The sequence below is a fragment of the Vipera ursinii genome (genome assembly GCF_947247035.1).
Source record: "Vipera ursinii genome assembly, chromosome: Z".
Lineage (NCBI taxonomy): Eukaryota > Metazoa > Chordata > Lepidosauria > Squamata > Viperidae > Vipera > Vipera ursinii.
Window position 1 is genome coordinate 1,993,246 of NC_139517.1, and position 139,623 is coordinate 2,132,868.

The 139,623-nt window shown below is 50.4% G+C and overlaps 5 protein-coding genes and 2 long non-coding RNA genes across 8 annotated transcripts; 6 read left to right on the forward strand and 1 right to left on the reverse strand.

Moving 5' to 3' along the window:
- Positions 1-1,495: 1,495 nt before the first annotated feature.
- On the forward strand, positions 1,496-2,566 carry SLC35G6 (solute carrier family 35 member G6; the record flags this gene model as incomplete). The annotated part of the gene is made up of 1 exon (XM_083378747.1): positions 1,496-2,566. Exon 1 carries the CDS (start codon positions 1,508-1,510, stop codon positions 2,564-2,566), a length of 1,059 nt encoding a protein of 352 aa, XP_083234873.1. The 5' UTR covers positions 1,496-1,507.
- Positions 2,567-12,244: 9,678 nt separating this feature from the next.
- LOC310649869 lies at positions 12,245-16,545 on the reverse strand. The gene is made up of 2 exons (XR_014494323.1): positions 16,311-16,545; positions 12,245-12,739 (listed from the first exon to the last, which is right to left on the reverse strand). It is a non-coding gene; the product is annotated as an uncharacterized lncRNA (long non-coding RNA).
- Positions 16,546-17,448: 903 nt separating this feature from the next.
- Positions 17,449-58,139, forward strand: POLR2A (RNA polymerase II subunit A). Of its 2 annotated transcripts, XM_083377615.1 has the most exons (29): positions 17,449-17,934; positions 21,463-21,595; positions 21,679-21,815; positions 23,505-23,678; positions 27,753-28,034; positions 28,998-29,159; positions 31,079-31,299; positions 32,519-32,651; positions 33,493-33,617; positions 35,005-35,215; positions 37,477-37,686; positions 38,459-38,627; positions 39,559-39,653; positions 41,537-41,740; positions 42,837-43,059; positions 44,307-44,490; positions 45,444-45,615; positions 47,896-48,001; positions 48,266-48,471; positions 49,602-49,826; positions 50,083-50,329; positions 50,426-50,526; positions 51,394-51,498; positions 51,625-51,807; positions 51,909-52,112; positions 53,759-53,945; positions 54,886-54,999; positions 55,849-55,998; positions 56,092-58,139. In XM_083377615.1, exons 1-29 carry the CDS (start codon positions 17,845-17,847, stop codon positions 57,225-57,227), a joined length of 5,889 nt encoding a protein of 1,962 aa, XP_083233741.1. In that variant the 5' UTR covers positions 17,449-17,844; the 3' UTR covers positions 57,228-58,139. The 2 variants fall into 2 exon arrangements, with proteins under 2 accessions (XP_083233741.1, XP_083233742.1); XM_083377616.1 differs by lacking the exons at positions 17,449-17,934; positions 21,463-21,595; positions 21,679-21,815; positions 23,505-23,678 and adding an exon at positions 26,056-26,868.
- LOC310649437 lies at positions 52,136-53,733 on the forward strand. Its single transcript, XR_014494224.1, has 3 exons — positions 52,136-52,619; positions 52,678-52,826; positions 53,027-53,733. It is a non-coding gene; the product is annotated as an uncharacterized lncRNA (long non-coding RNA).
- A 9,371-nt stretch (positions 58,140-67,510) lies between the features above and the next one.
- On the forward strand, positions 67,511-76,093 carry TNFSF12 (TNF superfamily member 12). The gene is made up of 6 exons (XM_083377900.1): positions 67,511-68,004; positions 69,044-69,131; positions 70,180-70,242; positions 71,369-71,404; positions 71,722-71,846; positions 72,448-76,093. The coding sequence occupies exons 4-6, from the start codon at positions 71,395-71,397 to the stop codon at positions 72,697-72,699; spliced, it is 387 nt and encodes a 128-aa protein (XP_083234026.1). The 5' UTR covers positions 67,511-68,004; positions 69,044-69,131; positions 70,180-70,242; positions 71,369-71,394; the 3' UTR covers positions 72,700-76,093.
- An 8,514-nt stretch (positions 76,094-84,607) lies between these two features.
- Positions 84,608-98,258, forward strand: LOC310649373 (tumor necrosis factor ligand superfamily member 13-like). The gene is made up of 6 exons (XM_083377760.1): positions 84,608-85,268; positions 88,207-88,300; positions 91,887-91,934; positions 93,786-93,904; positions 96,702-96,843; positions 97,766-98,258. Exons 1-6 carry the CDS (start codon positions 84,753-84,755, stop codon positions 97,873-97,875), a joined length of 1,029 nt encoding a protein of 342 aa, XP_083233886.1. The 5' UTR covers positions 84,608-84,752; the 3' UTR covers positions 97,876-98,258.
- A 17,801-nt stretch (positions 98,259-116,059) lies between these two features.
- WRAP53 (WD repeat containing antisense to TP53) lies at positions 116,060-133,647 on the forward strand. Its single transcript, XM_083377720.1, has 11 exons — positions 116,060-116,338; positions 118,383-118,844; positions 120,152-120,250; positions 121,743-121,851; positions 123,629-123,717; positions 124,510-124,600; positions 125,581-125,713; positions 129,218-129,426; positions 129,606-129,709; positions 130,609-130,752; positions 132,772-133,647. Exons 2-11 carry the CDS (start codon positions 118,564-118,566, stop codon positions 132,962-132,964), a joined length of 1,452 nt encoding a protein of 483 aa, XP_083233846.1. The 5' UTR covers positions 116,060-116,338; positions 118,383-118,563; the 3' UTR covers positions 132,965-133,647.
- Positions 133,648-139,623: the final 5,976 nt, after the last annotated feature.

Consider the following 139,623-nt stretch of genomic DNA (forward strand, 5'->3'; position numbering starts at 1 on the left):
TGTCATTGACTAGAAAATGTAATTGATTAGAAAAATGTCATTGACTAAAAATGTATTTAAGAAAGTGTCATTGACTAGAAAATGTAATTGATTAAAAATGTCATTGACTAGAAAATGTAATTGATTAGAAAAATGACATTGACTAAAATGTATTTAAGAAAATGTCATTAACTAGAAATGTAATTGATAAGAAAAATGTTATTCACTAGAAAATATAATTTAGAAACTGTCATCGACTAGAAAATGTAATTGATTTTAAAAAATGTCACTGACTAGAAAAAGTAATTGATTAAAAATGTCATTGACTAGAAATTGTAATTGATTAGAAAAATGTCATTGCTAGAAAATGTCATTGATTAGAAAAATGACATTTAGAAAATGTCATTGATTAAGAAAGTGTCATTCGCTAGAAAATGTAATTGATTAAAAAAATGTCATTGAGTAGAAAATAATTGATAAGAAAAATCTCATTGACTAGAATGTCAATGTCACTGACAGCTGCTTAGCAGGCCTCCAGGTAGTCCTTGACTTATGACTGCAAAGCAACCCAAAGTTTTCATTACTGTGCTCCATTTTACGAACTTTTCGCCACAGATGTTAAGCGAATCACTGCTGTTGTTCAGTGAATTGTGTAGTTATTAAGTGACCCTGGCCTCTCCATGGTCCTTGATTGTCAGACGGTCGCAAAAGGGGATCGCCTGACCCCGGGACACTGCGACCGTCATAAAAATGAGTCAGTTGCCAGGCGCCCAAATTTTCATCCCGTGACCACGAGGATGCTGTAACGGTCGTAAGTCTGAAAAAGGGCCCTCGGTTGCTCTTTTTTAGGGGCGATGCAACTTACAGCGAATGGTTCTAAGTCAAGAACTAGCTGAGAGCCGTTTAGACAGGCCTCCTAACTTGGGCCTTTGACCCTACAGAACATGTTTTATTACAAAGCCTGTGCAATTCCACCTTTGGTCCAACCTTCACCATCATCCACGGCAAGGTCCTTTGATTGCCAGGCTAAATATGGGCAGCGCGCTGGGGCCAGTGGGCAGCGCAGTCAGAAAAGTCAAGAGAGCGACACAGCGCACACAAAAATAGCTCCCACTGCACCGTTCCCCCCCCCAGTGTCCACCATCCATTGTGGCTTTTTTAACCAAGCCAGCTGCCCCCTCCCCATCGCCGCCTCAGGATAACTGCATTGGAAGGGACCTTGGAGGACATCTAGTCCACCCACCCACCCCCGCTCAGGCAGGAGACCCCTACCTACACCGTTTCGGACAAACGGCTGTCCAATCTCTTCTTAAAAACGTCCAGGGTTGGAGCACCCGCAACTTCTGGTGGCAAGCCGTTCCACCGGTTAAGCATTCTCACCGTCAGGGAAATTCCAGGTCGCTTCTCTCCTTGCTGAGTTTCCATCCGTTGCTTCTTGTCCTCCAGTGTCCTCTTCCTTCTTCTGCAGGCTGGGTTCCAGTTCTGGAAGGGCCCCGGGCTCCGTCCATCCCTCCGTCCGTCCCCAGAGATGCCCCCGATGGCCTCGGACCCGGGACCGTCCGGGAATGCAACCACCTGGATGGTGTCCGACCTCTTGCGCTTCTCCCCACCCTGCTCTCCGGCCCCGCCTCCTCGCCGCCCGGTCTGGCACCGTTACCGCCTCTCGGAGAGCATGAAGGGGTTGCTGGTGGCCCTGCTGGGGGGCGGCGTGCCCGCCGGCTTTGTAGCCCCCTTAAGCCGCATCGTCAACGAGGATTCGGGCATGCCCTCCTTGGAGATCATCTTCTTCCGCTGCTGTCTCCACCTGCTCTTCGCCGGCTACCTGCAGTACCGGAAGGTGCCGTGCTTTGGGCCCTCGGAGGTGCGCCAGCGGACCTTGCTCCACGCCTCGGTCAACGTCATCTCCATCGGCTGCGCCTATAGCTCCTTCATGATGGTGCCCAGCGGCAATGCGGCCACCGTGCGGAAAGGCTCCTCCACCATCTCCTCCGTCTTCCTGGCCTTCTGCATCGAGAACAGCCGGCTGACGGGCTACGACTGGTTTGGGCTGGTGGGCAGCACGCTGGGCTTGATCATCATGGTGGTGCCGGACCTGTTGAGTTTGGACAAGAGCACCCAGATATACAACACCTTCGGCTACGGCTTGGCCTGCTCGGGAGGCATGGCGTTGGCCTTGGGGCTGGTGATTTTCCGAACGATGGACTTCCCGGCCAAGCTGATGACCGTGGCTTTCCTCTTTGGCGTGGTGGGAAGCTTGGTCTGCTCTCCCATGATGTTCATCCTCCAGGACCCAGTGCTGGTGCTCAATCCTGTCACCTGGATGTACGTGGTGACCATCAGCCTCCTGGCCTTGTTCTCCTTCCTGTGCGCCAGCTATGCAGTGTCAAAAGCACACCCGGCGTTGGTGTGCGCTGTCTTGCACTCCGAAGTGGTGGTGACCCTGGCCATCCAGTACTACGTGCTACGGGAGGCCGTCACACCCTTCGACATCACGGGAGCCGGCGTCATCTTGGGTAGCATCGCCATCATCACTGCCCAGAACATCAGCTGCCATCCAGCCGAGGAAGAGGATGGAGCGATTGTATAGCAGAAAGGGATCAAGTACACCAAGGAGGCTGTTGGTCAAAGCAGGCACCATCCGGCAGATTGCACGGCAGAAAGGGATCGAGAAGATTAAGGAGGCTGTTGGTCAAAGCAGGCACCAACAGCAGATTGCACGGCAGAAAGGGATCGAGGAGATTAAGGAGGCAGTTGGTCAAAGCAGGCACCAACCGGCAGATTGCACGGCAGAAAGGGATCAAGGAGATTAAGGAGGCTGTTGGTCAAAGCAGGCACCAACTGGCAGATTGCACGGCAGAAAGGGATCGAGGAGATTAAGGAGGCTGTTGGTCAAAGCAGGTACCAACCAGCAGATTGTACGGCAGAAAGGGATCGAGGAGATTAAGGATGCAGTTGGTCAAAGTAGGCATGAACTGTACAGTAGAAATGGATCAAGTATGCCAAGGAGGCAGTTGGTTAAAGCAGGCACCAACCGGCAGATTGCACGGCAGAAAGGGATCGAGGAGATTAAGGAGGCTGTTGGTCAAAGCAGGCACCAACGGCAGATTGTACGGCAGAAAGGGATCAAGGAGATTAAAGAGGCAGTTGGTCAAAGCAGGCACCAACGGCAGATTGTACGGCAGAAAGGGATCGAGGAGATTAAGGAGGCAGTTGGTCAAAGCAGGCACCATCCGGCAGACTGCACGGCAGAAAGGGATCGAGGAGATTAAGGAGGCTGTTGGTCAAAGCAGGCACCAACAGCAGATTGTACGGCAGAAAGGGATCGAGGAGGTTAAGTAGGCAGTTGGTCAAAGCAGGCACCAACCGGCAGATTGCACGGCAGAAAGGGATCGAGGAGATTAAGGAGGCTGTTGGTCAAAGCAGGCACCAACTGGCAGATTGCACGGCAGAAAGGGATCGAGGAGATTAAGGAGGCTGTTGGTCAAAGCAGGTACCAACCGGCAGATTGTACGGCAGAAAAGGATCGAGGAGATTAAGGAGGCAGTTGGTCAAAGTAGGCATGAACTGTACAGTAGAAATGGATCAAGTATGCCAAGGAGGCAGTTGGTTAAAGCAGGCACCAACTGGCAGATTGTACAGCAGAAAGGGATAGAGGAGATTAAGGAGGCAGTTGGTCAAAGCAGGCGCCAACCAGATTGTACAGCAGAAAGGGGTCTAGTAGATTCAGGAGGCAGTTGGTCAAAGCAGGCACGAACTGTACAGTAGAAAGGGATCAAGTACGCCAAGGAGGCAGTTGGTCAAAGCAGGCACCAACGGCAGATTGTACAGCAGAAAGGGATCGAGGAGATTAAGGAGGCTGTTGGTCAAAGCAGGCACCAACCGGCAGATTGTACAGCAGAAAGGGATCGAGGAGATTAAGGAGGCTGTTGGTCAAAGCAGGCACCAACCGGCAGATTGTACAGCAGAAAGGGATCGAGGAGATTAAGGAGGCAGTTGGCCAAAGCAGGCACCAGCCCTGATGGGGAGGCCTGGAAGAAGACGAGCAGAGGCCTTGTGGCAGCCACACAAGAGTGGGCAATTGGTGGTGCCGAGAACCATCAACGAATTCCAAGCCAAATCTTGGAGGCTGGGGGAGGAATTGGGATGGCTAGCCAGCCATGGGTGTTTATCCATCAAAGCCATCGTCATCCTTACGGATCCACCAAAGAAGCAGGCAATTTTTGTTTTCCAAAAATCTTGGCTGTGCCACGAAGCCGCCCTCTGCCTAGGTGTGCCTGTTGAGCCCCCCAGGCCAGGCCACCGGACATCTGGATGGCACGCTTAGTCCGAGACCCACTGACCTTTGGGGTGAGGCCGAGAAGCCAGGAGCGAGACCCCCGCAGGGTCTACGGAGGCTCCCGCGGAATTTGTGAGACAAGCATTTGTGTTGTTTTGCATTTGCAATGGATATGTTGAGGAAGGGGAAGTGGGGGGGGGCTCTGAGAGGGGGGGTTCCATCTGGAGCGTCCGTTGATTTTCAAACATGGTTTCGAAGGAGAGTTTTGGGCCTCAGATCCTGCCTCCAGGCCTGGTTTTTCAAGCTAACCCCTTTAAGATGGGTGGACTTCAACTCCCAGAATTCCACGCTGGCTGGCTGGGGGACTCTGGGAGTTGAAGTCCACTCATCGTCAAGCAGCCAAAATTGAGGAACTCTGCTCCAGACAGATGCAGAAATACAGAATCCTTTATGTCGAGCCCCCCACCCCGTCCCAAATAAATTTGAGAAATAATGCAGAATTTAACATTATTTTTGTACATGCAGCTAAAAAGACTACTGTAGTTGCCATGGTTAATGCTGTGTTGTTGTTGTTGTTTTTATTATTGTTATTGTTATTATTATTATTATTATTATTATTGTTAATATTATTATTATTGTTGTTGTTATTATTATTATTATTACTATTATTATTATTATTATTATTATTATTATTATTATTATTATTATTATTATTATTATTATATAAAGTGCTTGTGGAACTCCATGCCACAAGATTCAGGAGATGCAGAGGGAAGGACGAGAAACAATGGTTAGAAACTGATCAAAGAGAGAAGCAACCTGGAATTAAGGAGAAACTTCCTGGCAGTGAGGACAATTAACCAGTGGAACAGCTGGAAACCAGAAATCGTGGGCGCTCCATCCCTGGAGATTATTAAAAAGAGACTGAGATGGCATAGGTTCTCCTGCCTGAGCAGGGGGCTGGACTAGAAGACCTCCCAGGTCCCTTCCAGCTGTATTCTATTCTAATTCCATTCTTCAGCAGGCTGCGATTATTTTTATATTAAATTGATATGCCGCCCATCCAAGCAACATGGGGTGACTTACACCCTAATTTTAGACAGAGTTAAGGTGGGATCTGGCTACACCCCCCCCGCCCACCCACCCCTCCCATCCCGTGTTCCCCTTTTTATGGTCCTCTCCTCCCCGGAAGACTACCAGATGCCCTTAACAACCAGATCCACTTAACAACCGTGTTTCCTAACGTAAGCGTTGCAGGGGATTCGCGAGAAGCCAACTGGTCAAAGGGGCTAAACTTTCACTTAGCAAATGTGGTCGTAAGTCAGGGACTACCTTTAAGTCCCGTTAGCCTTCACTCAGCTCTGGACCGTTTCAATCTGCCTCTCTACGGTCTCCAGTTAGTTAAAACCATCCCGGTTAATCGTGGCGACGATGCCGGGGCAGGAGCCAGGATGCTGGAGAAGGAAGAGAGAGGCGTTGGGGGCATGGCGGCCAGCCCAGAAAAGGAAATTAAACTGAATTATTCTCGCAGATCAAAGCCAGCCCTTCTCCTTTTAAGCACAAAGCTGGCGTCCTCGCCCTTTTCTTTTGGCGGGGGGGGGGGGATGATGATGATGCCGGCAGGACTTGGCTTCGTCTTTTAAGGGCCCCCCAAAATTGGTGCCTTTTTAAAAAATATGTATTCTTCTCAGATCTGCAGAAGGAACCCCATGCGTCACGGGTGATTTTTTAAATTTTTTCCCCCCTTTCCCTGGATTTCCCAATTCCTGGCGGGTCCGTTCCTCTGCCAACCGTTCTCTCTCTCTCTCTCTCCGGCCGGCAGAATCGACCGCACCGACCTGATTATTTTCTAAATTCCAAAGTTGTGACTCAGCGGGCCCGGGCAGAGAGAGAGAGAGAGAGAAAGAGAGAGAGAGAGAGAGAGAGAGAGAGGTTTAGGAGAACAACAGGAGGCAGAGTTAACAAGCAGCCTTCCATTCTGCCTCCCTCCCTTCATGAGGACCGGAAACTTGGTGGCCAGACGTGTGTCCCACCAGGAGGGGATCTGCCCTTGGGTCTCCCATTTAGAAAAGGGAGTTTGGGGGCTGATTAGGAAACAGATTTGAATGGGAAAGGGAGAGAAGGGAGGGAGGGGAAGGGCCTGGTTCCCGCAGGAGGTCACTAAGGTGCAAATGTAATCGGAGGCCCTTCCAGGCTGGAGACCTGGGCCCATAGGCATTGATAGTTAAGACTTTCAAATCAGAAGGCAATTCTTGCTGGGGACGGAGGGGGGGGGGGAAAGAGGTGTGAGGTGGGGGAGGTGTGTTTGTTTGTGTGTGTCCTCGACCGCCCATCCCAAAGGACCCCCCTCTCCCAACTCCAGAAGTTGTGAGTGCTCCCACACCGGAGGCTTTCAAGAACACAGCCGTTTGTCTGAAAGGGTACGGGGTCTCCCGCTGGAGCAGGGTGGGGGGGGTTGGGCTAGATGACCTCCAAAGTCCCTTCCGACTCCCGTTATTCTGTTAAATCTGGACATGGGGGGGAGTCTTCCGAGGAAGGAAGAGGTTTTGGGTGGGTTTCGTTTTTGTTTTTTTGCCAAGAGAGGAGGGGGAGATTGCAAGAAGGCAAGCAAGCAGCACCTTGCCCCCCGAGTTCGAATCCTGCTGAATTCTGAAGCTCCGGCAGCAACCCGGAACCAAGGTAGAAACTTCCCAACGGGGAGAACAGTTAACCGGTGGAACAGCTTTGCCCCAAAAAGTTGTGGTGGAGGGTGTTTTTTTTTTTAAAAAAAATAAAAATAAAAATAAGAGACTGGACAGCCCCTTGTCTGAAATGGGAAAGGGTCTGCTGCTTAAGCAGGGGGGGGTTGGACTAGAGCAGTGTTTTTCAACCTTTTTTGGGCAAAGGCACACTTGTTTCATGAAAAAAAATCACGAGGCACTCCACCATTAGAAAATGTTAAAAAATTTAACTCTGTGCCTATATTGACTATATGTAAAGCAATTCTCTTGAATGGGAATCAAATAAACACAAAGGAAGTATTTTATAATTACTTTTCAATTTTTCCCACGGCACACCAGGCAACATCTCGCGGCACACTAGTGTGCCGCGGAACAGTGGTTGAAAAACACGACTAGAGGACCTCCGAGGTCCCTTTCCAACTCGAGTCTTGATTGACCCCAGCCTTGCAGTCGTGGCCGCTGCTAAAAGCCTCCTCCGCTCCCGTCAACAGAAATGGCCGCCCGCCTGGCGCAGGCTTGCTAAGGGCCCCCGCAGCCATTTGCAGCCACGAAGGACCCGGCTGAGCTGGCTGGCATCCCAGGCTGGGCGGGATGGCCGCGAAGCCAGCCAAAAAGCCGGCCGGCTCTGCAAGGCCGCTCGCGCCCTCTAGCGGAGACCCAAAGCAGCGGCAGAGGAGCGAGGGAAGCACGTGACCAGACCTGCCTCTTGCTTTTTTTTTTTTCAGCACCTTCCCTTGGCGCCGTCCTCACGCTCTGCAAACACGCGGGGACTCCAGCTCCCGCGTGCTTCTGAGCTGCAGGCTGGCCCGCTTTGGCCCCTTTTTTTCCTCCCCCTCCTGCCTGTCTGCAACTTCAGGGCTTTTGCAATATTCTTATTTTCTTGGCCACTGCCTGGATTAGTCTCTGCCCTTTGGCTTTGGCTGGTTTAATAAAAAGGGAGGACTGGTGTGTGTGTGTGTGTGTGATATGATATGATAGCAGTCTTTCAATATTTGGGGGGGGCTGCCCCCCCAAAAGAGGGGGGGTTTCCACCTATTCTCCAAGGCACCTGAAGGCGGGACAAGAAGCAACAGGTGGAAACTTGATCAAGGAGAGAAGCAACCTGGAATTAAGGAGAAACTTCTTAACATTGAGACCAAATAGGCAGGGGAACTGCTTGCCACTGGAAGGTGTGGGAGCTCCAACACTGGAGGCTTTCAAAAAAAACAAAAAAAAAAGACCGCGTGGCCACCTGTCTGAAACGGTAAAGGGTCAACTGCTTGAGCAGGGGGTTGGACTAGAAGACCTCCAAGGTCCCTTCCCACTGAACCAAGGAGAGAAGCAACCTGGAATTAAGGAGAAACTTCCTAAGAGTGAGGAACAAGTAACCAGTGGGACAGCTGGCCACCAGAAGTTGTGGTGCTCCAACAAGAGGCTTTGAAGAAGAGACTGGACAGCCGTTGGTCCAGAACGGCATAGGTCAGGGGTCTTCAAACGTGGCCCTTTGATGACTTGTGGACTTGCAACTCCCAGAATTCCTCAGCCAGCGTGAGGGAACTATGACCCTTTGATGACTTGTGGACTTGCAACTCCCAGAATTCCTCAGCCAGCATGAGGGAACTATGACCCTTTGATGACTTGTGGACTTGCAACTCCCAGAATTCCTCAGCCAGCGTGAGGGAACTATGACCCCTTTATGACTTGTGGACTTCAACTCCCAGAATTCCTCAGCCAGCGTGAGGGAACTATGACCCTTTGATGACTTGTGGACTTGCAACTCCCAGAATTTCTCAGCCAGCGTGAGGGAACTATGACCCCTTTATGACTTGTGGACTTCAACTCCCAGAATTCCTCAGCCAGCGTGAGGGAACTATGACCCTTTGATGACTTGTGGACTTCAACTCCCAGAATTCCTCAGCCAGCCTGAGGGAACTGTGACCCCTTTATGACTTGTGGACTTCAACTCCTAGAATTCCTCAGCCAGCGTGAGGGAACCATGACCCTTTGATCACTTGTGGGCTTCGACTCCCAGAATTCCTCAGCCAGCATTAGGGAACTATGAGCCTTATGACTGGCTAAGGAATTCTGGGACTTGAAGTCCGCAAGTCATAAAAGAGCCAATGTTCTCCACCCTGGGAGTAGGAGCTCTCCAGGCGCCAGTAGTCCTTGACTTACTACAATTTATTCAGTGACAGGTCCTCGCATTTACAACCATTGCAGCATCTCCATCATGTGATCAAAATTTGGACCAGGGGATCGCCAGTTTGCAACCTTTCCCGCCGGCTTCAAACAAGCAACCACAATTCACTTAGCGACCACTTTGTTGAGCAACAGAAATTGTGGTTGTAGGTGAAGATCTCTGTGTGTGTGTCTGTGTGTATATACATATATATGTATGTATGATGTATGTGTATATATACATATATATGTTGTTGTTAGTTGTGAAGTCGTGTCCGACCCATCGCGACCCTATGGACAACGTTCCTCCAGGCCTTCCTGTCCATACATATATATACACGTGTATGTATATACATGTATGTGTATGTATATATATGTGTGCGCGCACACACACACACACACACTCCATTCTTCCTTAATTTGCTTTTCCCCCCACTAAGTGGTAGGTTAGTCTTTTTGAGACCCAAAAGCTTATAACTGCAACAAAAATATTACTTTAATAAGCTTTTCCCATCATGCTTATGGTCTGATCTAGTTAAACTATTAACTGCCTTTAAAAGCCATTGAAACATGGTATATCAAGGAAATATTCTATTATTGTCTAAATAATAGGGGTGTTCAACAGTAGCAACTTAAAAAGACTTGTGGACTTCAAGTCCCAGAATTCCCCAGTCACGTCGGCTGGGGAATTCTGGGAGTTGAAGTCCACACCTTTACGGCTGCCGAAGTTGGACAGCCCTGGTCTAAATCGCTGTTTTTTCAAAAACTGGCCAACTTTAAGAAGGGTGGATTTCAGTTCCCAGAATCCCCCAACCAATAAGCATGGAATCCAGGCTACGTAGATATGCTACACAAATCTTAAATTCAGTTCAGATGGCAAATGGCTTCTCTAGGAACTGAGGGTGGGCCAGAGACGCCAACAAATATTTATAGCACTTGAAAATACACTTTACGAGTTGCAGTCACATCTGCTATTTCTGCTCTTGGGAAAAAGTGCTGTTTACATCCCGCAGATCCTAATTATTTGAAGCAAGTCAGCCAATTCATTCGGATTCTTCTTTGCAATTTCACGGCTGACCTCTGTGTAGCCTCCTTGGTGGCGATCCAGAGGCTCCATCACCACTGCCTGCCTCCCAGACGTCAGAACGTCTCCTGGAAGTTCCTGCGATTTCTGAACTAGGTTTAATCCTAGGTAACGTCCCAAAACCAGACAAGATTCTGCCTTTCTGCCGAGGTGGACAGAAAGTCAGAAATAAGCAAGACTGCTGGAAAAGGAGAAATATTTGTACCTCGGGGTTAAAATGAGGCGTCCTTGGTGCTGTCTTGAGTTGGGTAATTTTCTTGCGGGTGTCTCGTGACCCAACCAGGGAACATCATCAGTGTTAGGAGGAGGAGGAGGAGGAGGAGGAGGGAGGCAGAGGAGGGAAGGAAGAAGTGGGGGGGGGGAGGAGGACCGTGGGGACCTTGGTGCTGTCTCAGATTGGTGGGTTTTTTGCAGATGTTTTAGGACCCAATTAGGGAATCTCGTCAGTAGTAAGACGGGAGGGGGTATTGTGGAAAGAAGAGGAGGAGGAGGAGGAGGAGGAGGAGGAGGAGAACTAATGGATCCTTGGTGCTCTCTGAGTTGGGTGGTTTTCTTGCAGACGTTTTATGACCCAACTAGGAAACATCATCAGTGCTAGAAGGGAGGGGGGTTGTGAAGAGGAAGAGGAGAATTGAGGGGTCCCTGGTGCTCTCTGAGCTGGGTGGTTTCCTTGCAGACCTTTCATGCACCAACTAGGGAACATCATCAGCCTTGGTGGAGCAGTGGGCGAACGCCTCCTTAAGTAACACCAGCTGCCTGCAATTAGTGCAGGTTCGCATCCCACCAGGCTCAAGGTTGACTCAGCCTTCCATCCTTCCCAGGTAGGTAAAATGAGGACCCAGATTGTTGGGGGCAATTAAGCTGACTTTGTAATAATGCCGCTTGGGGGGGGGGCGAAAGCCCTAATAAGCAGGCAGATACATATATATACATATGAATGAATGAATGAATGAATGAATAAATAAATAAATAAAACATACATACATACATAGAATGAAGGCTATTGCTAAGCACATTGATTTGTGCTTTAAATTGTAAGCCGCCCTGAGTCTTCGGAGAAGGGCGGGATATAAATGGGATTAAAAATAAATAAATTAATTAATTAAAAAATCAGTGCTAGAAGGGACTTTGTGAGCAGGAGGAGGAGGAGGAGAAGGAGGAGGAGAGGTGTGTGTGGGGGTCTCCTTGGTGCTCTCTGAGCTGGGTGCTTTTCTTGCAAACGTTTCATGACCGAACTAGGGAACATCATCAGTGCTAGCAGGAGGAGGAGGAGGAGAGGAACTGTGGGGTCCTTGGTGCTCTCTGAGCTGGGTGGTTTACTTGCAGACCTTTCATGAGCCAACTAGGGAACGTCATCAGTGCTAGAAGGGAGTTTGTGAGGAGGAGGAGGAGAGTTTGTGTGTGGGTCCCTGGTGCTCTTTGAGCTTGGTGCTTTTCTTGCAAACGTTTCATGACCGAACTAGGGAACATCATCAGTGCTAGAAGAGAGTGGGAGGAGGAGGAGGAGGAAGAAGAGGAGGAAGAGGGAGGGAGGAAGAGGAGAAGAAGAAGAAGAGGAGGAGGAGGAAGAGGAGGACTGTGGGGTCCTTGGTGCTCTCTGATCTTGGTGGTCTTCTTGCAGACCTTTCATGACCCAACTAGGGAACATCATCACTGCTCACTGTAGTGACGTGATCAGTCTGAACAAAACCACCAAGCTCGGAGAGCTAAAAGGACACCCCCCCCCAATATGCAGGAGCCGCACGTAAATCAAACATCGTGAAACAAGGTTTAACATCCAACGTTTTAACCTTTTAATTGTCTGATAGCTATTTATGACATTTGGCAGCCGCGGGGAGCTGCTTTGAGGGCAAGCTGAGCGGCATCCAATTGAACAAACCACAATGGCCGCATTCACACAACCCGGGACGGCAAAAGCCAACCAGCCACACGACCGTTTAGCGCAGCCGTTTCACCGGGACCCCCTCCGTGTTTGCACGTCGGTGTTTCTTCCCTCCCAAAAGTCTGCCGGTCAATCTTTCTTTTCACCCCCCTCTTCCTGGTTTTAAACACATGGCATCCATTTTATCTTTTAATTCCCCTCCAAATTTCTGCGGAAGGATACAGCGTAGGGACAGAAGCTCGTGCTAGCAATGCAAGCATCAGGCTGAGCCGTGCCAAAAATACCTTATTTTGATTTTTCCCAACTACCGTCCGTTTCTTGGACCATCGGGATGCTTTCAGATTCTTCTCTCTTTTTCCTGAATATCCCGTTTTTTGGCCTATATCCCATTCCTTCTCCTGCCAGAAACCCTAAAAAATAAAATAAAATTGCTACCCCACTACAGGTTAGTCCTCGTGTTACAGCAGCTCATTTAGTGACCCTTCGAAGCTATAACGACACTGAAAAATGTGACCTTATGGCCGTTTTTCGGAGTTTGCAGCATCCCCAGGATCTAGGGCATCAAAATCCAGACGCTTGGCCACCGACTCGCGCTTATGACCGTTGCTGTGTCCCAAGGTCATGTGATCGCTTTTTGTGACCTTTTGAAAAGCAAAGTCGGGGGGGGGGGGGAAAGTCAGTTAGCAAATGTCTCACTTAAGAACAGAAATTTGGGGGTTTAATTGTGGTCACAAGTCAAGGACTACCTATATTTAAATTAAGACCTTCCTCCACCCCCTCAGCAGATCACTCAGCCCTTTTAAAGGGTCAGTAAATTATAGTGAATGTAATAATGAACAAATATTTAATGAATTTAATAAACTTATTAAATTTAATAATAGCACCGTGGAGGTGATTGATCGAGGAACAACGGATCCCCCTCCCCCCTTGCCCTCAGATTTTAATGTTTGGTTTTAATTTATTTATGCTTTAATACACGTAGAGGTATATTTTTAGGATTGCAAGCCGCCCAGTTACCCTATGGTACAAATTTTTTTAATAAATAAATATCTTTGGTCACTCGGGTTTTTTCCCACGTAGAATTGGAGGTATCAGGGAGGATGACGGATGAGATTTCGTCGAAACGTTGCCCTGATACCTCCAATTCTACGTGGGGAAAAAACCCGAATGACCAAAGATCTACATACAAACACCCGCGAAAACCAAAGAAAAACTGGTTATTTGGAGACAAGAGCTTCTGGCAACTTACTGTCTCCCCATCCCAGGTTTTTCTAATCCTGTCAAAAACACATCAAAATAAAGGCAACAAGAAAGAAAAAGGAGCAGTGCTAAAGGAGGAAGAGAGAGAGAGAGAGAGAGAAAAAGAGAGAGAGAGAGGGGGGGGGGATATGGCTTCCCTCTTTTTCGGCCCTGTAAAATACTATATATACAGTGGGACAAAAAAGTATTTAGTCAGCCACCAATTGTGCAAGTTCTCCCACTTAAAAAGTTGAGAGCGCCCTTAATTTTCATCCTAGGTATACCTCAACTACGAGAGACAAAATGGGGGGGAAAGAATCCAGGAAATCACATTGTAGGATTTCTAACGAATTTATTTGCAAATTATGGTGGAAAATAAATATTTCGTCAATAACAAAAGTTCATCTCAATACTTTGTTATATACCCTTTGTTGGCAATGACAAGAGGTCAAACGTTTTCTGTGAGTCTTCACAAGGTTTGCACACACTGTTGCTGGTATTTTGGCCCATTCCTCCATGCAGATCTCCTCTAGAGCAGTGATGTTTTGGGGCTGTCGCTGGGCAACACGGACTTTCAACTCCCTCCAAAGGTTTTCTATGGGGTTGAGATCTGGAGATTGGCTAGGCCACTCCAGGACCTTGAAATGCTTCTTACGAAGCCACTCCTTCGTTGCCCAGGCGGTGTGTTTGGGATCATTGTCATGCTGAAAGACCCAGCCACGTTTCATCTTCAATGCTCTTGCTGACGGAAGGAGGTTTTCACTCAAAATCTCACAATACATGGCCCCATTCATTCTTTCCTTTACACGGATCAGTCGTCCTGGTCCCTTTGCAGAAAAACAGCCCCAAAGCATGATGTTTCCACCCCCATGCTTCACAGTAGGTATGATGTTCTTTGGATGCAACTCAGCATTCTTTCTCCTCCAAACACGAGTTTTTACCAAAAAGTTCTACTTTGGTTTCATCTGACCATATGACATTCTCCCAATCCTGTTCTGGATCATCCAAATGCTCTCTAGCAAACTTCAGACGGGCCCGGACATGTACTGGCTTAAGCAAGGGGACACATCTGGCACTGCAGGATTTGAGTCCCTGGCGGCGTAGTGTTACTGTTAGTAGCCTTTGTTACTTTGGTCCTAGCTCTCTGCAGGTCATTCACTAGGTCCCCCCGTGTGGTTCTGGGATTTTTGCTGACCGTTCTTGTGATCATTTTGACCCCACGAGGTGAGATCTTGCGTGGAGCCCCAGAATGAGGGAGATTATCAGCGGTCTTGTATGTCTTCCATTTTCTAATAATTGCTCCCACAGTTGATTTCTTCACACCAAGCTGCTTGCCTATTGCAAATTTAGTCTTCCCAGCATGGTGCAGGTCTACAATTTTGTTTCTGGTGTCCTTCGGCAGCTCTTTGGTCTTGGCCATAGTGGATTGATTTATTTAGCGTATGGCTGGTCAAACACAGAATTAAAAGCACTTCATATTTACAAGTTAGAACAATTAAATGTTTTTTTTAAAGAAGCAATTATAAAACCTAAGAGGAAAACAGAAATAACATTTCAGAGTTTAATGTCGAGTTTGGAGATCCAGTCAGTAGCTGCCATTGTTACGGAGAGGAAGTCCTTAAAATCTCCTGAGTATCTTCTATTACATAGAAACTCCATAGTGGAGTTTGGAGTGTGACTGTTTGAGGTTGTGGACTGGTGTCTTTCATATTGATAACAAGTTCAACCAGGTGCCATTCATACAGGTGGAAGCCAGAGGAGCATCTAAAAGAAGTTGTTACAGGTCTGCGAGAGCCAGAAATCTTGGCTTGTTTGCAGGTGACCAAATACTTATTTTACCGAGGAACGTACGAATTAATTCATTAGAAATCCGACAATGTGATTTCCTGGATTCTTTCCCCCCATTTTGTCTCTCATAGTTGAGGTATACCTATGATGAAAATTACAGGCCTCTCTCATCTTTTTAAGAGGGAGAACTTGCACAATTGGTGGCTGACTAAATACTTTTTTTGTCCCACTGTATGGTATTTGTGTATGCGAATGCATATATGTGTATGTATGTATATATGTATATATACATGAAGGCTACTGCTAAGCTTGTAAGCCGCCCTGAGTCTCGGAGAAGGGCGGGATATAAATGTAATAAAAACAAAAATAAATAAATAAATAAATATGTGTATGTATGTATATGTGCGTGTGTATAAATATACACACACACCCCCATATACACACACACCCATATATATATTTCACCCTCAACGTCATTTCTTCCATTCACGCTTCTTTATGAAGGTTACAGTCCTGTAAAAAAGACAAAATGAAAATAAAGAGAGAAGCAGGAAAAGTGAAAGAGAGGGAGAAGACCAGTGCAAGGAAGGAAGGAAAAAAAAGCCAAGGCTTTTTTTGCCCCCCCCAGGAACAAAATACAAAAATAAAATGTTTTTTTTCCCCTTTTCTCCCCCCCCCAACTTCCAGATTTTATTGTGCTGGGGTTGCAAACAGGCCTAACACAACTCCACAGTGACCCTATCTATGGTGGGAAGCTTTCCCCATAGGATGGGGGGACCCCCTTTTTCCCTAGGGAGGGGGCAAGACACCCCTCAATCTGCCCCCCTTTAACCTCCCCCTCCCCACACATTGAGCCCCCCCAATCCTTTATTAACTGCCCACTTCTCCATTCACTCCAAATTTGTTCTCTCTCACACCTCATGGCCTCAGGAGCCCCCCCAAATCGCTTCCCCTCCCCCCAGCCCCCCATGAGGGCCCCCCATTATTTACTTCCTCCCTGCCCCCCCATCCACTCCTGTCAGATAATTTTCACCCCTAGACCGAGTTTTTTCCCCATTTTCCTGTCACACTTTCACACCCCACCCCCTCAATAGCAGCCAAGTCCTGACAACCCCCCCCTCCCCTCCCCAAGTCGCCCCTTCACAAAGAAATAAATCGTTCCAGCCCCCATGAAGATGAATTCACCTGTTCCGGCTCGTAATTCCCCTATTTTTTCGCCCTCCGTAAGCCTCAAATCGGGCTCCGGCAAGGCCCGAGTCAGTTGTGGAAGTTAGGCCCCGAAGCAGCGCGCTTTCCTAAGCGGAGCAGCCGGGCGAGAGCGCGCCTCTCACGGCCAGGAGAATCACGCGAGCCCGAGGCCTCGTAGGCCGCTCGTCGGAGCGTTCCATCCTCCTCGGCTACTCGCTCGATCAAAGCTGGCTCTGAGAGGCACCCGACTCTCCACCCTCGGGGCCTCTTCGGCCATTTTCGGAAACGTTCGGCAGGTGGCCACTCCCCCCTCCCCCAAAAGGGGCGGGTTTGTTTCCCCCCCCGCCTTTCGCAGCTCATGAATAGTCAATGAGGCAGGTCGGAAATCTTCGGGAAAGGCGCTTTTTTTCCGTCAGGACTGTACCACGAGCAAAGGGAAGGGGGGGAAAGCAGAATAATTAAGGAAATTGTATATTAATCTAATTTGAGAGGAATGGCAAGGCTTGGGCTCTATCAAATAAGCTTTTGGGGTTTAGGCCTTTTTAGAATAACTTGCAGTCTTTGCAAAAAAAAAAAACAACAACCCCCAAACTGCTTCCATTGCATTACAAGCTGCCGAAAAAACTTTTAAGTTTGAAAAGACCCAAGTAATTCTACCAAGCACGCCAAAGGACGTCTTATCCAAATGTTTTTCAGTAACCTAATTACTTTCTTTAGTCCAAATTGCCTTGTGCACACCATTTCGGATCTCTGTTCAACAGGCGTTTTTTTTAAATAATAAAAAGCACGACTGAGCCGAAAGTTAGGCAAACCGAAAACGACCCGGCTGCCTCGCCCCTCCCCCCGAAAAAAATAATAACGCAACAAACCCTAATTAACGTTTCTATCATTTATTTACTGTACGTTTCCTTTCCCCCCCCCCCCAGCCACCAATTTGGTTCGATCTTTTCTCCCTCTCCGGCGCCGCCTCTTTTCTTCTTTCCCCCCCTCCCAACCTCTGGCCTGGCCACGCCTCCTTCCGTTGGGAGACCGCGCAGCCGCGGCCCCGCCCCCTCCTCCGCCTTCGCCCTTGCCGTTGTACTCCTGTAGCCCCGTGTCGGGGGAGCGAGGCTATATAAGGCGGCGACGGAGCCGCCTTCGCTCAGTCGCGCCGGAGAGCGCGGAGGGAGAGGACAGGAGGGAGGGGAGAAGCGGCCGGACGTGGTCGCGTGTAGGGGGGGGGAAGGAAAAAAAAATCGCCGCCGGGGACGCCGCTTCCTCCTCCTCCTCTTCCCCGCGTGGGTTGGACTGGCATCCCGGCGTGGGGAACGAGCTCGGTCCGGCGGCGTAAAAAAAAAAAAAGCCAACCAACCGGCGGCTGCTGTGGCCTCTTCCGGGCTGGTGACGAACTAAGGCGGAGGCAGAGCAACAGCAGCAGCGGCGGCGGCGGCGTCACGTGACTCCGAGGAAGGAAGGAAGGAAGGAGAGAGAGAAAAAAAAAGGAGGCGGCTGCGGACGCGAGAAAGGGGGGGGGGCCGAAAAGAGGGGCAAGATGCACGGGGGCGCGCCCTCCGGGGACAGCGCGTGCCCGCTGCGCACCATCAAGCGCGTGCAGTTCGGCATCCTCAGCCCGGATGAGATGGTGGGTGGTCGTCTCCAAAGTTTGCTTTTTCCATCGGAATTTGGGGAAGGGGTGTGTGTGTCTTGGGGTACTTAGGGTGGATGCTGCGACCCTCCCGACTATCCCAAGCGAGCCCCCCCCTCCTCGCTTTCCCCCCCCCTCTTTCTTGGGGGGGGTGGGCAGTTTGCAAGATTATTTTTTTTTGCAAGAAAATAAAAAAAAGGGGAAGGGTCTTCGAGTCGCTTTAGAGGGGGGGTGTTCTGGGACACCCCCTTTCTTTCTGGAGGCTTTGCAAGTTATTTTTTTTTTGGGCAGGTGCGAACGAATGCCTCTTTGCAAAACGAAGAGAGAGAGAAATTGGGGTGGTGGGTGGGGGGGTTTGGCCCGATTTTGCCCTCCCGTCGGAATTGGAGGGAGGGAGGGGGGGTGTCTTGGAGTATTTTAGGAGTTTTCTGGGTCGGACTCTTTCCCCCAGCAGCCCCCCCCCACCCCACCTGCCCTCTTTCTGGTGGTCTTTGCACTTTTTTTTTTGTTGCAAGCGCAAATGCTTCTTTGCAGAAGCGAAAATGAATTGAGGGGTTGAGTTACTTAGAGGGGGGGGCTGTGACCACCCTACTCTCCGAACCCGCCCCCCCCCCTTCCTCTCTCGGGAGGTTTGCAGTTTTGCCAAGTGCAAAATGGCTCTTTGAAAAAAGAAGAAAAAAGGAAGCTCCATCTGTTTATCAGTGCCCCCTCCCTTTTCGAACCAAAGTGGTTTCACTCTGGATTGGGGTGTCTCTCTCTCTCTCTCTCTCTCTCTCTCTCTCTCCTTTCTCTCTCTCTCTCTCTCTCTCTCTCTCCTTTCTTTCTCTCTCTTTCTCTTTCTCTCTCTCTCCTTTCTTTCTCTCTCTCTCTCTCTCTCTCTCTCTCCTTTCTCTCTCTCTTTCTCTCTCTCTCTCTCTCCTTTCTTTCTCTCTCTTTCTCTTTCTCTCTCTCTCCTTTCTTTCTCTCTCTTTCTCTCTCTCTCTCTCTCTCTCTCTCTCTCTCTCTCTCTGTCTCCCCCCATCCCCCATTTCTTTTAATCCTGATTTTTAGGAGTGTGGGGGCTGGATAAAGACTCCTGGCCAAAATTACAAAATCATCAAATGTATATGCCGCTGCTCTCCCCTGTATCCGGAGCGACTCTGGGGCAAGCGGTTGGCAACTTGGAAAATTTGGGCAGAATTTTGGGCCGCTGAAGCTTTGGATTGACCGATCTGATTTTTATCACCCCACTATTAATACTTCTATAAGAAAAATTTTAAGCAACGGGGTGGGCAAATTGGCAGCTCAAGGGGGGGGGGAGAGCCTTCAAAAGAGTTTGCTTGCTGAGATTTCAAGATGGTTTTACTCAATTTTTACCCCCGCCTTTATTACTTTACAAGTCACTCAAGGCAAGCGATAATTCCGAATCCTCCTCCTCCTTCTTCCCCACATCAACCCTGTGAGGTGGGCCGGGCTGAGAAAGAGGAGCTGGCCCATCCTCACCCAGTCGCTACAACCTGCTAGTTAACTTATTGAATCCCCATAAGTTTTGTGTCATTTTGTTTTTTTATCGTTTTGTTACATTGTAAACCACCCAGAATCCCCGGCAACACTAAAATGGGCAGCATACAAATTTAATACACATCTAAGCAAACCTAGTACAGTTAGTCCTCAACTTAAAGCACTTCATTTAGTGACCGGTTGAAATTACAACGGCACTGAAAATTACGACCGTTTTTTCCCCATTTAAGACGGTTGCGGCGTCCGTCACGGTCACGTGATTTGCGTTCGGCCGCTTGACAACTGACACGTTTATGACGGTTGCGGCGTCTCGGGGTTGCATGATCTCCTTTTGCGACAAACACCCCCCCCCAACAATGGGGAAGCCAGATTAACTTAACAACCATGTTGCCAACTTAACAATTGCAGTCATATGCTTAACCACAAAACCGGTTGTAAATTTGGGCAAAACTCACTTAACGAATGTCTCAGCGAGAGAAAATGTTGGGCTCAATCGTCGTAACTTGGGGACTTCCTGTAAGCTGATTGGAAAGTATTCTGTAGGCTTAAGCGACTTTATTGCACAATACTGCTTAGGCTTCGTTTTTTGCTCCAACCGTAGGCCTTTTTGTCCAGAATTCTGCCAAGCCAGATTTTCAAGCTCCCCTTCTCTCTCTCTCTTTTTTTTTGCAAAAGCCCCTTTGTGTGTGTGTGTGTGTGTGTGTGTGTGTATATGTTTAGAGGGGGTGAGACTGTGAAACACATCTTTCTGCCAATGATATGGGGTAACTCCTGTTTATTTTTCTTCCCAGTTGGCAAAACTAATATCTTACTAAGCCAGAGGGATTTGTGACAATTGATGTTAAACCTGCGGTTGTGACAATTTGAACAATCTCGTATTGGTGCAGTGAAAACAAAAAGCGCTCTCCTGTTAATCCCATTGGCAATAAATCTGAATTAGAAGAGATGTTTTTTTGTGGGGGGTATCCTAATCAGAGATTTCATTTTGCTATTTTTATTGATTTCATCGATAAGCCAGCTTTTATTAATTTCTGCAGGATAGCAAATCTATCCAGCATGCTTTCCTCCCATTTTCCCCACAACAACAACTCGGTGAGGTGGGCTGGAATGAGAGAGAGGGGGGGGGATTGGCTTAAGGTCACCCAGCCGGGTTTCATACCTGAGGCGGGATTAGAACTCACCGTCTCCTAGTGTTTGGCTGAAAGTCACCCAGCTGGGTTTTGTGACTAAGGCAGGACTAGAACTCACTGTCTCCTGGTGATTGATCCAAAGGCATTCAGCTGCTTTTCATGCCTAAACTGGGACTAGAACTCACCAGCTCCTGGTGATTGGCCCAAAGTCACCCAGCCAGGTTTTACATCTAAGGCGGGACTAGAACTCTCCATCACCTGGTGATTGGCCCAAAGTCACCCACTTGGGTTTCACGCCTATGGCAGGGCTAGAACTCTCCGTCACCTGGTGATTGGCCCAAAGTCACCCGGCTGGCTTTTGTGCCTAAGGCGGGACTAGAACTCTCTTATCGCCTGGTGATTGGCCCAAAGTCAACCAACCGGTTTTCATGCCTAAGGCAGGACTAGAACTCCCAGTCTCCCAGTTTTTAGCCTGCTTCCTTAACCCCTAGACCAGGGGTAGGCATCCTTGGCTCTTTTATGGCTCGTGGACCTCAACTCCCAGAATTCATCAGCCAGCATGGGGGAACTATGGCTCCCTTGATGACTCGTGGACTTCAACTCCCAGAATTCCTGAGCCAGCCTGGCTCAGCTTGGAAACCTCTCCCTTTTCCCTCAGCCTGACTGGCTGAGGAATTCTGGGAGTTGAAGTCCACGAGTCATAAAAGAGCCAAGGTGGCCTAGCCCTGGACTAGGCCAAGCTGAATCAACACCTTCCCTTGGCATCTTTTCTTCCCCCTAAGTATGAACCCCCTTGCTGGGGTCGCCACGGTTTTGTGGCGCCTTCACACTTTTTAACCAACCGCCCTTCCTTCCCAGCGCCCGCCACTCACCCTCTCTTCGCTTGCATTTCCAGAAACGGATGTCGGTGACCGAAGCGGGCATCAGGTATCCAGAGACCACCGAAGGCGGTCGGCCCAAGCTGGGGGGGTTGATGGACCCACGCCAAGGGGTCATCGAAAGGACCGGGCGGTGCCAGACGTGTGCAGGTGAGGACCCTGGCCGCGCCCTCGCCTGTCCAAAGGCTCGGCGTGGCCGGCGGGCATCACCACCTTCCGTTTCTCTCCGGCAGGCAACATGACGGAGTGTCCCGGCCATTTTGGCCACATCGAGCTGGCCAAGCCGGTCTTCCACGTTGGCTTTTTAGGGAAAACCATGAAAGTCCTCCGCTGCGTTTGTTTCTTCTGCTCCAAACTGCTGGTCGATTCGGTGAGTGACGAGACACACACACACACACACACACACACACACACACACACAAACACGCGGCTGAATCCTGAGCTTCAGAAAAGTTGAAGTCTGGGATTTTTATTTATTTATTTTTACATATGTTTTTATTGATTTTTAACATACGCCTTAATATTTGTGAAAGCATCGTGTGGTCTGGGTTAACGTTTAAAAAAACAATAACAATTTATAGAATCCTATAGTCCGTATGATAGCTTTCCACGATTTCCTCCTTTCCCCGTAATATTCTCTTTGGCCAACCCTAATAAATGCCAAATGAAACGCAAACATTTTTTCTCGCGTTTCTGCAAGTAATAACCACATCAATCTAAAGCTGCTTTTCGTTGGTCTTCTTGCCTCGTCGGAAATCCTGTTTGCATTCTTACTTGAAATGTGTTTTTCCCCACAATATCCAAAACTTTTCTTGCTGGCTAAGACTTCCTCAGATTTTTAGCCTTTAGCCCAAAATGTCTGCGGCTAAGCGAGGCGTTTGTTAAAGCGAGCTTTGCCCCCCCCCCATTTTACGGCCACCGTTGTTCAGTGAATCACTGCACCGCTTAAGTTAGTTCCGAAGTGAATCCGAACTCCCCGTTCACTCTGCTCGACAGAAGGCGGCAAATGGAGATCACGTGACACACACCCCCACACACGGGGGAATGCTGCGACGGTCATTAAGTGTGAAAAACAGTCATAAGCCGCTATTTTTCAGTGCTGTTGTAACTTTGGTCACTAAGCAAGCCATTGTAAGTTGAGGACTAGCTGTAGTCGGGGCTAAAGTAGAGCGTAGAGCAGATCTGCCTGTTTTATAGCCCGCCCCCCACCCCCACCCCAGTCCTTTGGCTGGCCCTGTTTGGGCGTACGCGAATCAAAAATTAGAAATTCGAAATCAGCTGTAAATTAAGTTTATGCCACACACAGGATACAGCTGGGTTTTTTTTTAATCCCATTTATATCCCGCCCTTCTCCGAAGACTCAGGGCGGCTTACAATCTAAGCACAAATCAATTGCTTTTATGGACAGTCCCTGACTTACAACAGTTTGTCTCGTGACCGTGCAAAGTTAAACAACGACCCTGGGGGGGGGAAATAGTGACTTATGACGGTTCTTCACACTTAACGGCCGTTGCAACATCCCCAGAGTCACGTGATCAAAATTTGAGACGCTCGGACACTGACATTTCTGACGGTCGTGGCATCGTGTGTGTGTGTGTGTGTGTGTGTGTGTGTGTGTGTGTGTGTCACGTGACCCCCTTTTGCACCCTCCTTTACAAGCAAGGAAGTCGGAAACATTGAACGACGGGCTCGCTCACTTAACAACTGCAGCGATTTGCTTAACGAGGGGGGCAAGGAAGGTGGTGAAACGGAGGAAAATTTGGGCTCTGCTGGGGTCGTGAGGACTACCTGTGTTTTGTTTGTGTCTTTTAGGGTTTTTTTTTGTTGTTTGTTTGTTTTAAATTTTAAGATTGTAAGCCCAAGGTATCGGAATTACCTTGCTTAGGTAAGACGGGCAGCCGGTTTCATTTTTAACGAATAAAACAAGGCAGAGATTGCCCGAAGTCCCCTGGGGCGCAGGGCACGGAGCCCCGTCTTGTGAGCTGGGGGGGGGAGTCATTTCCCCTGTGTGTGTGTGTGTGTGTGTGTGTGTGTGAGTTTTTCCTTCTTTCCCCTGCAGAACAACCCGAAGATCAAAGACATCTTGGCCAAATCCAAAGGGCAGCCGAAGAAGCGCCTGACCCACGTCTACGACCTCTGCAAGGGCAAGAACATCTGCGAGGGAGGAGAAGAGATGGACAACAAATTTGGGGTGGAGCAGCCCGAAGGCGACGAGGACCTCACCAAGGAAAAGGTGAGGAGCCCCGGCGGGCTGGAGAAGGCCAAGTCGGTTTACCCCACCCCCCCAAACACACACACACACACACACACACACACACACACACACACCAACCCTCTTGGTCTTCGCTTGGCTTGGTAACCTTTTGGGGGGATTCGGTCCCGAGGTTGTGGGGACTTTAGCATTGTTTGTTGTGTGTTCTCTCCTTCTCTACAAGATCTTTTGTGCCCCGGGTTACCCAATTGAGGCTTAGCGAGGAATAACTTAGGTTGACGCCGGATGGTCCCCCCGGGATTGCCCGTCGCTTTCCGGACCCTTTTTCGAATCGGCTTTTCCTAATCTAGCCTGATGATTTATATCCGGCCTTTATTCCTCTTACAAATGACTCAAGGCAGCAAATAGACCCAGCATATCTATCATCTATCTATCTATCTATCTATCTATCTATCTATCTATCTATCTTATCTTATCTTATCTTATCTTATCTTATCTTATCTTATCATCTTATCTTATCTTATCTTATCTTTCTATCTATCTATCTATCTATCTATCTATCTATCTATCTATCTATCTTATCTATCTTATCTATCTATCGCTATTTATCTATTTTCCCCACAATAACCACCCTGGGAGTTGGGCTGGGCTGAGACGGTAGAACTGGCCCAGAGTCACCCAGCCGGATTTCATGCCTAAGGAGGGACTAGAACGCACCGTCTCCTGGGGATTGGTCCAAAGGCACCCAGCCGCCTTTTATGTCTTAAGGTGGGACTAGAACTCACCGTCGCCTGGTGATTGGTCCAAAGGCACCCAGCTGGCTTTCATGCCTAAGGAGGGACTAGAACTCACCGTCTCCTGGGGATTGGCCCAAAGGCACCCAGCCGGCTTTTATGTCTCAAGGCGGGACTAGAACTCACCATCGCCTGGTGATTGGCCCAAATGCACCCAGCTGGGTTTCATGTCTAAGGAGGGACTAGAACTCACCGTTTCCTGGTGATAGCCCAAAGGCACCCAGCCAGCTTTTATGTCTTAAGGTGGGACTAGAACTCACCGTCGCCTGGTGATTGGTCCAAAGGCACCCAGCCGGCTTTTATGTCTTAAGGCGGGACTAGAACTTACCATCTCCTGGTGATTGGTCCAAAGGCACCCAGCCGGCTTTTATGTCTTAAGGCGGGACTAGAACTCACTGTCTCCTGGCGATTGGCCCAAAGTCACCCAGCCGGCTTTCATATTATGTTTGCTTTGTAACAAACCCAGGAAATCCCAGAGTTCCTCCCCAAAAGCGCACGCCCTTATTCCGATCCAGATTAAATTGATTCACATTGACGTTCAGCCTTTGAGTGGCTTTCTGCAGCATTCGCCATCGCAGGAGCCCGTACAGAAGTGATTAGACTCGGAACATTTTCCCCTCGATAATAAATAACGAAAATGTCAATCTTGCTTGGTCAATTCTGAGCCAGAAATAACAAGTCTTGGATCCCATCTGCCTGTTGCCCGGGAGAAAACAGCTGCTTCCCTTCGCAAGGCTGAGTTTCCACTGGGAAATTAACGCACAGTCGTCAATACCTGTGATACTTCTAACGTGCTAACCTTCCAAGGGGAATCTCGTCATATTGTGTGCGCGGGTCCCACTTGCCGTTTTCGTTTTGACAAATGGATGCTCCGCATTTGTCAGTTCAGAAGCACGAATAAAACTCCCATTAACGGCTGTTTTTTTTTCTCTCTCTCTTTGTCATCAAATTTCTTTGGAGGATCAGACGGTGGTAATTCTGCTGATGGTGCCTCCTTAATTTTCTTCTGAATTAATGTAATTAATGCCCACTTAAGAGAAACAAGCAGATGATACTCTAATGGCAGAAAGTGAAGAGGAACTAAAGAGCCTCTTGTTGCGGGTGAAGAAGGAGAGTGCAAAACTTGGGTTGAAACTAAACATTAAGAAAACCAAGATCATGGCATCCGGCCCTCCCAATTCCTGGCAAATAGATGGGGAAGAAATGGAGGTGGTGACAGATTTTATTTTCCTGGGCTCCAAGATCACTGCAGATGGGGACTGCAGCCAAGAAATTAAAAGACGCTTGCTCCTGGGGAGGAAAGCCATGGCAAATCTAGACGGCACACTAAAAAGCAGAGACATCACCCTGCCGACAAAAGTGCCTATAGTCAAGGCTATGGTCTTCCCAGTTGCAATGTATGGCAGTGAAACCTGGACCATAAGAAAGGCTGAGCGCCAAAGAATGGAGGCCTTTGAACTCTGGTGCTGGAGAAGACTCCTGCGAGTTCCTTGGACTGCGAGGCGATCCAACCGGTCAGTCCTAGAGGAGATCAACCCTGACTGCTCTTTAGAAGGCCAGATCCTGAAGCTAAAACTCAAATCCTTTGGCCACCTAATGAGAAGAAAGGACTCACTGGAGAAGAGCCTAACGCTGGGAAAGGTTGAGGGCAAGAGAAGAAGGGAACGACAGAGAAGGAGGTGGCTGGATGGAGTCACTGAAGCAGAAGGCGTGAGCTTAAATGGACTCCAGAAGATGGTGGGGGACAGGAAGGCCTGGAGGAACGTCATCCATGGGGTCGCGATGAGTCGGACACGACTTCGCAGCTAACAACATCAACAAGAGAAATATGTTCCCGAAAGCTCTTAGTCTAAAGGAGTTGTTTTTTTAAAAAAAAAAATTCTGAATTTCACCTAAAGTCTCTAACCGGCTTGATTGGGGTTTCCTGTTTAAAGTCGAAGGGAACGTTGTGGCAACGCACAAAAAAAATGCACGCACAATTAGGTAGTAATGGAAAAGTGAATTTCAGCTGGGTTACGCCGTTTGCTAATGTTCCTTTGCCTAGCCCTTAAAAGACTATTCGGATGAAAATAAGAGTGATCACCCAGAAGAAAGAAAAAAAAAATAGAGAAATGTTTTCTCAAAGGGAAATATAAATTTCAAGAGAGTAGAGCATGGCTACTGGGATCAATTTCAGTTCTGTGCTGAAGGCTCTCCTGGTGGTGAGGGATCCAGTTACCTTTTGTTTTTAATATTTATTTTATCTGGCCCGTATTATTCCCATAAAGAAAGCAGTGTACAGACCTAATCTTTTTTTCTCCTATTTTCCCCACAATGACAACTCTGTGAGACAGTTTGGACCAAGAGAGAATTGCCTGGACCAAAATCACCCAACCAGCTTTCGTGGCTAAGGCAGGACTAGAACTCATCATCTCCTGGTGATTGGCGCAAAAGTACCCAGCCAGCATTCATGGCTAAGGCAGGACTAGAACTCATCATCACCTAGTGATTGGCCCAAAGACACCCAGCCAGCTTTCGTGGCTAAGAATAGAACTAGAACTCACCATCTTCTAGTGATTGGCCCAAAGGCACCCAGTCAGCTTTCGTGGCTCAGACAGGACTAGAACTCACCATCTCCTGGTGATTGGCCCAAAGACACCCAGCCAGCTTTCGTGGCTAAGAATAGAACTAGAACTCACCATCTTCTAGTGATTGGCCCAAAGACACCCAGCCAGCTTTCGTGGCTAAGAATAGAACTAGAACTCACCATCTTCTAGTGATTGGCCCAAAGACACCCAGCCAGCTTTCGTGGCTAAGAATAGAACTAGAACTCACCATCTTCTAGTGATTGGCCCAAAGACACCCAGCCAGCTTTCGTGGCTAAGAATAGAACTAGAACTCACCATCTAGTGATTGGCGCAAAGGCACCCAGTCAGCTTTCATGGCTCAGGCAGGACTAGAACTCACCATCTCCTGGTGACTGGCGCAAAAGAACCCAGCCAGCTTTCATGGCTAAGGCAGGACTAGAACTCACCCTCTCCTGATGATTGGCCCAAAGTCACCCAGCCAGCTTCCGTCCCTAAAGCGGGACTAGAACTCACCCTCTCCTGGTCTCTTCTTGCCTGGCGCTTTCAGTGCTGGACCGAACTGGGGAAAACGGGCGGAGGAAGGAGGCACGTTTGCCGCCTTTGAGTTATTTTGCAAACAACAGCGAAGGGGTGGGGGTGGGAAGTAAAAGCCCGATAGTGTCCCGGACTGAGCTTTTTTTTTTTTTTTTGCACGACCCCCCACCCCCCAGTGACGCCTCCTTCCCTCCCTCCAGGGCCACGGGGGCTGCGGGCGCTACCAGCCCAGGATCCGCCGCTCAGGCCTGGAGCTGTACGCCGAGTGGAAGCACGTGAACGAGGACTCGCAGGAGAAGAAGATCCTGCTGAGCCCAGAGCGGGTCCACGAGATCTTCAAGCGGATCTCGGACGAGGAATGCTTCATCTTGGGCATGGACCCCAAGTACGCCCGGCCGGAGTGGATGATCTGCACCGTGCTGCCCGTCCCGCCGCTCTCCGTCAGGCCGGCCGTCGTCATGCAAGGCTCGGCCAGGAATCAGGTGCCTGCGGGTGGCTCGGCCTGGGGAGGGGTGGGGGAGGGTTGGGGAGGCGTGCTTTGAACCCAAACCCAGCACCGAATTCACAGCAGCAGGCCTGGGTAGAATAGAATAAAGAATAATAAAATACGGAATGGAATGGAATGGAGTGGAATGGAATGGAAATAGGAATAGAGTAACAAAATACAGAATAGAATAGAATAACAAAATACAAAGAGTAGAATAACAAAATACAAAGTAGAGTAGAGAATAATGGAATAAAAAAAAATAAAATACAAAATAGAATAAAGTAATAGAGAATGGATTGAGTAGAATAGACTAGAATATTAAAATACAAAATACAATAATATACAGGAATAGAATGGAATATAGATAGAATAAAATACAATAGAATAAAATAGAATAATACAGAATAGAATAACAAAATAGAGAATAGAATAGAATAATAGAATAGAATAATAAAATACAAAATAGAATAGAATAATAAAATACAGGAATAGAATAGAATAGAATAATACAGAATAGAATAACAAAATACAGAATACAATAGAGAATAATAGAATAGAATAATAAAATACAAAATAGAATAAAATAATAGAAAATGGAATAGAATATTAAAATACAAAATAGAGTAATAAAATACAGGAATAGAATAGAATAATACAGAACAGAATAATAAAATACAGAATAGAGTAGGGTAGAAGAGGAGAGGAGAAAAGGACCTTAGAGGTCATCTAGTCCAACCCCCTGCCCAAACAGGAGACCGTATGCCATTTCAGACAAAAGGGCTGTCCAGTCTCTTCTTAAAAACCCCCAGTGTTGAAGCACTCAGAGCTTCTGGAGGCAATTGGTCCCAGATCGGTTGAACATCCCTCCAAGCTGCCAGGGGTCTCGCTTGTGGGGCGGGGGGGGCACACTTATTTTGTCTAACCTAGATGCTGACCACCCCTTTTCTCCTTCCCCTAGGATGACTTGACTCACAAGCTGGCCGACATTGTGAAAATCAACAACCAGCTGCGGCGGAACGAGCAGAATGGGGCGGCCGCTCACGTCATCGCGGAAGACGTCAAGCTCCTCCAGTTCCACGTGGCCACCATGGTGGACAACGAGCTGCCCGGGCTGCCCAGGGTAAGTGGCCGAAGGGTGGTGGTGGAGGGGCAGGAGCAGCCCTTGAGGAGTTTTCCTCCCCGATCTCCAGGCATCTGGTCCCCATACCTGAGAGCAACCACAGGACAGATGGGTGGACTTCAGCTCCCAGGATTCTCCAGCCCACGTGGTGGCTCCTTGGGATTGTAGCCCTCGCACATCTGCAGGACATCAGATGGGGCGAAGGCCAGGTTAAGCTAAGCCGCCGAAAGACTTATGGACCTCAGTTCCCAGAATTCCCCAGCCAGCAAGGCTAGGACAAGAAGACCAGAGGTGGCTAGATTACCTTTATTGCCATTTTGACTGGGTAACTTTCTAGTGGCAGAAAGTGAAGAAGAACTAAAGAGCCTCGTGTTGCGGGTGAAGAAGGAGAGTGCAAAAGTTGGGTTGAAACTAAACATTAAGAAAACCAAGATCATGGCATCCGGCCCTCTCAATTCCTGGGAAATAGATGAGGAAGAAATGGAGGTGGTGACAGATTTTATTTTCCTGGGCTCCAAGATCACTGCAGATGGGGACTGCAGCCAAGAAATTAAAAGACGCTTGCTCCTGGGGAGGAAAGCCATGGCAAATCTAGACAGCACACTAAAAAGCAGAGACGTCACCCCGTCAACAAAAGTGCGTAGTCAAGGCTGTGGTCCTCCCAGTTGCAATGTATGGCAGTGAAACCTGGACCATAAGAAAGGCTGAGCGCCAAAGAATTGAGGCCTTTGAACTCTGGTGCTGGAGAAGACTCCTGCGAGTCCCTTGGACTGCAAGGCGATCAAACCGGTCAGTCCTAGAGGAGATCCACCCTGACTGCTCTTTAGAAGGCCAGATCCTGAAGGTGAAACTCAAATACTTTGGCCACCTCATGAGAAGGAAGGACTCACTGGAGAAGAGCCTCATGCTGGGAAAGATTGAGGGCAAGAGAAGAAGGGGACGACAGAGAATGAGGTGGCTGGATGGAGTCCCTGAAGCAGTAGGCATGAGCTTAAAGGGACTCCAGAAGATGGTAGAGGACAGGAAGGCCTGGAGGAACGTTGTCCGTGGGGTTGTGAGGGGTCGGACACGACTTCGCAGCTAACAACAACAACTTTCTTAATAGACGTCGGGAACGTGGTCAACGTAATATATCTTGCCTTCAGCAAAGTGGGGAAAAAGCTGGCTGGGGAATGCTGGGAGTTGGGAGTGCGCCCATCTTTAAGGTTGAGAAACACTGGTTTATTGGCAAAAGAGTACGTCTTGGACCTTCCCTTCCTCTCTTCCTCTCCAGTGTCCGAGCGGGGGGGGGGGGGACACACAATCCCACCTTACCTGGACAAGGGTCTAGATCAGGGGTCTTCAAACGTCCCAGCCTGGCTGAGGAATTCTGGGAGTCGAAGTCCCCGAGTCATCCAAGGGTCAGGTTTGAAGAGCCCTGGTCTAGATGTTGTGATCTTAAGCTGCTAATTGAGTTTGACCCTCTGAATTTCAACATTGCGAGGGTCTTTCCCTGAACGCATTAATTTATTAAGAAAAGAAAAAAAAAGGGGCTGCCCGACTCACTCAGTGGCGACCGTTGACCCCACCCCCACTTCCCCGGGGACCACAAACCCACCAACCACTTGATGGCCTCCATGTCAGCTTGGGGTCTCCAGGCCCCTTGCCCAAATCCCTGTCTTTGGAGCTCTGTGGAAGAGGGTCAAAGCGGGGGGGGGGGGCGATTTCCACAGGGACGATGGGACACCCCCCGACACATACACACTCCTTTCCAGGAAAGGGCCGTGAAGCGAGAGAGAGCAGGGTCTTAAAATCCCACCTGCTGCTATGTTGTCCCCTTCCCCAAAGCCCAGGGTCTTTTTTTTTTTTAAACTTCTCGGCGTGCCGAGAGGGTCCTGATCCCCGCGCTTGCCTTCGCCCCTTCCCCCCCCCCCTCGCAGGCAATGCAAAAATCCGGCCGGCCTCTGAAGTCCTTGAAGCAGCGTCTGAAGGGGAAGGAAGGCCGAGTCCGGGGGAACCTGATGGGCAAGCGAGTGGACTTCTCCGCCCGGACGGTCATCACCCCGGACCCCAACCTCTCCATCGACCAGGTGGGCGTGCCCCGCTCCATCGCCGCCAACATGACCTTTGCGGAGATCGTGGCGCCTTTCAACATTGACAGGTGAGGGCCGAGTCTCGAGGCCGGGGATGCCCCCCCCCCGAGACACACACACACACACACACACACACACAGAGCGGCTCTTGCTGGTCTTGGCTGTCTCTTTGACCCTCTAATTAGAATTACAGACATAAAGAGACAGACAGACAGACAGAGGATGGATAGATGAAACAGAGAGAGAGATTTATATATACATACATACATATATGGATATATACACATATACATATAGATACATAGATATAGATACATAGATGTAGATGTAGAGATAGATAGATGAGAGATGGATGAAAGATAGCATTAGATGTTAGGTAGGTAGATGGATAGGCAGATAGATAAATAGAGATTGAATTAGAATTAGACGGACAAAAACAGACAGACAGGATGGATAGATCACACACACACACACACACACAGAGAGATAGTATTAGATATTAGGTAGGTAGATGGATAGGTAGATAGATAAATAGGTAGAGATTGAATTAGAATTAGACGGACAAAAACAGACATGATGGATAGATCACACAAACACACACACACACAGCATTAGATGTTAGGTAGGTAGATGGATAGGCAGATAAATAGGTAGAGATTGAATTAGAATTAGACAGACAAAAACAGATGATGGATAGATCACACACACACACACAGATAGCATTAGATGTTAGGTAGGTAGATGTATAGGCAGATAGATAAATAGGTAGAGATTGAATTAGAATTAGACAGACAAAAACAGACAGACAGATGATGGATAGATCACACACAGAGAGATAGCATTAGATGTTAGGTAGGTAGATGGATAGGCAGAGAAATAGGTAGAGATTGAATTAGAATTAGACGACAGACAGGATGGATAAATGAGACAGATATAAAGAAAGAGAGATGAGAGAGATATACCGCATTAGATGTTAGGTAGATGGATAGGCAGACAGGTAAGTAGAGATTGAAAGAATTAGACGGCAGATGATGGATACATGAGACATAGAGAGAGAGCATTAGGTAGGTAGGTAGATGGATAGGTGGATAGGCAGATGAATAGATAGGTAGAGGTTGAATTAGAATTAGACAACAAAGAGATGATGGATAGATGAGACAGATATAAAGAAAGATAGATAGATAGATAGATGATAGAGATAGATAAAATGTCTTTGGATTCTCAGCAAAATATCCCATGTGATACAAAGATGCCCCCCCCTTTAAAAAACACCCCCCCTCCCCCCAGGCTGCAGGAGCTGGTGAGCCGAGGGAACAGTCAGTATCCCGGAGCCAAGTACATCATCCGGCACAACGGGGACAGGATTGATCTCCGCTTCCACCCCAAGTCCAGCGATCTCCACTTGCAGATCGGGTACAAGGTTCGTCCTGCTGGGAAAATGGGGGGGGGACGGGACTGGTCCCAGTGGGGCAGAGGGGGGGTCCCTAACTCCCAGGTCCTTTGGGGTGAACCGAGGTAACGGCGCCCAAGGAAACGGGAGGGACGGATCTTAAACTCTGCTTAGGCAGCGTGGGATTGCACAAAAGGCTACAGGTAGTCCTCGGTTTAATGACCGAGTTTCTGTTTGCTAAACAAGCCAAAGGGAGTCGCGCTCCTGTTTTACGACCTTCCCTTTTTTTTTTTTGCCAAGGCGGTTAAGCGAATCGCCGCGGTGAACGACGCGGTCGTTAAGCAGATCCAGCTTGCCCCGTTGACTCTGCTTATGGGAAGCTACCTGGGGAGGTCACGAGTGGGGATCACGCAGCCTGCCCCCCCCCCTCACCCTCCTGGGACGCTGCAACCGATGTGTGAACACACGCCGGTTGTGCCAAAGCGCCTAAATTTGGATCCCACGACCGTAGTAGGGATGCCGTGTCGGTCATAAGTATGGGGGACCGGTCATAAGTCGCTTCTTGTAACTTTGAACAGTTACTAACCGAACGGTCGTAAGCCGAGGACTACCTGTACGCACCCTTTTTAAAGAAGGACAAAAAAAAACCCCAAACCCACAACGTTTTGCAAACCTTGCCAAATGGTTAAGTTTGTCTTGTCCTTTCGCTTCCTTTGGCTGATCAAGCACAGCGTTGGGGTGGGTTTTATTTTATTTTATTATTTTTTGGGTGGTGTGTGTGTGTGGGGGGGGGTCCTTTGCCCTGCATTTGCCCTGTGGATTTCTCTCTCCCTCCCGTCTTTCCGGCTCAACCGCTGAGCTTCCTTCCCAGGTGGAGCGACACATGTGCGACGGGGACATCGTCATTTTCAACCGGCAACCCACGCTGCACAAAATGTCCATGATGGGCCACCGAGTCCGTATCCTGCCCTGGTCCACATTCCGGCTCAATCTCAGGTTGGCCTTGTGAACCGCTCCGCTTCCTTCCCTTCTCAGCCGTTTTCAGAGGAGAATCTTATTTATTTGCGTTTATGCACCTCTTTGTGTCCCAACGTTGTTCTTAGGATGACTCCAGGTAGCAGGGAGGGAGGCAGGGAGAGGGAGAGAGAGGTTTTTGTGCCTAAGGCAGGACTAGAACTCGCTGCCTCCTGGTGATGGGGCCCAAAGTCAACCAGCTAGTTTTCGTGCCTATTTGGAGGCAGATGATAGATAGATAGATAGATAGATAGATAGATAGATAGATAGATAAAAGAAAGACAAAGAAAAAGAAAGAAGGAAGGGAAGAAAGAAAGAAAAAGAAAGAAAGAAAAAGAAACCAGGTCTTATTTTCAGGGATGCATGGTAGTTACTGTCTGAATTGGCATTTCCTGGAGTGGAGTAAAGTTTACTGCAGAAAACTCCCACCAAGGGGAAATCTCTGTATAGAAACAGGGCGAAAACCCTAATCCCCCATTTAGCCCTGATAGTGCTACCTAGTCGGGTCGTGAAACGTCTGCAAGGAAACCGCCCCGCTCGGAGAGCACCAAGGACCCCACAGTCCGTCCTTCCTTCCTTCCTTCCTTCCTTCCTTCCTTCCTTCCTTCCTTCCTTCCTTCCCTGACGATGTCCCCTAGTTGGGTCATGAAACATCTGCAAGGAAACCGCCCCGCTCAGAGAGCACCACAGTCCGTCCTTCCTTCCTTCCTTCCTTCCTTCCTTCCTTCCTTCCTTCCTTCCTTCCCTCCCTCCCTCCCTCCCTCCCTGATGATGTTCCCTAGTTGGGTCATGAAACATCTGCAAGGAAACCGCCCAGCTCGGAGAGCACCACAGTCCTTCCTTCCTTCCTTCCTTCCTTCCTTCCTTCCTTCCTTCCTTCCTTCCTTCCTTCCTTCCTTCCCTTCCTCCCTGATGATGTTCCCTAGTTGGGTCATGAAACATCTGCAAGGAAACCGCCCAGCTCGGAGAGCACCACAGTCCTTCCTTCCTTCCTTCCTTCCTTCCTTCCTTCCTTCCTTCCTTCCTTCCTTCCTTCCTTCCCTTCCTCCCTGATGATGTTCCCTAGTTGGGTCATGAAACATCTGCAAGGAAACCGCCCAGCTCAGAGAGCACCTGGGACCTCCGAGTTCAGTGTTAAGACGCAGCACCACTTGGGCCGTGTGTCTTTTTGCAAGGATCGACCAGGATGGGAGTCATAACCTTTCACCTCCGCGTCATGCAAGGCCACCTTGTCACCCCAGACCCTTCCTCCAGAGCTGGCTCCCGTCCGGCTTGGCTCTCCTCCTCCCGCGGCCTCGTCTTTGCAAACCGGCCAAACCCCTGGCTTCCCCCTATCCTGACGGGGGACGCTCTTCTTTTGCCCCCTCAGCGTCACCACCCCCTACAACGCCGACTTTGACGGCGACGAGATGAACCTCCACCTCCCCCAGTCGCTGGAGACCCGGGCGGAGATCCAGGAGCTGGCCATGGTCCCCCGGATGATCGTCACGCCCCAGTCCAACAGGCCCGTCATGGGCATCGTGCAGGACACGCTGACGGCCGTCCGCAAGTTCACCAAGAGAGACGTCTTCTTGGAGAGAGTAAGGGTCCCTCTGTTTTTCCTCCCCACACACCCATTTCTTGAGCGAAACCCTGGTTACTCTTTCCTCAATTTACAGACAGTCTTTGACTTACAACATAAGGCCCGGCGACTTACGGACGGGTCAGCGGAGCCCCAGATTTCGCTCGCTAAGCCAGACAGTAAATCTTGCCCCGTTTTGCGACCTTGCTCACCTCCATTTTTTTTAAGCGAATGGCTGTAGCGATTAAGTTAAAGTTCCCTGGCGGTGAAGTGGATCCGGCTTCCCCGTTGACTTTGCCGGTCGGAAGCTTGCGAAAAGGGGAATCCCGGGATGCTGCGACTGTCGTAAAGACGAGTCGGTTGCCGAGCCTCTGAATTTTGATCCCGGGACCTGTTGTAAGAATGAAAAAAAACCGTCCCGAGTCCCTTTTTTTCCAGTGCTGTTGTAACTTGGGACAGTCCCTAAAAAAAACCCCTCGTAAGTCGAAGACTGCCCGTGTTAAGGACTGGTGCGTTTGAACGGGACCTGGAGCAGGGGTGGGCAACTATGAGTTGAAAACCATTCTGTCCTGCTTCTGACAGATGAAACTCTTCAAAGGACTTTGAGGCATTGTTTTCCTTAAAGAATCTTTATTCGAGTAGCAGAGCATCGGCATGTACATAGGTGAAGCCAAAATCGGATCACATACTATCTAGCGCAGACATGTCAAACACAAGGCCCGGGGGCCAGATCCGGCCCGCGAAGTGGTTTCATGTGGCCCCCGAAGCCATCCTGGAAACAGTGAGGGAACGGCCACCACTGCCTTGGCCCTGGCCCAGAGACCCTCCTTTTGCCAGAGACCCCCAGATCTGTCCCACTCCTGCCCAGGCCCCCATAGGGACCCTTCATGCCAATGATGTAGAGCTGGCCACGCCCACCCAGTAGGCCATACGCACTTCAGCTGCGCCCAGCCAGTAGGCCGCGCCCACCCTGGCCATACCCACCCGGCCCCCCAAGGGCAGCCACAATGCTGATGCGGCCCTCAGTGAAATTGAGTTTGACACCCCTGAATTCTAGCGCCATTCCCTCCTCTAATAATTAACAGTCATAAATCACATTCTCCAATTAATGTGAAACGCAGGCTCTCCCTCCAGTTCTCCAGCCCGCCGTTTCCTATCATCTCTTATTTCAATAACCTTGGTTCTCACGCTAGGTCCAGCATGGTTATGTCTAGCTAAACTCTCATGCACATTCCTCTCCCCCCCCACCCCCAGTATCATCTAACTCCGTGGTGGTGAACCTATGGCACCCGTGCCACAGGTGGCTCGTGAAGCCCTCTCTGTGGGCACGCCCGCCGTTGCCCCAGTCCTAGGCCTTCAGCTGGGTTTTATAAACACTTTTTGCTTTAGGCCTCCGCCGCTGTGTGCCAAAAAACCAAAAAGTTTCAATCGATCAATCAGTTTCAACTTCTCGCAGGGGGGGGGAATCTCGCAAAGTTGGAATTGATTGAACTTTTTAGTCCCGCCCAGTCTGCCGTTACTGCCGCAGCCACGCCCACCCAATGGGCCACGCCCACCCAGCACCCCGACAGTACGTAAGTGGGTTTTGGGTTGCAGTTTGGGCACTCGGTCTCTCAAAGGTTCGCCAGCCCTGCTCCTAACTCTTTAAAGAGTAAAAACACTAGCAGGAAAATGTCTGCATCTCCATCGGTTGTCGGAGCAAGACCATCCGAGGTTAGCAGCGTTGGCGCGTTCCTTTAGGGACCGTTCAACATCCTCTGCTACCAACTTGTGAGCAGCTCTCACGAGAGATCGATGGGTCGTTAAGGTGCTTCCAAGTAAAAGAGGCAGGATGCAGAGATGCAATCATTATGAAGCTTTATTCATCGATAGATTATATAGAAAGAGCTATATGGCATGGAGGCATCCATGCTTGTATGATAGAGAGAGAATGCATGCAAGAGAGAAATAACAAGTACAAGGACGAAGAGCAGCCCTTGAGCAGAGGTATTTATGGGGGGTCTGAGCCCCTCCCTAACCATAAAACACTCTCTCCAATGGGGTTGCAGGGGCCTGGGACCCCTGACTCATCTGATGACCCTTTTGGGTAACTGCCAATGGCTGGCACAAAACATCTAACAGCCGGCTCAGGAATTCTGGCCGTTGGAAGTCCCGCAGGTCGTCTAAGTTGCCCACCTCTGCCGCAGAGTTAGCGTGGAAGACAGGAGGACATGGATTCTGACCCTGGTCTGCTTCTCCCTCCCCGCCCCTAACTCACCCCACCCCCCCTTTCCTTCCCAGGGAGAAGTGATGAACCTGCTGATGTTCCTGTCCACCTGGGATGGTAAAGTGCCCCAACCGGCCATCCTCAAACCTCGTCCGCTCTGGACCGGCAAGCAGATCTTCTCCTTGATCATTCCGGGACACATCAACTGCGTCCGCACTCACAGCACCCATCCGGACGACGAAGACAGCGGCCCGTACAAGCACATCTCTCCGGGAGACACCAAGGTAGGCCCGATTGCTGGGAACCAGGGGGTGGGGGTGGGTGTGCACGTCTTTCCAATGGTGAAAAAAATCTACAAAAAAACCCCGACCTCTTGGAAGCGCGTGGCCCCACCAGGTTTGATGGAGGATGGCTGGAGGGTAAAATGTCTGCGGGGGATTATTCTCCGTCCTCCAAGTCAAGGTTGTCCCCGGAGTGGTTTTTTTTTTTCCAGGAGGGAACTGGATTTTCCTGTTGTTTGTTTTTTTCTTTGAAGAGGTTTCGCTTCTCATCCCAGAAGCTTCCTCAGGTTCTGACTGGATGGTGGGGGGGGGGGAGTGGAAAGATTTATCCTCCTTGCAGACGGCTGCACCTTTGCCTTCTTTTAGAGAGCCGTTGAGGCCACCTGGAGGTTTACCTGTGTCCTCAGACTCACCTGAGCAGTACAAATGGGTGTGGAGCTACAGGGACAGGGGCAGAAAAAACATCCTGCAGGCAGAAGGCTCCCACACCCATTTGCATCACTCAGGTGACCCCCAGAGGACCCAGGCAAACCCACCATTCGGTCAGAACCTGAGGAAGCTTCCGGGAAGAGAAGCGAAACCTCTTCAAAGAAAAAAAAACGAGAAAATCCAGTTGCCTCCTGAAAAAGCACCTTTGGGATGGCTGGTGAACTGGTTTTTGGGGTAGCCCTGCTGGGAACCTAGCTTGGGGCGGAGGGGATGTCGCCTCAGCCCGCCATCCTGCAGCCTTTGGATGGAGGGCAAGACTTGGCTCCAAACCACTCCCAACCCCCAGGTCATTGTGGAGAACGGAGAGCTGATCATGGGCATCTTGTGCAAGAAATCCCTGGGCACCTCGGCTGGCTCCTTGGTCCACATCTCCTACCTGGAGATGGGCCACGACGTCACCCGCCTCTTCTACAGCAACATCCAGACGGTCATCAACAACTGGCTGCTGATCGAAGGTGAGGGTGGCTGGGACTCCCCACCCCCGCCCCCACCCCGAGCATTGGGGAAGCGTCCCGGGCATTCCTGGGAAACTAGGGCTGCTGCTTTTGGCTGTCCTGACGTCACCGGGGAGGGTATTAAGGGGGGGCATCTTTGTATCACATGGGATATTTTGCTGAGAATCCAGACATCTGTCTGTCTGTCTGTCTGTCTGTCTGTCTGTCTATCTAATCTATGTATCTATCATCTATCTTACCTATGTATCTCTATCTTATCTCTTATCTATCTATGTATCTATATCTAATCTATGTATCTACCATCTATGTATCTATATTATCAATCTATATTATCTATGTATATCTATCTAATTATGTATCTATATCTATCTTTTATATCTGTCTCATCTATCCATCATCTGTCTGTCTTTGTCGTCTAATTCTAATTCAACCCCTACCTACCTATTCATCTGCCTATCCACCTATCCATCTACCTACCTAATGCTCTCTCTCTATCTTTATATGTATCCATCTGCCGTCTAATTCTTTCAATCTCTACTTACCTGTCTTATCCATCTACCTACCTAACATCTAATGCTGTATCTCTCTCTCATCTCTCTTTCCTTATATCTGTCTCATTTATCCATCCTGTCTGTCGTCTAATTCTAATTCAATCTCTACTTAGCTATTTAGCTGTCTGCCTATCCATCTACCTACCTAACTTCTAATGCTATCTCCTCTCTCTGTTTCTATCTATCTATCTATCTATCTATCTATCTATCTATCTATCTATCTATCTATCTATCTAGTTGGGTCATAAAATGTGCGCAAATAAACAACCCAGCTCAGGCTGTGCCAAGGACCCAACAGCGCACAGCGCTTAAGGGCGGTGAATGCTTGTTGGGGTTGTTTTTTAGCCAGCCTGCAAATGACCGCTCCTCTCCTTTCCTAGGACACACCATTGGCATTGGGGACTCCATCGCTGACGCCAAGACCTACCAGGACATCCAGAACACTATCAAGAAAGCCAAACAGGATGTGATTGAGGTAGGGGGCAAGCTGCGAAGACCCCCGGATCTGGGAGTCTGATAAGAGGTGGGTTGGATGCCGGGACCTGGGTGCCGGGTCCCCTTGCAAAGAGAAAGCTTTGTTCCTTCTGGGGGTCCTTCATGCTCTCTCATCCGGCTGGTTTCCTTGCAGACGTTTCGTGACCCAACTAGGTAATGTCATCAATTCTGGAAGGGGGTGAGGTTTGCGGAGGGGAGGAAGAGGAGCACCGTTGGGTCCTTGGCACTGTCTGAGCTGAGTCGGTTGTTTGCAGCCATTTTAGGACCCAACTGTTGTTGTTAGTTGCGAAGTCGTGTCCGACCCATCGCGACCCCATGGACCACGTTCCTCCAGGCCTTCCTGTCCTCTACCATCCTCTGGAGTCCATTTAAGCTCAGGCCTCCTGCTTCAGTGACTCCATCCAGCCACCTCCTTCTCTGTCGTCCCCTTCTTCTCTTGCCCTCAATCTTTCCCAGCATGAGGCTCTTCTCCAGTGAGTCCTTCCTTCTCATTAGGGGGACAAAGTATTTGAGTTTTAGCTTCAGGATCTGGCCTTCTAAAGAGCAGTCGGGGTGGATCTCCTCTAGGACTGACCGGTTTGATCGCCTTGCAGTCCAAGGGACTCGCAGGAGTCTTCTCCAGCACCAGAGTTCAAAGGCCTCCATTCTTTGGCGCTCAGCCTTTCTTACGGTCCAACGTTCACTGCCATACATTGCAACTGGGAAGACCGTAGCCTTGACTATACGCACTTTTGTCGGCAGGGTGATGTCTCTGCTTTTTAGTGTGCTGTCTAGATTTGCCATGGCTTTCCTCCCCAGGAGCAAGCGTCTTTTAGTTTCTTGGCCGCAGTCCCCATCTGCGGTGATCTTGGAGCCCAGGAAAATAAAATCTGTCACCACCTCCATTTCTTCCCCATCTATTTGCCAGGAATTGAGAGGGCCAGATGCCATGATCTTGGTTTTCTTAATGTTTAGTTTCAACCCAAGTTTTGCACTCTCCTTCTTCACCCGCAACAAGAGGCTCTTTAGTTCCTCTTCACTTTCTGCCGTTAGAGTGGCATCATCTGCCAAAGCCAAAAGGACCCAACTAGGGAACAGCAGTGCTGGTTAACCTCACTCCCTTCTAGCGCTGATGACGCTACTTACTTGGGTCACGAAACGTCTGCGAGAAAAGCAGCCAGCTGTTGAGAGAGCACCGAGGACCCCTCAGTTCGGCCCGGAGCTACAAATGTTCCCTTCTCTTATTACTTGGGCCTTGAGACCGCAGGAAGCCGGACCCGTCTCCAAAAACCTGATGTTGCCTTTGAAAAAGTTTTAAAATGGGGATAAATTGTCCTGACAAGTTAAAATCAGAATAGTGAGGAAATCTCCAGTAGAGAATGGCAGACTGTGCCTGGGGGAAATTTTGAGGAGGTTGAAAGGAAGGGGGTGGACAAACCTCTCCCTCTGCGAGGGAGGGGGCTGTTTTAAAAAAGAAGGAAGGAGATAGAGGGAAAGGGGAGGAATAGAGATGGGAAGGAGGGAGGGAGGGAGGGAAAGAAGAGAGAGGAGATACATGGAAAGGGGAAGAGGAAGGAATAAAAATAGGAAGGAAGGAGGGCAAGGGGAAGGAGGGAAAGGGGAAGGGGAAGGAAGGAATAAAAATAGGAAGAAGGAAGGAAGGAGTGAAAGGAAGGAATAAAGATGGGAAGAAGGAGGGAGGGGGAGGGAGGAAGGGAAAGAAAGGAATAGAGATGGGAAGGGAGGAAGGAAGGAGGGAGATACATGGAAAGGGGGGGAGGAAGGAATAAAGATGGGGAGGGGAGGGGGTCAGTCTTGAAAAGCCAGGCCTGTGTCCCTGGCCCGGCCTTGAACCCCCGCCCTCCCTCCCCTCCCCTTCTCCAGGTCATCGAGAAGGCCCACAACAACGAGCTGGAGCCCACGCCGGGCAACACCTTGCGCCAGACCTTTGAGAACCAGGTCAACCGCATCCTGAACGATGCCCGAGACAAGACGGGCTCCTCGGCCCAGAAGTCCCTCTCCGAATACAACAACTTCAAGTCCATGGTGGTCTCGGGGGCCAAAGGCTCCAAAATCAACATCTCCCAGGTAGGACCCACCTCGCCCCGCTCTGGGTAGCTCAGCCGCTGGAGCATCCGAGGGTCCAGGGTTCGAGTTACATCTTCGGGCGATCCATTTCGAGAGCCAGTTGGGTCTCGTGGTTGAGGCACCAGACTAGAAAGTCAGGGACAAGGAGATCTAGTCCCGCCTTAAGACAGAAAAGCCGGCTGGGTGACTTTGGGCCAATCACCAGGCGATGGTGAGTTCTAGTCCTGCCTTAGGCACGAAAGCCAGCTGGGTGACTTTGGGCCAATCACCAGGCGATGGTGAGTTCTAGTCCCGCCTTAGGCCCGAAAGCCGGCTGGGTGACTTTGGGCCAATCACCAGGCGATGGTGAGTTCTAGTCCCACCTTAGGCACGAAAGCCAGCTGGGTGACTTTGGGCCAATCACCAGGCGATGGTGAGTTCTAGTCCCGCCTTAGGCCCGAAAGCCGGCTGGGTGACTTTGGGCCAATCAGCAGGCGACGGTGAGTTCTAGTCCCGCCTTAGGCACGAAAGCCAGCTGGGTGACTGGGCCAATCACCAGGTGACGGTGAGTTCTAGTCCCGCCTTAGGCCCGAAAGCCAGCTGGATGACTTTGGGCCAGTCCCCCTCTCAATTCAAATCACCTTACAGGACTGTTGTTTTGGGGAAAATAGGAAGAAGGAGCATTGGATATGTTTACCCTTATTTATAAAATACAACCATTATTATTATTATTGTAATCATCATCATCATCATCAATTTGAGTGTTCAGTTGACTGAGTTTCATGTTTTATGAATAAAAGTTTTGTATATAATAATAATAATAATAATAATAATAATGATGATGATGATGATGATGCTACTCGGAACATCTTAGATACCTGGTTGATCCCTAGGATGCCGGCAGCAACCGGTGTCAGCCCTCAGAGCCAGTCAATTTGAGTGTTCAGTTGACTGAGGTTCACGTTTAATGAATAAAAGCTATGTAGTCATTATAATAATAATAATAATAAATATAATAAAGGCAGGATATTAAACTTGAGGCTTGGGGAGGTATGCTTCCCCAGAAATCTCACCTGACCGGGCTGTTCTCCTCCTGCCACCCCACCCCACCCCCCAGGTCATCGCGGTGGTGGGGCAGCAAAATGTGGAAGGAAAACGCATCCCCTTCGGCTTCAAGCACCGCACGCTGCCCCACTTCATCAAGGACGACTACGGGCCGGAGAGCAGGGGCTTCGTGGAGAATTCCTACCTGGCCGGCCTGACCCCCACCGAGTTCTTCTTCCACGCCATGGGGGGCCGAGAAGGGCTGATCGACACGGCCGTCAAGACTGCCGAAACGGGTGAGTCGGAGGTGGGTTGGGCTGGCTTCAGGTCACAAAGCGGGACGAGCAGGAAGTCTCAAATTTGGGAGCTGCCCTGGACTCTACAACGTTTCAATATTTGGGGGGTGGGTGGGTGGCCCCAAAGATGAGGGGCGGGGTGGGTGGGGTTTCCACCTATTATTCTCCAAAGCACCCGAAGGCAGCGCAAGAAGGATGGAAACGGACCAAAGAGAGAAGCGACCAATTTCCAGACTGTTAGATGTTTTGTGCCAGCCATTGGCAGTTACCCAAAAAGGTCATCAGATGGGAGCAAAGAGGCTTCTTTGCTTTCACTGATGAGTCAGGGGTCTCAGACCCCTGCAGCCCCATTGGAGAGAGTGTTTTATGGTTAGGGAGGGGCCAAGGCCCCCCATAAAAACCTCTGCTCAGGGGCTGCTCTTTGTTCTAGCCCTTCTCATCTTTCTCTCTCGCATGCGTTCTCTCTCTATCATACAAGCATGGATGCCTCCATGCCATATAGCTCTTTTTATATAACCTATCGATGAATAAAGCTTCATAAGGACTGCATCTCTGCATCCTGCCTCTTTTACTTGGAAGCACCTTAACGACCCATTGATCTCTCGCCAGACCTGTTTCACACAGACATCGTGAACAATTAACTAGCGGAACAGCTTGCCACCAGAAATTGTGGGTGCTTCATCGCTGGAGTTTTTTTTTTTTTTTAAAAAACAACCATTTGTTTGAAATTGCATAGGGTCTCCTGAAGCAGGGGGCTGGACTAGAAGACCTCCAAGGTCCCTTTACAACTGTGTTATTCTGTTCATTAACCAGCAGAACAGCTTGCCACCAGAAATTGTGGGTGCTCCATCGCTGGAGGTTTTTTTTAAAAAAAACGAACCATTTATTTGAAATTGCATAGGGTCTCCTGCCCAAGCAGGGGGCTGGACTAGAAGACCTCCAAGGTCCCTTCCAGCTCTGCTATTCCACGATTCTGTAAAGGTCTCCCACTTGAGCAGAGGGATGGACTAGAAGACCTCCAAGGTCCCTTTACAACTGTGTTATTCTGTTCATTAACCAGCGGAACAGCTTGCCACCAGAAATTGTGGGTGCTCCATCGCTGGAGTTTTTTTTTTTTAAAAAAAACAAGCTGCTTTTTGAAATTCCATTGGCTCTCCTGCCCGAGCAGGGGGCTGGACTAGAGGCCCTCCGAGGTCCCTTTTAACTCGCTGGTTGTGTTATGCTGACCTCCTCCGCTTCTTAACCAGGTTACATCCAGCGCCGGCTGATCAAGTCCATGGAGTCGGTTATGGTGAAATACGATGCCACCGTCCGCAACTCCATCAACCAGGTGGTGCAGCTGCGTTACGGCGAGGATGGGCTGGCCGGGGAGAGCGTCGAGTTCCAGAACCTGGCCACGCTCAAGCCTTCCAACAAAGCCTTTGAGAAGAAGTGAGTCCTCCTTCGCACTCAGCGCCCTGGCCCGGTTGGCTGGCCTTGTTGGAGGGCAGGGGGGCTCCTGGGTTGGTTTGCCATTCCAGGAAAGCTGCTCGGGATTTGTTCCCGTAAACGATCCCAGCAGATCCATGAATCCTTTCCCCTCCTACTTTCCCCCACAACAACCCTGTGAGGGAAGCCCACCCCATCTTAAAATGGCCACGATTGGGAAACCACAGTTTGGAACGGCTAAGCGGCCGTGGAGTCCCCTCAAACAACAGAATAATAGGACACAGGCAGTCCTCGGCTTACAGCAATTCATTTAGTGACCATTCAGAGTCGCAACCTCACTGAAAAAAAGCCACCTGGGGCCAGTTCTTCAGACTTGCAACCTCGTGGTCAGGTGATCAAAATTCGGACGCTTGGCGACTGACTCGTACCTATGACGGTCGCAGCGTCCCGGAGGGGAGGGGGGGTCACTCGATTTTTGCCCCTTTGGGCTACCTTCCGACAAGCAAAGTTGAGGAGGAGTCCAGATCCACCCAACCTCCGCGTTGCTAACTTAAAAACGGCTGCGGGCGATTCGCTTAACGACGGCAAGAGAGGTCGCAAAGCGGGCTCAAGGCTCGCTTGAGCAAACGTCTCCCTTCCGCAACGCAAAATTTCGGGGGGGTTCGGGTCAAGGGCTGCCTGCAACGAGAGCCAGGAAGGGACCTCAAGAGGTCGTCTAGTCCAGGGGTAGGCAACCTCGGCTCTTTTATGACTCATGGACTTCAACTCCCAGAATTCCTGAGCCAGCCAAGCTGGCTCAGGAATTCTGGGAGTTGAAGTCCATGAGTCATAAAAGAGCCGAGGTTGCCTACCCCTGGTCTAGTCCAACCTTTGCCCGAACCAGGACACCCCCCCCTCACCCCCACCCCATCTCCCTTGCCATTTGAGGCATCCTCCTCGGGCTTCCCTCTGCCCAGGTTCAAGTTCGACTACGCCAACGAGCGGGCTCTGCGCCGCACCCTGCAGGAGGAGATGGTGAAAGACATCCTGAGCAACGCCCACATCCAGAACGAGCTGGAGAGGGAGTTTGAGAAGATGAAGGAGGACCGGGAGGTGCTCAGGGTCATCTTCCCCACGGGGGACAGCAAGGTGAGGCACCTGCCCCCCACCCCTCCGGGAAACAGGGGCACCCTCTCCCCCCCCCCGCGTGGCCCGTGATGGGCGGCCACGAGAAGAGGCGGGCTCGGTTAGGCCACGCCGTGCTCCCCATTCACACGACTTGAGGGAAAAGCCCACTCCCCCTGCCGTGTGGGGCGTCCGTTTGGAAGCGTCAGGAGGAGGAGGAGCATCGCAGTCCCACGGGATGCCAGGGACGGGTGTTTAATTAGAGTAACGAATAGTGGGAAAGGGGCCTCGGAGGTCCTCTAGTCCAACCCCCCCCCCCCATGCTCAGGCAGGAGACCCTATCCCATTTCAGACAAATGGCTGTCCAGTCTCTTCTTAAAGACTTACACAGTGTTGGAGCATTCACCGCTTCTGGAGGCAGGTTAGATAGATAGATAGAGATAGATAATAGATATAGACAGATAGATAGGGAGATTTAGCTAGATAATAGCGATAGACGTAGGGAGAGATAGATAATAATAATAATAATAATAATAATAATAATAATAATAATAATAATAATAATAATAATAATGTTGGAAGGTACCTTGGAGGTCATCTAATCCAAACCCCTACTTAGGCAGGAAACCCTATAAGTACCATTTCAGACAAAGGGCTGTCCAGTGTTGGAGAAAGAAGGGAGGGAGGAAGGAAGGAAGGAAGAATAATAGAGTTGAAAGGGACCTTGGAGGTCATCTAGTCCAGCCCCCTTGCTCAGGTAGGAAACCCTGTACCATTTCAGACAAAGGGCTGTCCAGTCTCTTCTTAAAGACGTCCAGTGTTGGAGAAGGGAGGGAGGAAGGAAGGATAACAGAATAATAAGAGTTGAAAGTGACCTTGGAGGTCATCTAGTCCAACCCCCCTGCTCAGGCAGGAAACCCTATACCAGGGGTCGGCAACCTAAAAAAGAAAAAGAGCCACTGGGAACCGGTTCCATCACAAATTAAAAAAAGAGGGAGCCGCGTGCGTGTGTCCATGCACGCGCATGCGCAAAAAGTTTTTTTGCGCATGCGCGGACGCACGCGGCTGCCATTTTTTTAAAAATGAGATGGAACCGGTTCCCGGTTGCCCGATGGCGATGGCCCGTCTGCAAAGCTGCCGCTTTCGGCAGCTTTGCAGACGGGCCGTGGCAGCTTCCTCAAAGAGCGGCGCCCCTGCCCATTCCGAGAGGTGCGCGCGCACCTCTCCGAACGACCGGAGTTGCGCGTGCACCTCCCCAAACCTTTGGGGAGGTGCGCGCGTACCTCCGTGCGAAGGGGCAGCGGCGCCGCTCTTTGAGGAAGCTGCCGAAAGCGGCAGCTTCCTGAAAGAGCGGCACCGCTGCCCGTTCGCGTGGAGGTACGCGCGCACCTCCCCAAAGGTTTGTGGAGGTGCGCGCGCACCTCCGGTCGTTCGGAGAGGTGCGCGCGCACCTCTCGGAATGGGCAGGGGCGCCGCTCTTTGCGGAAGCTGCCGCGGCCCGTCTGCTAAGCTGCCGCTTTCGGCAGCTTCACAGACGGGCCGCGGCAGCTTCCTCAAAGAGCGGCACCGCTGCCCATTCGCGCGGAGGTACGCGCGCACCTCTCCAAAGGTTTGGGGAGGTGCGCGCGCACCTCCGCCCATTCGGGGAGGTGCGCGTGCACCTCTCCAAACGGGCGGTGCCACTCTCCATTTGGAGAGGTGCGCGCGCACCACTGCCCGTTGGAAGAGGTGCGCGCGCACCGGGCGGCTGGGAGCCGCAAGAGACGGCTCAAAGAGCCGCATGCGGCTCCGGAGCCGCAGGTTGCCGACCTGTGCCCTATACCATTTCAGGCAAATGGCTGTCCGGTCTCTTCTTAAAGAGTTCCAGTGTTGGAGCATTCACAGCTTCTGGAGGCAGGTTGTTCCACTGGTTAATTGTCCTCACTGTCCGGAAGTTTCTTCTTAGTTCCAGGCTGCTTCTCTCCTTGATTAGTTTCCATCCATTCCTTCTTGTCCTGCCTTCAGGCACTTTGGAGAGTAGCTTGACTCCCTCTTCTTTGGGGCAGTCCCTGAGATACTGGAATAACTGCTATCATGTCCCCCCTCATCCTTCTCTTCGTTAAACCGGACATCCCCGGTTCCAGCAACCGTTCCTTATGTGTTTTAAGCCTCCGATCACCTGATCCTCTTCGTTGCTCTTCTCTGCACCCTTTCCAGAGTCTCCACATCCTCTTTACATCGTGGCGATCGAAACCCGGCGCGGGATTCCCAAGTTTCGCGTTATAAAAATGACGCTAACCGGTGACTCTCTCCCTCTTGTCCCAGGTGGTCCTGCCTTGCAACCTGCTGCGCATGATCTGGAACGCCCAGAAAATTTTCCACATCAACACCCGCCTCCCCTCCGACCTGCATCCCATCAAGGTGGTGGAAGGTGAGTCGGGGGGGGGCAAACCGAGGCTTCTTCCATGGGCAGAATAGGGAGGAGTTTTGGAGCCTGGGCATCTGAGAGGACCCATCCCTGTTTTTTCTGAGCTGTGGGGATCGGGGTCTGGCCTTGCCTGCAGGTCATTCAAGTGAGGTCAGGAGCATTGATTTGTGCTTTAAATTGTAAGCCGCCCTGAGTCTTCGGAGAAGGGCGGGATATAAATGGGATTTTTAAAAAACGGATCAATTCCTTCCTTTCCTCTCCTCCCAGGCGTGAAGGATCTGAGCAAGAAGCTGGTGATTGTGAACGGCGACGACCCCCTGAGCAAGCAGGCCCAAGAAAACGCCACCCTGCTCTTCAACATCCACTTGCGTTCCACGCTCTGCAGCCGTCGCATGATTGAGGAGTTCCGGCTGAGCGGGGAAGCCTTTGACTGGCTGCTGGGAGAAATCGAATCCAAGTTCAACCAGGCCATCGTGAGTGCCAACTGAGACACACCCGCACGCCCACACAAAGGAAAGTCACCTGCCCAACGAAAAGCAGGCAGGAAGAAGTGAAACCGAGCCGTTTTCGGTTCCCGCGATCCTCCTCCTTTAAGTTCCGCTCGAAAGTCTTAAAAACTTCTCCCTTTGCACCTTCCGGTTTCCATCTTGAGCAGCTGTGGAAATTGGGGAGGGAGGGGGGCAGAGTTTCCCTTCGGAGGGGGGGGCGCGTTCAGCCTAGCCAAGGAGTGGCCCTCTGGGACCACTAAAACGGCCCAGAATTCCTTGCTCCTGCAGCTCGGTTTTTCGCGATGGGAAGTAAACACATGCCTGATCGTTTTCGGGTGGAAAATTTTGCCCTGGCTTTAATAGGGGTCAGAAGATGGCCGGAATCTCCTTGGGACAGGCCCAAGATTCATAATTCTCTTCTTGGCTTCGGCTCCCTTTCCTGTAACACAATCCGCAAGGGGTTAGGAAGCTTCTCCTCCGTTTTTCGGTCACTCCGTTCCTCCAAGGTGGCCTGATGTGGGTTTGAAGCAAGCCACGTTGGGAAAACATTATCTGCAGCTTGAACAGCCTTTCCCTTAACTCAGGCGACCTTCAGATGGGTGGACCTCAACTCCCAGAGGTCTATCTGATGATGGCTGTGCTGCTTGGGGATTTTGGGAACTGAAGTCCACCTTTGGGATGGATGCCCAGAGAAGCAGACGACTGATAATAGCCTCTGGTGGGAAGTTAGTTGTTCATCAAACATACAGGAGGTCCTCAACGACCCGTCGTTCAGTGACTTTTTGAAGTCATGGCCTATCTGAAAAGAGGGGAGTTACAACAGCTCCCGTTGGCTCCCCCGTCACGTGACTACACGGCCCTCTCGTGCCGCCGTGTGACTTGTTTTACAACGGTTTCGTTGAAAACCGTAGCCACAGCAAGTTGTTTGCTTAACAGCCTCTGCAAGAAGGATCATAAAATCGGGTTGGTCGCACGACCGGTTCCGTGCGCAAACGGGCAGGCTCCGCAACTCGAGGACTTCCTGCGGGAATACAAGCTCCCGTTTTCCAAACTTAACGAGCCGTCGCACTCGGCCTCAAGTCCAGGAAATATTCCCAGCTCTCCTTTTTCCACAGGCTCACCCTGGTGAGATGGTGGGGGCCTTGGCCGCCCAGTCCCTGGGAGAACCTGCTACCCAGATGACCCTCAACACCTTCCACTACGCTGGGGTCTCGGCCAAAAACGTGACCCTGGGGGTGCCTCGGCTGAAGGAACTGATCAACATTTCCAAAAAGCCCAAGACTCCTTCTCTGACGGTCTTCCTTCTGGGACAGTCTGCTCGTGATGCTGAGAGGGCCAAGGTGAGGAGGAGAAGAGGGGGTGGTGGTAAAGTTGGCCTTGGCTGTGGAGTATGAGGGCATCTCAGAAGGTTCCTGCCCTCCCATGCTGGAGGTCTTTCTCCTAACTCAGGGTGGAGGCGGTAGGTTGTGCCCCCGACATTTTCTCCCTCCATCTCTTGAGGGCCAACTGCAGATGGGTGGCCAAACCCTAGAGGTAGACCCCTCCGCAAGGAAGTAGCTTCCAGTGTTGATGCGTCTTCGCGTGTCTCCATCCCAGGATATCCTCTGCCGCTTGGAGCACACCACCCTTCGCAAGGTGACGGCCAACACGGCCATCTACTACGACCCCAACCCGCAGAACACTGTGGTGGCCGAGGACCAGGAGTGGGTGAACGTCTACTACGAGATGCCCGACTTTGACGTCACCCGCATCTCCCCTTGGCTGCTGAGGGTGGAGCTGGACCGCAAGCACATGACGGACCGCAAGCTCACCATGGAGCAGATCGCCGAGAAGATCAATGCCGGTGAGTCAGGGATTGACGGCCGGAGCTCGCTCTGTCCTTTGCCCGTGTCCACCGGTAGCCCATTGGATAACCTTTCTTCTTCTTCTTGTTCCACAGGCTTTGGGGATGACCTCAACTGCATCTTCAACGATGATAATGCTGAGAAGCTGGTGCTGCGCATTCGTATCATGAACAGTGACGAGAACAAGATGCAAGAGGTGGGGAAAGCAATCACTCTTACCATTAAACCTCTGGGGATTGGAGTTGATGGGAAACGGGTACGATGGCCAGGGTCTTCTTCAACTGAAGGAAGCAGATACCCTTGGGTATCTTGAGAGTAGCTTTGGCCAGCTCATGCATTTCTGACAGGGTTCGTGGTCTGTGACCTCTGGGCCAGGGTGGGGCAGGTGGACTTGAGTCAAAGACAGCCATGGTTCCACCAACCAACCAATGAGCGTCGAGTCCATGGTTGTGCCAGCAATCCTATGTAGTCTGGTACCAGGTTTCCAGGAATTTTGGTCCTTAGCTTGGTCTAGGATACTCAGTTGAAACTATAGTGGACTCTACCCATGCATTGTGAGAGTGTCTTCATTGTGTCTTCCAACTGGTATTCATGGATGTGCTTTGCTAGTCTTCTGCCTGTTTGTCCTACAGAGTGGCTGTCACAGTCCTTGCATTGCATGCTGTAGTTTTTATTCTCTCTCTTGAATGGTGTGTAAACGTGGTTTATCTCTATGTGCCTGTTGATGGCTAATTTGTCTGAGTTCCAGGAATTCCCTAGCGTGTTTGGACTTGGCTCGGTCTAGGATACTGTCAGTTACCCAATTGAAACTATGGTCAAGTCTGCCCATGTGCTAATTGGTGTTCATGGATGCGGTCTGCTAGTCTTCTGCCTGTTTATCCTACATAGTGGTTGTCATTGCGCTTACACCAGGAGTCTGCAACCTTGGCAACTTAAAGACATGTGGACTTCAACTCCCAGAATTCTGGGAGTTCATGTCCACAAGTCACAAAGTTGTCAAGGTTGGAGACCCCTGCCTTATACTGTGTGGTACATGAGAGATCTTTCTTCTCTGGTGGCTTAGGAGGAAGAGGTGGTGGACAAGATGGACGATGACGTTTTCCTGCGCTGCATCGAATCCAACATGCTGACGGACATGACCCTTCAAGGCATTGAGCAGATCAGCAAGGTTAGGCCAGGAGGCCTGTCCTTACAGCTCCTAACCCTCCCGAAAAATGTCCTTATCTTTCTCCCGTCCCACCCGGGTTACTGGCGTTGTTAATTCACCAGCCTGCTCCTCCTCCTCCTTCCTCAGGTGTACATGCACCTGCCCCAGACCGACAACAAGAAGAAAATCATCATCACTGAAGATGGCGAGTTCAAAGCCCTCCAGGAATGGATCCTGGAAACCGATGGCGTGAGCCTCATGCGCGTGCTGAGTGAGAAAGACGTGGACCCCGTGCGCACCACCTCCAACGATATCGTGGAGATTTTCACGGTGAGCCCCGAAGCGGCGTGGTGTTTCCTTGGGGTTGGGATAAAGAAGGTCCTGGAGCGTGCCAGGCGGCAACCTGGAGAATACATCTTCCTCCGTTACAGGTGCTGGGAATTGAGGCGGTGAGGAAGGCCCTCGAACGGGAGCTGTACCACGTCATCTCCTTCGACGGCTCCTACGTCAACTATCGCCACTTGGCCCTGCTCTGCGACACCATGACCTGTCGCGGGCACTTGATGGCCATCACGCGGCACGGCGTCAACCGCCAGGACACGGGCCCGCTCATGAAGTGCTCCTTCGAAGAGACAGTGAGTTTGTGTAGGGCGCGAACGACCAGGCCCTCCTGTGTAGAGCTCAAGCAATCCACTTTATTGTTTTAAGCCCCTAATACAAGAATCTTCCCAGCGTTGCCGCTTCTGCCCGGGAAGACCAGATAAGGTTCTAAAGCAGGGATGTCAAACTCAGGGCCTACAAGCAGACTAGTAGGAGTAGATGTTGAGTGTGTAGCGGGGGGAATAGTTGAAGCGGTGGCAGCCCCAGAGGGGCCTGGAACAGAGTCAACTGGGGCTGCCAGGGCTTGGTGGAGACCCCAGAATTGGCACACGCAGTTGAATAGGCCCAGCCGGGGCAGCGGTTGAACTTATGGGGGACCAGAGGAGAGGATATTATAGGAGCAGTTTTGGCGGGAAAGGGAGAAGGCAATAGGGAGGAGAAGAGAGAGACTTCTGTGGGGCAGGCCTGAAGGAGAAAAGAGGAGAATAGGGAGAGGCTTCTGTGGGGCAGGGCAGGCCTGAGGGAGAAAAAAGAATAGGAAGGCTTCTGTGGGGCAGGGCAGGGCAGGCCTGGGGCAGAAAAGAGCAAGAGAATAGGAAGGCTTCTGTGGGGCAGGGCAGGCTGAGGGAGAAAAGGGGAGAATAACAGGCTTCTGTGGGGCAGGGCAGGCCTCATGAAGAAAAGAGGATAGGAAGGCTTCTGTGGGGCAGGCCAGGCTGAGGGAGAAAGGGGGAGGAGAATAGGGAGAGGCTTCTGTGGGGCCAGGCAGGCCTGAGGGAGAGAAAGGGGCAAGAAAGGACAGGCTTCTGTGGGGCAGGCCTGAAGGAGAAAAGAGGAGAATAGGGAGAGGCTTCTGTGGGGCCAGGCAGGCCTGAGGGAGAGAAAGGGGCAAGAAAGGACAGGCTTCTGTGGGGCAGGCCTGAAGGAGAAAAGAGGAGAATAGGGAGAGGCTTCTGTGGGGCAGGGCAGGCCTGAGGGAGAAAAAAGAATAGGAAGGCTTCTGTGGGGCAGGGCAGGCCTGGGGCAGAAAAGAGCAAGAGAATAGGAAGGCTTCTGTGGGGCAGGCCAGGCTGAGGGAGAAAGGGGGAGGAGAATAGGGAGAGGCTTCTGTGGGGCCAGGCAGGCCTGAGGGAGAGAAAGGGGCAGGAAAGGACAGGCTTCTGTGGGGCAGGGAGGCCTGTGGGAGGAAAGAGGAGAATAACAGAGGCTTCTGTGGGGCAGGGCAGGCCTCATGAAGAAAAGAGAATAGGAAGGCTTCTGTGGGGCAGGCCTGAAGGAGAAAAGAGAATAGGGAGGCTTCTGTGGGGCAGGGCAGGCCTGTGGGAGAAAAGGGGAGAATAACAGGCTTCTGTGGGGCAGGGCAGGCCTCATGAAGAAAAGAGGATAGGAAGGCTTCTGTGGGGCCAGGCAGGCCTGAGGGAGAGAAGGAGGCAGGAAAGGACAGGCTTCTGTGGGGCAGGCCTGGGGCAGCAAAGGAAGAGAGTAGGAAGGCTTCTGTGGGGCAGGCCCTCTTGTTTCAACGTAGTGAGTCCAGGCTAATTCCTCGCTTGACCCCCCCCCCCTTTCCAACTGGGACCGTTGCCCCCCTCCCAAAATGTCTGGGGCTTGGGACCAAGAGCTGTGCTCTGTGCTGGTCCTCTGGCCCCTGTGCCACCCATGGGGCTGCTCCTGCCTCCTCCAGGTCGACGTCTTGATGGAGGCGGCCGCCCACGGCGAGAGCGACCCCATGAAAGGGGTCTCGGAAAACATCATGCTGGGCCAGCTGGCGCCGGCCGGCACCGGTTGCTTCGACCTGCTGTTGGACGCAGAAAAGTGCAAATTCGGCATGGAGATCCCCACCAACATCACCGGGCTGGGCGTCGGGGGCCGTAAGTCCTGGCTGCCTCTCTTGGGGGAGCGGGGGGGGTGGTGGTCCGGAGAAGGGGACCCAATTTTGCATTCTTTTTTGCCACTGTTGTTAAGCAAGCAATGGTTGTTAAGTGAATCATACGGTCGTTTAAGCGAATCTGGCTTCCCCCGTTGATGCTGCTTGTTGGAAGCCGACTGGGAAGGCTGCAAGTGAGGATCACGTGAATACGTGCCGGTCGCCAGGCACCTCAGTCCCGACCACGTGTCTGTGGTCATAAGTGCGAGGACCGGTCATAAATCACTATTATTTGCTGCTTTTGAAACTTTGAACGGCCACTAAACGAAAGGTGGCGCGTCACAGATGAGCTGTACAGGCAGTCCTCCGCTCACCCCGACCACAAAGGAGCCCGGAACATCTGTCGTTAAATGAGGCGTTTGTTAAATGAGTTTTACGACCTCTCTCGCCACGGTTGTGAAGCAAACCTCTGCATTCGCTAAGTTAGTCGCGTGGCTGTTAAGCGAATCCTGCTTCCCTGTTGACTTTGCTTGTCGGAAAGTGACGTGACCCCAGGGACGCTGAAGCCATCACAAAGGCGAGTCCGGCATCCGAATTTGGATCGCTTGACTGCGGGGAGGCTGCAGCGGGTGTTTTAAGTGTGAAAAATGGTCCTTGGTCCTTTTTTTCAGTGCCACGTGACTTTGAACGGTCGCTAAATGAACCGTTGTAAGACGAGGACTGCCTGCAATCTGTTCATCAGCATCAAATTTGACCCACCTGGAGGGCCCTGGGTTGGGGAAGGCCTTGCTCATTCTCCAGCCCCAGACAGCTTGTCATTTAACAGTCGGGGACGCCTTCCACATCTGGGGCCAGCCGGGTGCACCTTTCGCACCCGGCATCTCCGCCGCTCCAGCCTCTTCCTCGGGGGCACCGGTCCCACTCACTCTTTTCTTCCCTTACAGCTACTGGCATGTTCTTCGGCTCTGCGCCCAGCCCCATGGGTGGGGTGTCCCCTGCCACGACCCCGTGGAACCAAGGTGCCACGCCAGCCTACGGCGCCTGGTCGCCCAGCGTGGGTAGGTATCGAAAAATCGCTCTTTCCCAGTTTAGGACGAAGTGGGTTACCTCGATGGTGGTTTGTAAGGACGGGCTGATTTTCGTCGATTTAGGTGGGGGCGTCGATGGGTCCCACAGAGATCACGAACCCCGACAGCTTTTTTTTATTACGGAAATACGCCTGTGGCAGGATCTGTGGGGCGGCAGGGAAAAAAAAACAACTCAGATTCTGTCATAAAAATGGGTTTGGTGAACTTTGCACCCCGAGCTCTTTCCCCGTTTTTCAAAATCTTGGCTTCGTAATCGGAGAATCCCATTGTGGGGGTGTGTTGAAGCTCGAGAGCCCTTAATCTAAAGTGCACTTCAAATATGCACGCCCCCCCCTCCAGCCCCCCCCCCCGGGTGGGTCGGCCCTTGGGGGCTTCCCGGCTGCCAACACCAGCGGTTAAAGAGTTTGTAGGATGCTCGGAGCCAGCGGAGAAGAAGAACGCAGGCGGTCTCCGTTAAATTTATTTCCAATTAAGGGCTCCTGGGTTTAATGCAGCCTCTGCTCCCAGCCCTGCAGGGTGGGGAAGTGGAGGGGAGGGAGTGAGGAAGGAAGGAAGGAAGGAAGGAAGGAAGGAAGGAAGGAAGGAAGGAAGGAAGGAAGGAAGGAAGATGGAAAGGGAGGGAGGGAGGAAGGAGAGATGGGAAGGAAGGAGAAGGGAAGGGATGAAAGGAAGGAGAAAGGGAGGGGGGGAAGGAAGAAAGGAAAGAGATGGGTAGGGAGGGAAGGAAGGAGAAGGGAGGGATGAAAGGAAGGAGAAATGAAGAAAGGGAGGGGGGCGCTGGTTTCTCTCTCAACTGCAATTCTCCCTTCCTCTTTTTAGGGAGCGGAATGACCCCTGGGGCCGCCAGTTTTTCCCCCAGCGCAGCTTCCGATGCCAGCGGTTACAGCCCCGGGTATTCCCCCGCCTGGTCGCCCACCCCAGGCTCCCCCGGCTCTCCAGGGCCTTCCAGCCCCTACATTCCCTCTCCAGGTAGGTGGCTACCCCAGTCCTGCAGGCCCTCCCGTTGTTCTCCTCGGAGGGTGGAATCCTGGATTAACCCTCGGTTTCCTTCTGCCTTTCCAGGCGGTGCGATGTCTCCCAGCTACTCCCCAACCTCTCCTGCCTACGAGCCCCGCTCGCCTGGGGTGTACACCCCGCAAAGCCCCAGCTACAGCCCCACCTCCCCATCTTACAGCCCCACCTCTCCTTCCTACTCTCCCACAAGCCCAAATTACAGCCCGACCAGCCCCAGCTACAGCCCCACCTCCCCGAGTTACTCTCCGACCAGCCCCAGCTACAGCCCGACGTCGCCCAGCTACAGCCCGACCAGCCCCAGCTACAGCCCAACTTCACCTAGTTATTCTCCAACCAGTCCCAGCTACAGCCCGACCAGCCCCAGCTACAGCCCGACGTCGCCCAGCTACAGCCCGACCAGCCCCAGCTACAGCCCGACGTCGCCCAGCTACAGCCCGACCAGCCCTAGTTATAGCCCGACGTCGCCCAGCTACAGCCCGACCAGCCCTAGTTACAGCCCGACGTCGCCCAGCTACAGCCCCACCAGCCCTAATTACAGCCCAACCTCTCCAAACTACACCCCGACCTCTCCCAGCTACAGCCCGACTTCGCCCAGCTACAGCCCGACCTCTCCTAATTACACCCCGACCTCTCCAAACTACAGCCCGACATCTCCCAGTTACTCCCCTACCAGCCCTTCCTACAGCCCCACCTCGCCCAGCTACTCCCCCTCCAGCCCCCGCTACACCCCGCAGTCACCCACTTACACGCCTTCCTCGCCCAGCTACAGCCCCAGCTCTCCCAGCTACAGCCCAACCAGCCCCAAGTACACCCCAACTAGCCCATCCTACAGCCCCAGCTCTCCGGAATACACCCCGACCAGCCCCAAGTACAGCCCGACCAGCCCCAAGTACAGCCCGACGTCGCCCACCTACAGCCCAACCACCCCGAAATACAGCCCGACCAGCCCGACCTACTCGCCGACGTCGCCAGTGTACACCCCAACGTCGCCGAAATACAGCCCGACCTCGCCCACCTACTCGCCCACCTCCCCCAAGTACAGCCCCACCTCCCCGACTTACTCGCCCACCTCCCCCAAGGGCTCCACCTACTCCCCGACCTCCCCCGGCTACAGCCCCACGTCGCCGACCTACAGCCTCACCAGCCCGGCCATCAGCCCAGACGACAGCGACGAAGAAAACTGAAGGAAGAGCGCCTGTTCGGGCGGAGAAAAGTTGGGGTGTGACGGCGGGGTGACAACAATCTGTTGAGAAGTCTGGACATTTGGGGTGGGGGGTGGGGGCTGACCTGCCTGGTTGCCAAAGGAAAACCCCAAGATTTTTAGAGGGGGTGGTCTCACTTCAGCACCTCCCCCCGATTCTTCCTTTCGACTGTTCTTTTTCACCTTTCAGGAAACAAACAAAAAAAACAGCCAACCTTGTAAACCGATGGCGTAGATTTCCTAATGAACCCACAAAGCCTGATGGGATAACTGGGGGGGTGGGTGTTTACCCCAATTCCTACTGAACCCCTGGTATTGAGTACCCCCCCCCTTTTTCCCCCCTATGGTCCAGCTGGACCCTCCACGGTGGGTTCTCGGTGTATCGTTGGGGTTAATTTCTGTTGAAACGTTTTCTTGACTTTGGTGCGTTGTGTTTTCACTTCGACTGGGGTGGGGTGGGGGTCTTTCCAGCACCCCAAAATTCTCACCCCGACCTAGTTTTTAAATTGAATCTTTTTTTTCGGGGAGGGGGGGAACGGAGCCTGGTTGCGGCTGAGTTTTCTTTTTGAGTCCTGCATAGCATGTTTAAAAAATAATAATAATCCAGATTTTCTCCCCCCCCCTTCCCGGTTCTGCTTCTTTCCTGCTAGCGGGGTGGGGGGTTGGGGAAGAGAGTGGGGGTCTGGGTGGGGAGGGGGCCAAGAGGCTTTGATGTGAGGGCAGTAGTTAAAGCTTCCCCCAGCAACGGAGGAAGGAAAGGAGCGAAACAAGGCAGTCGAAGTGACGTTCTTTCGTTCGTTGAGTGTTTTTGAAATTCTTGCTTTTTTTCTCTCTATCTGCGAAATTTCTGTAACTTTCTGGACAAAAAAAAAGAATAAAAGCTTTTTTAATAAGGGTGAGTGTCCATTCCGAAGTTTTAAATTGTGCAAATGGGGGGGGGGTGCTTCTATTTTAGAATACAGGGCGTCCTCAGCTTACGACTAGTCGCTTGCTGTTTGAAGTTACGACCGATTTCAAAAAGGAGACATCTTAAAACAGGTGGGGAACTCAGGCCCTTTCATGACTTGTGGACTTCAACTCCCAGAATTCCTTAGCCATCCTGAGAGAACTATGACCGTTTCATGACTTGTGGACTTCAACTCCCAGAATTCCTCAGGCAGCGTGAGGAAACTGACCATTTTCTCACTTATGGACTTCAACTCCCAGAATTCCTCAGGCAGCGTGAGGAAACTGACCGTTTTCTCACTTATGGACTTCAACTCCCAGAATTCCTCAGCCAGCCTGAGAGAACTGACCTTTTCATGACTTGTGGACTTCAACTCCCAGAATTCCTCAGCCAGCGTGAGGGAACTATGACCCGTTTATGACTTGTGGACTTCAACTCCCAGAATCCCTCAGCCAGGCACGCTCTACTGAGGAATTCTGGGAGTTGAAGTCCACAAGTCATAAAAGGGCCAGCATTCCCCACCCAAAGTTGCCATGGGGGAGGAACCTAACCATATTCATTTCCCATTTTGCTCAGTTTTCATAGTTTCTGTGGTCGGTTTCACTTTGTGTGTGTGTGTGTGTTTGTGTGTGTGTGTGTGTGTGTGATCCCCAGAGTCGTAAAATTGAGGCCGCAAGGCTACCGGGATCATTAAGACAGGGTGCAAATCAGGCTGTCTCGGAACACCAATAATGGAAAAATTCATTGTTAAGCAGGGCGGTCATTAACGGAGGTATCACATGATCTTTACAACTTTTTTTGCCACAGTCGTTAAGCGAGACATCATGTAACCCCGACCTGCCACCTTCTTGCTGACTTTGTTCATTGGGGAAGTTGGCTGGGTTGCAAATAGTCACCATGTGGTCCCGGGACGACACCGCAACCATCATCCATACTTTTGGGTTGCTAAAAGCACCCAAATTGCAACCCACCGGAAAGCTGTGGTGGTCATAAGGGCGAGGACCTGTCGCAAGTCATATTTTTCAGTGTTACTGTAACTTTGAATGGTCACTAAGTGAATAATCACAGGTTAAGGACTCCCTGTATTTTAAAATCTCTCGGACCGCCAAGCTCATTATGTCCCAACAGGCAAAGAAAGAAGTCCCTCCCTAAGCCCCTCCCCTACAGCATGCTGGGGAATTCTGGGAGTTGAAGTCCATACACAGTCAAATTGTGGATAAACATTGCAGGAGAGTGTTTGTGTGCGTGCAATGCAAACAGCAGGATAGTTAATGAGTCTTGCAAGGGCCGCTCCCATCAAACCTCCAGAGGCAGGAGCAGTTGACCCTGAAGATACAGATCGTCCTCGACGTACGACCACAACTGAGCCCAACCTTTCCGTCACAAAGAGAGACATTTGTCAAGCGAGTTGGTTGACTTTTGCCTCACTTTGCAACCTTTCTTGCCACGCTTGTGAAGTGAACCGCTGCAGTTGTTCGATTAGTAACACGGTCGCTAAGCGAATCCGGCTTTCCCACTGCGCTGTGCTTCTCCCGAAGGTCGCAAAAGGGATCACCTGACTCCGGGACGCTGCGACCGTCATAAATACGAGTCAGTTGCCAAGCGGCAGAATTCTGATCACGTCACCACAGGGATGTTGTAAGTGTGGAAAAACAGCCATCAGTCGCTAAGCGTGTCGAGTGGTCATTAAACGAATGATTAATGTAATTTTTTTGGTGGGGGGGTTTCCCGTTGCAATTGCTGCCCCCTCTTCTCTCTCTCAGCTGTCCAAAGACCACCCATCCCCTTTGCAGTGGGGTCCTTCCCACCCTTTCCCCCTTTGCAGCAAACGCTGCGGCACAACACCCCTGCGAGGTAGGTCGGTCCCACAGAACCTTCTTCCCACAGGAGGACGCAGGCTCTTCTGAAGCCTCTGGCCCGCTCTGCACAGCTGGCTCTGCAAGCCAAAAAAACAATTAAAATTATTTCCATTTCATCCGCCTTCCCTCCCCCCCCCGCTCCCCCCCCCCGCCTGGGAACGTGGCTTCCTGGAAAACATGTTTTCCACTCGGATTCCCACCCAGCCAGCGAGAGGCCTCTCTCGTGCTTTTGGGGAGAAGCGAAAGCGTCTTTATCAAATTAGGATCGGGGTCAAAAACGCCCCTTGCCCCAAACGTATTAATTAATTAATTAATTAATTAATTAATTGCAAGAATGGGGGGGCGGGAAATGAAAAAAAAGGAACCTGCGTTGGCCGGGAATCGAACCCGGGTCAACTGCTTGGAAGGCAGCTATGCTCACCACTATACCACCAACGCGAGCGGTGAAAGCGCCTGGCCGGGAGTTCTACATAAGGGCGATTTTGCACGCCAATTAAAAAAAAAACAACGAGAGGGGTAACCGGTTGACCCGGGGGTGGGGATGGGTGTAGAGAGAGACCGACGTGCTTGCTTTTCTTCCGTGTCCGGGAGAGTTTTTGTCCGGTCAGCAAAAGCCTCGAGGAAGAAGAAGAAAACCGTCTGGCAGCGGTGGGATTCGAACCCACGCCCCCGGAGGGACTGGAGCCTAAATCCAGCGCCTTAGACCGCTCGGCCACGCTACCTCCGCTGGGGGCCGGAGGGAAGCGAGGCGCAGACATTTTTAAGGCTGGGAGGGGGAGGGGGAGAGGCGCGGAGGGGGACGCGGGGGGGGGGCAGAAAGAGGTTGCAGCGCCTTATGGGTCTGTGTCTCCCCTGCAGGGGGGCAGCCCCCCCAATTCAAGGGGTCTGCGCCCCCCCTAAGAATGGAGGGTGATTGCAAGTGGGGAAGGGGCCCCCCCTCCGGCTTCTCCGCCCCCCCAAGTTACGGATCTCCGAGCCTGGATGCCGGCTGGGAATGATGGGGCCTGGAGTCCCACCCGTCCGGGAAGCAGCCAGCCAAAGGGGTACAGCCCCTCCCTTTTGGGACCCCCACCCCTCCCGATGATGGAGCGCTGGAGCCTCGAAGCCCTTACGCAGCTTATCCAATCGTACGGGCCGGGAACGATGGGAGTTGGAGTCCCGCCTCTCCGAGAAGCCGGCGGGCACAGCTGCTCTTCCCAGGGAGAACCGGCCCCGATCCTGGAATCCTCCGATCCCAGCCCAGCGTCGGAGTTTGTTTTTTTTCCCCGCTGGGAACGATGGGGCTGGGAGTCCCAGCCTTCCATGAAGGCGGCAGGCAAATGGGGCCAAATCTCAATTCTCCGGGCAGGGGCGGAGAGGGCAGGGCAGGGCAGGGGGAAGGTAGACTGTGCTTATCCGGGGAGGCTCTGCGGAGAGCGACCTCTCCCCGACCCGCAGTTGCCCGGAGGTGGAGCTTTGATACCGGCCGAGGATGATGGGGGCTGGAGTCCGATCCAACCGGGAAGCCTCTCTGTCCGGACAAGGGAGCAGAAGACGCCCCGGGGGACGGGCAGCGTCCTCTGGCACGTAGGCTAGACTGCCAGGTAGACTGCTCCTGATCGAGGGAGCTCTGCGGAGGGCTGCCTCCCTCTGGTCGCCCTCTCGGAGTCCGCCGGGCTGCGGCTGGCTCTCCCCCCTCCGCCTCCCCCACCCGGCTGGCCCAGCCCCACCGTTTCCCCAAGCCGGAAAACTCGGGAGGCGGGAGCTGCGGACGATGGGCTCCGCGATCCGAGCCCTGACCGGGAAGCCTCTCTGGGCTGTGTAACCCGCCCGGCTTGCGGAGGGAAAAGCCGGAAGCGAGACCGGCTGGAAAAGTTCGCCTTTGGCAAGGTAGACTGCGCCTGTCCGGGGAGGCTCGGCGCTCGTCCGGGCTCTTCCCCCGCCCAGCCCCTCCGGCGGGCGTTGCCTGCCTGCCCCGCAGTTCCCGGGCTGCGCCTCTTCCAGGCACCGGGCGCCGCCGCTGCTGCTGCTGCTGGCCGCCGGCCGAGCGCGGCTTCCCCTGGGCGGCCTCGCTTCCTCCTCCTCCGCCTCCTCCGCCTCCTTCGCCTCCGGCTGCGGCCGGCTGCAGAGCGCCTCGGTCGGGCCGGCCATGGGCAGGCGCCGCCGGGCACGGGAGCCGCCCGCCCGGCCGCCGCTGCTGCTGCTGGCGCTGGCGCTGGCCTCCTTCTCGGCGCTGGCGCTGGCCTCGCTCAGCCTCCTGCTGGCCGCCTGGCCCCGCCACGCCGCCGGACCCCCCCGGCCGGACCCCCCCGCCGAGACCCCCCTGCCGCAGGTGAGGGGAGGGGGCTGCCTGCAGGGGGAGGGAGGGAGGGAGGGGGTCCCTCTTGCCCCCCCCTGGCCTGGCGGGGAAGGAGGCGCGACCCCCGCTCCCACTCCGCTCACCTGCACCGGGGAGGGTGGGGGGAGTGAAAGCGAAAGGGGTTTGGCGGCTGGGAGGGGTCTCTTCCTCCCCCCCTCGCCTGGGGAGTGGGGCCACTGGAGGGACCCCCACTCCTATCCCACCCACCTGCCCCCAAGAGGTGAAGGTGAAGGGGTGTTGGCCTCTGGGGAGGGGTCTTTTCCTCCTCCCCCCCCCGCGCCTGGGGAGTGGAGCCACTGGAGGGCCCCCCCGCTCCTATCCCACTCACCTGCCCCTAAGAGGTGAAGGCGAAGGGGTCTTAGACACTGGGGAGGGGTCTCTTCCTGCCTCCCCCACCTGGGGAGTGGAGCCACTGGAGGGACCCCCCACTCCTATCCCACTCACCTGCCCGGAAGAGGTGAAGGGGTCTTAGACACTGGGGAGGGGTCTCTTCCTCCTCCCCCCCCGCCTGGGGAGTGGGGCCACAGGAGGGACCCCCACTCCTATCCCACCCACCTGCCCCTAGGAGGTGAAGGGGTCTTAGACACTGGGGAGGGGTCTCTTCCTGCCCCCCCGCCTTGGGAGTGGGGCCACTGGAGGGACCCCCACTCCTATCCCACCCACCTGCCCGGAAGAGGTGAAGGCGAAGGGGTGATGGCCGCTGGGGAGGGGTCTCTTTCCGCCCCCCCCCCGCCTCGCAAGAGGGCAAGAGGCAGGAAGCTGACCCCGCTCATCTGCTGGGGGGGGGAGTCAAGGCGAGGAGGGGGTGTCTGCCCCCTTTGACTGGTTGATGGGAAGGACGCGGGACCCCCCTCCCAGCCCGCTCACCTGCTGGGGCCGGGGGCGTTGAAGGGGAAGGGGGCTTGGCCAGTGAGGAGGGTGTGTCTTCTTGCCCCCCTCCCCAGACTGGGGGATGGGTGTGGAGGGGGGGGACGCAGGACCCCCCACGCCCACCCCACTCGCCTGCACTGGCAAAGGGGGCTTGGCTGCTCTCTTTTTACCCTCCCCCCAGGCGGGTGGGCGGGATGCGGGGACCCCCACTCCCCGCCTGCTCACTCACCCCCGGGGAGGGGGGGCGTCAAGGCCTAGGGGGCATGGGGGCCAAGGAGGAAGTGTCATCTTGCACCCCCCCCCAACTCACCTCTTCTAGTGGTTAGGACGATGGGGAGGGCGGACGACGTGGAATTCCCACTCTATTCAGGTGTGTGGGGGGGTTGTCAAGGCAAAGGGGGCTTGGTGGCCGGGAAGAGTTAGGGGGGCAGATAGGGCCCCCCCTTAGCCCCAGCTGGGCCACAGGAGCCCCCCCCGCTCTTGTTCACCTGTTCCCCCATGGCGGGCGCCCAGAGTACCTGTGGCTGGGGAGAAGTTCCTTAAAGAGCTTTCGGAAGTGTCCCCCCCCTTCCTTCTTGCCTGCCCCCCTCCGTGGGAAAGGCTTTGGCCCACAGCAGGGGCGGGGCGGCCCTTGAGGGGGGGGGGTTTGCTCTGTGGGTGGGGGTGCTCCCTTCCCTTAACCGACCTCTTCATCTTGCAAAGCCCCCTCCCCCGGCCATGCCGAGGGCCTGGGGTTTCCTTCCCCCCGCTCCCCCCCTCTGTTGGCAGAGCACCCCCCCCCTCGTTGAGCTGAGCCTCTGGATGAGATGCACCCCCCCTTCAAAAACCTTTCAGGGGAGGGGGGTGAGAATGCATGCTGTAAAAGGGGAGGGGGGGAATCACAAGTCAAAACCCTTCCTTCTGTTTTTTTTTGGGGGGGGGCGGTGCAGTTCCTCCCCGCTGCCCTGGCCCTGCTGAATCCGCCTGAGACTTCCGAATTTTTTTTGGAGGGGGGCTTTGGGTGGGTGGGCCAGGGGTGAGGGGCACAGCTGCCCCTTTGCACTGTTTTCCCACCCCACCCTTGGACCCCAGAGCCCGCAGCTGGCCTGGCCTGGCCTAGCCTGGGCTGGCCTTGGGGGGGGGGTTGGATGACTGCCTGGGCTGGCCGGGGTCCTGCAGCCGCCTCCCCTTCCCCCAGCCCAGGGGAGGGGGGAGGCCCAACAGCTGTTTTGTGGGGCTGAGGAGGCCCGGAGTACTCATTGCCACAGTAGCAGCATTCGATCCCACAACCGGTTGGTTAAGGCTGCCCTTGAGTTTTTAATACTTGTTGTTGGCAAGTATTTTTAGCCCGTGTGGTTAACGCAGCAGGCTGGAAACTAGGAGACGGTGAGTTCTAGTCCTGGCTTAGGCGCGAAAGTTGGCTGGGTGACTTTGGCCCAATTACCCGGAGACTGTGAGTTCTAGTCCCGCCTTGGGCATGAAAACCAGATGCATGACTTTGGGCCAATCACCAGGAGACGGTGAGTTCTAGTCCTGGCTTAGGCGTGAAGGTTGGCTGGGTGACTTTGGCCCAATTACCCGGAGACGGTGAGTTCTAGTCCCGCCTTCGGCACGAAAGCCAACTGGGTGACTTTAAGCCAATCACCAGGAGACGGTGAGTTCTAGTCCTACCTTAGGCGTGAAGGTTGGCTGGGTGACTTTGGCCCAATTACCCGGAGACGGTGAGTTCTAGTCCCGCCTTCGGCACGAAAGCCAACTGGGTGACTTTAAGCCAATCACCAGGAGACGGTGAGTTCTAGTCCTACCTTAGGCGTGAAGGTTGGCTGGGTGACTTTGGCCCAATTACCCAGAGACGGTGAGTTCTAGTCCCGCCTTAGGCACAATTATTAAATTAAATTAAATTAAAAGCCAGCTGGGTGACTTTGGGCCAATCACCAGGAGACAGAGAGTTCTAGTTGTGCCTTAACCATGAAAGCCAGCTGGGCGACTTTGGGCCAATCCCTCTCGCAGGGATGTCGTTGTGGGTTAATAGGAGGTAGAACAAGTATTTGATGTGTTCAGCGCCTTGGCTTGCTTGTAAAACTAAGGCAGGATACAAACAGATCAATAAATCAAAATAAGTTGGCAGAGGACGAGAACCACGGAGCATGGGCAGAGGGCTTGGGGAGTCCAAATCCGTACCCTTTGCCTTGTTTGTCAGAACTCTTCTTCTGAACACTGACTCCCTAATTCTGCTCACATAAACGCCGCTGCTTTAAGGCTATTTTTTCCTCTTATTTGTTACAGTTGGCTGGAAAAAATATACTTTTTATGCCAGAAAAACATTTTTGGATCTTTGCTTCCGCCCCCCCACACACACACGTGGTTTGAACTCTGTGCCGGAGCAAAAAGGAAGGTTATTAAAAAAAACTTGGGCACAATTGCAAGCCCAGCCCACTCCCGCATGCCCCAAACAGGTGTCCCCAGATGTTGCAGCCCTCCAGCCCCACATCTGGAAGGCATACATCCCAAGCCCAGAGCACCATTTGCATTCAGAACAGGCCAACGTATGTATGTATGTATATTTTTACTGACTTCAAATTAATTTATATATATAAATTATATATATATACACACCGTATATACACACACACATACACATTCACACACACACACACACACATACATACGTGTATATATAAATCACGAGGTATGTATATATACCTCGTGATTTTGAGGTCTGTTCCGTTTGCTGTAGCTAAAGATAGATGAGTTTGGCCTCCTTCCAACCTGCACATTTTTTTTATTATTATTTTAAAAACCTCTCTCCACCAAGCTGAGCGCAAAACTATCAGCAAATTTGCTTTTTAAAAAAAAATATTTTTGCTTTGTTTTGCTTTGCAAGGCCCAAACAGCTGGGGAATTGGGACATCTGTTTTGCTATGTTGCCATAGCAACCTCCGCTCGGGCCTGCTCACCACCACTACCCCTCAACTAAATTTCAAACTTTTCCCATGGAGGAATTGCCCCCCCCAACCTCCTCTTCAAGCATAAACCCTGATTGGTGGGCAAACACTTTAAAACAGGGGTCTTCAAACTTGGCCCTTTGATAACTTGTGGACTTCAACTCCCAGAATTCCCCAGCCAGGCACGCTGGCTGAGGAACTCAGGGAGCTGAAGTCCACAAGCCTTCAAAGGGTCATAGTTCCCTCATGCTGGCTGAGGAATTCTGGGAGTTGAAGTCCACAAGTCATCAAAGGGCCATAGCTCCCTCACGCTGGCTGAGGAATTCTGGGAGTTGAAGTCCACAAGTCATCAAAGGGCCATAGCTCCCTCACGCTGGCTGAGGGATTCTGGGAGTTGAAGTCCACAAGTCATTAAAGGGTCATAGTTCCCTCACGCTGGCTGAGGAATTCTGGGAGTTGAAGTCCAGAAGTCATCAAAGGGCCATAGCTCCCTTACGCTGGCTGAGGAATTCTGGGAGTTGAAGTCCACAAGTCATCAAAGGGCCATAGCTCCCTCACGCTGGCTGAGGGATTCTGGGAGTTGAAGTCCACAAGTCATTAAAGGGTCATAGTTCCCTCACGCTGGCTGAGGTATTCTGGGAGTTGAAGTCCACGAGTCATCAAAGGGCCATAGTTCCCTCACGCTGGCTGAGGAATTCTGGGAGTTGAAGTCCACAAGTCCTCAAAGGGCCAAGTTTGAAGACCCCCCTGGTCTAGAGAAAACATTTTTCAATCTGGGCCAACTTTAAGACTAGTGGACTTCAGCAACTGCAACTAAGGGAAAGGGGACCACACAGAATAGCGTTCCTCCAAAGTATCCGAGGAATGTATCTTTATTTTTTTTCCAAAAAAATAAAAAGACCGCAAGTAAGACCCCTCTTACTTCGCCCACCTTTTCTTTTTTTTCCTTCCTCCCTTTTTTTTCTTTCTTTTCCATATTCATAAAGATCTTGTGAGACACGCTGTTCTTTAGCGAAAGCATCCAGAAACACACACACACCACACACACAAAACAGGAGAGACGGTTTGTGGGTGACAACTGTGTGGTGTGCGTGTGTGTTACACACTGCATGGTTCCTGCCATTGATAATCTGTCCTGGCCATGAGTCATCGGTGTTTTATGTGTGTGTGTGTGTGTGTGTGTGTGTGTGTGTGTAGACATGTGCATTTCTGTGGAAAGAGGAAATCTGTGTTGGCTGGGCAATTCTAGGAGTTGAAGTCCATAAGTCTTAAAGTGGCAAAACATGAAAAACATTAATCCAGAAAAAAAATATTTGCAGAACTGGGAATTTGCATAACTCCTTTCCACAATCACAGGATCGCACGGCGGCCCCTTGGCACCGTCCCGCATTTACGTCCGTTTGCAGCCTCCTACGGTCACATAACTGGGTTTGGGACAGTTTTGCACCAAATGGACATTTATTTATTTTTTGCCCAATTTTCGGCCAGCTGAGCCCCTTAAGTGAACCACGGGTTCCCTTCACGACCGCCCTAAAAAAAGAAATGTCCTAAAATCAGGTCAGTTGCAAAGATAACTCAACTTATGACCATGATGGGCATAGTAAGTAAAGGATTTGATTTTTCACCCTGACGTGTTTTGTTTGATTCAGGTTATTTAGCCAAATCTCACATGGGGAAAAAAATGGGTTTCGATTTTCAAATTGACCTGTTCGCTTTTTGGAAATCGTGACAATGTCGGGGGAGGATGGTTTGTGTAGTCCGGTGGCTTGACTTGGGCTCTTCTTTTTGGTCCACAGAAACTGCTGTCGGAGGAGCTGGACCCAGTAAGTGAACGGATGTTTTAATTCGGCATGCCCTGGACAGCCCTTTGCCTGAAATGGTTTCCTGCCTGAGCAGGGGGTTGGACTAGATGATCTCCAAGGTCCCTTCCAACTTTATTGTTGTTGTTGTGCTGCTGCTGTTGGCAACTTTGCAAAATGGGCTGTTTCTGCCATCTGCAAACCTTGGCTTAACAGTTCATTTCGTGACATTTCGAAGAATACAATAGAATAGAACAAAATAGAACAATAAAATATAGACTAGACTAAACTAGACTAGAATAATAAAATGTAGAATAGAATAGAATAAAATTTAGAATAGAATAGAATAGAAAAGTGAAATGTAGAATAGAATAGAATAATAAAATGTAGAATAGAATAGAATAATAAAATATAGAATAGAATACAAAAGTGAAATGTACAGTAGAATAGAATAGAATAATAAAATGTAGAATAGAATAGAATAAAATTTAGAATAGAATAGAATAGAAAAGTGAAATGTAGAATAGAATAGAACAATAAAATGTAGAATAGAATAATAAAATTTAGAATAGAATAGAATAATAAAATGTAGAATAGAATAATAAAATGTAGAATAGAATAGAATAGAATAGAATAGAATAGAATAACAGAGTTGAAAGGGACCGTGGAGGTCTTCTAGTCCAGCCCCCTGCTTTTGTTTGTTCCCCAAGATATTGGTATTCGGGGGTAGACTGTCTCTGAACATGGAGGTTCCATTAGCCTAGCATGAGTAAATGCTGTTGAGGAATGAGTCCCGCGCCTGTTTTGTGATTCTGGAAAAATCTCCTTCCAATGCTCTCTTAGACTAAATGTCTTTTCTTTTGGGGGGGGGGAAGATAAAGATTGAATTTTGTAAATGATTTTAAGAGATTAAGCCATAAACGTGCAACAGTTTGTTTTTTGTCGTGGGAAAGAAGGAGCTGCTTTTGCCAAATTTGGGCTTTGAGTCGGCTAAACCGGCCGAGCTTCTACCTACCAACCCCCAAATTTTGCATTAACCTGAAGTACCTCTCTGCTCCTTTAGGTGGTGCTCTCCTCCAGCTGGGACAACCAAGGGAACTTGTTCCTGCACCATTTTGCCCAGCAGGGGGCGCTGCGGCATCGAAGGCAAGGTGAGTCGCTCTTTCTAAGACAGGGCAGAATGCCCGAAAGTCCCCGACTTAACAACTACTCATTTAGTGACTGTTTAAAGCTCAGGTCTGGAAACTTGTCAACTTTTAGTCTTGTGGACTTCAACTCCCAAGGCTGAGGAATTCTGGGAGTTGAAGTCCACAAGCCTGAAAGTTGACAAGTTTGGAGATGCCTGGTTTAAAGTTACAGCAGTGCTGGAAAAAAGTGACTTACAATTGGTCCTCGCACTTATGACCATTGCAGCATCCCTGTGGTCACGTCATCCCCTTTGTGACCTTCCCAGCCGGCTTCCGAAAAGCAGAATCAATGGGGGGGGCAGGAAAGCCAGTTTCGCTTAACGACCATATGATTCACTTAACAACGGCACTGATTTGCTTAATGACCGTGGCAAAATTGAGCACAATTCACTCGACAGCTGCCTGCCTTAACCACGAAACTTGTCCCAATTGTTGGTTGTAAGTGGAGGGTTAGGGTGGAGAGCGACGCCTTTCTCTCTGCCTTCTACAGGTGGTCCTGGACTTACGACCGCGACGGAGCCCAAGGTTTCTGTCACTAAGTGAGGCATTTTGTTAAATGAGTTTGGTCCCGTTTGATGGGACTTTTTTGCCACCGTCGTTAAGTGAATCACTGCCATAGTTAAATTAGCTAGAGAGTCGCTAAGTGAATCCGGATTCCCCACCCCACCCCGTGGACTTTGTTTGTCGGAAGGGCGCAAAAGGGGAATCACGTAACACCCCCCCCCGGGAGACACAGCGAGACCGTCATAAACGCGAGTCGGTTGCCGAGCCTCTGGGATTTCGATCCCGCCACCCTGAGGGTGCAGCAACAGACGTAAGTGCGAAACGGGCATTTAAGTCACTTTTCTCGGTGCCATTGTAACTTTTGAACGGTCGCTAAATGGACCGCTGTAACTTGAGGACTGATGGCCAGAAAATTGACCCCTGAGGTTGCCTTATTCTCTGGGGTCCTTCACACACACACACACACACACACACACACACGCAAAATAACCCCCACCCTCTTTTTCAGCTGAGAAGGGGAGACGGGTTCGGCCTTGCCGGACGGGAAGCATCTGCGCCGCCCACTATGAAGGTGAGGGAGGGTCTCCTCCAGTCCTCCCCCGCCCCCCCAGAGGAATGATGCCAGAGCCCTGTGGGGGGGGAGGAGTGGGGGGTTTCGGTGCCTGGATTTTATTTGGGGCATCTCTCTGTACAGGAGAAAATCCCCTCCACCCATCAGACTGATTCTTTCTTTCTTTCTTTCTTTCTTTCTTTCTTTCTTTCTTTCTTTCTTTCTTTCTTTCTTTCTTTCTTTCTTTCTTTCTTTCTTTCTTTCTTTCTTTCTCTTCCTCCCTCCCTTTCACTCCCATCTCCTCCGTTCCTCCCTCCCTCTCTTCTCCTTGCTTCCTCCCTCCCTCTTATTATTTCCTTCTTTCCTTCCTCCCTCGCCATCTCTTCTTTCCTTCCTCCTTCCCTCCCGTTCCCATCTCCTCCGTTCTTCCCTCCATCTCTTTTCCTCGCTTCCTGCCTCCCTCTTACTTATTTCCTTCCTTCCTTCTTTCCTTCCTCCCTTGCCATCTCTTATTTCCTTCCTCCTTCCCTTACATTCCCATCTCCTCCATCTCTTTTCCTCGCTTTTTGGCTTCCTCCCTTCCTGCGCCCCTATTCCTTCCTCCCTCCCTCCCTCTCTCCCTGCCTCCCTCCCTCTCTTCCTTCCTCCCTCTCTCTTATTTCCTTCCTTCCTTCCTCCCTCTCTCCCTTCCTTCCTTCCTTCCTTCCTCCCTCCCTCCCTCTCTCCCTGCCTCCCTCCCTCTCTTCCTTCCTCCCTCTCTCTTATTTCCTTCCTTCCTTCCTCCCTCTCTCCCTTCCTTCCTTCCTTCCTTCCTTCCTTCCTTCCTCCCTCTCTCCCTTCCTTCCTCCCTCTCCCTCCCTTCCTCCCTTCCTTCCTCTCTCTTATTTCCTTCCTTCCTTCCTCCCTCTCTCCCTTCCTTCCTCCCTCTCCCTCCCTTCCTCCCTCCCTTCCTCTCTCTTATTTCCTTCCTTCCTTCCTCCCTCTCTCCCTTCCTTCCTCCCTCTCCCTCCCTTCCTCCCTTGCTTCCTCTCTCTTATTTCCTTCCTTCCTTCCTCCCTCTCTCCCTTCCTTCCTTCCTCCCTCTTTTCCTTCCTCCCTCCCTCCCTCTCTCTCTTTCTCTCTCTCTCGTTCTCTTTCTCTCTTTCAGTGCAAGCCACCGTAGGACGAGCTGGGATGCAGGCAGGTAACACTTCTGGGGGTGGGGTGGGGGCTTTGGCAAAGCAGGTGGGAGACATTGACTTGGCCCCCTGCCCACCTCAGCCCCCCCTGCTCTCTCTCACCCGGCCGCCTGGCTCTTAAGCGAAGTCGCTTACGCCATCCGGTTGAGCGCACGAACTGTGAAGGCGGGCACCTTTGCGCAGCCTTGGGAAGGCACCTTGGCTCTTCAGGGACCCCCCCAGCTCTCCCCACGGAGGGGAGGGGTGAGGCCTCTGCCCGCAGCTGGGGGGCTGGGGGTCCAATGTTCATTCCTCCTCGTCCGTCTCCCTCGCCCCCCCCCAGATGCCAACGGGACCATCCGCGGATGGGCGGAAGCCAAGCTGAACGCCACCAACCCCTTGCGTTACGACAACAGCCGAGGAGAGTTTACGGTGATCAAAAGGGGCCTGTATTACCTGTATTGCCAGGTGAGCTCAAAAAGGGGGGCTTGTGGGTAGGGAGAGCAAAGCATTCTGGGACGTTGCCACCGACAGTGGTGGTGGGGGGGGCAGCCACGAGAACCCTTGCTTGACCCGTGGGTGCATTTCAAGGGAGTTGATTGGCTAATTCAGGGTTGTTTCCAGAGGCGTGGACTTCAACTCCCAGAATTCCCCAGGCAGCGTTAGAAAAACAACTGCGCGGCTAGTCCTCAAGAGTTCCTTTAGTGACCGTTCAAAGTTAGCCGACGGCACTGGGGAAAAAAGTGCTTTGTGCCCATTTTATTGCACGGCCTTTCCCACCTCCCTGTGGTCGCGTGATCAAAATTTAGTCATTTGGCAGCCGACTCGTATTTGTGACGGTCGCAAGCGTCCTGGAGGGGGGGAGCGGTCACATGATCCCCTTTTGCGACATGATCACGGGTAGGCTCCGTTGTGGTCCTACATTGAGGGGGGGGAGGGAGGTTGACCCTCAGACCTAGATGGTAAAATCCCCTTTTTCGAGTCGCAACGCAAGGAGCGGATTCGATTCAGACGGGCACAACGGAGCCCCACAATTCCCTCTCTGCGCTGCTCCTGTCCCCGTTTCTAGGTCCACTTCAACGAGGGGAAGACGGTCTACATGAAGCTGGACGTGATGCTGAGCGGCCAGCTGGCCTTGCGCTGTTTGGAGCAGTTCCCCCCCACCAGCTCCGGACCCCAGGAGGCCGAACTGCACGTCTGTCAGGTGTCCGGCCTGCTTCTCCTGCGTCCTGAGGCCTCCATCCGTTTCCGCACCATCCCGGAGGTCCGTCTGAAGGCTGACCGCTACCTCACCTATTTCGGCCTCTTCCAGGTCCACTGAGAAGACCGGGCCAGCGGGAATGACCGCCGGGGCGGGGTCCCGGGCGGGCTTTGCAGAAACAGAGAGACGAGGCATGCAGCCCTCCTGTACGGCGGACGCGTCCGAGCGCAGAGCAGCATCGCGATTGCTCCTTTTTCGTTTCTGGACCGGCAGTTCTCTGTTTCTCGCTTGGGGGGGGTTTGTCTGTGGTTCTGACGTCCACCCGGGTGCCAGCAAGGAAAAGGGTAGTAGGGCAGGGTGGGTGGTTGTCTTCTAACCAGGCGCTGCACTTTCCGCTTGGTTGCAAACTCTGCAGTCCAAACCGCGACAGGAGTTCGAAAACGGATCAAACAACGAGGACATCGTACGCGGACTCCGAGTATCTGCTCCCCTTGCCAGCTCTGTTGCGCTTTGCACCCTGGCTGGGCGTCCCTGGCACTGTCTGTTTTGAATTTTTATATTTTTATTCCGCTGCTTTGTCGGGTGCACGGGACCCTCCGAGCACATGTGGCTACACAGACTGAGGTTTGTATCCCAGCCGGCAGGGGGTGCCAGGACTCCAAGACGCTGGGCCTCCTCGAACAGGGAAGGGCAGAGGCCCAATGGATTGAAGCTCCCCGTTGGCTGTGAAGAGACGAAGGGGGCCAAGCTCTGCCCCAGTTGTGGGTTTCTCTGAGAGAGGGTGTTCAGACAACCACTTGAGGCTCCCTGCGCCAAAGTTACAGGCACCGACAAGTAAGACGTGAGAACTCACATTGGGGGGCTGCAAAAGGTTGCATCACCCCTACCCAGGGCAGTGTTGCCAAAGGTTGCGTGCACCTGTTGCAAAAGGTCGCAGGCCCCTGCCAATGCGGCATTGCAATGGTTGCGCGCGCCGGCGAATGCGGTGGCGCCGCTAATCATTGCCCGTGTAGTCTCGCTGCGAGCGCGGCGTTGCGAAAGACCTTGCCCGCATCCGCAAACGCGGCGTTGCCAAAGGCCACGTGCCGTCGTGAAGCATTGCCAAGAGTCAGAACCGCAGCCCCCAGGAGCATTGATGCGCAGGGCCCCTGATGCGACCAAACCAGTGGATGATAGCCTTTCCCCCCCCCGGCGCGCCGCAATTATATCTTTGCAAAGGTTGAAATTGGCAGCCCTACACCACCACCGCCACTGCCAACGCAGCTTAACGCAACTCATTTATTTTATAGGAAATTTGTAAGGGCGGGTGTGTGTGTGAAACACCCTGCCCCTTCTTCTCTGACCCCACCATTGCTTTTAAAGCCACACTCCCTGCTCGCCACAACATTTAACACACGCTGCCCTCTGGCACGGAAAGTTGGCACCCTCCCATTTTACGGCACAAGCTCCGAAATAAAAGTAGAACAACACAGGTGTTCCGGCTCTCGTTCCCTGGCAGGCGCTTTGCGAGGGTGCCATTGGTTGTGTTATTGTGTGACCCCAGTCTCCCTTGCGTGGGCGCCCTGCCAGCCGCCTGCCCCACGCAACTTCCTGTTTGCGCATCTCAACACACACTGCCCTTCCTTCTTCGGAAACGGTGTTTTCCAAGGGAGATGTTGACTGTTTTGAGTCCCCGAATTGGCTCGCTTCTGCTTGTGCGGCCAGGGTGTACGTTGTATTTTTTTTTTTTGCCGAGGGGGTTTTGTGAGCATCGTACTGGCGACAAAGAGCTTGCAACTCGCACGGAGTTGCTTCCGGGAACTCCACTGAGCTGCAACTAAGAGCTTAAAACTGGGGATTGATTGCTTGGCCTTAAAGGAACCAGACGCAGCAAAATGCAGGTGGTCCTCTACTTATGACCGAAATTGCAACAGACACCCCCCCAAAAAAGGGACTTACAATGGGGATTCAAAGTTCCAAGACCTCCCCCCCTTGTCATGTGATGGCCTTTTGGGCTCCTGGCAATCAGCCCTCATTTACGACGAGATGAATTTATGACATTTTTTTCTGGCCAAAACCGGCCGTTGCAGATACGGGTTTCGCTTAACGACCATGGGGGGGTTTGTTACTTTACGACCTGCCGCTTTTCTTCTTAACGACCACCACCAAAACAACCCCAAAAAAACCTCAGGCACAATCCCGTGATGACCCGCTTAATGACCGGCAGGGCTTCCCGCCCCCCCACCCCGTTGACTTTGCTCATCAGAAATATGGAAAAACCTTGGAACAGCGCCACGGTCGTAAATATGAGTCGGTGGCCAAGTGTCCAAATTTTGATCCAGCGAGCGCAGGGATGCCGCAATGGTCGTAAGTGTGAGGACCGGTCCTAAGTCAAATATTTTTCCCAGTGCAACTTTGAACGGTCGCTATGTGAATCGTCGTAAGTCGAGGTATTTTTCTGGCCTTGCAAAGGAGCCGATTCCATGCAGTGGGGACCCCCTTAGAATGAGCCGTGCAGTTTTGGTGTTCTGTTAGAGTTCTCACGTCCGCTTCTGAGTTATTCCTTGGCCCGTTCCCGTGTGGCTCGCTGGATCCCCCCCACTCCCATCTTTTCACCCCTTCAGTACAGGTGGTCCCCGACTTACGACCACAAAGGACCCTGGAATTTAAGCGAGACGTTGGTTCGGCGACTTTGGCCCCGTTTTACCAGCTTTCTCGCTATCGCCGTTATGTGAATCACCGCGGACGTTGAGATAGTCACACAGCTGTTAAGTGAATCTGGCTTTCTTCACCCCTTGGCTTTGCATGTCAGAAGGTCATAAAAGGGGGATCACGTGAACACACACACACACACACACAGAGTGAGAGAGAGAGAGAGAGCAGGGACACTGCAACAGTTGTAAATATGAATCAGTTGTTAAGCTGTCCAAATTTTGATCGTGGGAACGCGGCAATGCTGCACGTCAGTCGTTAAGGGTGAAAAACGGTCACGGGGAGTCACTTTTTTTTGGTGCCGTTCTAACTTCAAAGGGTCGCTAAATGGACTGTTGTAAGTCGAGGACCATCTGTATTTCGGTCATGCTTTGATCTTTGATGTCTGTTTGGCCCAAAGGACTCGGGCGTTTTTATGGGCCCACACTATTTCAGCATAACAAGAGTTAGAAGGGACCTTGAAGGTCTTCTAGTTCATCCCCCTGCTCGGAATGCAGAATAACTTTGAGTTGGAAGGGACCTTGGAGGTCTTCTAGTCCAACCCCCTGCCCAACCAGTTCAGATAAGGGGCCTCCCACTCCATGTTCCCTGCAAACCCAGCTCTCTTTTTCTCCCGTGTGTTATTTCGGATCGAGACTCCTCGTTGCGTCGTACAATCTCTCCAACGTTTGCTGCCAATTTTTTCAGTTCTTGGACAATACGGCATCCTCGGCCTACAAAAATGAACACACCACACACTGTATTACCCACACTAACTTCTTATGACCTCAGGGGTTGGCAACCTTGGCTCTTTTATGACTCGTGGACTTCAACTCCCAGAATTCCTGAGCCGGCATGGGGGAACTATGGCTCCCTTGGTGACTTCTGGACTTCAACTCCCAGAATTCCTGAGCCAGCAATGACTCAGCTTGGAAACCTCTCCCTTTCCCCTCAGCCTGGCTGGCTCAGGAATTCTGGGAGTTGAAGTCCACAAATCATAGAGCTGCCAAGGTTGGCCTAGACCAGGGGCAGGCAACCTTGGCTCTTTTATTGACTCATGGACTTCAACTCCCAGAAATCCTGAATCAGCTATGCTGAGGGGAAAGGGAGAGGTTTCCAAGCTGAGCCATGTTGGCTCAGGAATTCTGGGAGTTGAAGTCCACAAGTCATAAAGCGGCCTAGGCCTAAGCCAGGGGCAGGCAACCTTGGCTCTTTTATTGACTCATGGACTTCAACTCCCAGAAATCCTAAGCCAGCATGGCTCAGCATGGAAACCTCTCCCTTTCCCCTCAGCATGGCTGGCTCAGGAATTCTGGGAGTTGAAGTCCATGAGTCATAAAAGAGCCGAGGTTGCCTGCCCCTGTCTTATGTGTTTACCATAATTACATAAAACCACTAAGGAAATCTTGTGGTTCTTTTCTTCAGCCTCTGTTCAGTGCTGAGCACAAATCCAGTTACAGCTGGTCCCTGGCGTGATTCGTTTAGTGACCAAAGTTACACCAGCACTGAAAAAGGTGGGCTATGACCGTTTTTTTCAGCATCACCCGATCAAAATTCAGACGCTTGGCAACCTGCTCGTATTTATGACCGTCACAGCATCCCAGTGTGTGTGTGTGGGTTTGTGCGGGTGTGTGTGTCACATGATCCCCTTCTGCGGCCTTCCAACAAGCCCAGTCAACGGGGGAGGGGGGGGAAAGCCGGATTCATTTAACGACCGTGTTACTAACTTAACAACTGCAGTGATTCGCTTAACAACCTTGGCCAGAAAGGTGGTGAAATGGGGCAAAAAGTTTCGCTTGGCCAATGTTTCACTTAACAACATAAATTTTGGGCTCCGCTGTGGTCGTAAGTAGAGGACTGCCAGTGTATATCACCTGCCCTCCTTTTTTTTTTTTTTTTGGCTTGAAGGCACCAACTTTCAACTCCGTATTCGAGCAAAGCGCTCTATAATTCAAGTCTACTCACGTTATTGCGTGTTTTCTACCAACACCTGGACAATAAAAACACAATCACGTTCGTGTCTTTCTCATGAATTTAATGAAGGATTTACGGGGAATCCCCTTCGGCCGGGACGGCAGTGATGGGGGCAACAATAACAAAAGCCCTTAAGACTTATAGACCGCTTCACCATGCTTTACAGCCCTCTCTAAGCGGTTTACATATTCCCCCCCCCTTCGAGCAATCTGGGTCCTCTTTTACCGACCATGGACGGACGAGTCAACCTTGAGCCGGTCAGGATCGAACTGCTGGCAGCGGGCAGAGTTAGCCTGCAAGGCTGCATTCTAACCGCTGAGAAGGAAGGAAGGAAGGAAGGAAGGAAGGAAGGAAGGAAGGAAGGAAGGAAGGAAGATAGCAATAGCCTTAGACTTATATACCTCTTCACAGCTCATTTACAACCCTCTCTCAGGGGTTTACAGAGTCAGCCTGTTGCCCCCCCCCCCCAAAAAAAAAATCTGTGTCCTCATTTTACTGACCTTGGAAGGACGGGAGGCCGAGTCAATCTTGAGCCGGTCAGGATCGAACTCCTGGCAGTGAGCAGCGAGTTAGCCTGCGATTCTGCATTCTAACCACTGAGCTACGATAGCTTCCTTCCTTCCTTCCTTCCTTCCTTCCTTCCTTCCTTCCTTCTTCTTGTTTTCCTTCCTTCCCATTTTCCTTCCTTCCTTCTCGTTTTCCTTCCTTCCTTCCTTGCTACCCTTTATTCTTATTTTCCTTCCTTCCTTCCTGTTTCCCTCCCTTCCTTCCTTCTCATTTTCCTTCCTTCCTTCTCCTTGTTTTCCTTCCTTCTCATTTTTCCTTCTTTCCTTCTCCTTGTTCCTTCCTTCTCATTTTCCTTCCTTCCTTCCTTCCTTCCTTCCTTCCTTCCTTCCTTCCTTCCTTCCTTCCTTCCTTCCTTCCTTCCTTCCCTTTACAGCCCTCTCTAAGTGGTTTACAAAGTCAGCCTGTTGCCCCCAAAAACCTGGGTCCTCATTTTACCGACCTCGGAAGGACGGAAAGCCAAGTAGTCAACCTTGACCTGGCCAGGATCGAACTCCTGGCAGTGGGCAGAATTAGCCTGCAGTGCTGCCTTCTGACCCCTGAGTGACCGCAACTCTTCCGGTGATGAAGGACTCGCTGTCTGGGGAACCATCCGATAAAAGAGGACTTAGCCTTGAGCTGCACACTGGGAAGTCAGAGAGACTCACGTAGGAATCTCCCCAATTTTTCCGACGGTCATAAAAGATGCGGGGAAATTTCTGCTATGAATCATGCAAGATTGAAGTCAGGCCGGGAAGAAAGAGCAGACGGGAAACTCAACAGGATGAGCTAACCCGACTTTACTGCGCCGTACTTTCACGCTTGCAAGATTTTGTTAAACGTGCAAAGCCGACGCAACCCTCTGTTGCAGAAACAGCGGGATGAGGTCAAGATCACCCAGAGTGTGAGCAGGGCTTTGTAAAGCCTTAGTAAGGCCACACCTGGAATATTGTATCCAGTTTGGGTCACCCCGTTGCAAAACAAGATGTAAGAGACTTTGGGAAATGAGCAATAGGATGAAAGGCCTGGAGACTAAAATATAGGAAGAACGGATTTGCAGGATTTGGGTTTGGCTAGTTTAATGAAACGAAGGACTTGGGGTGGGGGTGTGTGTGATGTGATAGAAGTTTTCCAATATTTTTTTGAGGGGCTGCCACAAAGAAGAGGGGGGGTGTCAACCTATTCTCCAAAGGCAACGGATGGAAACTCGTCAAGGAGAGAAACAACCTGGAACTAAGGAGAAATTTCCTGGCAGTGAGGACAATTAACCAGTGGAACAGCTGGCCACCAGAAGTGGTGGGTGCTCCATCCCTGGAGGCTTTCAACAAGAGACTGGACAGCCACTTGTCTGAAACGGTATAGGGTTTCCTGCCTGAGCAGGGGGTTGGACTAGATGACCTTGCAAGGTCCCTTCCAGCTCTGTTATTCTGTTCCGTTCTGAGCCTTGCTCGTCTGAAAATACACGTCTCCCTCTCACTGTCTTGTTTTATAGCATTTGCTTATCGGGTTATAAAAGAAACAGCTGGACTAGGTTTGTACCTTCAGATTTGCAAGCTTCTGTTTTATGTAGCCTTAGGATAAAGCAGTATTAGTTAACCTGGTTGTGTGTCCTGCCTGGCCGGTCTGGAAAAGCTGACCGTCTCTTTTGCCTCGGCCGGAGAACAGTGGTGGCAATCACGCCATTGTCTGGCAGAGATCCTGCCTTCGGCACGTGCCGTGCACAAGTGACACAATCGCTCTCCAAGCAAATCCTGTTTTATTTATTTTTTTTATTTTTTTATTTTATTTTAATTCCATTTATATCCCGCCCTTCTCCGAAGACTCAGGGCGGCTTACAAGCTTAGCAGTAGCCTTCATTCTATGTATATGCCTGCTTGTTAGGGCTTTCACGCACACCCCAAGCGGCATTATTACAAAGTCAGCTTAATTGCCCCCAACAATCTGGGTCCTCATTTTACCTACCTGGGAAGGATGGAAGGCTGAGTCAACCTTGAGCCTGGTGGGACTCGAACCTGCACTAATGGCAGGCAGCTGGGGTTACTTAAGGAGGTGTTAGCCCACTGCTCCACCAAGGCTCTTAACACTTTCCCACGTATTTCATCTGCGTCTGGAGCCATCTTTTCAAGATCCCCCCCAGCCCTGATGGTTTGCTTTGGCTGTTTCCTGGAATGATATTATTTATTTACTGATTTGGGGGGGGGAAATCTCTTTCGTTGTAAGTTGCTTCTCTCCTGGAGTTAGTGTCCATCCGTTGCTTCTTTTCCCGCATATTTTTTCTTTTCCCACATATTTTTGACGTGTGCCATTCTGCCCACAGTAAAAAAAAAATGTCAATAAAGGTCGCCTTACCTTATCTCAGGGGTCTTCAAACTTGGCCCTTTTATGACTTGTGGACTTCAACTCCCAGAATTCCTCAGCCAGCGTGCCTGGCTGAGGAATTCTGGGAGTTGAAGTCCACAAGTCATAAAAGGGCCAAGTTTGAAGACCCCTGCCTTATCATGTCACCCCAAGTACTTCTTTTTTTTTAGACCAGACATACCCAGTACTTGCAACCTGATAAGTTTTAGCCTCCAGTCCCCTGACCCTTTGGAACCAACTTCCCACGGAGCTTAGGACCGCCCCCGACCTTCGCTCATTTCGCAGGGACTTGAAAACCTGGTTTTTTGAGCTGTCTGGCCCAGACTGAGGGGTTATAATTATTTATTAATGGGGTTTTAGTTTAAATTCAGGGACTTAATTTAATCTTAGTTTTAATCGATTTTAACTTTGTACGTTATGTATTTTTAATTTTTCCCTGTAAACCGCCCTGAGTCCTACAGGAATAGGGCGGCATACAAGTTTAAAATCATCATCATCATCATCATCATCATCATCATCATCATCATCATCATCCTCTTCATTGCTTTTCTCTGCCCTCTTTCTAGAGTTTCGACATCTTTTTTCCATCGTGGTGACCAAAGCTGGATGCCGTATTCCAGGTGTGGCCTTACCAAGGCCTTGTAAAGTGGTATTAACACTTCTCCTGATCTTGATTCTATCCCTCTGTTAATGCAGCCTAGCACTGCGTTGGCCTTTTTGGCAGCTGCAGCACACGGATGGCTCCTATTTAAGGGATCGTCCTCTAGGACTCCGGGATCCCTCTCACGGTTGCTGCTATTGAGCAAGGTACCACCTATACTACACCTGTGCATTTGATTTTTCCTGCCCAAATGGAGCTCAGGAGGCTTTCTCACCACTGAATTTCATTTTTTTAGTTAGGGGTCTTCTGGATCTTGAGCCCCTGTCTTCTGGGGTGTTGGGGAGGAGGGGGAGGAGCAGGAGGGGGAGGGACAGAAGGGAAGAAAAGAAAGAAAAGAAAGAAAGAGAAAGAAAGGGAGGGAGGGAGGGAGGGAGGGAGGAAGGAAGGAAGGAAGGAAGGAAGGAAGGAAGGAAGGAAGGAAGGAAGGAAGGAAGGAAGGGCAAACCACCACTCTGTTCTCAGGAAGGAAGGAAAGAAAAGAAAAAAGAGAAATAAATAAATAAGGAAAGAAAAGAAAGAAAGAAAGAAAGAGAAAGAGAAAGAAAGAAAGAAAGAAAGAAAGAAAGAAAGAAAGAAAGAAAGAAAGAGCAAGCTATCATTCTGTTCTCAGGAAGGAAGGAAAGAAAAGAAAAAAGATAGATAGATAGATAAATACGGTAAATAAGGAAAGAAGAAAGAAAGAAAGAGAAAGAAAGTAAGAAAGAAAGAGAAAGAAAGAAAGAAAGAAAGAAAGAAAGAAAGAAAGAAAGAAAGAAAGAAAGAAAGAAAGAAAGCTACCACTCTGTTCTCAGGAAGGAAGGAAATAAAAGAAAAAAGAGAAATAAATAAATAAATAAGGAAAATAAGAAAGAAAGAAAGAAAGAAAGAAAGAAAGAAAGAAAGAGAAAGAAAGAAAGAAAGAGCAAGCTATCATTCTGTTCTCAGGAAGGAAGGAAAGAAAAGAAAAAAGATAGATAAATAAATAAGGAAAGAAGAAAGAAAGAAAGAAGAAAGAAAGAAAGAAAGAAAGAAAGAGAAAGAGAAAGAGAAAGAAGGAAGGAAGGAAGAAAGAAAGAAAGAAAGAAAGAAAGAAAGAAAGAAAGAAAGAGAAAGAAAGAAAAAGAAAAAGAAAGAAAGAAAGAAAGAGAAAGAAAGAAAGAAAGAAAGCAAAAAAGAAAGAAAGAAAGAAAGAAAGAAAGAAAGAAAGAAAGAAAGAAAGAAAGAAAGAAAGAAAGAAAGTAGAGAAAGCACAACCAGGGACTTTTCCATCCGGTCCCAAACTTCTCTGTTTGCATGCTGGGTATCTATATCTGTATTTATGTATTTAAACAAAACTTCTTCCAGCCACTTCTTTAAAGGGGGGGAATTCCACACGTGGCTTTTATCCGATCAATAGAAAACAATCACAAATCCCTTGGCTAACTGCCCGTTGTCCTTCCGTGACATTTTTTGTTTTGGGTCAACCGGCCCAGCCCGGGAACTCGTCCACCTCAAATCCGGAGGGTTCCGCTCTTCCGAAGTGGAAGGCAGGTAGTCCTCGTCTTACGACGATTCGTTTAGTGACCGTTCAAAGTTACAGCAGCAGTGGGGGGAAAAGCGACCTAGGGCCCTCTTTTCACCTGACCGTTGCATCATTTCCGTGGGTCCCCTGGTGGTCAAAATTCAAGACGCTCGGCAACCGACTCGCATTTATGACGGTCGCAGCGTCCCCCGGGGGTCACGGGATCCCCTCTTGAGAACCTCCGACCAGCAAAGTCAACGGGGAAGCCGGACTCACTTAACGACCGACTTCATAACATAACCACGGCGACTCACTTAACGACCGTGGCGAGGATGGTCGTAAAACGAGGCAAAACTCACTTCACCGCTGCCTGGCTGAGCAATGGAAATTTTTACGCTCCAGTGTGGCTGTCAGTCGAAATGAAAAAGAAGCTGTTTGTGCAAAGAAGGAATAGGATTTGCTACTCTCTTGTGCCCTGCAGCTTGGAGCAAAAGAGGGGTATCCCCCTGCCACAGGAATGCCCATCGTTCCCAGTTAGTGCCAGGCCTGGCTGGGCAGGATAAAATTCCCGGGAATTCAGGATGGGGAGCGTGTGTCCCTGTTTCGCCAGCCCATCCATGACTTGAACCCAGGGCCCTAATCTAACTAAATGAAATTCGGTGTAGAAAAAAAAAAGGAAGGTTTTACACTTAGGCAAGAAAAACTAAAGGCACGGGGATAGGATAGGTTGTACCTCGCTCAATAGTAGCAACTGCGAGAGGGATCTTAAGAGTCTTAGTAAACAGTCCCTTAAACAGGAGCCAGCTGTGTGCGACAGCAGCCAAAAAGGCCAACACAGTTCTAGGCTGCATTAACAGAGGGACAGCACCAAGATCACGTGGAGTGTTAATACCACTTTACAAGGCCTTGGGAAGGCCACACTCGGAATACGGCGTCCAGTTTTGGTCACCACCATGTAAGAAAAGAGGTTGAGACTCTGGAAAGAGCGCAGAGAAGAGCAACAAGGATGATGAGGGGACTGGAGGCTAAAACATACAAGGAACGGTGGCTGGAGTTGGGGATGTCTAGTTTAATGAAGGGGACGCGGTGGCTCAGTGGGTTAGGACGCTGAGCTTGTCGATCAGAAGGTCGGCAGTTTGGCGGGTCGAATCCCGAGTGCCGCGTAGCAGAGTGAGCGCCTGTTACTCATCCCAGCTTCTGCCAACCTAGCAGTTCGAAAGCACGTAAAAAATGCAAGTAGAAAAATAGGGACCACTCCGGTGGGAAGGGAACAGCGTTCTGTGCGCCTTTGGCGTCTAGTCATGCCGGCCACATGACCACGGAGACGTCCTCGGACAAGCGCTGGCTCTTCGGCTTTGAAACGGAGATGAGCACCGGCCCCTAGAGTCGGAAACGACCAGCACGCGTGTGCGGGGGAACCTTTACCTTTACTTTTTTTAGTTTAATGAAGAGAAGGACAAGGGGGGATGTGATAGCAAGCCTTCCAGTATCTCAGGGGCTGCCCCAAAGAAGAGGCAGTCAAGCCGTTCTCCGAAGCACCAGAAAGCTGGACAAGAAGCAACGGATGGAAACTAACCAAGGAGAGAAGCAACCTGGAACTAAGGAGGAATTTCCTATCAGTGAGGGCAATTAACCAGTGGAACAGCTGGCCACCAGAAGTTGTGGGTGCTCCATCCCTGGAGGTTTTTAAGAAGAGATTGGACTGTCACTTGTCTCAAATGCTATGGGGTCTCCTGCTTGAGTTGGGGGATGGATTAGAAGACCTCTAAGGTCCCCTCCAACTCTCTTCCTCTGCTATTCCACCCCATGGCCGGCCCCCCTCTGCTTCCCCCGCTGCGGTGACCGCCCTTGGCTTCCCCAGCATCCCCTCGAGACGAGGCAGCGGTCAGACACCCCCCCACCCCCCCCACCCCACCGCCACCCGGGCCGATCTGCTTCTCGGAAGCCGAGGCTTCCAGGCACAAAAAACCCTCTTTTTTCCCCTGAAACTTAGCCGGTCCAAGGCTTCTTTGGCACCAGCCCTGGGAATCTGGTTTTCTGGGATCAGATGATCCCGAGGTCTGGGTGCCGGGAAGCGGCCAGGCCTGGGTCAACCAGCCAGGCCCTTTGCCAAGCCCAGGATGAGGCAGCCGAGTGCCACCCTCGGCTGTTGGCTGCTCTCCGGGCTGGGCGGGCATAGCCAGCCCCTAGCGCTCCTGGCCAGCTTCCTCAATCCCTTGCTCAATCGGCGGCTTGCTTTGGCACCCGTTCTGCCGCTCTCTCGGCGGGGAAAGCCGGGCCAGGAAGCTGAGGAGGGGGAGGGCTCGGGGTGGGTGGGTGGGTGGGTAGAGTGGCGAGGGCCCTTCCCTCTTGCAAGCAGCTGCAGTGGGCACAGGGACCCGCAACCAGCTCTCCCGCCTGCAGCCAGGAGCTCCCCGGATCCAACTGCAGTTGCCTTCTTCTGCCATGTGCTGAATTTTTTTTGGGGGGGGTGGGAGAGGACCGGTCATGTCTGGGGGTCCCGATCCCCCTGGCAACCGCCCTCCTGCAAACTCTCCTGGATCCGTGGCAGAGCCGGGCACCTCCGCAGGCCCAGGCTGTACTTGCCAGGCTAGAATTTTCTGGGAGACTAATCTGGGGGGGCCGAGGAGCCCCGGGGGGCCTGCCCTCCCCCTTTTGAGGACGGCGGGGGCCTCGGCTTTGGCCCCTGTGGGGCAGGAAGACCCCCAGGAGAAGACTTGCTCCAGGAGGAAGCCGGGAAGAAGGATGCCACGGAAGATCTGGAGGGGGCGGTTAAGCCCCTTCGCCGGGCTGGATTCCTTGGGGTGGGGGCAGCGCCCCCCAAGTCCCTGGGCGGTTGTGGGGGCCCTGGCGGTGGGTCTCCTGGCCTGCCTCTTCATGCTCTTCAGCATCCAAGCCCACCTGGAAAGTCTGAGAGAGGACTTGGCTGCCCTACGGAGGGAAAGGCTGTGCCAGGCATCCGGGACCCCCGAAGAAGACCGGGATGACCCCAACTCATGGCAGGTAGGAGAGGAGGGGGCTCGGCAGAAGGCGAGTCGGGCCCCTCGGCCCTTGGGTGGGTGGGGGGCTCCTGACACCCACCCCCACTCCCTTGGTGCAATTCTGGAGGGAAAGGTACAGAGCGGGATCCGTAAGGCACTGCCGCTCTCCCCCCCCCCCCCCGCCAGCAGACAGGATGGCAAGCCCTCCCATCGTCCCCAGCCAGCCGGGGAACAGATGGGAGTCGGAATCCAGCAGGCAGGAGAACTCTGAGCCCGGGCTGTCTGCGGAGTAAAAGGGGCTTCTGGATGCAAGTCAGGGGGTTTCTGTCTCTGCAGCCCAAGCTATCTTGGCTTAGCTTGATCCCGCTTTCCCAGAAATTTTGGGTGGAGAGATTGGGGGAGGGTTTTTTTTTCAAGTGGGTGGGTGGGAGGCATTTTTCTGGATGGGGAGGGGAACACTTTGGGGAAAGGCTGTGGGCTTGTTCTCCTGCCATTTCAGGGGCTCTGCAAACCTTCGGATGAGTTTCTTCTGAGGATTAATTCCCCATTAATTTCCTTTCCTTTCCTTTCCTTTCCTTTCCTTTCCTTTCCTTTCCTTTCCTTTCCTTTCCTTTCCTTTCCTTTCCTTTCCTTTCCTTTCCTTTCCTTTCCTTTCCTTTCCTTTCCTTATCTTTTTCCTTCCTTCCTTCCTTCCTTCCTTCCTTCCTTCCTTCCTTCCTTCCTTCCTTCCTTCCTTCCTTCCTTAAAAAATTTTGCTCAATTTCTCCCTCTCTCTCTCTCTCTCTCTCTCTCTCTCTCTCTCTCCTCTCTCTCTCTCTCTCTCTCTCTCTCTCTCTCTCTCTCTCTCTCTCCAAATTCAATGAATTATTTCCTTGGGCTCCGATATATGTCATTGCTGGGACTGGTCTGGTCTGGTCAAAATCCTCCTGTCAGTGGGGTCTCACGACGGGCTAAGTAAGAAGGTGCAAAGTGCAAAAACAAAATTTCCACTGAGGAAAAACCCACTCCGCACAAAAGGAAAGAGAACGACAAAAGGACGGTTGCTGGAACTGGGCAGGTCTATGAAGAGAAGGACGAGGGGGGGACAGGATAGCAGCCTTCCAGTATCTCAGGGGCTGCCCCAAAGAAGAGGCAGTCAAGCCGTTCTCCAAAGCGCCTGAAGGCAGGACAAGAAGCAACGGGTGGAAACCAATCAAGGAGAGAAGCAATCTAGAACTAAGGAGAAACTTCCTGACAGTGAGAACAATTAACCAGTGGAACCACCTGCCACCAGAAGGAGTAAATGCTCCAACACTGGAAGTTTTCAAGAAGAGACTGGACAGCCATTTGCCTGAAATGGTATAGGGTCTCCTGCCTGAGCAGGGGGTTGGACTAGATGACCTCCAAGGTCCCTTCCAACTCTTCTATTCTATTCTATTCTATTCTATTCTATTCTATTCTATTCTATTCTATTCTATTCTATTCTATTCTATTCTATTCTATTCTATTCTATTCTATTCTATATTCTATATTCTATATTCCATACTATACTATACTATACTCTATACTCTATACTCTATATTCTACTCTACTCTATACTCTATTCTATTCTATTCTATTCTATTCTATTCTATTCTGTTCTGTTCTGTTCTGTTCTGTTCTGTTCTGTTCTGTTCTGTTCTGTTCCTTATTTCTAATTCTTGGTGGAGCAGTGGGCTAATGCCTCCTTAAGTAACACCAGCTGCCTGCAATGAGTGCAGGTTCGAGTCCCACCAGGCTCAAGGTTGACTCAGCCTTCCATCCTTCCCAGGTAGGTAAAATGAGGACCCAGATTGTTGGGGGCAATTAAGCTGACTTTGTAATAATGCCGCTTGGGGGTGTGTGTGTGAAAGCCCTAATAAGCAGGCATATACATAGAACGAAGGCTACTGCTAAGCTTGTAAGCCGCCCTGAGTCTTCGGAGAGGGGCGGGATATAAATGGGATTAAAATAAAAAAAATTAAAAAAAAAATATTCTATTCTATTCCATATTCTATTCTATTCTGTTCTATATTCTGTTCTGTTCTTTTCTTTTCTGTTCTATATTCTGCATTCTGTATTCTATATTATTCTATTTTATAGGGAAGCTACTCTCCGTATTTCAGGCAGCAATTCTGCTCTCTCTCCAAGTGCCAGTCGGGCAGGCCCTGGCATGGGTTCCTAGGTGTGTTGGCACTTGAACCTCCAAGCCAGCCACGTCTCTCCTTCCTTCTCTCCTTCCGGCTTTTCTTTTCAACAAATTCTTTTCAACAAATGCAGCCTAGTCCTCGTCTTACGACCACAACAGGGCCCAAAATTTCCATCGCTAAGCGAGACAGTTTGTTTTGCCTCATTTTATGACCTTTGGCCACCGCTTTTAAGTGAATCACTGCCGTTGTGAAGTTAGTCTGGCTTCCTCCCATGGACTTGGCTTGCCTGAAGGTTGATCACGTGACCCCAGGAGACATGGCGAACGTCATAAGTACGGGTCAGTAGCCAAGCCTCTGAATTTTGAACCCGTGACTTCGGGGATTGCTGCAACGGTCGTAAGTGCAAAAATAAAAGGTCCTCGGTCGCTTTTTCCAGGGCCGTCGTAAACTTCACTAAACGGTCACGAAATGAACTGTCGTAAGTCGAGGACTGCCTGCGCCATTGTTTTTTCAGCACTGTCTGGGGGATTCTGGGAGTTGAAGTCCACCCCTCTGAAAATCGCCAAGGCGGAAACAACATGGCGTTAGCCAATCAATTCCCTTGAAACGCAGACAAGTGTCAATCAAGGGTTCTCGCGACACCCACCCACCCCTCCCCTCCTCCCAATCCCAGCACCCTCTTCCTCCCCAAAGCAACCGACGTCCCAGAATGCTTTGCTCTTCCTACCCACAAGCCTCCCCCTCCCTCCTTTTCGAGCTCACCTGGCAATAGGCGAACAGGCGGGGGGACTGAGGTCACTCTTCCGCTTTCAGAGGGCTGTCGGGGGTCCCGCGCCCCCCGCGCCGAGGACGAGACGGACCAGGGATGTGAGGAAGACACCCCAAGACCCACTTGCATGTCAACGCAGTGAGTAGAGCACAATTTGCACCAACGTTTAAAAGTGGAAAGGTAACTTAGCCCTCTCTACTGCAAGGGGGGGATGTGTGTGTGTTTGTGTGGGGGTCTGTTTATGGCAGGGGCTGCCCCAGACATGCCGTGGGTTCAATCCGGCCCCCTTTCATGTCTGAGAAAGGTCTATCAACAACACACACACACACCCCACTTTTTAAGCCCAGGCAGGTTCTTGCCACCCTCACCGGTGGTCCCGAATTGAGAGGGTCAGATAACAGAAGAACATAGCTGGAAGGGACCTTGGAGGTCTTCTAGTCCAACCCCCCCCCCCCAGCTCGAGCAGGAGATCCTGTATACCAGGAGTCTCCAAAGTCAGCCACTTTAGGACTTGCGGATGTCAACTCCCAGAATTCTGGCTGGGGAATTCTGGGAGTTGAAGTCCACAAGTCTTTAAAGTTGTCAGGTTCGGAGACTCCTGCCCTATGCCATTTCAGACAAGTGGCTGTCCAGTCTCTTCTTTTAAAAAAATCCTCCAGTGGTGGAGCATTCACAACTTCTGGTGGCCAGCTGTTCCACTGGTTAATTGTTCTCACCGTTAGGAAATTCCTCCTTAGTTCCCGGTTGCTTCTCTCCTTGATGAGTTTCCATCCGTTGTTTCTTCTCGGAAGCCACCACCACCACCACCCTTTTTGGGGGGGCAGCCCCTCAAATATGGGAAGACTGCTATCATGTCCCCCCCCCACAAGTCCTTCTTTTCGTTAATTAGGTGATGCTATTTTTTATTCTATTATCAAACCACAGAGCTTGAACAACTCAGGGCAGTTTATAATGTAATAAAAGCAAACAGTAAGACAATTAACCAGTGGAACAGCTGGCCACCAGAAGTTGTGGGTGAGGTTTTTTAAGAAGAGACTGGACAGCCATTGGTCTGAGATTGTATATATAGCATTTCCTACTTGAGTTGGGGGTTGGACTAGAAGGCCTCCAAGGCCCCTTCCAACTCTGTTATTCTGTTCTGTTGTTATTCTGTTATTCTGTGGTTATTCTGTTATTCTTTTATTATTCTATTGTTATGTTGTTATTCTGTTATTATTCGGTTATTCTGTGGTTATTCTGTTATTCTGTGGTTATTCTGTTATGTTATTCTGTTATTCTGTTGTTATTCTGTTATTATTCTGTTATTCCGTTATTATTCTGTAATTCTGTTATTCTGTTGTTATTCTGTTATTATTCTGTTATCTGTGGTTATTCTGTTATTATTCTGTTGTTCTGTTGTTATTCTGTTATTCTGTGGTTATTCTGTTATTCTGTGGTTATTCTGTTGTGTTATTCTTTTATCTGTGGTTATTCTGTTATTATTCTGTTATTCTGTTGTTATTCTGTAATTCGGTGGTTATTCTGTTGTTCTTCTGTTCTGAACGGTCTTGCAGAAGGACGCTAGGTCAAGGCCAGCCCTGACTTTGACACCAGGGGAGCCACCTCTGTGGGCCCCCCAAAATCTTTCTGATCAGAAACCCTAACCTGCAACTTCCACCCAGAATCGCACACTCTGTTATTCTGTTATTATTCTGTAATTCTGTTATTCTGTTGTTATTCTGTTATTATTCTGTTATCTGTGGTTATTCTGTTATTATTCTGTTGTTCTGTTGTTATTCTGTTATTCTGTGGTTATTCTGTTGTGTTATTCTGTTATTCTGTTGTTATTCTGTTATTATTCTGTTATTCTGTTATTATTCTGTAATTCTGTTATTCTGTTGTTATTCTGTTGTTATTCTGTAATTCGGTGGTTATTCTGTTGTTCTTCTGTTCTGAACGGTCTTGCAGAAGGACGCTAGGTCAAGGCCAGCCCTGACTTTGACACCAGGGGAGCCACCTCTGTGGGCCCCCCAAAATCTTTCTGATCAGAAACCCTAACCTGCAACTTCCACCCAGAATCGCACACTCTTGCCAAGCTACAAAACTTTGTGCATGCTGCCGGCGGGAAGCACACGAGCAGCTTTAAATTTTGCAGCCCAGCCGACCAGCTCAGGAGCAAAAAAAAAATTCAGGGTGGAAAGAGGGGAAGTGAAAGCGATAGAAAAAAATGAGGGACACGGTGTCTTTTTGTGTGTGTGTGGACTTGTGACGTTCAACAAAGGGCCGTGAAAAACAGGGGGAGGGGGGGGGTGTCTCGACCGCAGGCCGTCTGATCCGGGCACCGCTTCTCGAGGAAGTTTTACGCACCAAATGAGAAGCGTTTTTAATCAAAGCAGGCAGGCGGTTGTCCAACGGTTTGGCACAAATTTGGGCTGCTTTTTTTCCAATTTCCCAGAGTTTTAATTTCTTGCGGCTGGCTGGGAGAGTCCGCTGTGGCTTGCGTCGTGGTTATTTTCTTTGGAGAAGGCCGTTTTTTTTAGCAAAATAAACCAGCTTGTTGGTGATCTGGCATAATTATAGCAAAAGCCAAACTAGTCTGGCCAGCCCAGATGGACCTAGGTCCCATTAGTCGGCTGACATGTTTTTCAAGCCAGGAAAATTCATTTCCGAATTGCAAGAAGGAAGTTTGGTCAGGTTTATTAATGGTGTTTCTTGGCAAATTAAAAGTGGGTGGACTTCAACTCCCAGAATCCCCCCAGCCGGGAGGACGCTGCAACCATCGTAAATGGTTGCCAATCATCCGAATTTTGATCACGTGACCACGGGGGAACGCTGCAGTGTGAAAAACGGTCAGGAGTCCTTTTTTTTCCAGTGCTGTTGTAACTTTGAACGGTCGCTAAATGGACTGTTGTAAATCCAGAACTCCCTGTATTAAATTCCCAGGCCGTTTAGCCCACATTTAACTGGCTTACTCACTTAGCTTGCCGTGGGTTATTTTTTTTTCTCACTTTGCTGACGTCAAGGTATATTACGTCAACCGCATTCCCACCGTCTATTAAGCAAGTTACCCCAAAAAAAATGAAATAGTCCAGCCTCATTTTTTCTCCTGCTTCAGCAGGGGGCTGGATTAGAAGACCTCCAAGGTCCCTTCCAGATGTATTCTATTCTATTTCTTCTTCTCCGATCGATGCTGAATTCTGGGAGTCGAAGGAACGCTCAACCTGGGATCAAAAAAGAGCACGGTCTGGAAGAATCCACACTGGATCTTGCTTCAAGTAACCAGTTGGAGAAACATGGTTTTAAGAGGCATTTCCTGTGCTGGGCTCAACCTGACAGCGTTCACAGCGGCCAAAAAGGAGAGGAGAGTGTTCCTGAGCACATGCGGAGGGCCTTGTTCATGCTTTCAAGTTAAATCCCTTTATTTGCTTTTTTTAAAAAAAAATTCCCCTTTTTGTATTTTATTCCCAAAAAAAAGTTAAAATACAAAACAGTCAACTATTTAAACCAAAATAAAACACAGCATTAAAAAGAAAAAAGGTGCATTAAAAAAGGGAGAAGCTAGCACGTTTACACATATTGTCCTCCATAATTGAATGCTGATTAATATATTACAACAATATTAGTTTCCCACCCTCCGAAAAACGGGGCCCAAAGAATTTTAAATACCAAACTACTAAATCTAAAATGTTAACCTGTCATCTCTATACCTCTCCCCATTATCTCCAATTGTGTTTGATTTCCATAGAAAAACACTCCGTCTTGCACTTGGTCCCTGCTCGCCATTCCAATACCGGTGAGTAGCAGATTTTGTTAAATGAGGAATAAAATGTTATTATTTATTCAATTTTCAAGGCCATTTATCTCACTTGTATGTGACTTTGGGGGAATGCGCAGAGTTAAATGAAGTAAAAAAAAACAACCCAGAATTTCTACCGTTACAAAACAATTAAGCTACATTTCAATGCCATAATCAAAAGACAGCCTTCCCCCCCTTCAAACCAATTACAATCACAATTACAATTGCAATTACAATTGCAATTACAATTGCAACTGCGATACACCTGTGTGAATTAAAAGTGTGCCTTGCAGCAGATTGGAAAAGACAAAAAAAACAGTTAAATGGCAGACTTGGATATTTGTACGTTAAAATGCAAAACTTGCAAAATTGCAGACAGCTTCCCACTGGAGGTCTTTCTCATCTGGGTAATTCTGGATCTTCAATGGGGGCCACAGGGGAGGGGGGGCACCTCCTAGGTCTACCCCCCCACCCCCCACCCTCACCAGGCAGCCATGTTGGAAGACAAATCAAGGAGACTGGTGAACAATGGACTGTTTGGGGTGGATAATGGCTGCCTGGAGGGGTGACTTGAGTTTAAGGGGCAATCTGTGCTTTGGGGACCTAGTTCAAAGGGAGGCTTGAAATCCCCCCCCTTGCTGGAGCCCTCTGGTCATCCCTTCAAGGCAGCTTCCTCCTCCTCTTCCTCCTCCTCCTCCTCCTTCCCCCTCCACAAACCCCCCCTCCCTTGCAGCACTGATGACGTTCCCCAGCTGGGTCATGAAACGTCTGCAAGGAAAACACCCAGCTCAGAGAGCACCAAGGACCCCACAGTCCTTCCTTCCTTCCTTCCTTCCTTCCTTCCTTCCTTCCTTCCTTCCTTCCTTCCTTCCTTCCTTCCTCCCTTCCCTTCCCTTCCCTTCCCGTCCTCCTTATTCTCCTTCTCCCCCTCTCTGCCAACCCCACTCCCTTCCAGCGCTGATAATGTTCCTTAGTCAGGTTACGAAATGTCTCTAAGAAAACCGTCAAGCTCAGAGAACAATAGAATAAGAGAACAGCAGAGTTGGAAGGGACCTTGGAGGTCTTCTAGTCCAACCCCTGATCAGGAAGGAAACCCTATACCATTTGTCTTCTTCCTCCTCTTAGCCCTCCTCCTCCTCCTCCTCCCCCCCCTCCACAAACCCCATTCCCTTCTAGCATTGATAACGTTCCCTAGTTGAGTCATGAAACGTCTACAAGGAAACAACCCAGCTCAGAGAGCGCCAAGGACTCCAACAGTGCTTCCCCCTATTCCTCCCCCTCCCCCTCCCCCTCCTCTTCCTCCCCTCCCCCTCCTCCTCCTCCTCCTCCTCTTCCTCCTCCGATCTAGGCTGGGAAAACCCCACGCTGTCTCTTTCCGGGACTTGCCAATTTCCTTCTGACTGGCACCCTTGCCAGGCTGGCATCTCCCGCTGAGCTTTTGCCTGGCACCCCCCCTGTCTTAATTAAGGGGGGGACCTCTGACACCCCACACCCCGAAATGTTATTTTAAAAGCTTGTGGCTGTAATGTGACAAACTAGTCTTTGGTTCCCGAGGGATGTGTGTCTGGGGGGGTGGAGATGATTGATGGATAAATGGAAGGAATAAAAGGAAATGTTTCGGTGGAGAGTGCCAAGGGTGGAGCTGGTGGTGGGGGGGAATCGGGTCAGGGCCCAGCCCGCCCTCTTGAATTGCTGCCTGCCCTGCTAAAGACCCAGGACAAAGGCTGGCAGCGCTCAGGAGCGGGTGGAGTGTGTCTGTGTGTGTGTGTCTGTGTGTGTGTGTCTGTGTGTGTCTCTGTGTGTGTGTGTTTGTGTGTTCCAATATAAGCCCTCTTTCCTCCCCTGCAGAAGAGGGGGACGCCACGGAGATCTGGTGGTCCCCCTTCCTGAAACAGGGCCGAGCCCTGGAGCCCAGCGGGCAAGACGTGGTGGTCCGGCACACCGGCCTCTACTTCGTCTACAGCCAGGTGAGAGACTCCCACCCACCCACCCCAGGAGGTGGAGAGGGGAGGGAGGGAGGGGAGATGAAAATGAGGGAGGGAGGGAGGGAGGAAGGAAGGAAGGAAGGAAGGAAGGAAGGAAGGAGGAAGGGAGGGAGGAAGGGAGGGAGGAAGGAAGGAAGGAGGAAGGGAGGAAGGAAGGAAGGAAGGAAGGAAGGAAGGAAGGAAAGGAAGGGAGGGGAGATGAAAATGAGGGAGGGAGGGAGGAAGGAAGGAAGGAAGGAAAGGAGGAAGGGAGGAAGGGAGGGGAGGGGAGGAGATATGAAAATGAGAAGGGAGGGAGGAAGGAAGGAAGAAAGGAAGGAAGGAAGGAAGGAAGGGGAGGAGAGATGAAAATGAGAAGGGAGGGAGGGAGGAAGGAAGGAAGCGAGGGAGGGAGGAAGGAAGAAAGGGAGGGAGGGAAGAAGGAAGCGAGGGAGGAAGGAAGGAAGGGAGGGGGAGGAAGGGAAGGAGGAAGGAAGGAAGGAAGAACGGGGAGGGGGGATGAAAATAAGAAGGGAGGGAGGAGGAAGGAAGGAAGGAAGGAAGGAAGGAAGGAAGGAAAAAAGAATAACAGAATCGGAAGGGACCTCGGAGGTCATCTAGTCCAACCCCCTGCTCAGGCAGGAAACCCTATTCCATTTCAGACAAAGGGCGGTCCAATCTCTCCCTAAAATCTTCCAGTGCTGGAGCATTGATTCACTTATCAATGGCGGCAAGAAAAGTCGTCAAATGGGGCAAAACTCCCTTAACAACTGTGTCTCGCTGAGCGACCAAAATGTTGGGCTCAGATGCGGTCGTAAGTCGAGGACTGCCTCTTAAGACCAGCCCGGTTCCTAAATTCTTAATTGCGCCTTACTAAGAAGGAAGATTTTGATTTGAGCTGCTACAGAAGGGTGAAAGGACACCCAGAAAAATGAAAAACGGGGAAAAAAAGAAATTATCCAAGCCGCGATGAACGAAATAATGTTTTTGAAAAAAGTCGATTTTAGGAAGGGAAAAAAAAAAAGCAAAGATATCCAGGTTTCGGCTTCGGAGAAGGTCCCGTTGTGGCTTCGGGCATCAAGAAAGCCAATTGACAAAGGCGGCCAATTATAAATTGTGAACACGAAGGGGGAAAATACGCTAAATTTAAATAACTTTAATCTGTTGTTGTTTTGCTAAAATGCATCTCTGGGGCAGGGCTCCGAGCTTTGACTCACTTTACCTTGGTAGTATCGCTTGGTTGTTGGCAGCATTGTCTGATAGGGCAGTCCTCAGTCCTTGACTTACAGCGATCCGTTTAACGACCGTTTGAACTTAGGACGGGATCTGTCCTCACATTTACGTCCAGCCAGTCCCCTGATCAAAACTCTTGGGAACTAGCATATATATTTATGAGGGTTGCACTGTCCCAGGGTCGTGTGACCACTTTTTGTGACTTTCCTGCAGGGCTTCCGACGAGAAAAGTCAGTGCTCCGCTTAACGACCTAATGATTCATTTAACAACTCTAAAGATTCACTTAACAATCTTTTTTTATTATTATTCTATGGTTGCAGCATCCCAGATCGCCATTTGCAACCTTCCTGGGGGGTTTCCAACAAGGAAAGTCGATGGAGGGGGAATCCAGATTCACTTAACGACCCAATGATTCATTTAACAACCACAGTGTAAGGATTCACTTAACAAGAGCGTTTGCATGATTGGATTTCACGTTACGTTAGAGCGGCTTAATGACCACAGCAAAACTGTCACAAAATCAGGAGTGGCCACTAAACGACCCCATCAGGTAGCAATCCCGATTGTGGTCGTAAGTCAAGGACTGCTAGTATCAGCAGGCAGCAAAGTCCCAAGCTGACTTTGAACGAGGTCAAAAAGCTAAGCAGGGTCGGAGCTGGTTAGATTCTGGAGGGGGACCCCTCGCCCCTTGTGTTGTTCTCCATTGTTGTGTGTGCACCAGACAAAGCAGCTTTTCTCCAAAGGGCAGGTGGTCCTCCACTTACAGCCACAAGCAAGCCAGACAGTCGTCCAGTCAATTTTGCTTCGTTTTACGACCATTTCTTGCCACAGTGGTGAAGAGAAACCACTGCCATCATTAAGTGAGACACACGGTCGTTCAGTGAGCCCCGTCAACTTTGAAGGTCGCAAAAAGGGGAATCGCATGATCCCTCTGGGACGCTGCGACCGTGGTAAATACGAGTCAGTTGCCAAGTGTATGGATTTTGATCACGGGATCACCAGGATGCTACAACGGTTGTAAGTGTGAAAAACGGATCATCAGTTGCTTTTTTTTGTTCGTAGCGGTGTAACTTCAGCCAATAAATGAATTGTCGTACGTCGAGAGGACTACTTGTAAATGGAGTGAAACCACTGGAAGTTTTTAAGAAGAGACTGGACAGCCATTTGTCTGAAAGGGTCTAGGGTTTCCTGCCTGAGCAGGGGGGTTGGACTAGATGACCTCCAAGGTCCCTTCCAACTTTATTTATTTATTATTATTAAGTAGGTTCAGATAAGGCAGGGGGTCTTCAAACTTGGCCCTTTCATGACTTGTGGACTTCAACTCCCAGAATTCGTGCCTGGGTGAGGAATTCTGGGAGTTGAAGTCCACAAGTCAGAAAAGAGTCATAGTTCCCTCACGCCGGCTGAGGAATTCTGGGAGTTGAAGTCCACAAGTGAGAAAAGGGTCATAGTTCCCTCACGCTGGCTGAGGAATTCTGGGAGTTGAAGTCCACCAGTCACCAAAGGGCCAAGTTTGAAGACCCCGGAGATAAGGTCATGTCTACCCTCTTCCTCCCTCCTTCCTAGGTGCTGTTCCATGACCCCACTTTTACCATGGGGCAGGTCCTACGGCGAGTAGCCTTGGGCAAGCCGGACCAGATCCTCTTCCGCTGCGTCCAGAGTATGCCTTCCAAGGTGGAGAAGGCTTATAACAGCTGCTACAGTGGAGGTGAGTCGCCATTCACCTGTCCGGAATGTCTAAACGAGGTGGTTTTTTGTCTTTGTTTTGCAACCTCTGGCCCTTTAAGACGGCTGGACTTCAACTCCAGAATTCCCCAGCCCGCAGGAGTTTCATAACAAAAAGGTGCTTAGACTACCTTCATTGCATTTTTGTTTTTTATTTTAATTGGAAAACTTTCTTAGTCCATAGTGGGAAGGCAGTCGATGTAATATACCAGGGGTCTTCAAGCTTGTTCCTTTCAACTCCCAGAATTCCTCAGCCAGTGTGCCTGGCTCAGGAATTCTGGGAGGGGTCTTCAAACTTGGCCCTTTTATGACCGGTGGACTTGAACTCCCAGAATTCCTCAGCCAGCTTGCCTGGCTGAGGAATTCTGGGAGTTGAAGTCCACAAGCAGTGGTCTTCAAACTTGGCCCATTTCTGACTGGTGGACTTCAACCCCCAGAATTCCTCAGCCAGAATAGAATAGAATATAAAATATATTTCAGAAACGGGAATTAAAACACCAGTTTGTGGCAAAATCTTTTATTTTAGGGTTGAGTATTTGTATTGTTAATCATGTTTTATATTCATTGTGTATAGAATGAAATAGAATAGAATAGAATAGAAAATATGGAATGGAAATGGAAAGAATAGAATAGAATAGAATAGAATAGAATAGAATAGAATAGAATAGAATAGAATAGAATAGAATAGAATAGAATAGAATAGAATAGAATAGATAATAGAATAGAATAACAGTGTTGGAAGGGACCTTGTAGGTCATCTAGTCCAACCCACCCTATAGTTTTCTCCTGATCTTGTGGCACGTGTCCTCAGCCCAGCGGGGGCATTGGTGCGATCCGTAGCTGGGCTGGCGGTTCTGTTCAATACGGGTCCTTGTGCCTGAGCCCCCTTTCTTCCCTACTTCTAGGGGTTTTCCAACTGCACCAGGGGGACCGTCTGAGTCTGCGCATCCCCCGTTTCAACGCCTCCTTTGACATCTCCACCCACGGGACCTTCCTCGGCGTGCTCCGTTTGTAGACGTCCGAGCATCTTTGGGGTTCTCCATCCAGAAGCGTCTCCTTCATTGTGGATTGTGGCCACGAGGTAGACTTGACACAGCCGGGAGGCTCAAAAACGCTGAGATTTTCCCGCAGGAAAAGTGGGGCAAACCAGATTGAGCCCATCCTGGCTTATGTTTCCGGACCGCTTTGGAGGTCCTTCAGCGGGGAGATCCCGAGAATCTACTCTTTGAGTTTGGATCCAGCGAGATCGAAGGGGCATCCAACATTTTTTATGCCTTCGGACTGAGACATGTTTATACCTTTTTGAATTAGGTTTTGCAAATGTCCAGGAACCGAGGGATCTAGCCCAGTGTTTCTCAAACTTGGCCCACCATAAGACATGGGGACTTAAACTCCCAGAATTCCCCCAGCGAGGGAATTCTGGGAGTTGAAGTCCTCATGTCTTAAAGTGGGCCAAGTTTGAGAAAAACTGGGATATCTCCCATTTGCTAAATCCTTCCATTCTTCTGAGGCCGGATGAAATACAGATAGTCCTTCAATTTACGTCCACCCGTTTACCGACCCGAGTTATGACAGGACTGAAAAAAAGTATCTTATGACCACTCCTCACGCTTATGATGGTCGCAGCCTCCTTGTGGTCACATGATCAAAATTCGGGCGTTTGGCATCGTGTCTTTATGACGGTCGCAGCGTCCCAGGGTCACGTGATCCCCTTTTTACGACCTCCCCAGTTGACTTCCCACAAGCGGGAATCTGGATTCGCTTAGCGACCCCAATTCTGTAGGGATCTGTTTAACGTCAGCGGCCAAGAGGATATCAAATTAGGTGTGACTCATTTAACAACCGCCTTGCTTAGCAACGGAAACCACGGTGCCAGTTGCGGTCGTAAGTCGAGGACTATCTGAAAAGCATCGGAGTCCTTGCTACCCACTCCTGATTTCAACCCTTCAACCCCGGTTCGATGTCACCTTTGTCGGGAAACCCTTTCAAATATTTGGTGTAGCTTTCTGACTGTAATGCACAAAACCTCGCAAGGATTTTGCATTTGCTGTTCGAAACCATGGCATTTTAATTACAAGATGTATCTGGGGGCCCTGGGCAAAAGATTGTGCAGCGGAAACATTTTTTGAAAAAGAAAAAAGCACTGTTTAAAAATAAAATAAAAGTTTTAAAAATAGATCTTGCACGCTTTGGACGTGTAAATTGCACCCAGGGAAATCAGTGGGGCTTCCACTCGGGGGCTTATCTGAGTGATTTTGAGGAGGCAAAACAGGATTAAATACACAAATTAGGGGTAAAATGGCAGAAAACTCTTTTTTTTGCAACTTTGCTAAATACTCCCGGAAGCAGTGAACAGGTCTTTATTATTAGCTCTTTGTATCCTGAAACTACCGGCAGAGATCTCTCGCGTGGAGACGCTTAGATCTCGCGAGATTCAAGGGGAAAAGGGACAGAGACGGGTACGCAGGGCAGCAGCGTAACAATAACATAGAGGTAGGAATAGTGTAGATAGACTCATTGTCTTTCTCTATCAGTAGGTGGAACTTCCGGGTTCAGTTTCTCTATTCTGTTTCCCCCTCCCCAGGGAAAGTGTGTGAGTCACAAACCCACAATGTTGCCATGGCTGTAATTAAGGGGGCGGGCACTGCAACGCAGGCAACAATCTTCTTTCTTAAATGGTCTTAAATTCAGACTTAAATTCCCCAGCAAATAAAACCTGGGACTAAAAAAAAAAAAGGATTGCACAAGCTCTTTTAATACTCAGAAGCCAAAAGCAGATTTTTGAGGGTTGCAGCAATCGGGGCAGCCACCAGAGGGCGCCAAACAAAAACTGCAGCTGTGGGCTGCCCCCTAGCGGCCGACCCGGGGTTTCGCATCCTTGGTTTGATAGATCTCACTCCAGGTTAAGCCTGGAGCTCAACAGGTTTGCTGGGATTGGGGGCGTGGGCTAAGGGGTGTTTCAGATTTGCAGTCCCAGTCCCCAAATCCCTAGCTGGTTTCTTCCTGGCTTAATCTCAGCTTAATCCTCTTTAACCCCAAACTTTAAACTCTCCCGCTTGCAAATTCTCAAGAGTTATTCCAGCCCATCCTGGTGGAAAGAGACCATGGAAACGGTGGCAATCTCTTGGAAATCCAGGTTCAGCTGCCAGGCCACCCCAGAAGCCCCCTTTTCATGCCGAGCACCCCAAATCTCCGGTCCCCTTGCCTTCTTAGGCCTGCAAATTAAATCCTCATTTGAGCAAGCGTCGCTTCCTCCTCTGCCCTGCTGAGACAGTGTGAATGAAAGAATTTGCACTCTTTGATTTTTGGGCCTTCCTCCCTTTTCTTGTTCCCTCTGCATCGCTTTCGAATCCTACTGTGCTTGCAGGATTTCAACCACACGAGGGGGCAAGAGAGGAAAAAGATGGCTATAAAAGAGCGCCCCCCCCCCCCGGGCAGGTTTTATTTTGTTCTCAAGCATGGGGATGGACTAGAAGACCTCCAAGGTCCCTTTCCACTCTGTTGTAATACTGCCTTCTGCAGTCTTCATTTTGTATTCTGCATTCTGCATGTGAGAGGCCTCCTCACAAGCCCGATGGCCAGTGCTTTTTTTGTAAAAGAAAATGTGAGGTGATCTCACGATGGATTGTTAAAGGTGCTTCCAAGTAAAAGCATCACGCAGAGATGCAATCATATTAGCTTTATTCAATGATAGATCAAAGAGAAAGAAATACTTGGCATGAAAGCATTCATGCCTGCATGTGAGAGAGAAATAAAATAAAAGCAAGCTAGCATTACATAACTAAAACAGAAGAAGAACTAGAAGCTAGGAGTAGAACAAGAATTAGAACAAGAACAAAAAAGCAGCCCCTCGTGCAGAGGTATTTATGGGGGGTCTTGGTCCCTCCCTGACCATAAAACTCTCTCGCCAATGGGGCTGTCGGGGTCTGAGACCCTTGGCTCATCAGTGGAAGCAAAGAAGCCTCTTTGCTTCCATCTGATGACCTTTTTGGGGAACTGTCATGGCTGGCAGTAATCATCTAACAATTCCCCTTCTTGCCAGCCAATGACAGGGACCAGTGAATGTATGTGAGGGGTGAGCAGGTGTCATGGATATGCATAAAAACATTCAGAAGACCAAACACAAACGCTTACACAGAAGGTTGTGCCGGTCAATGGGAACAGGTTTGGTGAACAGATCAGCTATCTGGTCAGTTGTGTTACAGTGCTCAACATGAATGAAACCCTTTTTGGCAAGCTGTCTGACATTTTTATAGCGTATGTCTATATGGCGAGATCTAGAGCCTACTGCATAAGCGCCTGAGATTGCAATTGCGGCCGTGTTGTCCTCTAGAATTTGGATGGGCAGAGGAGGAGATGCCCAGATGCTTGTTATCAGCTCATTGAACCAAGTCAAATCATTGGCCGTGTCTGACAGGCTGGCATATTCAGCCTCAGCCGTGGAGCAAGAAATAAATTTTTGCTGCCTAACATGCCAATGTATTGGACAGCCATTTAGCAATATGAGGAAACCAGAAGTGCTCCGTCTACTTTTGGTGTCGCCAGCCCAGTCTGCGTCTGAGTAAGCGGAGAGCTGGGCCGTCTTCCCCTTCTCTGGTTCTAGCATAAGGAGGGCATCAGCTGTGCCCTTAAGGTATCTAAGCACCCTTTTAACAGCAGTCCAGTGGAATTCCTTTGGGTGTTCCACGTGCCTGGACAATAGATTCACAGCTAAAGCTATGTCAGGTCTGCTCCAATTGCTCATGTATAGCAAGGAGCCAATCACAGATCTGTAAAGCGTGTTATCTGTGAACTCAGGACCGTCCTTATGGGTGTGGTTGTAAAAGTCGCTTTGCATTGGGCTGTGCGTAGGATTAGATTCTGCCATTTTGCATTTGGCCAATAACTCCTCTATCTTTTCTTTTTGAGATAGAGCGAACCCCCCCTTAGTGGCCAAAATATGCACACCCAAGTACTTGTCAACCCGCCCCAAGGACTTCAGGGTAAACCTTTCCCCCAGGGCCTTGGCAAATTCATCACACTTTTCCTTGCCAGGCCCTACATATAGGAGGTCGTCCACATAAACTAACACCCGTTCTGTGGTGCCCTTGGAGTTGTGTGTGAAAATGCACTCATCTGCATGGGATGTGCTGAAACCAACTCGTTCTAAGCTTTTTCTAAGGCAGTCGTACCATAGTTTCCCCGACTGCTTGAGGCCATATAACCCTTTTCGGAGCAGCCATGTGTTTCCCCCCCTCCTGCTGGTAGCCAGGAGGGGCCCTCACGTAGATCTGCCGGTCCAAGTTGGCGTGGAGGTAAGCCGTCTGGATGTCGAATTGGTAGACTTCCTCCCCCAGAGCGGCTGGGCAGTCTCGGGTGGAGCGCGGGCCTTCCACGCTTCCTTCCGTGGCTTGCGGCTGTAGGGAGGCATGCAAAGGGGTCCCTGGCGCTCCTCTGGGGGCATAGAGGTCATCCGTCCCCTCACCTGGACCGAAGCTGGCGTCAGGGGCTGGATGCAGGGCCGCCATCCTGGATTTTTAATAATCCCACTTATATCCCGCCCTTCTCCGAAGACTCAGGGCGGGTTACAATCTAAGAAGCACAAATCAAACGTGCTTAGCAATAGCCTTCATTCTATGTATAGGCCTGCTTATTAGGGCTTTCACACACACCCCAAAGCGGCATTATCACAAAGTCAGCTTATTGCCCCCAACAATCTGGGTCCTCATTTTACCTACCTCGGAAGGATGGAAGGCTGAGTCAACCTTCAGCCTGGTGGGACTCGAACCTGCACTAATGGCAGGCAGCTGGTGTTACTTAATAATAATAATAATAAGTTTTCTTATGTCCTTCTCTTCATCATCATCATCATCATCATCAGAAGAAGAAGAAGAAGAAGAAGTTGGAATGGACCTTGGAGGTCATCTAGTCCAACCCCCTGCTCAGGCAAGAAACCCTAGACCATTTCAGACAAATGGCAGTCCAGTCTCTTCTTAAAAACTTCCAGTGTTGGAGCATTCACCGCTTGTGGAGGCAGGCAGTTCCACTGGTTAGTTGTTCTAACTGTCAGGAAGTTTCTCCTTAGTTCTAGGTTGCTTCTCTCCTTGGTTAGTTTCCATCCGTTGCTTCTTCTCCTGCCTTCAGGTGCTTTGGAAAATAGCTTGACTCCCTCTTCTTTGGGGCAGCCCCTGAGATACTGGAACAGTGCTTAAGGAGGCGTTAGCCCACTTGAAGACTCCTGGTCACAATCGGGGATCCCCTGCCATCCATCTCAGAGGGGTTCTTGCTGGAGCCTCCAGGCATCTTGCTTCTTGCTGCTAGCTTGGAAGCGTTGCCTCCAACCAGACCTCTGCTACCAATTTGTAAGAGGCCTCACGAGGCCGATGGCTTGTTGAGGCGCTTCCAAGCAAAAGGCAGCACGCAGGGATGCAATCAGGTGAAGCTTTATTTAGATATAAAGCAGAGAGAAAGAGTTCCCTGGCATGGAGGCACCCATGCCTGGATTGAGCCCATGGATCAGTCCCAGAGGGAGGTTGAACAAGAGCCAAAGAGCAGCCCCTGTGCAGAGGTTTTTATGGGGGTCCCCGGCCCCTCCCTTACCAATGAGAGTGAGGGGGGCGGAGGGCCATTAACTCTCTCCAATGGGGCTGCAGGGGCCGGAGACCCCTGACCCACCAGATGGGAGCAAAGGTGCTTCTTTGCTCCCATCTGGTGACCTTTTTAAGGAGCTGCCCTGGCTGGCACGAAAAGATCTAAAACACTGCATTCTGTATTCTGCGTTCTGCATCCTCAGTCCTGCATTCTGCATTCTATATTCTGTACTCTGCGTTTTGCATTCTGCATCCCCGAGCCTGCATGCAGTCGTGAATTCTGTACTTTGCATTCTTCATTCTGCATCCTGAAGCCTGCACTTTGCATTCTGCCTTCTGTGTTTTGCATTCTGTATTGCTAAGCACATTGATTTGTGCTTTAAATTGTAAGCCGCCCTGAGTCTTCGGAGAAGGGTGGGCTATAAATGGGATTAAAAAAAAAATATTTTTTTGCACCCTGGGTTTTGCACTCTGAATTTTGCATTCTGCCTTCTTGTTAAAGGAGATGGGGAGGGACAAACTTCGGCCTGCCAGAAAGAAAGAAGAGGAAAAAAATATATATATTCCCCCACCCCACTCTCAACCTGCGCACAGGTAGGGGTCAGGTGGTGGTGGGGGGACCCTGAGTCACCCTTTGGAATTGCACTGGCTAATCTGGGTAGAATTGGAAGTTGGGGGGGGGTGTCTAAATCTGCGAGGAAACGGGGTTCGGCTGGGCTGCAACTTCCCCCACCAGCTTCGCAAGGGGGTCCCTGTCGATCCGGAAGATGTGCCAAGCGTCACGGTTAGTGACGTTCACGGCGCCTTTCTTCTCATAGAAACTGCTCGTGGTTTTATGTTTCTCAGCTGAGATGAACCGCAATTGAGAGCATCCTTTTTCCAGGGCGATCTGGGGGAAAGAGATTAAAAACCAGGTTTGTTTGATTTAGGAGGGGCCCTTAGAGGCCCGTGGACTGGACTGGACTCACTGGCTAGACTGCTCCCCGTGGGTCTTACCTTGGAAGCTCGGTTGAGCAAGGCGGTGCCAACTCCTCTCCCTGGACAGGAAGATGAGAGAGAGAAAGAGACAGAAAAATCATTTTTTCTTTTTTTTTTTAATAAGAAGAATTCTTTGTTGGCCGAGTGTGTTTGGACACACGAGGAATTTGTCTCTGGTGCGTAAGCATCAAGTGATAAAATCATGATCCTAATCCTAAATCAACATTCAGTGATGGTCATGGGATAACAAATAAGCAATCGTCGTAAATTGTAATGGGAAACTAATCAAAACAATCCACACCAGTCCTAAGAACCAAACCGCAAAGTTATAGTCATAAGACGCTAAGGAAATAGGTACTAGCAAAGATGAGAAGGATAAGTCTAATGTTTGAGTCGTCCCGAAGATGCCTTAAATGTGGGATTTATTTACATATTAAACTTATTTGCTACCCGTCTTGTTTCAAACGATTCTGGGCAGCTTACAGAGTAATAAACACACAAAAAAAGCCTGTAATGATTGCAACCAATTCTACGTGGGGCAAGCATCACATCCGTCAAAAACCAGGACCCACGAACACCGGCTGGCAGTCAAACGCCACAGTCCCAACTCCTTAATCGCTACCCACACCGACACCTAACAACTCTAGTTCGATTGGAGCAACACAAAAATCATCGGCCACGCGACCACCCGCCATGTGAGTGAGTTCATCGAAGCCTGTCACACCACAAGCAATTCCATCCACAGACACACTGACAGCCAGGGACTGAGTGTCTTTAAGAGCCAGCAGGGTCTGAGTCTCTTTAAGAGCCATTGTATAAAGGGAAGGCTCTGCTGATGTGTTCTCTCTCTTCCGTTTCCTGCTGTAACTCTGGTTAGTTGGATCCTGCTGTATTAGCATGTGTCTGTATATTCTTCCTGGTCTGTAATATTGTAGATATTGTAATTTAATTTAATTTAATTTAATAATATTTCTATACCGCCCTTCTCCCGAAGGACTCAGGGCGGTGAACAGGGCAAGAATAAAAATACAGGGTTACAAAAGTTAAAACAAGATTAAATAAATGCCCATATACTAAAATACATCTAAGATAAACCACCATTTAATGCAAACCACTGTTTACTGTGTTTGCTTCTGGGTTATCTCAGCGCAATAAGACTGCACACGCTCTGACAAACGGTCACTTTTTTCATGGACACTGTAACTTTGAATGGTCACTAAGCGAACCGTCGTAAGTAGGGGAGGGGCTGTCCCTGCCTGGCACTGCAGGAAAAGAAACTGCAAAAAAAACCCCTTGATTTTTGCCATCGGCAGTGGTCTGCTCTGCAGGGCTGTGCAGTAGATCAGTCATGAATTTGAACCCGTTGCCACGAGTCCAGGTTTTGAAGTGTGAAAAACGGTCCTAAGTGCTGCTGTAATCTCAAACAGCTGCTAAACAAATTGTTGCAAGTCCAGAACTAGCGGTATATTTGAAACCTGGAATCTTGACTTGCAAGAACGTCCCCAGGTAGATCCGTCAGAACTTCATGGCGTCGCTAAATCGAGGACCCACCTCCCCCGTCATATGTAACAGAAAAGGGCCCTTTGGGACACCTTCCAGAGCCCCGGATTTTCCCGCTACCTCGGAATTCCGGCATCACGTAGAGGTCTTCACCGAAGAGAACCGGGCCGTCCCAGGTGCAGAAGCTCAGGTAGTGGAACTGATAGCCGACAATTGTGTGTCCTGCGGCGGGGGGGTGGGGGGGGGAAGGAGCAGCAAACTGGGTTAGCAAAAAGGCACTGAGAGGGGAAAAAAGGGGTCAACCTGAATTCTGCACCTGGGGAGGCGGGGGTGGGTGGGATGAAAGAGCATCGGTTTCCCGCTGTGGTTTCATAGATCTTCCCTACGAGGCGTTGAGGTCTTTGACACCGAGAACCAGGTTTTGAAACGGTTCAGAAGTATTTGTAAGGATGGAGAATGGAAATCCGGATGGAGCCATAAGGGGGCTGGAAAGGGGTGCCTATTTTTATAAAATCCTTCCTTCCTTCCTTCCTCCCTTCCTTCCTTCCTCCCTTCCTTCCTTCCTTCCTTCCTTCCTTCTTTTCTTTTTTTCTTTCCATTCAATGTGTTATTTAAATGCTGCCTACTTAATTCCTATTTTGCTGCAGTGCCCATCCCAAAAACCTAGTAATTCAGTGAATAAGCATATGATATCCATTTTTCTTTCTTTCTTTCTTTCTTTCTTTCTTTCTTTCTTTCTTTCTTTCTTTCTTTCTTTCTTTCTTTCTTTCTTTCTTTCTTTCTTTCTTTCTTTCTTTCCATTCAATGTGTTATTTAAATGCTGCCTACTTAATTCCTATTTTGCTGCAGAGTGCCCATCCCAAAAACCTAGTAATTCAGTGAATAAGCATATGATATCCATCCACAGTTTGTGATCTATCTTTCTTTCTTTCTTTCTTTCTTTCTTTCTTTCTTTCTTTCTTTCTTTCTTTCTTTCTTTCTTTCTTTCTTTCTTCTCTTCCTTCCTTCCTTCCTTCCTTCCTTCCTTCCTTTCTTTCTTTCTTTCTTTCTTTCTTTCTTTCTTTCTTTCATATCCCGCCTTTATTGTTTTTACAAGTAAGCTGAGGCAGTGAATATGCCTATTACTCTTTCCTCTTCCTGTTTTCCCCACAACAGCCCTGTGAAGTTAGGGTAGACTGAGAGAGGGGGACAGGCCCAAAGTCACCTAGCCAGCTTTTATGGCTAAGGCAGGACTAGAACTCACTGTCACCTGGTGTTTGGCTCAGACTGGCTTTTGTAGCTAAGTGGGACTAGAACTCACCGTCTCCTGGTGATTGGCCCAGAGTCACCCAGTCGGCTTTCATGCCTAAGGCAGGACTAGAACTCACCGTCTCCAGGCGATTGGCCCAGAGTCACCCAAACGGCTTTCATACCTACGCTGGATCTAGAACTCACCGTCTCCTGGTTTCTAACCTGGCACCTTAACCAGCTGACCAAATTGGCAGAAGCCAGGGCGAACCTTCATCCATTTCCTTCGGGCATTGTAACCGACCCAACGATGGTCATAAGGTACAACACTTTTTTTGGGGAGAGGGTTGCCTTCACCCCAATTCCCACAGTCCCTCTCTGCCTCCGTGGCCGCCTTTCCCACCTCCCAAGGGCTGGGCTTCTCCACGCCCCCCCTCCTGCAAGGGGATCCCCCCTCCTGTTGCCGTACCGTCCTTGCTTTTTTGCGCGGGGGGCACCTCGGCCACCAGGTACCCAAAGATGGCGTCTTTTTCAAACCCGTCTTTCTGGAGCGCTGCCGAGGAATCAGTTAAAAGAGGTTAAAGTTTAAACCGCTTCTCGGGCAAGTAAACAGTTTTTGTGTTTGATCTCTCCAAGGGTGGATGGCAAGGTGGAAAAAAAATTGCAGCACTGATATGCTGAAAACACACACACACACACACGGACGCACGGACGCACTGGGAGATCAGAGTTGCAAATAGTGGCTTCTATGAATGAAGAAAGAGAAGCCAAGGATCGCCGGGATCTGTTTCCGGAGCTTACAATTTTATTTTATTTTTAAATCCCATTTATATCCTGCCCTTCTCCGAACACTCAGGGCGGCTTACAATTTAAAGCACAAATCAAATGTGCTTAGCAGTAGCCTTCATTCTGTGTATATGCCTGCTTATTAGGGCTTTCACACACACACCAAGCGGCATTATTACAAAGTCAGCTTAATTGCCCCCAACAATCTGGGTCCTCATTTTACCTACCTGGGAAGGATGGAAGGCTGAGTCAACCTTGAGCCTGGTGGGACTTGAACCTGCACTAATGGCAGGCAGCTGGTGTTACTTAAGGAGGCATTAGCCCACTGCTCCACCAAGGCTCTCAATTTAAAAGGGATGCGCCAGGTGATCCCCGTCTTACAACGGCAAATTGCACCCAAAATTTCCGTCGCCAAGCGAGACGGTCGCTAAACGGGTTTTGCCCCATTTTACGACCTTCACTGCAGTTGTTAAGATAGTAACACGGTTCTTAAGCGAGCCTGGTTCTCCCCCCCTTGTGACTTTGCTTGTCGGGAGATCGCCAAAGGGGATCACGTGACCGGGACGCTGTGACCGTCGTAAATGGGAGTCGGTTGCCCAGGTGTTTGAATTTTGATCAGGTGACACCCCCCCTCCCAGGGATGCTGCATCCGCCGTGAGTGTGGAAAACGGTCCTAAGTCCCTTTTCTCTGTGAGGTTGTAACTTCGGACGGTCACTAAATGAGCTGTTGTAAATCGAGGACCAGCTGTATTTGTAAAGGGAGAAAAATTCAGGTTTTCTTCCAAGGTTTAACGCTGGTTTCTCCCTTAGGAACAAGCTGGGAAGTCTAATAAGCCAGGCTAACACACACTCCTCTTCTGTCAGTACCTATTGAGGGTGGAAGCTTGATCTGTTGGAATTCTGCCTGTTTGCAAGCAAGAAAGGCCAAGGGCAGCCTATGAGGACCACCGAGGTGGCCCGTACAGGTAGTCCCCGACTCAAAAACCACTCGTTTAGCGACTGTTCAACAACCGCACGGGAAAAAAGCAACATACGCTAATGTTTCACACCAAACGACATTGCATGTTCAAAATCCAGACATTTGGCAACCGATTCATATTTGTGACGGTTGCGGTGTCCTCCGGCAGAGTCCTGTGATCCCCTTTGGCGAACTTCCAGTAAGAAAAGTCAATCGGGAAAGCCGGCTTCACTTAACAACCCTGTGACTCACTTAAGAACGGTGGAGATTCCCTTAACCAGGGGTTCCCAACCTGTAGGCCGCGTCCCTCTACCGGGCCATGGCCTCTTGGCCACCAGGCTGTGTGAATGGCTGGCCGGTGTGCGCGCACCCCGCCTTGCGCTAGCCCCACCCTGAGTGTCGTGTAGGACCCTACACCAGGGGTAGGCAACCTTGGCTGTTTTATGACTCGTGGACTTCAACTCCCAGGATTCCTGAGCCAGCATGGGGCAACCATGGTTCCCTTGATGACTCGTGGACTTCAACTCCCAGAATTCCTGAGCCAGCATGGGGCAACCATGGTTCCCTTGATGACTCGTGGACTTCAACTCCCAGAATTCCTGAGCCAGCATGGGGCAACCATGGATCCCTTGATGACTCGTGGACTTCAACTCCCAGGATTCCTCAGCCAGCATGGGGCAACCATGGATCCCTTGATGACTCGTGGACTTCAACTCCCAGAATTCCTGAGCCAGCATGGGGGAACTTTGGCCCCTTCATGACTCATGGACTTCAACTCCCAGAATTCCTGAGCCAGCATGGGGCAACCATGGTTCCCTTGATGACTCGTGGACTTCAACTCCCAGAATTCCTGAGCCAGCATGGGGCAACCATGGATCCCTTGATGACTCGTGGACTTCAACTCCCAGAATTCCTGAGCCAGCATGGGGCAACCATGGATCCCTTGATGACTCGTGGACTTCAACTCCCAGAATTCCTGAGCCAGCATGGGGGAACTTTGGCCCCTTCATGACTCATGGACTTCAACTCCCAGAATTCCTCAGCCAGCATGGGGCAACCATGGTTCCCTTGATGACTCGTGGACTTCAACTCCCAGAATTCCTGAGCCAGCATGGGGCAACCATGGTTCCCTTGATGACTCGTGGACTTCAACTCCCAGAATTCCTGAGCCAGCATGGGGGAACTATGGCTCCCTTGGTGACTCGTGGACTTCAACTCCCAGAATTCCTGAGCCAGCCGTGAATTCTGGGAGTTGAAGTCCACGAGTCATAAAAGAGCCACAGTTGCCGGCCCCTGTGCTAGACTGTCTGAAGCGTCGTGCAGGCGCTAGGTCCACCTCCAGTGTCACACAGGTGCTGATGCCACCTACAGTTTGCGTGGGTGCGAGCCCCGCCCCCAGCCTTGCATGAGCACCAGTCCCACCCCAATGTCGCACAGGCACTGGGCCCACCCCCAGCTTTACGCAGGGGCTCGTCCCCTCCCGGTGTCACGCGGGGGCTCGTGCCACCCCAGCTTTGCGCGGGCACTGGCACCGCCCTCAGGTTTGCACGGACGCTAGACCCACCCTCAGAGTTACACGGGTAGTAGCTCCAGCCCCACCATCATGCACGCACATCGTCCACTTGCGGTGCACGCACGCGGCCCCAGGCCTCCCCCTTCCTTTCCCTCCAGGCCGCCAGTCTAGAAAGATTGGGGACCTCTGCCCCTTAAACAACTGAGGCAAAAAGGCCGTTAAAAAAGGGCAAAACTCACTTAAATGTCTCGCTTAGCAACGGAAACGTGGGGCTCCGTTGTGGTCGTAAGCCGAGGACGACCCGAATTGGGTTCCGTTAAATGCTTTTTTGAGTGGGAACAGTGACTTACCTTCTGGAGAGGTTTTCACCTGGTGGAGGGCGTTGTGAGATGCCGCCAGTTCCTAAAAAAGATGGAAACTCTCGTGAGTGGATCGTAACATGCTGGGGTCTTCTCCGGGGTCTCACTCCAGCGAGGAGAGTCCAAAGCAGAGTCCATTTCTCTGTCCTCCTCCTCAGTCTTCGACTTCGGACAAACCCGTCTTTGCCTCAAAAAAGTCTTATCGAGGTTTCTCCAACAGTAGCGAAAGACCAAGATAGGGGTTCCTCTCTCTCCATATCCCACCCACCCCAAAGCCAACGTGGGGAAGGGGGAAGGGAAGAGAAGAAGGGGGAAGGGAAGGGAGGAGGAGGAGGAGGAAGAGCAAGGTGGAGGAACTCAAGTCCCAGTGGCGATGGGGGCACCTTGGAGAGCTGAAGGACCAGGCTGGAGAGAGATCTTCATGGAGAACACCATTCTAGGAGGTTGTTAAGGGTTGACCCTGCCTTGATGGTTATCATCCGTCAATCAATTTCTCTTGAGGCCAGGCATCTAGAGAAGTCCACCATAGGGAGAAAAGTGGAAGGCAAGAGAAGGAGAGGGCAACCAGAAGGAAGGTGGATGGACTGAGGTGTAGTGGTGAGGGAGACACCATTAGAAGACCCGAAGGACCACGTTGGAGACGGATCCTGACGAAGAACATCTATGTGGTCAATCAGAACTGATCGGATGGCGAAATGTCAATCCACGGGAAGACCCATCCATCTTGAGAAGTCCATAAAGTGAGAAGGAAGGAGAAGAATAGGAGGATCGGCAGTCTGGGGGAAGGACTCTGTTGTGGTGATGGAGGCACCGTTGGAAGAGCTGAAGGATCAGGGTGGAGACAGATCTTCATGCAGAACTTCTGGGAGGTTGTTAAGAATCGACGCTGCCTTGATGGTCACCATCCATCAACCAATATCTCTTGAGGCAAGCCATCCAACCTCTGGAGAAGTCCATCACGGTGGGAAAAGCGGAAGGGAAGAGAAGGAGAGGACAACCAGCAGGGAGGGGGATGGACTGAGTTGTGGTGGTGAGGGAGACACCATTGGAAGACCCGAAGGACCAAGTTGGAGAGAGATCTTCATGAAGAACATCCAAGAGATCTTCACGAAGAACATCCAAGTAGTGTTAGTGTTTTTCAAGCTTGGAGACTTTAAGGTGGGTGGACTTCAACTCCCAGAATTCCCCAGCCCAAGGATTCTGGGAATTGAAGTCCACCCATCGTAACGCCTTCAAGGTTGAGAAAGCCCCTTTAGATGCCTACACTGAATTCATAGCACATCACGAATCAATCAACAACCAGGTTATGGTGGATCCCCAACCCCACCACCACCATATTCCTCCTGCACCCTTGAGGCCACCCCCCTTTTGCCCTTCCCAGCTCCCCACTGTCCAGCTTCTCACCCTAACCAGCCGCACCACGTCCACGGCGTCCCTTTTGACCCAAGGACGGACAAGGAAGCTCATGGTGGCCAAGGATTCGTCTTGAAGAACCTGCCGCTGTTCCTCTGCTGAATGCTGGTCCTTTAAAGGCCACGCCTGACCCTTGGACAGCTGGGCCTTCTCCGCTTGGTTGCCTGCCCTCGTTGACCACCAATGGTGGGAGTGCCCTTAGTGGGAGAAGCTGGCGTGATCTGAAGGCGATCAGAGGTCACACTTTGATCTTTAACACAATTCTTCACTCCGCGGACTTGAGATCTTCATCCCTGGCAGATGTCCTGATCTCTGTTACAAACCAACATTCCTGGGGGCTGATTTTCGCACTCGGCTCCCTTTCGGTCTCGGTCATGCTTGGAAGAGTGCCAAGAGACCCTTCGGGGTACCAGACTTGAGAGGCTGGGGTCATCCTTTTCACATGAGCCGGCAGATGCCTTCAAGGGGTCAGTTAAAGATGCAACATTGCCCATTTTCACGGCATGTAAACCTGGTTAGTTGCAACCGCAGTTAGGTGGTAAGAGTTGTGCCTTAGCCATAAAAACCGGCTGAGTGATTGGGGGCCAATCACCAGGAGACGGTGAGTTCTAATCCTGCCTTAGCCATAAAAGCCAACCGGGTGACTTTGGACCAATCACTGGGAGACAGTGAGTTCTAGTCTCGCTTTAGCCATAAAAGCTGGCTTGGTGACTTTGGGCAAATCACCAGGAGACGGTGAATTCTAGTTCCTCCTTACTAATAAAAGCTGGCTGGATGACTTTGGACCAATCCCTAAAAGGCTGTGAGTTCTAGTCCCACCTTAGGCATGAAAGGCAGCTGGGCGGCTTCGGGCCAGGTCCTCTCTCGCCGTCCAACCCTCCTCGCAGGGCTGTTGTGTGGAAAAGAGAAGGAGGGAGGATTCTTACGTACGTTTCCTATCTCGAGCTACTTGTGTGAGTGACAAAGGCAGGATTAAAAGGAAAGCTAATGGATAGACGAGGTGGTGGGGTGGGGTAAGGACCCAGCGGGGGTGGGGGGAGCCCTTCCACTCGGCAAGTGGGGGAAAGGCCACAAGTGTCGCATTGTGCAACTCAGACACTTTTATCGCTGGAAAGAACAAGCTGACAACTCGAGCGGAGAGTGTGGGTGGAAAATACCGCAATGCTCCATCTTTCATGTTGGCAGAAAGAAGCCAGGTTAGGTCAACCAGGTCACACAATGCAGAGATCCTGCCTCTCTTGGCCCCCACTCAGATTCCTATGGCTGCCCCCTCCCCCCCGCCGCCAGTTGCCTGGAAAATTCCTCGCCTTACGACCGAGCCGAAAATTTCCATTGCTAAGCGAGAAATTTGTCACGTGAGTTTTGTCTCCGTTTTACGACCTGACTTGTCGCCATTGTTAAGTGAGTCCCTGCAGTTGTTAAGCGAGTAACTCGGTTGTTAAGTACATTTGCCTTCCACATTTGGCTTTGCTTGCTAGAAGGTCGCAGAACGGGATCCGTATGACCTTGGGCCACTGTAACAACCGTCATCAGTACAAGTCAGCTGCCAAGCCTCTGAATTTTGATCATAGAATAGAATAGAATAGAATAGAATAGAATAGAATAAAGAATAGAATAGAATAGAATAAAATAGAATAGAATAAAGAATAGAATAGAATAGAATAGAATAGAACAGAATAGAATAGAATAGAATTATGAAGAATAGAATAGAATAGAATAGAATAGAGAATAGAATAGAATAGAATAGAATAGAATAAAGAATAGAATAGAATAAAATAGAATAGAATAAAGAATAGAATAGAATAGAATAGAGAATAGAATAGAATAGAATAATAAAATACAGAATACAAAAGAAAATACAGAATAGAAAAGAATGCAGAACAGAACAGAAAAGAAAAGAAAATACAGAACAGAATAGAATAGAATAAATAGAAAAACAGAACAGAATAGAATAGAAAAGAAAATACAGAACAGAATAGAAAAGAAAATACAGAACAGAATAGAATAGAAAAGAAAATGTTGTTGTTGTTGTTAGCTGCGAAGTCGTGTCCGACTCATCGCGACCCTATGGACAACGTTCCTCCAGGCCTTCCTGTCTTCCACCATCTTCTGGAGTCCATTTAAGCTCACGCCTACTGCTTCAGTGACTCCATCCAGCCACCTCATTCTCTGTCGTCCCCTTCTTCTATTGCCCTCGATCTTTCCCAGCATTAGGCTCTTCTCCAGTGAGTCCTTCTTTCTCATTAGGTGGCCAAAGTATTTGAGTTTTAGCTTCAAGATCTGGCCTTCTAAAGAGCAGTCAGGATTGATCTCCTCTAGGACTGACCGGTTTGATCGCCTTGCAGTCCAAGGGACTCGCAGGAGTCTTCTCCAGCACCAGAGTTCAAAGGCCTCAATTCTTTGGCGCTCAGCCTTTCTTATGGTCCAACTTTCACTGCCATACATTGCAACTGGGAAGACCATAGCCTTGACTATACGCACTTTTGTCGACATGGTGATGTCTCTGCTTTTTAGTGTGCTGTCTAGATTTGCCATGGCTTTCCTTCCCAGGAGCAAGCGTCTTTTAATTTCTTGGCTACAGTCCCCATCTGCAGTGATCTTGGAGCCCAGGAAAACAAAATCTGTCACTACCTCCATTTCTTCCCCATCTATTCGCCAGGAATTGAGAGGGCCAGATGCCATGATCTTGGTTTTCTTAATGTTAAGTTTCAACCCAACTTTTGCACTCTCCTTTTTCACCCGCAACAAGAGGCTCTTTAGTTCTTCTTCACTTTCTGCCATTAGAGTGGTATCATCTGCGTATCTTAGGTTGTTGATATTTCTTCCAGCAATCTTAATTCCAACTATTGATTCATCTAGCCCTGCCTTTCTCATGATGTGCTCTGCATATAAGTTAAATAGGCAGGGCGACAGTATACAGCCTTGCCGGACTCCTTTCCCAATTTTGAACCAATCAGTGGTTCCGTGTCCAGTTCTCACTGTTGCTTCTTGACCCGCATATAGGTTTCTCAAGAGACAAATAAGATGGTCTGGTACTCCCATCTCTTTAAGAACTTGCCACAGTTTGTTATGATCCACACAATCAAAGGCTTTAGCATAGTCAATGAAGCAGAAGTAGATGTTTTTCTGGAACTCCCTAGCTTTCTCCATGATCCAGCGTATGTTGGCAATTTGATCTCTAGTTCCTCTGCCTCTTCGAAATCCTGCCTGTACTTCTGGTAGTTCTCGATCCACATACTGCTGAAGTCTAGCTTGTAGGATTTTAAGCATGACTTTACTAGCATGAGAAATGAGTGCAATGGTGCGATAGTTTGAACATTCTTTGGCACTGCCTTTCTTTGGAATTGGAATGTAAACTGATCTTTTCCAATCCTGTGGCCACTGCTGAGTTTTCCAAATTTGCTGGCAAATTGAGTGTAGCACTTTTACTGCACTGTCTTTTAAGATTTTGAATAGCTCAGCTGGAATACTGTCACCTCCACTAGCTTTGTTGTTGCTCAGCTTTTCTAAGGCCCACTTCACTTCACATTCTAGGATGTCTGGCTCGAGGTCAGTGGCCACCTCATTGTGATTATCAGGGACGTTAAGCTCATTCTTGTATAGTTCTTCTGTGTAATTTCTGAAAAGAAAATACAGAACAGAATAGAAAAGAAAATACAGAACAGAATTGAATAGAAAAGAAAATACAGAACAGAACAGAATAGAATAGAATAGAAAATATGGAATAGAATAGAATAGATTTTAAAGACAATGCTGTACCCGGAAGTTTCAATTTACACCTCCGGGGAGGGGGAGTGGCTCCTCTAAATTTCTTATCTCTACGTGCGGAAAAATGGCGCGACGCCTGAAATCTCCAACTCTCGCGAGACTCCGCGTCGCGATGAGGGGGCGGGGCCTGGGGTGTCATGGCGGCCCCCTTTCGCCGCCCATCGCCTCAATGCGGAGCAGAAGCTTCCGGGAGGCAAGTTGAAGGCTGGCCGCCTTTCGCCTCCCCCTCCTGGGGAAGTTGTCGCGGGGAGGCCCGGAGCTCGCCCCTGACGGCGCTGGGCAGCTCTGCACGCATCAGATCGTTTACACGTTACGATGTTGACGCGTGTCGACCCTGAACTGCCAGACGCGTGTCTGGTCTTCCCCGTTGCGCTGCACCGCCGGGCTCAGGATGCTTAATTTGAATGGTGGCCGCTATTAATTTATGGTTGCATTTAATTCAATAATTCCTTATTAAAAGTCAATCTAAGCCTTTAAATTTATTGTTTTATTAGGTGGATCGTTTATTAAAAATTAATGTAATGATGACCACCCCTTAGCTTGTTATATCGCTGCACTATTTACTACTATGCATTAAGTTGATTGATGTCGTGGTGGCCATCCCTTAATTTATTAAAATAATCATTATAAATTAATGCAAGGAAGGGCGTCCTTTAATTTATTATTTCATTGAATTGTGCAATAATTTTACTATAATGCATAAAGTTATTGATGTAATGAAGGCCACCCCTTAATTTATTAGATGTTACATCATTTATTATAAATTATTTGGATGACTGCACAGGTAGTCCTCGACTTACGACCCCAATGGAGCCCCAAATTTCCGTTGCTAAGCGGGACAGTTGTTAAGTGAGTTTTGCTCTGTTTGGCGACCTGCCTCGCCACAGTTGTTAAGTGAATCACGGCAGTTGGGCAGTTGTGAGTCACCTGGTCGTTAAGCTTCCCCGTTGAATTTGCTTGTCGGAAAGTCGCAAAAGGGGATCACGTGATCCCAGGATGCTGCGACCGTCATAAATATGAGTCAGGTGCTGAGCGTGTGAATTTTGATCCCGCAGCAACAGTTGTAAAGTGTAAAAAACAGTCGTAAGTCACTTTTTTTTCAGTCCTGTTGTAACTTCATGAACGGTTACTAAATGAACGATTGTAAGTCAAGGACGACCTGTGTTAGAAGGACTAGTATTTTGGTTTTAAGTGTTAATTTCCTTGCTCTGTCAAATACGAGAAACCTTCATTGGGCTACTAAATTCTGGGGTGGTCTGGAATACTTTCCCCTAGAATAACTTGCTACAGTTGAAGAGATTAGAGATCCATCTGTCTGAAATGGAAAAGGGTTTCCCCCTGAGCAGAGGGCTGGACTAGAAGACCTCCAAGATCCCTTCCAGATTCTATCCTATCCTATCCTATCCTATCCTATCCTATCCTATCCTATATTCTATTCTATTCTATTCTATTCTATTCTATTCTATTCTATTCTATTCTATTCTATTCTATTCTATTCTATTCTATTCTATTCTATTCTATTCTACATTCTTTCTATTCTATTATTCTATTCTATTCTATTCTATTCTATTCTATTCTATTCTATTCTATTCTATTCTATTCTATTCTATTCTATTCTATTCCATTCCATTCCATTCCATTCCATTCCATTCCATTCCATTCCATTATTATTCTATTCTATTTTATTCTATTCTATTCTATTCTATTCTATTCTATTCTATTCTATTCTATTCTATTCTATTCCATTATTATTCTATTCTATTCTATTCTATTCTATTCTATTCTATTCATTATTATTCTATTCTATTCTATTCTATTCTATTCTATTCTATTCTACATTCTTTCTATTCTATTCTATTCTATTCTATTCTATTCTATTCTATTATTCTATTCTATTCTATTATTCTATTCTATTCTATTCTATTATTCTATTCTATTCTATTCTATTCTATTCTATTCCATTATTATTCTATTCTATTCTATTCTATTCTATTCTATTCTATTCTATTCTATTCCATTATTATTCTATTCTATTCTGTTCTGTTCTGTTCTATTCTATTCTATTCTATTCTATTCTATTCTATTCTATTCTATTCTACATTCTTTCTATTCTATTATTCTATTCTATTCTATTCTATTCTATTCTATTCTATTCTATTCTATTCTATTCTATATTCTATTCTATTCTATATTCTATTCTGTGTTGTATATTCTATTTTGTATTCTGTTCTGTTTTGTTCTATTCTGTATTCTATATTCTGTTCTGTTCTATTATATTCTGTATTCTATATTCTGTTCTGTTCTATTATATTCTGTATTCTATATTCTGTTCTATATTCTACATTCTGTTCTGTCCTATTATATTCTGTATTCTATTCTATTCTATTTTCTATTCTATTCTGTTTCGACAGAATCAACAATATTGATGTTTTTTTGTTTCTTAATCTACAGAAACCTCACTTCTTCGTGGCGTCCTTTCCTTTCCCAAGCTGGGATGAATAAAACCGCTTTCTCCTCCAGCTGAAACTGCAATTTATAGCTATAGCCAGGAGGATTGCTTGTATCCACACTCCTCCCAGTGGCGTCCCAGCCTAGCAGCTCTTGTTCAAGAGACCCTTTTTCGAAGTGTGCGATGGAGGCCGAATTCTTTGCGGAGAGCCCGGCTACGGCAGACATGCAACTTTCAACGGACAACGATGGGGAACCGGGAGAAAATTCTGGACCGGCTTCTAAGGTGCCACGGCTGAACGGAGCTCAAGAAGACGAACATCCTGCTGTCCGGGGACTTTCTCGAGAGGAAGGAGGATCCCGCTTCCAGGACGCTTCGCTGGGCTTTGAGGAAGAGCTGGGCAACGAGAAGCAAGAGGAAGCGGTCGAAGGAAGTGGAGCGTCGACCGATGGGGGACAATATTAGTGAGTTGGATTCCGAACAAAAGGCAGTTCAGTTTAGGCAGAGGAGTTGGGTCTTCCTCAACCCCGGAGAATCGGAACAGGGTATGAACGTAGGATGATAAGGTTGGAAGGGACCTTGAAGGTCTTCTAGTCTGTGGCTTTGAGGCGTGGCCTGGGGAAGGCAGCTTAGGGTGGGGGGGGGGTCCCTGGGGCTCTCTGAGCCTGGTGGTTTCCTTGCAGACGTTTCAGGACCCAACTAGGTAACGTTCTCTGTGGGCGCGCCAGACCTATGGAACCACTTGCCGGTTGAGCTCCGGATGGCCCCTGACCTTCGCTCCTTCCGGCGCAATTTAAAAACCTACCTATTTGAACAATCTGGCCTGGTCTGATGGGTTTGGGGTTGGATTTAGTTTTAACACAGTTTTATTATTGTATTATATTGGGCATAATTATTTAATCCTTTTTAACTTCTTTTTAACTTTTGTATTTATATTTTGATATTTATTGCCCTGTACACTGCCCTGAGTCCTTCGGGAGAAGGGCGGTATAAAAATTTAATAAATAAATAAATAAATAAATAAATAAATAAACATCCTCAGTGCTAGAAGGGAGGGGAGTTTGCAGAGAGGGGGAGAAGGGAGAACGAGGAGAAGGACCGAGGGGGTCCTTGATGCTCTCTGAACTTGGTGATTTTCTTGTAGACGCTTTGTGGCCCAACTAGGTAACATCCTCAGTGCTAGAAGGGAGGGCAGATTGTGGAGACAGCATCAGGAGGAGGAGGAGGACAACTGTGGGGTCCTCTGTGCTCTCTGAGCTGGGTGGTTTCCTTGTAGACGCTTCGTGACCCAACTAGGTAACATCATCAGTGCTAGAAGGGAGTTTGCAAGGAGGAGGAGGAGGAGGAGCACTGTGGGGTCCTTGGTGCTCTCTGAGCTGGGTTGTTTCCTTGCAGATGTTCCATGACCCAGCTAGGTAACATCATCAGTGCTAGAAGGGAGTGGCCTTTATGGAGAGAAGAGGAGGACGAGGACTGTGGGGTCCTTGGGGCTCTCTATGCATTTCATTTTGACATTTCATGACCCAACTGGGTAACATCGGTGCTAGAAGGAAGTGAGGTGTGTGGAGAGGAGGAGGAGGAGGAGGACCGTGGGGTCCTTGGTGATCTCTGAGCTGGGTGGTTTTCTTTCCGACCTTTCACGACCCACCCAGTGCTAGTTATGGCAGAGCAGACGAAGGGAGACTTAATTAGCAGCATTTACAGCCCTGGTTGGTAGTAATTAGTAGTTTAGCTCACAGGATGCAACTGGCATCTTTCTCCCGTCTCCTAGCTTTCCAGCGTACGACTTTGGGCAGGCCCCCCAACTTCTGACAGGCGCGTGGGCCGAGTACAGCCACGTCCCGGAGAACTTCTTGAAAGGCTGCAAGTGGTGAGTAGCTGGCGGGAGAGCTCTTTCGGGGCCCGGGTGAGACCGCCTGGGTCTTGGGAGTGAAGGCCCCTTCCCACCTGTTCTGGGTTTGGGCTGCTGCTGGCCCTTAGACGTGGAGAATTCCCCGGATTCTTCTCCTCTTGGATGGGACTGGACAGCAGAAGCCCACCCAGGGACCTATCGGCTGGTCCCAGCAGCGATGGAGGTGGCGTGGAGGCTTCTAGAAGTAAGAAGAAGGCAGCCGAATGACCGGGAGGGAAGGGGCTTAAAAAATGGGAGAAAGACGGGGTCTATGGGGCAGGCAGATGGGCTCACGCAAGTTCCAGTTTTAAAGTCGGTGAGAAACTCTTAAAAGGAAGATGCAGGCTCCCCCAAGGCAGAATGCTTCAGCTGGGTCGATCGGTCTTTCTCAGCCTCAGCAACTTTAAGATGGGTGGACTTCATCTCCCAGAATTCCCTTTGGGGCGCGTGGATTTCGTCTCCCAGAGTTCCCTTTGAAGATATGTGGACTTCCAACTCCCAGAATTCCTTTCAAAGTGTGTGGATTCCAACTCTTGGGATTCCCTTTGAGAGGCGTGTGGACTTTAATTCCAGAATTCCTCTTTAAGATGGGTGGACTTCCAACTCCCAGAATCCTCCAGCCAGCCTGCTTTAAGATGGGTGGACTTCATCTCCCAGAATTCCCTTTGAGGCGCATGGTTTTTGTCTCCCAGAGTTCCCTTTTAAGATATGTGGACTTCCAACTCCCAGAATCCCCCAGCCAGCCTGCTTTAAGATGGGTGGACTTCAACTCCCAGAATTCCTCAGTGTGCTTTAACAGATGTGGACTTCAACTCCCAGAATCCCCTAGCCAGCCTGCTTTAAGATGGGTGGACCTCAACTCCCAGAATTCCTCAGTGTGCTTTAACAGATGTGGACTTCAACTCCCAGAATCCCCCAGCCAGCCTGCTTTAAGATGGGTGGACTTCAACTCCCAGAATTCCTCAGTGTGCTTTAACAGATGTGGACTTCAACTCCCAGAATCCCCCAGCCAGCCTGCTTTAAGATGGGTGGACTTCAACTCCCAGAATTCCTCGGTGTGCTTTAACAGATGTGGACTTCAACTCCCAGAATCCCCCAGCCAGCCTGCTTTAAGATGGGTGGACTTCAACTCCCAGAATTCCTCGGTGTGCTTTAACAGATGTGGACTTCAACTCCCAGAATTCCCCAGCCAGCATGGCTGGCTGGGGAATTCTGGGAGTTGAAGTCCACCCAGCTTAAAAGTTGCTTAGGCTGAGAAACATTGGTTTCGAAAAGTAATTGTCATCTTGGTTGTATTCCTCATTGCAACACAACTTTCCCTGTCAGGTTTGTGTTATCATTTCCCCCCTCTTTTGTGGCTGAAAAAAACGACTTGCTTGGTTAGATGAGCCGGGAGTAGCAGAACCCCACCTGGCTGGGGGTGAGACCCCTTTTGGGGGTGTTTCTGACCCCCCCTCCCTCCCTCCTGCAGGGCGCCCGATGGGACTTGCCTGCTGACCAACAGTGCCGACAACACACTGCGGATATACAACCTTCCTCCAGAGCTGTATGCAGAGCAGTGGGGAGAGGTGGCTGAAATGGTACGTGGATTCGTTGTTCCTTTTCGACTCACAACAGTGCATGGAGAGACCGCTCAAAGCTACAGTGGCACTGACGTACGACCCTTTCTCGTACTTACAACCGTCCTTGCAAGCCTCCCCAGGGTCAGGCGATCAAAATTCACACGCTTGGCGACTGGCTCGTATTTACGTCCCGGGGTCACGCGATCCCCCTTTTTGTGTCCTTTGGACAAGCAGAGTCAATGGGGAAGCCGGATTCACTTAGCAACTCACTTGTGACTCACTTAACAACGGTGGCCAGGAAGGTCCAAAAACGGGGCGAGGCTCACTTAACAAATTTCTCACTTAGCAACTCGAAATTTTGGCCTCCGTTGCGGTCGTAAGTGGAGGGCGGACCTTTACTCCTCTCTTCTCCTCCTACTGGCGCTGGGTGGTGTGCTGGGCTGAGAGAGACGGGCCGACCAATATCAGGTTAGTCTGATGTGCTAAACCGGCATGCGTTCTAACTTCTTTCCCATGGCTGCCCATTTCTTTGTCACTGTAAACCTGGGATTTGAATCTGCCGGTCTTGTGAACAAGGCAGAGTCAGCCTTGCGGGCAGTTAAGAGGTGCGTTCTCTCCTCAGCTTTTGCTGAAATCCCAAGTAAGCGGGAGGTGCTTAAAAATCAAACCAGGATAACTTCTGGTTTGTAGGCTTAACCCGAGCTCTCATGTTAAACCAGAGTTAAAAGAGACCTGGATTGATCAACCGTTGCTGTTAACAGCTGGAAAGTCCAGGCCAGCCTTAACTCCAGATCAGGGGTCTTCAAACTTGGGCAACTTTTAAGACTCGTGGACTTCAACTCCCAGAATTCCTCAGCCAGTCTGTTCTTTGCTGGGGCATATCCTTTTTCTGGGCCAACTTCCCTCCATGGGGCATTCTGGGAGTCGAAGTCCACCCGTCTCCAAGTTGCCCAAGTCGAGAAACGCCACTCTGGATGAAAGGGGCCTGAGCCCTCCACCCTCAGGGTGGTCCTGCACGCCACCCACATCCCTTTAGTCTAATGTGCCAAACCAGCTTTCCTGCCTGAGCAGAGGGTTGGACTAGATGACCTCCAAGGTCCCTTCCACCCATCTTTCTTTCTTTCTTTCTTTCTTTCTTTCTTTCTTTCTTTCTTTCTTTCTTTCTTTCTTTCTTCCTTCCTTCCTTCCTTCCTTCCTTCCTTCCTTCCTTCCTTCCTTTCTTTCTTTCTTTCTTTCTTTCTTTCTTTCTTCCTTCCTTCCTTCCTTCCTTCCTTCCTTCCTTCCTTTCTTCTTTCTTTCTTTCTTTCTTTCTTTCTTCCTTCCTTCCTTCCTTCCTTCTTCCTTTCTTTCTTTCCTTCCTTCCTTCCTTCCTTCCTTCTTCCTTTCTTTCTTTCCTTCCTTCTTTCTTTCTTTCTTTCTTTCTTTCTTTCTTTCTTTCTTTCTTTCTTTCTTTCTTTCTTTCTTTCTTTCTTTCTTTCTTTCTTTCTTTCTTTCTTTCTTTCTTTCTTTCTTTCTTTCTTTCTTTCTTTCTCTGCCAGCATCCTAGGGATCAACCAGGTACCTCCTTAAAATGTAAGATCTTCCAAGTAGCCCAGTTTTTTGCAGCTTTGCTGGAGTTATTATTGCAGGAAGCTGCAATTTCTTCATGTGTTTTGCCAAGTTTTTGGACATCGTTCCCAGTGCCCCGATGACAATGGGTATCACTGTTACTTTATTATTATTATTATTATTATTATTATTATTATTATTATTATTATTATTATTATCATCTCTCCTCTGCTCTTCCCCTCCACAGAGTCCCGTCCTGCGCATGGCGGAAGGCGACACCCTATACGACTATTGCTGGTTCCCGCAGATGAATTCTTCCGATCCGGAGACTTGCTTGTAAATCCACTTTGGTTCTTCTCGCAGCCTTTCGCCCCCCCCCCAAAACCCCCAGCGTTCTTGGAAGCTGCCCAGGGGGGGATAGGGTTAGATATTGAATATATGAAATATGAGGTAAATAGTTCTGATCTGAAATGCTGAAAGAGGGAGGCCGGTGCTCCTTGTGTGCCCCCCTGGAGCCCTCGTGGGTCCCTTGTGGGTCCCTTCGGCACCCGGCGTCCTCTTCCACAGCCCGGCTTGGTTTTGGTCCATGCCAGCCTCCCCTTCCCCTTCCCCTTCCCTTTCCTTTCTCTTTCTCTTCCCCTTCCTTCCTTCCCCTTCCCCTTCCCCTTCCCCTTCCCCTTCCCATCCTTCCCCTTCCCTTCCTTTCTCCCCTTCCCTTCCCTTCCCTTTTCTCTTTCTCTTCCTTCCTTGCCCTTCCCTTCTTCTTCCCTTCCCTTTCCCCTTCCCTTCCTTCCCTTTCCCTTTCCCCTTCCCCTTCCCTTCTCTTCCCCTTCCCTTCCCCTTCCCCTTCCCTTTTCCCTTCCCCTCCCCTTCCCTTCTCTTCCCCTTCCCTTCTCTTCCCCTTCCCTTCCCCTTCCCCTTCCCCTTCCCCTTCCCCTTCCCTTTTCCCTTCCCCTCCCCTTCCCTTCTCTTCCCCTTCCCTTCTCTTCCCCTTCCCTTCCCTTCCCCTTCCCCCTCCCCTTCCCTTCCCCTTCCCTTTTCCCTTCCCTCCCCTTCCCTTCCCCTTCCCTTTTCCCTTCCCCTCCCCTTCCCTTCCCCTTCCCTTCACTGCCTTCTCTCCGCCCGCAGCCTGGCCAGCAGCAGCCGAGACAACCCGGTCCACGTGTGGGATGCCTTCAGTGGGGAGCTGCGGGCCTCTTTTCGCCCCTACAACCACCTGGTGAGTAGGTCTGAAGGCCAACCCCCCCCTCCGCTCAACCTCCCCCCCCCCTCCCCAGCCCCCCTGGGATTTCCATCTTGCCCAGAAATGAATCGCCCAGTTAATCATTCGAAGGTCTTTGTACTTTGCTCCGTTAATGGGCCATCTTTGGAATACGGCCTGGTCACCACCGTGTAAAGAAGAGGATGTGGAGACTCTGGAAAGGGTGCAGAGAAGAGCAACGAAGAGGATCCGGGGATCGGAGGCTAAAACACATAAGGAACGGTGGCTGGAATTGGGGATGTCCGGTTTAACAAAGAGAAGGACAAAGGGGGGACAGGATAGCAGCCTTCCAGTATCTCAGGGGCTGCCCCAAAGGAGAGGCAGTCAAGCTATTCTCCAAAGCCCCTGAAGGCAGGAAAAGAAGCAACGGATGGAAACTCATCAAGGAGAGAAACAACCTAGAACTAAGGAGAAACTTCCTGACAGTGAGAACAATTATCCAGTGGAACCACCTGCCACCAGAAGGAGTAAATGCTCCAACACTGGAAGTTTTTAAGAAGAGACTGGACAGCCATTTGCCTGAAATGGTATAGGGGTTTCCTGCCTGAGCAGGGGGTTGGACTAGATGACCTCCAAGGTCCCTTCCATCTCTGAATCTATGATTCTATTATAATCAGTAGGACGAATTGCCGCCAGACGTTGCGGGTGCTTCATCACAGGAGGTTTTTAAGGAAGAGACTGGGCAGCCATTTGTCTGAAACAGTGTACGCTTTCCTGACTGAGCAGGGGGGGGTTGGACTAGATGACCTCCAAGGTCCCTTCCAACTCTTGTCCTTCTGTTATTCTGTAATGAATGCAGCCTAATGTAAAACACAAAAAAACATCCTGGGGAAAAGCTGGGGGCTCTACAATTACACACACACAACACACACACACACACACACACACACACACAAAGAGCTTGACCAGAGACCTGTCTGTCTGTCCTTTCGGTCCAGGATGAGTTGACGGCCGCCCACTCGCTCTGCTTCACTCCTGATGGCGCCCAGCTCTTTTGCGGCTTCGACAAAATGGTGCGGGTGTTCGACACATCGCGGCCCGGCCGGTCGTGCGAAAACAGACCCACATTTGGTGAGTTAAACCCTAGGTCGGATTGAGGGCGACAGCCAAAGTCTGGAAGTTACAACAGCAGTGGGGAAAAACTCACTTAACGACCGCTTTACGACCAGTTGCAGCATCCCTCTGGTCACGGGATCAAGAATCAAGACGCTTGGCAACTGACTCCTCCTTACGACGGTTGCAGCGTCCCGGGATCACACGATCCCCATTTGCGAGCTTCCCAGCTGGCTTCCGATGAGCCACCTCAAGCCAGCTTCGCTTAACGTCCGCGTGATTCACTTAAAACAGCTGGGAAGAACAGTGGCGTAGCGTGGGGGGTGCAGGGGGGGCCGGCCGCACCGGGCGCAACATCTGGGGGGGCGCGCTCGCACTGAGCTGCTCAGGGAGCCCCAAGGGATGCACAGAGTTGGCTTGGCTCCGCTCTCGAGCTGCTCTTTCTTGCAAAGCGAAATGAGTCCGGCAGGTGAGATGGGCGGCCACATAAACTGAATAAAATAAATAGAAGCGGCCAACTCTCCGCCCAGGCTCAGGCCAACTGCAAGCGCCCCGCAGGCGCCCTGGCAGGTTTGGCCGAGCGAAGATGGACCCACTGGCCGGCCGGCCTAGCTTCGTGCGCATGCGTGGCTTTATTTAGCGGGGCTCACGTGCAAGCTTGAATGCAGCGGCTCTTGCAGGTCGGAGCCCCGCCCAGCCGCCCTCGAGAGGGACCCGGAAGCATCCCGCATGCGCGCGACTCTTCTTGGAAAGTCTACGCCGCTGCGGGGCGCGTCTTTTCAGCAGTGCCGTGACGTCACCGCCCACCCGTCCCTCTATTTCCGCTTCCGGTTGCCTTGCCCCAGGTGCTGACAACCCACGCTACGCCACTGGGGAAGAATGCTCGTAAAACCAGCCGGCCGTGGAAAATTCGGGTGCCGTTCGTCGTAAGTCGAGGAATCCCCGTGCGCTCAGGGACGAGAGAAGCAGCAAAATAATAAATAAAAATGGCAATTAAAAAAAGAAGAGAGGCCGGTTTTGACACACACACACACCCCGACGTAGGAGGGCACCCCGTTCTTGCGTAGTGACGGCGGAGGGGAAGGTAGAACGTCGCAGCCTGGTCTTCCCGTTGCTTTGCTTTGCGTCGCTGCAACAGCCTGCCCCCTCCCCACCCCGAAATTTGTTGGCTAGCCGCCATTTTTTTTTAAAGAAAAAAGATAATTGTTTTTGTGAGAAGCTGTGAGGTGTGAAAAACTTGCCGTTTATTTTGCCTCTTGTCGGTTTTGCTTTTTCGCGGACTTGATGGGAGACTTGCAAACTGCCAAAAAGTCCCTTTTTTGAGGCAGTGAGCAGAAATCCCAGGAATAAATAAACCAATTAAATATATATATATATAGATATAGATATAGATATAGATATAGATATAGATATAGATATAGATATAGATATAGATATATAGATATAGATATATAGATATATATAGATATATAGATATAGATATAGATATATAGATATATATATATATATATAGATATATATATATATAGATATATATAGATATAGATATATATATATATATATAGATATATATATATAGATAAGAAGACATGGGAGAATTACGACAGAAGTGGGACCCCACTTCAGGAAGGACGTAAATTGTGGGGGGGAATCACAGGGGAAGAGGTGTCGTTTTAAGGTTTTGTAGTCCCGAGCTGTTGAGGGACTGGTGACAATGTCCTGTTTAAAAGTTCCTCTCCTGTAAAGGATCCATATATAAAATAAACTGCAATAATTAAAGGAGTGGTCACTTGTAAGCCAGGGGTCTTCCAACTTGGCCCTTTGATGACTTGTGGACTTCAACTCCCAGGATTCCTCAGCCAGGTACTGAGGAATTCTGGGAGTTGAAGGCCACAAGTCATCAAAGGGTCACAGTTCCCTCATGCTGGCTGAGGAGTTCTGGGAGTTGAAGTCCACAAGTCATCAAAGGGTCACAGTTCCCTCATGCTGGCTGAGGAATTCTGGGAGTTGAAGTCCACAAGTGAGAAAAGGGTCACAGTTTCCTCACGCTGACTGAGGAATTCTGGGAGTTGAAGTCCACAAGTCATCAAAGGGTCACAGTTCCCTCACGCTGGCTGAGGAATTCTGGGAGTTGAAGTCCACAAGTCATCAAAGGGCCATAGTTCCCTCACGCTGGCTGAGGAATTCTGGGAATTGAAGTCCACAAGTCATCAAAGGGCCATAGTTCCCTCACGCTGGCTGAGGAATTCTGGGAGTCCACAAGTCATCAAAGGGCCAAGCTTGAAGACCCCTGCTTTAAGCGGACTTCAACTCCCATAAGTCCTGAACTCCTGTTAGCACTGCTGGCTGGGGCATTCTGGGAGTTAAAGTCCAGCCACCTTGAAGTGGCCCAAATTGAGAAACACTTAAATTGGCGAGAAAGGCCATAAAATGTGGCAAAATTCACTTAACAACTGTCTTTCTTAGTCGTGGAAATTTTAGGCTGAATTGCCGTAATTCAAGGACCCCCTTTTACGACCTCTCTCACCGCAGTTGTTAAGCGAAGCGCTGTTTGTTAACAATAGTAACAGAGTCTCGTTCAGCGAATCCGGCGTTCCCCCAGTGACTTTGCTTGTCAGAAGGTCGCCAAAGGGGATCGCGTGACCCCGGGACGCTGCCACCGTCGTAAATACGAGTCAGTTGCCAAGCATTTTAATTTTGATCACGGCTCCGTGCAACGGTCGTAAGTGCAAACAATGGTCCTAGGTCACTCTTCAATGACATGGTAAGTTTGAACGGTCACTCATTTGAACTGCTGTAAGTTGAGGACTAGCTGCATAAATAGCCCGAGTGATTTCTAAACATAATCAAGGCAGGGTTAAAAAATAAAAAATAAAATCTAAAATATTTAGTGACCGCACACTAAATGAACTGCTGTAACTTGAGGACCACCTGTCTCCACGTCGGCCTGTCTTCTGGCATCAGGGGAGTCTCCAGATGGCGGGGGGTGCTCGGTGCCCCAGGGTGGGGGACCCCGAGAAAGCCCCCTCCCCTTTCATAGCTTCCTGGGTCTTAAGGGTGGATTAATAGAACTGGGCCTCATTTAAAACTTGGGAATTATAAATATTAAACGTTAAACTTAAAATATTAACGGGAAACTAAAAATTGGGGGGAAAGTAACTAGGACCTCGATTGTCTAAAAAGATTGAATGTTAAAACAACTAGGACAGGTACAAACTAAAAAAATATGGAGAAACGTAAGAAAGTTTTTTTTTAATTTTTATTAAATCGATATCATAAGAATTGTGTTAATTTAAATGTGAGACAGTAAACGCCCAGGGGGGAAAAGGGAGGAAATATTGAATTTTAACAGTTCGTGATCTGTACTAAAGATATCTGTCTGTTATTGAATTGTGGGCCAACTCGGCCGCCACGGTGCTTTGCAAATATTTAAATGTAAAACTAGACAAATCAATAAAATTTTCCTAAAAGAAAAAAAAAGAACTGGACCTCATCCTGCCGCCTTGCCCCCTTTATTCCCAGCGAAAAAACAAGGACAAACTGGGATCATCTCCTGCATCGCCTTCAGCCCGACGCAGCCCCTTTACGCCTGCACCTCGTACGCAAAGACCGTCGGCCTCTACTCCCGCGCGGAGGGAGACCCCTTGGCGATGCTTGTTGGGCACCGCGGGGGCGTCACCCACGCCGCCTTTTCCCCGGACGGACTTTACCTCTTCACCGGCGGACGCAAGGTAAAGCCCGGCGGCGTTTGGCGGGAGGGATGGAGGGGCCGAGCGTGGCCTGGTGGCTGTCCCATCTCTTGAACCCGGCTCCGGGTGGCCTGAGCGTCGGGAAACGCGGGTGAAGGACGTGGGAAAGGAGTCCAGCTTGCTCCTCCGCCTTCTCGTAAGCGTCCGCCATTCTCCGACAGGACGCCGAGATTCTCTGCTGGGACCTCCGGCAACCGGGCGAAATGGTCTTGTCGCTCTCCCGCACGGTGGGCACCAATCAGAGGCTGTATTTCGACCTGGATCCGTAAGTGGCCGTCTGGATGCGCTCCCCTCCTGGAGATGGCTTGTTTTCTTCGGGGTCCTTGGGGGGGGGAGGTCTCTGAGCTGGGTGGTTTTCCTTGCAGACGTTTCATGACCCAACTAGGGAACATCATCAGTGCTAGAAGGAAAGGGAAGGAAGGAGGGAGGAAGGAAGGAAGGAAGGAAGGAAGGAAGGAAGGAAGGAAGGAAGGAAGGAAGGAAGGAGGACTGTGGGGTCCTTGGTGCTCTCTGAGCTGGGCGGTTTCCTTGCAGACATTTCATGACCCAACTAGGGAACATCATCAGGGTTGGAAGGGAGGAGAGGAAGGGAGGGAGGAAGGAAGGAAGGAAGGAAGGAAGGAAGGAAGGAAGGAAGGAAGGAAGGAAGGAAGGAAGGAAGGAAGGAAGGACTGTGGGGTCCTTGGGGGTCTCTGAGCTTGGCAGTTTTCTTGCAGACATTTCGTGACCCAACGAGGGAACCTCATCAGTGCTAGAAGGAAATGGGGGTTGTGGAGTGAAAGGAGGAGGAGGAAGAGGAGTGGGGGGAAGGAGGAGGAGAGGAGGAGGAGGAGGAGCACCCCCGTGGTCATGTGTTCAAAATTCAGACGCTTGGCAATTGGCTCACATTTACGACGGTGGCATTATCCCGGGGTCACGCGCTCCCGTTTGGCGACCTTCTGGCAAGCGATAAGGAAGCCAAGTCCGCTTAACAACAGCATTACTCGCTTAACAACTGCAGCGATCCACTTAACAACCGCGGCAAGAAAGGCCGCAAAACGGGGACAAGAGTCACTGAACAGTTGTCTCGCTTAATAGCGGAACTTTGAGGCTCAACTGCGGCCGTAAGTCAAGGGACTACTTTAACCAGGTTTCCCCTGCTTTCTCTCCCCCCCCCCCCGACAGGAGTGGGCGGTATTTGGTGAGTGGGAACACCAACGGCCTCGTTACGGTCTGGGACACCACCCAGCCTCCCCCCGGCGACCCCCCAGCTGTGTTACCCCCAGTGCTGCAATTCCAGGCCGTGGGAGACTGCGTGAATGGGATCAGGTACGAATCCTGCTCTGGCGGTCGTCGGGGTGCAGGAAGTGAGGGTCTGCCTAGGCTCTGTCACCCCACAGGGGATTGTGGGGCGGGAGGAGTAACCCCAAAGCTTGCAGGGTGTGCATTGGGGTGTCGGAGTGCCTCTGTTCCCCCCTCCCCCCCGGACGATGCTGGCCCCAAGTAAGCAGAAAGAGCCCGCTTGGGCCAGCTTCCTCTGCTCTGTTGTGTCCTAACCACTTGGACTTCAACTCCCAGAATCCTTAGCTGTTTAGTTAGGGATATTGGGAGTTGGACGTCCTGCAGGAGACTGAAAATGGGAGAAGGAAAATGGTTCTTGGAAGCTGCCTAGGGCCAGTAGGTGACCATATGGGTGGCATATGGTCACTTTTGCACAGGTTCGCCTGGTGCGCCAGTTGCGTCCCTATCTGGACCGAGATGCCCTACGCACAGTTACTCATGCGCTCGTGACCTCCCGTTTGGACTACTGTAACGCTCTCTACATGGGGCTGCCCTTGAAGACCACTCGGAGGCTTCAACTGGTGCAGAATGCGGCCGCGCGAGTTGTAATGGGGGTCTCCCGATACTCCCATGTAACACCTCTACTCCGCGAGCTGCATTGGCTTCCGGTTGCCCTCCGGGTGAAATTCAAGGTGCTGGTTATCACCTATAAAGCCCTACATGGCCTGGGTCCGGGCTATTTGAGGGAACACCTGCTGCCGGCATCAAACGCCCTTCGCCCAGTGTGCTCCCACAGGGAGGGTCTGCTCAGGGTGCCGCCGGTGAGAGATTGCCGGCGGGTGACACCCAGGGATAGGGCCTTCTCGGTGGGAGCGCCTGCCCTCTGGAACCAGCTGCCGGTGGAGCTGAGGACTGCCCCCGACCTCCGATCATTCCGCCGGGGCCTGAAGACCTGGCTTTTTCAGCTCTCGGGCCCAGACTGAGGAAGAATTTTTAATTTGGGTTTTAATGTATACAGGGTTAATTTAATATTTTTTTAATTTGGTTTTTTAACTTTTATATGGTGGATTTTTAACTCCCTGTAAACCGCCCTGAGTCCTCAGGGAATAGGGCGGTATATAAATGTAACTAATAAAATAAATAAAATAAATATAATGGTTGCTTGCTTGGTAGGTAGGTAGGTAGGTAGAGATAGATAGATAGATAGATAGATAGATAGATAGATAGATAGATAGATAGATAGATAGATAGATAGATAGATAGATGATAGATAGATAGATAGATAACCTTTGTCATTTTTTTACTGTGGGCACAATGGCACACATTAAAAATGAAATTTTGTTGCTTGCTTTCAAAAGTGTACACATACATAACACACATTTAAACATGCTCTATGCAACATATGCATAAACCTACACTGTAGAAAATATGGAATGGAATGGAATAGAACAGAATAATACAAAATAATAATAGAATAAAATAATAGAATAGAATAGAATAGAATAGAATAGAATAGAATAGAATAATAAAATATAGAATAAAATAATAAAATATAGAATAGAATAGAATAGAATAGAATAGAATAGAATAGAATAAGAAATAGAATAGAATAGAACAAAATTAGAATAGAATAGAATAATAAAATATAGAACAGAACAGAACAAGGAGAATGCAACAGAATAGAATAAATGAAGAACGGAATGGAATTGGGAATCGGGGATAGGAACAGGAATAGGGAATAAAGCCTCCAGTAGAGAGAAGACGGGCTCCAGCCTCAGTCCAGAAGTTCTGGTCCCAGTGACCGACCTAGACTGGATCTTGCAAAAGAAAAAGCCTCTTGATCTCCCTCCGGATCGCTAACACAGCTCTCCCATCCGCGTGCTATTCAGTGCTGCTTCCGCCGCAGGATCGGCCTCTTGCCAAGAGCTTCTCCAGCTGTGGGTCACCCTTGGCCCTCGGAGCAGGGCAGGCGTTCCAGATGTGGCAGCCTGGGGTCCCGGGGGGGGGTGCCAGCCAGCCAGCCCCGGTTCGTCTTCCTAATCCCTCTCCCCCTCCTCTTTCTTCCAGCCTCCACCCTAGCCTCCCTCTGCTGGCCACCGCTTCGGGCCAGCGGCATTTTCCCGATCTGCCGGAGAGTGGAGAGGACGAGGCGGAAGAAGGAGGGGACCGTCCAGTCGCCCCTCTTCGGACGCAGGGCGACAACGCTCTCCGGTTGTGGTGGTGCAGCCTGGACTCGCAAAGCGAGGGGGCCGTTTCCTAGCCCAGAAGACCAGACTCCAGCCGTGAACGCTGCCGCCTCCTCTGTGGCACGAGCAGCCGAACAAGAATCGTGGCAGGATCGTGCACCAAGCTATTCCGCTTGCCGGTTTCAGGACTGGGCGCATAACTACGACTCCCGGACGTGGTGTGCCTCGGTCCGGATGGACGCCAGAGCTCGTTCTGAAGACACAACAGGAGACACAAGTGTCTCAACAACAGACCCAATGGCGGGGTGTGTGTGTGTGTGTGTCTTTCACGGAGGAGAAAGCCCTGACGGGGGTCTCAGTAGACACCCCGATCTTTCTTCTTGGTCCCCTTTCCTCTCTCTTTTTGAACTCAGCGAGAAATACCGGATTTCCCCCCCCCCACACACACAGAGGTTTCTTTTCCTGGAATTCCTCGCTTCTCTGGGATATCCGTGTTTTTTCCGGCGTTGCCCAAACCGACACTTTGGAGAAAGCTCAGACGGCTTTCTCCATATTTAGAGCCAAATTCCTTCTTTCCAATACTTATTTTCACAGGGGAAAAAAAAGACGTGGCTTTCATCCCCTAATGAAAGATTTCATAAAGGTTTCTCCCAGAGGATCCATATTGTTTCAAGTCTTCCTCACCAAGCCAGTCCCAAACTCCACAACTCTCAATAAATTGGGAAGATTTTTTTTTAAAAATTATTAATTTATTTGTATCCCGCTTTTATTGTTTCTGCCGAACTCAAGAAGCCAAACATATTCCATGCGTCTTCCTCCTCTTTTCACCACCACAACAATCCTGTGAGGTGGGCTGGGCTGAGAGAGAGGAGGATTGGCCCAGAGTCACCCAGCTGGCTTTCATATCTAAGGTGGGACTAGAACTCGCCGTCTCCTGGTGATTGGCCCAGAGTCACCCAGCTGGCTTTCATATCTAAGGCGGGACTAGAACTCGCCGTCTCCTGGTGATTGGCCCAGAGTCACCCAGCTGGCTTTCATACCTAAGGCGGGACTAGAACTCGCCGTCTCCTGGTGATTGGCCCAGAGTCACCCAGCTGGCTTTCATATCTAAGGCGGGACTAGAACTCGCCGTCTCCTGGTGATTGGCCCAGAGTCACCCAGCTGGCTTTCATACCTAAGGCGGGACTAGAACTCGCCGTCTCCTGGTGATTGGCCCAGAGTCACCCAGCTGGCTTTCAAACTAAAGCAGGCCTGGAACTAAGCAGTCCTGTCCTAAGTACATTTTTTGCAGATCTGTCATTACTTCGAAGGCTTGTTAAGTGATCAGTCCTAAGCCGAGGATTCCCTTTGGTGCAGGAATGCAATGACACACACACACACACAGTGCGCTCCCACAGGGAGGGTCTGCTCAGGGTGCCACTGGTTAAAGATTGCCGGCGGACGACACTCAGGGATAGGGCCTTCTCAGTGGGGGCGCCTGCCCTTTGGAACCAGCTGCTCGCGGAGCTTAGGACGGCCCCTGACCTTCGTTCATTCCGCCGGGGCCTGAAGACCTGGCTCTTCGAGCTCTCTGGCCCAGGCTGAGAATTTTTAATTTAAATTGTTTTTTTTTTTTTACTTTTTCAGGGACTGTTGTAATTATTTTTAATTGTTTTTAACTTTTGTATTTCTTGTTTTAAATACCCTGAAAACCGCCCTGAGTCCTGCGGGAAAGGGCGGTATATAAATCCAATTAAATAAATAAATTGGCCCAGAGTCACACAGCTGGCTTTCGTGCCTAAGGTGGGACTAGAACTCACCGTCTCCTGGCGATTGGCTCAAAGTCACCCAGCTGGCTTTCATACCTAAGGCGGGACTAGAACTCACCGTCTCCTGGCGATTGGCCCAAAGTCTCCCAGCTGGCTTTCCTACCTAAGGGGACTAGAACTCACCGTCTCCTGGCGATTGGCCCAGAGTCACCCAGCTGGCTTTCATACCTAAGGCGGGACTAGAACTCACCGTCTCCTGGCGATTGGCCCAAAGTCACCCAGCTGGTTTTCAAACTAAAGCAGGCCTGGAACTAAGCAGTCCTGTCCTAAGTACATTTTTTGCAGATCTGTCATTACTTCGAAGGCTTGTTAAGTGATCAGTCCTAAGCCGAGGATTCCCTTTGGTGCAGGAATGCAATGACACACACACACACACACAGGTACACACAACCATGCAGACCCAGTGACCCAGTAAAGCAATTGGAGCTGGCTGGGGATAAGAAGTTCAGCGGTTCAACCCTGCCAGAAGGAGAGGGTGTAATGCTTGCTGACTACCACAAGGGGGCAGGCTCCAGAATCCCTACCAGTCCAAGCTCATGGAAATCCAGTAGATTCTCCCGGAGTGGAATCTTTTTGCATACTTCCTCCAAGATAATAATAATCACAACCACAACAATTTATTTATTTATTTATTTTAATTCCATTTATATCCCGCCCTTCTCCGAAGACTCAGGGCGGCTCACAAGCTTAGCAGTAGCCTTCATTCTATGTATATGCCTGCTTATTAGGGCTTTCACACACACCCCAAGCGGCATTATTACAAAGTCAGCTTAATTGCCCCCAACAATCTGGGTCCTCATTTTACCTACCTGGGAAGGATGGAAGGCTGAGTCAACCTTGAGCCTGGTGGGACGCGAACCTGCACTCATTGCAGGCAGCTGGGGTTACTTAAGGAGGCATTAGCCCACTGCTCATTAATTAGGGTTTTTTTCCCCCCAGATGCTCGTGCTGCAAAGCGAAAAGACCCCCATCCGAATGCAAACAGCCCATCAAGGCAATTGATCACAGGCAGTCCTCGGCTTACGACCATTCAGTCACTAAGCGAGACAGTTGCTAAGTGACTCTTGCCCCCATTTTGCGACTTCTCTTGGCCCAATTTTTAAGCAGATTCGCCGCAGCGGCTAAGCGAGTCGCGCAGTCATTGAGCAAATCCAGCTCTCCCCCCTACACACACCCTTATTGACTTTGCTTGATGGTCACAAAAGGGGATCACGTCACACACACACACACACACACCACACACACGGGATGCTGCAACAGCCGTGAAGACGAGGCAGTGGCCAAGTGTTTGAATTTTGATCGCCGTGAGCCACGGTCGTAAGTGTGAAAAACGATCCTAAGTCACTTTTTTTCAGCGCTGTTGCAACTCCGAACGGTCACTAAGTGGAACGGTCGTAAGATGAGGACTTCCTGTATTTACTCCCCTTTGGGCGGAAATGAACGTCTCGGCAAGTAGCAAATGGGTACCCCCACTTTGCACCACTAGCCAGCAGACCCCCGTTGAGCTGGCTCTGGGTTCGGGGAGAAAGCTGGGGAGAGGGTCTCCCAAAGCAGAGGAAACCCCCCCTCACTTTTCAAAGTGTCCTTTGCCAGTTGTGATGCACGCAAATGCCGCACTTTTCATCCCGCAAAACCCCTGGGAAGAACATCTGGAATAGGGCCGGGCCTCCCAATCGAATGTGCCCCAGCAGAATTCGGCTCCTGGTCTCTGCTGGAGCCCCCTCCCTCCGTTCCCTGCTAATGGTCTCCCCCCACCCCTTCCCAATTGAAGGCTTGCTTGGAGAGACGGTTGCCTGGCAACCGGGCAAACCGAGAATGAGGGTCTGGCGTTGCCAAAGCACCTGAAGGCAGCCTTTTCACGGACAAACCCAAAAGCTGGGAAGGGTCTGACCTGGCTGGGGACCCCTCCCCATCCCCCCATTTAGGGTTTCCCTTGCCCTTCTGGGGCTTTGGCAGCCAAAGGCCTGGGCACCTCCTGGGAGGGGGGAAGGGAGGAGGGGTTTTTTTTTTTTTGAGGGGGGGAGGCTTAGCTGCAGGAGACTCAGCCGAAAGCTGGTCTGGAGGATTGTGTGAATGGAGAAGATGGTTTATTTCGGGAAGGGGGTTGAGCTTGTGGAAATCATCAGTCCGGCTTGGAGAAGACCAAGGAGCCCACAGTCCTCCTCCTCCTCCTCCTCCTCCTCCTCCTCCTCTTCTTCTTCTTCTTCCTCCTCCTCCTCCTCTTCCTCCTCCTCCTCCTCCTCCCCCCCCTCCTCCTGCCCCCTTCTGGTGTGCAACCCCCCCTCCCTCCTAGCCCTGATGAGGTTCCCTAGTTGGGTCATGAAACGTCTGCAAGGAAACCACCCAGCGCAGCGAGCACCAAGGACCCCACAGTCCTCCTCCTCCTCCTCCTCCTCCTCCTCCTCCTCCTCCTCTCCCTTCTAGCACTGATGATGTTACCTAGTTGGGTCATGAAATGACCAAGCTCAGAGAGCACCAAGGACCCCACAGTCCTTCCTTCCTTCCTTCCTTCCTTCCTTCCTTCCTTCCTTCCTTCCTTCCTTCCTTCCTTCCTTCCTTCCTTCCTTCCCTTCCTCCTTCCTTCCTTCCTTCCTTCCTTTCCCCTCCCTCCCTCCTTCCTTCCTTCCTCTCCTCCCTTCTAGCACTGATGATGTTCCCTAGTTGGGTCATGAAACGTCTGCAAGGAAACCGTCCAGCTCAGAGAGCACCAAGGACCCCACAGCCCTTCCTTCCTTCCTTCCTTCCTTCCTTTCCTTCCTTCCTTCCTTCCTTCCTTCCTTCCTTTCCTTTCCTTTCCTTCTAGCACTGATGATGTTCCCTAGTTGGGTCAGGAAACGTCTGCAAGGAAACCCCCAAGCTCAGAGAGGACCAAGGACCTCACAGTCCTTCCTTCCTTCCTTTCCTTCCTTCCTTCCTTCCTTCCTTCCTTCCTTTCCTTTCCTTTCCTTCTAGCACTGATGATGTTCCCTAGTTGGGTCATGAAACGTCTGCAAGGAAACCGTCCAGCTCAGAGAGCACCAAGGACCCCACAGTCCTCCTCTTCCTCCTCCTCCTCCTCCTCCTCCTCCTCCTCCTCCTCCTCCTCCTTCCTCCTGCCCCCTTCCGGTGTGCAACCCCCCCCTCCCTCCTAGCCCTGATGACGTAACCAAGTTGGGTCACGAGACGTCTGCCAGAAAACCGCCCAGCTCAGAGAGCACCAAGGACCCCCCCTCATTTCAGCCCTGACCCACAAATAATTCTCTTCTATAGATCTTAACCACTTGGGACCCTGCTTGGCTGATGGGGGTGGGGTGGGGGGGAGGAGGGAGAGAGCAAATTGCACTCTGCACATGGTCAGATCCTTGGGCCCCAGCAGATTCCTTTTTCAGGCAGCTGCCAAGCAAAACCTCCGAGGTGGGGGCCTTTTACTACAGGAGAAAACAGGCAGAAAGGCAGCTGGAGTGTGGGGGGGTCTCCTTTGAGCTGGGAGGGGGCTTGCCAAGGCAGGCGGTCACTGTTTGGCAATTTCCAAGTTGTGTCTTCTCACTTGTGTGACACTCCTTTCCTCTCGCCCCGGGTTGTGTCTCGGCTTGTTCGCCCCCGTCACAATCTCACACTTTGTTTCCCACCCAGCGGGTCCTCGTCAGCTGCAGGAGCATCGTTCTCTCTCTCCGCCTTGTGCGTGCGCGCACACACACACACACACACACACACACACGTGTGTGCGTCCCAGCTGCACACAACCGTGCCCAGAATTGTTGCGGAGCGTCATTGCACGGAGCCTTGGGGCGGCGGCCTTCGCCCGGCGGGGAACAGAGCGAGGGCAAAGAGTTGGTGGGTCTGCGCAGGAGGAGATTGTGCGAGTTACACAGGCAGTCCTCGACGTACGACCTGCGATGGTTGTTAAATGGGTTTTGCCCCATTTAACGACCTTCCTCGCCACAGTTGTCAAGGGAATCCCTGCAGCTGTGAGGACCAGCGACTTGTAGATGTGTTTGCACCTTTGTGTGAAAACGAGACCGCCAGGCAGCACATCGGCGGGGAGACACGGACACAATCAAAGACGTGGCGGCTGTCGCACGCTTGTGGCCGCCATCTTGACTTGTTCGACCCTTTTCCCTTTGCAGATCTCCCACCGTTAAGGGGATTACAGGGAGTCCTCGACTTACGGCCACAATTGAGCCGAAATTTTCCTCAGATAAGGGAGACAGTCGTTAAGTGAGTTTTGTCCCGTTACTGACCTTCCTTGCCACAGTTGTGAAGTGAATCGCTGCGGTTGTCAGGTGAGTAACACGGTCGTTAAGCAAATCCAGCTTTCCCCCATTAACTTTGCTCCTCGGAAAGTCGAAAAGGGGGATCACGTGACCTCCCCCCGGGATGCTCTGACCGTCATAAACACGAGTCGGTTGCCCAGCGTCCGAATTTTGATCATGTGACCCTGGGTTGCCGCAACGGACGTAAGTGCGAAAAACGGTCCTAACTCACTTTTCTCAGTGATGTAACTTTGGACGGTCACTAACTCAACCATTGTAAGTCGAGGACAATATCTGGTGTACACTTGGGGGGTGGGGAAATGAAAATTGGGCGCCAAACTTATTCCGATTTAACCAACCCAACAATTCTGTTCAGGTCACCTCCCACAGCCAAACCAGTTACAGGTCAGTCCTCGAATTACGATCATTCACTTAGTGACCGTTCAGAGTTACGACGGCTCTGAAAAAAAGTGACTTGTGACCATTTTTCACTCTTACGGCCGTTGCAGCATCCCCGGGGTCACGCGATCAAAATTCGGACGCTGGGCAACGGACTCGTGTTTACGATGGTCGCAGTGTTCTGGGGACACGCGATCAGAATTCTGAAGCTAAGCAACTGACTCGTATTTATGACGGTCGCAGCGTCCCGAGGGGGGTGTGTTGTCACGCGATCCCCTTTTGCGACTTTCCGAC

Bases quoted from the DNA above. Each gene is read 5' to 3' on its own strand.
- WRAP53 (XM_083377720.1), top strand. From the start codon at position 118,564: ATGGAGGCCGAATTCTTTGCGGAGAGCCCGGCTACGGCAGACATGCAA. The intron at 124,601-125,580 runs GTGAGTAGGTCT...CTTTCGGTCCAG, and splicing joins TTCGCCCCTACAACCACCTG to GATGAGTTGACGGCCGCCCA. The intron at 130,753-132,771 runs GTACGAATCCTG...TCTTTCTTCCAG, and splicing joins GACTGCGTGAATGGGATCAG to CCTCCACCCTAGCCTCCCTC.
- POLR2A (XM_083377615.1), top strand. From the start codon at position 17,845: ATGCACGGGGGCGCGCCCTCCGGGGACAGCGCGTGCCCGCTGCGCACC. The intron at 21,816-23,504 runs GTGAGTGACGAG...TTTCCCCTGCAG, and splicing joins CCAAACTGCTGGTCGATTCG to AACAACCCGAAGATCAAAGA. The intron at 50,527-51,393 runs GTGGGGAAAGCA...CTGGTGGCTTAG, and splicing joins ACGAGAACAAGATGCAAGAG to GAGGAAGAGGTGGTGGACAA.
- LOC310649373 (XM_083377760.1), top strand. From the start codon at position 84,753: ATGTCTGGGGGTCCCGATCCCCCTGGCAACCGCCCTCCTGCAAACTCT. The intron at 91,935-93,785 runs GTGAGTAGCAGA...CCTCCCCTGCAG, and splicing joins TGCTCGCCATTCCAATACCG to AAGAGGGGGACGCCACGGAG. The intron at 96,844-97,765 runs GTGAGTCGCCAT...CCCTACTTCTAG, and splicing joins TAACAGCTGCTACAGTGGAG to GGGTTTTCCAACTGCACCAG.
- TNFSF12 (XM_083377900.1), top strand. The intron at 71,847-72,447 runs GTGAGCTCAAAA...CCCCGTTTCTAG, and splicing joins TGTATTACCTGTATTGCCAG to GTCCACTTCAACGAGGGGAA.